This window comes from Ictalurus furcatus, chromosome 3 (assembly GCF_023375685.1).
Source record: "Ictalurus furcatus strain D&B chromosome 3, Billie_1.0, whole genome shotgun sequence".
NCBI classification, from domain to species: domain Eukaryota; kingdom Metazoa; phylum Chordata; class Actinopteri; order Siluriformes; family Ictaluridae; genus Ictalurus; species Ictalurus furcatus.
Genome location: NC_071257.1, coordinates 34,487,214 through 34,631,392, shown reverse-complemented (window position 1 = coordinate 34,631,392; position 144,179 = coordinate 34,487,214). Strand labels below are relative to the sequence as shown.

Genomic DNA, 144,179 nt, shown 5'->3' with positions numbered 1-144,179 from the left:
GGTGCTACAGATGACAGAGTGTTTCACGAATAAATATTGACAGTGATTGGCTGATGCGGTGGAATTCTGCGCATAAATTCATAAACGAAATCCCGACGCGCATCGTCATAAAACAATTATGAAAATGAAAATGCTAAACGCTTACATGTCAAATATAACAATCGGCAAATTGTCAGCATAGGTTCTACATGGGTATTAATGACGGGGTTTATATTTTAATTTACATTTAATTAGCGAATCGATTTACACAGCTGTTATGTAGCAAACTGTACCGTAGTGCATCGATGGCTTTGTAATATGTAAACATCTAAAAAAAATGTTTTTAAAAATCACTCGAAATTCAGTTATAAATTCAGTCGCAGTGATTGAATTGCTAATAATATTCGAGAGGGCGTTTATTGTTTGATGTAAAACACGACAGTTCTGCAGAGTAGTGAAAATTTGCGTAAACTTCAGAAGTACTGCAATATTTAATACGTGACATGACTAGACCAGTTACAACTGCACGATCAGTGAAACAGTCGCACAACTGAGACCCAACCCCTTCTAGAAATGCTTCTTCTCATTAAATATATCAAACATACATTCTATGAAATGAATTGCACTGTTAATCACAGGTTTCATGAATTAGGATTTCTATGGATCATAAATATGTTTCTGCAAGTTTAGGAGCTGCTTTTACTGCTAAAAATGTTTCAGAAAATCTTTTAGACAGAACGAACGAGAAGTCTTTTATGTAAGATTGGCTAAAATGGTCTCGGAAATTGGCCACTCGCACAATTGGCCACAATTCATGATATTTTCAAATGAACGTTATAACCGAAAAAGTCATCTACGTAAAGGATTAAAACACCGAGTGTCATGCTGTTAGAGATAAATGACGAGTGACAGGGTGGTGTGATGAAGAAGTGTTACTGTTTCCACACTGAAGTTTCCCGACACTAACTAAATGTTATTCACTGAAGAATTATCTGTTTATAGTTACATTTAATGTTAAGGAACGTCTGCGAAACAAGTTAGTACGGGTTCTTACTTACGCTAAGACAGATATAAACATTTTGCTACCAGCCTCTCTTTTTTTCTCTTGAAGTTAATAAAACAAAAACAACCGAAATAAAAAAATGCAGATTGTCACGTTACAGAGAAATTGCCGAGCGCATACTTCTTTTGAAAACGTATAAAAAGTTACAAAGTACTGACACTGGAGACTCCTTCTCATAAATGTTAAATAAACTTTACCATATCACCAATTACACATTCATTTGGTCAACACTTATAAACCAATCAGATGAAAGAATTCAACAACAATGTGGTATAAATATCTCTCTCTCTCCCTCTCTTTTCTTCTTCTTTATCTCCTATTGCTTTCTCACCTGTACTTTATACTGTAGTATGAAATCAAGTATGAATATTTATCGTTCATCATCTAAATACCTACACGTAAATTTGTATATATTTTTAATCTCCGGCTTTGTGTTGCTTTTAAAAGTGAAAGAATGTCCGCATTTGGACAAGAGTATTCTTCAGCCTGGGCGATGATCACGAAAACCTTGACACTGTTCTGTAAAAGTGTTTCTTCACATCAGTGGCGCTGTGCATCCATGTTAGTTGTGAAATCGCATGTAAAAAGAGAGCCGAAATTCCTGCAGCAGCTTCACGGACCATGAATGTATCAAGTAAGTGGTTTTGAAATCTGCTCGCTCCTCTTTGATTCCTCAGGTTTACCTGTCAGAAACACCAAACACCAGCCAGGAGGCAGCTGAAGTTTCAGGTGCAGTTAGAAACCCTTATTTCTGACTTGTATGACAACTTTCCTCTGTATTATCCCGGTCTCAAGTGCTGAGCGGTAATCGACAAATAGCACTCTGACACAGGTGTTTTTACTGTCAAAGTGTTCTCGGCAGCCAGGCTCTGTCATTTAAAGGCCGCTTAGCCGGGCAGACACACTGCAGTGGGTCCACAGAGTGTGTACTCGTGCTAGTTCTGTCTGTCATCGCTGTGGTGTTTTTCTCTCCTCCTAACGCTTTATGGCCACTAAACGACAGTTGTTGAGGCATCACTTTCGATTACCTTGGGTCAGAGCGCAATGATGGTTTTCCTCAAAGCACGCCGGAACTTTGGACAGCATCAGTGATCGATTTGAAGCTGACTGACGCGTGTCCGCAGCACTTTGGTGTTCGCGTGTTACATCAGAACTTTCTGAATTTCCACTTTGAGGGATTTGAAAGTAAAAAAAAAAAAACACCTGTGTCAGAACACTTTGAACACAGAAATTTGCCACCATTTTCCATTTTCCTTTTTGTCGGGCCTCAGAGTTGACCGGCTCCTGCAGAGTTAGTTCAGGTTTCTGTGAAATGACAAACACAAATTTGCCCTTTATCGCTTTTATGCTAGTCATCGCAGTCAGATCTCAACCCAACAGAAGACTTATGAGAGATTTTGGACTACATTTGCACAGACTTCGCGGCCAGGTCTCCATCGGTGGACTTTATGTTGAGACTGTGGTGAATCTCCTGATTACACACTTGCACGCTTTGTTGTATCGTGTAGCACACAGTTATAAAAGAGAAATTACTTATAATCACACTATCTGGTGTCACCCAGATGAAGATGGGTTTCCTTTTTGAGACTGATTCCTCTCAAGCTTTCTTCCTCATATCATCTCAGGGAATTTTTCCACCCTCGCCACCGTCGCCTCTGGCTCGCTCATTAGGGACAAATTCATCAATTTAAAATTTAGATCTGGAATCTATATATTTCTGATAAGCTGTTTTGTGACAATGTCCATTGTGAAAAGCGCTATACAGATAAAATTGAATTGAACTGAATTGAATTTTGAGCGACATGTTAGGCAGTGCTCTCCACCACCATCATCAAAACACTACCAGCTTTTGGAGGAATGAAGAGCTTCATTACTCAAGTACCTTTCAATAAACTTGTAGACTATAAACTCTGTGCAAAATAGGGTTTTCATTTTTGATTGAAAGCTTGTCCATGTTATTGCCTTCCAACACTCCCTGTTAGAAAAGATTCATTGATAAGATCAGGGGCAGGGGGTATTAATTGGCTACAGGGCTATTTAAACCCGGTAGTCTGTGCACAAGTTCCCACCCCACCAAGAGCACCATCACCTTCATTAGAACTGGTGATCCCCCAGCTACTCATCACCCAGTGAAAACCTCGAAAGAAACTGAGCTATTGATAGACCTTGAGTGGAAACTGAAGTTCCCTAGTCACATCGCAACTACCACCTTGAGACCGTACATTGTCCTGCTGGAGAGTTCAGTAAGCAAATCGTCCTGCTGGAGTTCACAGATTGGAAAAGTCCTTTGAAAGAAAACTCGCCAAGTATGAGGGTCTGATCAGCGACTGTCCGCAGAGCAGCCAAAAGAGGTCAGATGCCAGAGCTTTGCTGGCCAGTTTTTATCCAGAGCCCTCAGCAGTTTGGGTTTTGTTCAAGTGGAGAAGCAAAGAGCCATCCATAATATCACAGAAGTGGCAGAGAGAGCTGCAAGATGCCTGGAGCTCAAGAGAGGAGATCCATGTGGACAGTAGCAAGCTAGCCATCTGGATACAAGCTGGGGTCTGATCAGCCTTGGCTGGGTCACTTGAAGTAGGGTGGATAGTTTTGAAAGACCTCACACATCTAGAGATTCCAGGAAAACCATGATGCTGTGCCCAGAAGCATCAGCAGATGTATATACTATTCCTCTTTCTCATTTTTAACTCCAGTCTGGCCTTCTACAAATTCCCACCAACCAGGGAAGGGTGAAGGCTAACACATACTTCATCAAGTCCTCTTCTGCATACATAACCTCACAGATGCCCATGATTGGTTAGTATCGCTGCGATCGACAGGGTCGAGAGAGATTTGAACTCTTGATCTCCTGGTAGGTTTAATGCTATTCTGTTGCAACACTTGGGAGCCATTGTTTATACCAACACTGATGTGCACTGCAAAAAAAAAAAAAAGACTTAGGAAGTAAAAATATCTTAAATACAGTCAGTCGTATGTATCTAGTATTTCCTATTATAAGATTACAGTAAACCATGTTAAGCACTGACTTCTAGAAAGAAGTAAAATTACCTGGCAGTGGAATGAGGTAATTTAAAACAAGTAAAAGATGAGTAATAAGAAAATTTGCCCATATTCAAGATATTTTCTCTTGCTAAAACATTGTTGTTGTTTTTTTTTGTAGGGAGGATGCTGAAAATGAAGCATGTTGATGTCTTTTTTTTTTTTTTTTTTTTAAATCTTTGAAAGACTTAGCCCTGAGAAACCAGCTGCCTCTGAATATTAGCGAATATTCCTCAGCGCCTGTGTTTGAACCTGTCCATGAATTAGGACTGTTGCTTGTAGATATGACCTAATAAAGAGATCAAATTACGACTAAATCTACTTTATGTATCTATTTATTTCTTTTCATTTCGGTGCAATAAGGACCTTTCTTCAGCAATGCTGAGTTACAAAAATAAAAAAAAGACATAAATTGCAACATAAAAAAGTCATTACGTGAGGCAATTACAATCAAATAAAACTTGTGATTAAATATTTATAAAGGTCAATAAAAGCACGCCATTTCCAAGCTCCCGTGAAGTTCCAGGAGTGAGGATAAGTTTTAAAATGAGTAGAGTTTGTCTATTAAATGTGATGTTTCCAATAGTTGTTTTTTTCCAAAAAAGAAACATGAAGTACAAGTAATAACTCATGAATTAATAATAATATGACAAAGTGCTATGAGAGGATGTTCAAGCCCTGCGGTCAGTCTAATAGTGAAAACAAAATGAGAGAACAAGAACGAGAGAGAGAGAGAGAGAAAGCATGTAAACGAAAGTGAGAAAGCGAGCGTGAGAGAGTCTCTGCAGACATGAGAAGAGTGTATGATAAAGGGCACACATGATGGATGAGGTTGTGCTTTAAAAGGCCAAAACCATTTCATTGATAATCTTTAACTCTGATCAATACTACATACACAAAGAGAGTGAAAAAAAAGAAGAAAAAAAAAAAGAAGTAGAGAAGGCTTTTACCATAAACGCCCGCCTTCGCCCTTGAGGATACTCTTTAATAACTTCTCACCATGAACTTTAAGGTGTTATTTTTTAAGGACAAAGCAAACCTTATGAATAAAATATGACGTAAAATTGTATTTGCGGAATGAATAATGAAACAGAAGACACAATATCAGATAAGATTTGCAGGGATGAGCTGCGATGTCAAAAGCACCAGCCTCCTAACGTGCAAACAGGAAACGTGTTTTTCTCTATTTCCATAAAAGACGTGTGCATCTGAGTGGAGCTGAATTTAGGAGGAAGCACTTTAGATGTTAATTTTCCTCTTAAGATGAGGAAATTAAGTTGGCTGTAAATAGTGGAAGTTCCAAGAATGACGGATGAAGATGGCCCTTTGATCTCCATTCCTTTATTATTCGGGGGGAAAAGGAGAACATTTCTTAACATCAATAAACACAAAAAATTATACAAGAGGGATTTTTTTTTCCAGAATAAAAAAATAATTTTTTTTTTTTTTGATGTGTCATATTGTCATATTATATAATTTTTCCCCCAGGATAAAAACAAAGAAAAGAAAAGAAAAAAAACCAATATGATGTACTATAATCATACTATTATACTGTATTGATTTTCTTTTTTCTTTTTCTTTTTTTTTCTCCAAAAAGTAGTAATAACAATATAGATTAATAAATATTATTTGCTTTTTTTTTTTTTTCTTGTATGTGTGTCAAATACACATTTAAAATGTGGTGTCTGGCTAGGTTTTGTATCTGGTGTATTAAAAATATTTTCAGAATCAAATGAAAATGGAAAAAAAAAATCATATGTAATTGTATTTCTTTTTTCCCCTTGTTTTTATATATTTTTTTGTTGTTGTTGTTGTTGTTTTTTTTAGAATAATAGTGGTAAAAATGCACACCATATGCTGTCTATATCATTTCATGACTCACTGAGTGACAAGATGAGCCATTTGCCCTGTGATGGCGTTGCTGTTTTGCTCCTCGAGCGGTCCATGTCGCGTCACTTATCTGTGTCTGCCGTGTCGTGATAGACATGCTCGTCTGAATTCTGAGTTTGGTGTCTGACATCGACAGAGGAAAGAAAACCCGATGACAGAAAACACTTGAGGAGCAGAGATCGCTTTACAAAGCAGCCGGATCGTACACCATCAACCTGAGCGACCTCGAGTTACCTCACACATCCACTACATATGTCTATATATAAGTATTTGCCCCGTCCTGATTTCTTCTGGTTTTGTGTATAGTAAATTGATTCCGAAATGAAAACAAAATCTAAGATAAAACAAAGGCCACCTAAGTCAACACAAAATACAGTTTTTAAATGATAATGTTATTTATTGAAGCAAAAATGTTATCCAATAATAACTGGGTCTGTATGAAAATGTATTTGCCCCCGTAGTTACTAATTCCCCAAATGTGTGAAACTGCATTCATAATGGGGTTCAGCTGGACTAGACGCAATCAGGCCTGATTATTGCAAATATTGTTCAATCACATCAACACTTAAATAGAATGTTTTCAACAGCATGAAGTTGGTTAAAAGGTCTTACACAGTTACACACTATGCCAAAATTGAAAGAAATTCCAGAAATGATAAGGAAGAAGGTGAATAAAATACATCAGTCTGGGAAGTGTTACAAAGCTATTAGGACTTACAGGCCTCTCTTGCATAAATAAAGGTCACTGTTCATGACTCCACTATCAGAAAGACACTGGGAAAAAATGGCATCCATGGAAGAGTGGCGAGGTGAAAACCACTGCTAACCCAGAAGAACATTAAGACTCGTCTGAATTTTGCCAAAACACACCTTGATGATCCTCAAACCTTTTGGGAGAATGTTCTGAGGATTGATGATTCAAAAGTGGAACTGTTTGGAAGACAGGGTTCCCGTTAAATCTGGTGTAAACCAAACACAGAATTCCACAAAAAGAACATCATACCTACGGTCAAGCATGGTGGAGGAAGTGTGATGGTGTGGGGATGCTTTACTGCTTCACGGCCTGGGAAACTTGCAGTAATTGAGGGAAACATGAATTCTGCTCTCTACCAGAAAATCCTAAAGGAGAATGTCCTATCATGGCCCCCAGGGACAATCCTATCTTTGGCCACTAGAGAGCCAAGCTTGTGTTGTTGTTGTCATGTGCTATGTGTCCTACAGCTGCTCTCATAATCTGCATGTTATGTTTATAGTTCTTGTTTTTATAGTTTTGGCTGTTTGTTTTGCACTTTATACAATATGTCATGATTTCCCCTCGTGCTGAATGCTCCAGCTTGAACCACCCAAAGTGCGATAACGTGCGCTTCTGGGTTGTCATTGACCGTGTTTAAAGTTACAGGTGTGTTTTGTTTTGGTTTCTGTCCTGTCTCCGCCCCTGTCTTTGTTCAGGGCGAAGTATCGTTTCTGTGTTTTCCATCAGACCCATACCACGCCTTGATCTTTGTTCTGTGTTTCATGGTTTTGATCCTGTTTTGTCCTCACGTTTCTGATTCTCGTCTATGCCTTGTTTATACCTGTTTGCCAATCTCTCGATTTTGTTTTTACAGTGTTTGTGCCCATCGTTTGGATTTGTCTGCCTGCCTCTCTTCAAATAAAGCTCTTAACTACACTTGCATCCATCTGATCCTCCATTACATGAAAGAATACTTCGCCTACAACATGGATGCAACCGGAGAGCGAAAGGAGTGTCACGCCAGGATCTTTATGCCGGAGTTTGATTCCGTGCGATTTCTCCAGTAGTTTCACCTTTTTGTTCCAGCCAGAGGCAAAGAGAAGCTGAGGATGTAGTTTACTGGTGCTGTTTTATAGTCACGCGTTATGCCACGTCAACTGACCACGGCAGGCCTATAAATAGGTAGGATTTTTACCAGACTTCAGATACTGGCCACACACGAGGGCATTTCCCACAGCATGAAGGTTATGCAATGTTGAGTTCCCTTTGAAAGGGAAGGCATTTTTTTTCTGTGTACCTAAAAAAAAGTGGTCCAAGGAAGGACAACCGGTGAAATGGCGACAAGATCACGGACGCCAAAAGTTCACTGATGCACGTGGGGAGCAAAGGCTAGCCCCTCTGATCCAATCATACAAAAGAGCTACTGTAGCACAAATTGCTGAAAAAGTTATCACTGGCTAGTATAGAAAGGAGTCAAGACACACAGTGCATCACAGCTTGCTGAGTATGGAGCTGTGTAGCTGCGGACCAGTCAGAGTGGCCACGCTGACCCCCTGTCCACCGCAGAAAGCAGCTACAAAGGGCATCAGAACTGGACCATGGAGCAAAGGAAGAAGGTGGCCTGGTCTGATGAATCATGTTTTCTTTTACATCATGTAGATGGCTGGGTACAGGTGCTTCACTTACCTTGGGAAGAGATGGCACCAGGATGCACTATGGGAAGAAGGCAAGCGGGCAAAGGAAGTGTGATGTTCTGGGCAATGTTCTGCTGGGAAACCTTGGGTCCTGGCATTCGTGTAGATATTACTTTGACATGTACCACCTACTTAAACGTTGCTGCACACCAAGTACACACCTTCATGCAACGGTATTCCCTAATAGCAAGAATGGTTTGAGGAACATGACAAAGAGTTCAAGGTGTTGCCTCCAAGTTCACCAGATCTCAATCCGATCGAGCGTCTGTGGGATGTTCTGGACAAACAAGTCTGATTCATGAAGGCCCCAACTCACAACATACAGGACTTTAAGGATTTGCTGCTAACGTCTTGGTGCCAGATCCCACAGCACACCTTCAGAGGTCTCGTGGACTCCGTGCCTCGACGGACAAGATTACGAGGGGAACCTACACAATATTAGGCAGGTGGTTTTAATGTTATGGATGATCAGTGTATATCTTTAGAGTTACATTTAATATTGTGGAACATCGCAAATGAAGTTAGTGTAGTTCTGTAATTGTTACATAGCTAGGAATAAGTGAAAACTTTTTTATTTGTTGTTGTAAACACGAGTGTCTAACGCCTGATAAAAGCATTGTACTATGCATCATCCTAATCCCTAGTGTTACTTCTAGTGCTAATCACTAGTGTACTTAGTGTGTAATTATAATTTATAATAAATTAAAATGATTTAATTACTGGTGAAGCAGAACTACTTCTCAGGTTTGGAGTTGGACTTTTGGACGCCATTTAAAAAAAAAAAAAAACTTCAGGATTAGTATAGTTCTATATGGTACACAAAGGATGTGTTTTGTCTGTGTTGTGTCTGTGTGTATGTGTGTGTGTATGTGTGTGTGTTGTCAGTGTTGTCTTGTGTCGCCCCCTGTTGGAGTTCAATGAAATACCCATCCTAATCAACATGCCGCTGTTCCTCTAAAGCAAAGCTGACATGCTCTTATTGCAGGAAAAGGTCACAGGTATTACAGCAGATAAAGCATGTGTGTGTGTGTGTCTGTGTGTGTCTGTGTGTGTGAGTGTGTGTGTGTGTGTGTGTGTGTCCCCATGGACGACGAGATGATGTCATCAGGGTGAGTGGGGAATAAAGTATTCAGCACTTTAGGAGGTGTAATGTAGGGAGGTGTGTAACCTCGTTGCGTAAACACACATTTCCATTTTCTACTCGGTTCCAGTGCAAATTCCCCCGAGCCTCTGGGATTAGCATAGCGTGGACACACGCACAACACTGTAATTATTATAGTAGACACATGCACGTAATCAGTATGCTGGATTTTTTTTTTTAGAGCGCACAGATGCACACGACAGGAAGTTATGCATGTTAATGCAAGTGCTGAGTAAATGTTTGAATATGGTTTAAATCCCTCATCGGAGTGCCTCAATGGCCTCAACGTTCAGTACAGAAATGTCACATTGACTACAGAAACATCTGTTTGAGTGTCTTTCTGAAGTGCACAAGTGATTTGGATTATTTCTGGAAGATTGTGAAACTTTTTTTTTTCTATTCAACTCAGTTCCAATTCAATATTATGTGCATTTTGTAGTGTTACTGCCGAGAATGAAAAATATCATGAAAATGGATATAGTTTGCAAACTTTTTTTTTTTTTTTTAGAGAGAGATTTAAAATGTAAAATTGTAACTGCATAATCATTCATCCCTAAATTATTTCTGGAGAAGAAATCAGTTACCATCAGAAGTCACATAATTAGTTGAATAGGGTCAACGTGTGTGCAAGTAAAGAACCCAGAGTTTGTTAGAGAACATACCTAAACAAACAAACAAACAAAAAAAAAAAGAATTCCCAAGACGAAGAACCCGAAATTCTGGAAAAGTATCAATCAGGATTTGGTTATAAAAAATAAACAGATAAAAAGACATCCCAAACTTTCATTTCACGACATTAAATCCAGTATTAATTAAATGGAAAAGGTACATCGGATCTACCTAGTAAATAACAGCACATAACTGCCTCTTTTTTTTTTTTTCATCATTTGGTAAACACAGATGAATTAAATTTTTTTAAAAGGCAGACATTTGTTGGTTGCTTGCGTATTCAACCCACAAGGGTACCTGATTGAACCACCTTTGGCTGCAATTAGAGCTGCAAGTCTTGTGAGATATCTCTCTATCAGCTTTGCACAGCTAAATCTTGCACATTTTTCTTGGCAAAATTGCTCAAACTCTGTCAGTTTGGATGAATTCTCATGTCTTGCCACAGATTTTTGGATTGAGGTCTGAGCTGTGACTGTGATCACAACGTTTACATATTATATATATATATATATATATATATATATATATATATATATATATATATATATATATAATGTGGGACGTATTCGTAGTTGAGCTAAACTTGTGTAATGAGGGTTTACTGCTGAAATTGTGTGCGTTGGTATTCAGATCTCAGGACTTAAGCACTGTTCAGAAGCAGGGCAGAGCTTCCCCTGAAACAGAAGCGTGTCTCGGTTACGTGCGATTCGAAACTTCGACTTGAAGTCATTTTTCTTGCACGATATCAGCTCAAGTGTGGAGCATATGAAGTCTGATAGTTGTCACCGCCCCTCCCCGTCCCCCCAACCCTGCAAAAAAAAAAAAAACAGAATAATTATATATTTTTATTACTAACTAATTGAAGTAATAAAAATCCAATTAAAAAAAACAACAACAACAACAACATTTTTTTATGTAAATGTAATAATAATTCATGCAATAGAGGTTTCATTTGAGTCTCGCTTATCTTATGGACCGAAGTGATAGGAATAAGATTATGAATTAACTTGGTCACATGAGTGCTTATCCTTTAAACCGTAGTGATGTTTTCTTTACAGGACAGCATATCGAATAAACAAAAACATCAGCATTATTTTGTTAAACTGAAAATTCAAATCAAAAGCTTGATAAAATGGCGTCTAGCTGTTATTGGAAATCTGAATACACGTAACTTTCCCGGTGTAATTACTGACATAAGATTTGGACAACTAGGACAATTTAAAATCAGGACTTTTTGGGTAATGTTGTGTAAATTTCTTGTTTAGAAAGATTTCAGAAGGCCCTGTGCTGATCCCCTTCTCGTGCACATTGACAGCTCCACCGTGGAGACGGTGGAGTTTTTTTTTTCTGCTATGCTCTTTGTACTGTAGAAGACCTCAGCTGGACCCTCACTACCTGCATTTGAGACAAAAATCCCAGAAGAGCCTAGGTTTCCTGCGGCAATCCTGAGAATTGAGAACCTCCATACGTTCTACAGGGAGACTATAGAGAACATCATGAGTAGCTGTATCACTGCTGTATGGGAATCGAAATGTCTCAGACCAGGAGAACCGAAAGCAGATGGTGAAATCGGCACATAACACCATCGGGGTCTGTTTCCACACCATCGAATTCACAAAACATTACACCATATGGCTAGTAGTTTAGTGTTGTGCAAACTACATGTCTAAATTTATCACACACTCATCCGAAAAGACGTTTTGGCCTCGTTTATCATGCTGGAGTACAAAGTTACGTGTAAGGATACTCACTAATGTGAACATTGATTGTTTGGCTTCAAATAGCAGAACTGGCAATGAGTTACTACGATTTTATGCATGGACTACAAGTCAAGTTTAAATCATTTATTTATTTTCAATCACACACCAATTTAGTGAACAGTTTATGTTGTGATTGATGTGCTACAGTGGCTGAGCTGCATTTCTGGAAGATTAGGAGGCGTTCTTTCACCGTTTAGTCATTACTTTGTCATGTTTGTCATGTAGGGGCAGTGGCGGCTTGGCGGTTAAGGTTACTGATCAGAAGGTCGGGGGTTCAAGCCCCAGCACTGCCAGGCTACCACTGTTGGGCCCTTGAGCAAGGCCCTTAATCCAAGGGCACTGTATCCTGGCTCTGACCCCAGCTTCCTGACATGCTAGGGTATGCGACGAGAAAAGAATTTCACTGTGCATATGTATATGTGATAAATAAACACATTATGTTGAGACTTCTACATAGTTTTGTGGGTGTGGCTAATTGCAGTGGCTTTGATCAGTATACAGACGAGTATGAAGGAAATTAACCAAAACTTTTGTAAAGTTGGCGGGAATTTTTTCTTTCATTTTCGTCTACGACAACTTACACACAAGCTTACTAAAAATGGACAAATCTGGCCCAATAATTTTACATAAAATAGCAAATACGTAAAAATACAAAAAGAAATTGGAGCGACAGTGACAAAAAATGGAATATGTGGTCGGTCAGATTTAAGAAAAATATCAATTATAGTTTACAAAAAATTATTATTATTATTATTATCAAAACGCGCTTTTGTTAATTATACGAGACTTAATTTAAACACATTTCTAATTGTCCTGGAAGATTTAGCACACACCATGCTTAAAAGGTGATCTTTCACCGTTCAGCCTTTTCATTTTCAGCCTTCCACAGAGTTTGTGGGCGTGGCTAATTGCAAATCAGCCGTGCCGTGAATGGGCTGGGTAATTTACAACTGATTGGTTCCGATCAATATACACACGAGTATGAAAGAAATGACCAAAACGTTTGCAAAGTTTGTGGGAATTTTTTGTATGAATAACGCTTTTTATACCAAAAAATAGCAGTTTCATAAAAACACAAATGAGATTAAGGCCACACTGAAAAGAAAAGAAAAAAAAAAAAAAAGAATATGTGGTCGGTCAGATTTACGTACGTACGTAAAATATTATATATAGTTTACACAAAAATGTTTCTCATCAAAACATGATTTCGTTGCTTATACTAATCTTGAATTAAACAGGTTTCTAATTGCTAGATTGAATGCATGTAGAGTGAGCGTGATCATTTCACGTAGTATTAAGGTAATCCAATTACATTATGAAGTCTCACAGGATGTTGGCACTGATCGCACAGCGGTAATGTAGCTGATGCGGAACACTAGTGACGTTCCAACATGTTCCAACATCGGTTCAGGTGAGAACGCAGAGTTTGAATTTATCCAGGGCTTTGAAAATACATGATCAGAATATGTTGGCTGTATGAAAACGATTCGTGGTAGTGTAACTTTATAAAATCAGGTGGAACCGATGTAGGCGTTTGAATTACGTACGTTTAATGAGTTTAATTACGTACGTTTTTTTGTTCAATGTTCATTGTCATTTGAGTGTTCTAGAAAGAAAGTGATAGAGCTCGGGTTTTTTTTTTCTTATTATCTCTTTAACTTTGTACTTTTATCCATGTTTATAGATAACAGTGTGTCAGAATGACTCCTCAAAGCTGATTGAGGAAACGCCACTGTGGAAGGATTTACATATGGAGTCCGCACAAATCCCTAGCTACATTAGCCTACTGTCACATAGCGACCAACAAAGTTCAAAGAGATTGTTCATTTTCTATGTATGTGCTCGGCACGGGGCGGTGAGTTCAGCAAAAGCCGCAAGTGACAAAATGACAAAATGAAAAAGTGACATGTGAGAAAATTAGGTAGGGCTCGATAAAGCAACGAATCCAAACAGCTGGTTCTAATGATCATATGGAGCACGTGGTATGACAATCAACTTTTGCGTAATTACTGCTTATAACATTATAAATTATTAAACCTTATAACCATGGTTTTAACTTATCCCGTCGTATACGCCCTCATGTGCCAAAAAAGTAAAGAAGGACGGACACAGCAGAGATCGTTGGTCTTTGGAGAGTGTTTGTAGCTAGCACACTTAGCTTGTGCTGCTAATTTGCTAATAGCTATTAAAAAGCCTGGCACATAACATGTAAATAAAAACAACTGTGTTACTGCATTACTGGTTAATTTGTGTTTACCTAGTTAGAAATAGTTAGAAATATCATGCTTGTGATGAGTCATACATAGCTAGCTTGCACTGCTAACATGCTAACAAAGCTAATACAAAGCCTGGGACATAATGTATTTCAAACAACTAATTTTCACATTTGTTTCACTTCATTAAAATGTTAGAATCATTTAAAAATTTGTTTGCTGTATGCTATAGATTTTGTCTACTATGCGGTACACGCCCACAAGTGACAACAGTAGCGCTCGCTTCATGCCCACAAGAGACAAATGACAATGAAACACAAGTGACTTGGGACTCGCTAGTGTGAACGCACGATTAGTGTAGTAGCTCCCGTGATATACCAAAGAATGTCTTGGCTAATGCATTTCTGTGAGAACACTGGGCTTTATTTATCTATGTTTTCGTAAAAATTGTGTGCAAATGTTTTTGTAGGCCAAACCAAACAAAAAAAATTCTTTTTAAATGCCAGCAGATTATAGTTTCGCTAACTGACTCTAGCTATTCTAATGCTGTGGAACATTTTCAAAACAAATACAGCAAGGTTTTTAAACTCTACTTCTAGAAAATAAAGAACAAAGAAGGTGTATTTTGCTTTTTTAGGTTTTTAATCAATTCATGAAGCCACTGTAAACTTTATCATAACATATTATACCGTAATTGTACAACGCGTTCATATTTGGTGCAGGGATTTCACTTGTTAACAAACTAAACACATTGTAACTGAAATCAGCTTTTGAGACGAGTTAAATTTCAACAAATCTACCGTAAACTACAGATGTCGCATCCACTGATTCCACCGTTTTCTTACTGACACGCCCCAAACTCGGAAACTCTGAGCTAAAAACACAATCCTGAGTTTCCGACTCGTAATTACGAGTTTGTGGTGGCGTTCAACTCGTAAATACGATCTTTTCGACATGACTCGCCACGAACGCACCATTAGAGTCCAAGGCAGCCATGTCTGTAGGCAGTGATGTGTGTTAGGAACCGGAGTTCGTGGCGGCCATGTTTGTAGGCTGGGAGGCCGTTTGAGAAACGTAGTTAGACGCTGTTTCCAGCATAGACATGACAGTTACAAAGAAACCAGAAAGTACTAAGTCTGTGTCAGAAAAAGTACTGCCTGTGACAAAGTGCTGACACTGGAGACTCCTTCCTTAAACGTTAAATAATGTCTTCACATGGAAAACCTCTCTCTCTCTATATATATATAATTTAGAGTTGGATTATTTGAAGCATCTGCTGTAGAAAAGGAGGAAAGGATTTGTCTTGCAGCTGGAAACACTGTCTGATCTGCTGATCCTTCTGACCAATCAGAATACAGAATTCAACAGTTTTTTTCCTAACGGATGACCTCTAAATTTTTTTTTTGTTGTTGTTGACTCTGCCGAATAGCAACATGATTCCAGCGGTAAAGTTTGTATGAAGATCAGTGACCGAAACAAATCGGTAGAAATCAACCCTGATAGACAGCATTGTTTACAACAACTTACAAGAGATATCGTGTTCGCTTCAGGAAGAGACATAAGAGTAAGTAATGTTTCTAAATCTCACACCAGGTTGTCACACAGAGAAAAAAAAAATTCAGAAGGGAATGACTTTTATCATAATTTTTCACAATCAAGCAAGCAATGATTTCTAATGACCTGAACTATAAAATAACTACTGTGGTGTCTATAGGTGAGTTTCGAGCCATGCTGGCGATGTGGGAAAAATGACGGTGAGAAGATCTCTGGCAGTCGTCTAGTCACAGACCTCTACTGACCCCTAATGACGAGCCCTTTTCCTCCATCAGCTGACAAAAAAAATGTTGTGTTTCAATATCAATACGAAATTGTTCTCGTATATGTACATATTTCTGAAATGCGAATAGTATTCATGCATCACTTCCTGCACTGTGCTCTGTGTTTAGTCGGGTATACACATGAAGCACTTTGTTCCTGAGACCTTTATATTTCATTCCACTGTATACTGTACATATAGCCATGGGAAAATAAAAATACACCCTCCCTTTAATTATCAGGGTCTATATAGCAATCATCATCAACGGCTCTACACAAAGAAATAACATCGGGTGACGACACTACAGATTTCAATATGTAGTCATCTTTCCCCCCAAAATGTAAAACAACATTCAGAAGCCAGGTGGGAAAAATAAGCACACCCTATAATTCAGTAATAACATAATAATGCGATTTCCCACCTGGGAATGATTGATGTGCGAAGTGAGGGGGAAAAAAAACAAAAACATGGACGCCTCTATGAAAGTGCGTCGTTTGTTTGCTCTGTCAGAGCACGTAAAGCTCATGAAAACTCCTTTAACTGCACTTTTACAGTTACAAGCCTGACTGGCTATTGACTATAGTGAACTTCAAACATTCATGCAACGAGCTAGCCCGCAGACGACCGCGAGTATCTTAGCAACGAGCCAGCCGGCTAACGTTGGTGAGAACTCTAACGCTGAAGATTACCTTCTCAAAACAGTGATTGGTATGGTCAATGTTATAGATTTAACCAAGAACTGTGCCTGAATATTAACTGATCTAAAGCCAATCCTTGTATAAACTGGTTTAAAAGTTTTACTTTACACTTTACACAGTGTGAGCGACCATGTTGATTTGACGTCACTCCGTAAACAGGGGAGGAAGACGAATGAGGTGAGTTTTCAAGTTGAAGGGGTGTTTACGGTGATTTTTACCGATTGTAGCCGGGTTCAGAGGAAAGCGTTATCCTCCCTCTTTCGCATACATGACAGACACTCACAGACACCCACGATTGCTTAGCCTTACTGTGATTGACAGGTGAGGGAGTATGCCCCTCCCACCCAGAAAGCACAACCCATCTTATTTTCCTATGATTCATTAACTTTCATGTGATATTTTTTTTTTTTCTACACATGATTCAAATGTATTCATGGGATTTTTTTCACATGATTCATTTCTTTACATTCCTGAGTCTTTTACACGATTCACTTATTTTCACGTCATATTTTCACATTATTCATTCATTTCCACATGAATGCTTCACACGATTCATTTTCACGTGATTCATTTCTTTTCCTTTCGCATAATCCATTCCTTTTTACACACGTTTTTATGTATTTATTCATTTATTTTTTGACATAATTTATCTATTTCCTGGTATGATTCTTTCACATGAATTATTTCATTTTACATGTGTTTTTTTTTTATTTTTTTTTTTTATTATTTATTCTTTATCAATTCGCTTATTTTCACATGTGATTCTTCATATGATTTCACACTTTATTTTTCTTACACATGATTCAATTGTCACCAAAAATGTATTTATTTTCATTTATTTCCAAGATTTCTTTTTTTTCTTTTATTTTCACTTTAATTCACTTTATTTTCACATATTGCGATATTGTTCACCTGATGCCACGTGTGTTTATTTCACATTCCGGCATATACACTAGTTGTTTTTTTTAATCCAATCACATGAAAAACACACAATCGCACATTAAATGTATGTGATATTTCTATAATGGATGATTATGGCTATATTATTTCTACTTGCATTTATTTAAATTGAAATGAAATGACTGTGTGAGTCAGCATCCGGCATTGCTGAGGAGTTTGTGCTTGATTTATTCGGCACTTAATTGCTTTATCGATGCACTCTGTGTAACTGTAACATAAGGTTGTGTTTTGCCCTCATTGAAATAGGCTATTTGTGGTTTAAGTACCATCGAGTGAGATTTATGGAGCGTTGCGTAATGACTTTTGAACCAGGAATGAAGTTAAATGGACATAACAGGCAATCTTGGTGGTGGGCTGAGTAAACAGGCTACAATAACACAATAACAGATATATCACATGATCCCAAAATGCTCCTGCATATGAACATATTGATAAAATAGACCTCTGGAGTAACTCGCTGTCACTCGTCTGCTCTCATTAGGCCGCTTCCTGAGCTACTTTTTCCAAATAATGCTGAGGGCAAAATCACTGTTAGGACGAAAAAACCCATCGGTCTGCGGAGCGTAATTGACAGCGTGTGTATGTTCGAATGAAAATAAGGCCACAGCGGTCGAGATCACGATCTGCACGCACATGCATCACCGCTTAATATGTCTGGAAATTCCAACAGGAAGTCATAGACGGAACAGAAAAGTGACAGGAAATGAGTTTGGATAGTTTTGTGTAGGATAGTGTGTTCGTTTCCATTTGTCTGTTATGTGCAGTGCTCATTATGGGGCTGCAGTGTGAGGTTTTAAGAGCAAGCGCTGCAATTTAGAAACAAAAAAATAAATGACATGCAAATAAATAAATAAGTTAGTCAATAAATAAATAACACTGATGCAAATATCAATTTCAATGTCTGAATCCGATGTCAAGGTATATATATATATATATAGTACTATAAAAGTCATTAAGTCTGTATAAACTTGCTTTTTCTGATATCTAAACTAGGACACAAAGTCAAATCAAGATAAAATCAAGTGCAAAAGTTTGCGTACATTTTGGAGAAATGAAGAAGAAGAAGAAATTCAATTTATATCAGAAACACATTTAGATTATTCCTTCATTGTCATTTTTTTTAAATTCTATTTATTTGCTCCTGATTTTTTAAAAATAATTTTTTTTAGATAAAATAAAGGAACACTTTCTGTTGGATATAACATCCTGAAATCACAGTCTTAATAATGCCTTAGAGCTAGACTGAATGACTCACTATGTCACAGACTCCATGTAAAGGAAAAAAAAACCACACGGAATTATTGACATGATGAAGGTTTCTATAAACAGACGTTTATTTAACATTTATGGGAGGACTCTCCAGTGTTAGCACTTTGTAACTGAGTCAGCACTTTGTAACAGTGTCAGCACTTTGTATAAGTTGTCTTTGTGACAGTGTCAGCGTGTTGTACCAGTTTCAGTGCATTGTAACAGTTGTCTTTGTAACAGTGTCAGCACTTTTTATCAGTTGTCTTTGTACCAGTTTCAGTGCATTGTAACAGTTGTCTTTGTAACAGTGTCAGCACTTTTTATCAGTTGTCTTTGTAACAGTTTCAATGCATTGTAACAGTTTCAGCACTTTGTCACAGTTTCAGCACTTTGTAACAGTTTCAGTGCTTTGTCACAGTTTCAGCGCTTTGTAACAATTTCAGTGCTTTGTAACAGTTTCAGTTCTTTGTCACAGTTTCGGCACTTTCTAACAGTTTCAGCGCTTTGTAACAGTGTCAGTGCTTTGTAGCAGTTTCAGCGCTTTCCAACATTTTCAGCGCTTTGTAACACTTTCAGCGCTTTCTAACAGTTTTAGTGCTTTGTAACAGTGTCAGCACTTTGTATCAGTTGTCTTTGTAACACTTTCAGCACTTTGTAACAGTTTCAGAGCTTTGTAACAGTTTCAGCGCTTTGTCACAGTTTCAACGCTTTGTATCAGTTGTCTTTGTAACAGTTTCAGCACTTTGTAACAGTTTTAGTGCTTTACAACATTTTCAGCACTTTGTAACAGTTTCAGCGCTTTGTAACAGTTTCAGCGCTTTGTAACACTTTCAGCACTTTGTAACACTTTCAGCACTTTGTCACAGTTTCAACGCTTTGTATCAGTTGTCTTTGTAACAGTTTCAGCACTTTGTAACAGTTTCAGCGCTTTGTATCAGTTGTCTTTGTAACACTTTCAGCGCTTTGTAACAGTTTCAGTGCTTTGTAACAGTTTTAGTGCTTTGTAACAGTTTCAGCGCTTTGTAATAGTTTCAGCACTTTGTATCAGTTGTCTTTGTAACAGTTTCAGCACTTTGTATCATTTCTCTTTGTAACAGATTCAGCACTTTGTAACAGTTGTCTTTGTAACAGTTTCAGCACTTTGTAACAGTGCTTTGTAACAGTTTCAGCGCTTTGCAACAGTTGTCTTTGTAACAGTTTCAGCACTTTGTATCAGTTGTCTTTGTAACAGTTTCAGCACTTTGTATCAGTTGTCTTTGTAACAGTTTCAGCACTTTGTATCAGTTGTCTTTAACAGTTTCAGCAGTTTGTAACAGTTTCAGCGCTTTGTTTCAGTTTCAGCGCTTTGTATCTCAGTTGTCTTTGTAACAGCGATTTTCAACGGCAATAAAGATGAGTTTATCTGTGCAGTTTCTCTGTAACATGACAAGCTGTGTTTTTTTTTTTTGTCTTATCAGTTTGAAGATATTTAAAAAACCAAAAATAATATAATCTGGTGAAGGCACGACTGTTTATAGCTGCTTTAATGTATGTAAGTGAGAACAGGAAGAGACCTGTCTCCTGGATGTTAAATGGAACTAAAACAGATAAAGAATAATTATAATTGTTGGCAAATTGGTGTCGTATTAGAGGAATAAAACACTTCAGGATGTGTTATGGTGAGCGGTAACACTAACTCCACTTCATCTCACCACACTGTCGCTGATTATTTTCCTATAATAGCACAGCACCGCATGGGTTTTATTCCTCAGTTGAAGCCTCAACAGCAAAAAATGCTACAGGCTTTATTAGGACTTTTATTATTCTCCAAAAAAAAAAAAACACACTTCCACAATATGTGAACTGATATATTCTCTGGCTTTTACCAATCCATGTATTTAGTTTGGTTTCAAATGAATACTTTCTCACACACACAAAAAAAATGCTTCTTTCCTGTAACTCAGTTCATGGTCCAGTTCCTCTGGGATTAGACAGTGGTGTGATCCTCTCTCTCGACTGCAACACTGAGACATCTCAGTATGCTGACCTGCAACCGCAAACATCCCCTCTGTACACACAAGAAACACTGGCATTGTTTATTTGAGCAGTGATGAGTGTAACGTCAGGCTCCAGAGGCCCCTTATGAGACCGAAGTTGCCCAAAGCCCTCGTAATAACGGGACAAGCGAGTCATTTGTAGCAACACTGCTTCATCTCCTCGTCACTCTCTACTTTTTCCATTAAATGAGCTGTCACTCGGAAAGGCGTCCGGGCCCTTGTTGTGCAGCTGCACCGCGGAAACAAGACGGAAAAGAAAAAAAAAAACCCCACTGAAAATAATGAAATGAAAAAGAAAACAATGCACTCGAGATTCTTTTCAACTTCAGAGGTGTCACTCTGTGATTTCTAGCACACCCAATTAGTCCTTCTAAATATAGCCAGCGGGCTCCGGTGAGCCGAGAGGGAGCGAGTGTGTCATGATGCTGGTTAGCAGCGTGGGAGGTAGTTAGGGAGACTGTTTGGGAATACACATGGCCCGGGCCTGCCAAGATGCCGAAGATTTAGAGTGGGGATAACAAGACAGAAAGGACACGGTCCACAGGCCGCAACCACCGCTTATTACCATCAGCACAGAGAGCCGAAATAAACGACAAGCGATTCCGCCCAACCCTGATTTCCCTTCCATTATCATCATTATCTGCACTTATTTGCAAATTCAGATGCTGACCGCATAATTTAACAAGGTACTATTCCACCACTTGACTATTTTTATTTTCGAGCAGCGTTATGAATTGCTCCTTCTCGAAAGCCTGCATTGCACGCTAAATCGCAAAGGGTCACACATGATACAAAGTGATACAATAACACCGCTAAAACTTTGCACTCTTAATGCTGCATATTGATAACACATGTTTCTTTTAATAGACGTAAAATCTGTATGAACGTTACCGCATGTCACCGCAGCCCTCTTCATTTCCCCCCTCTAATAAACGAAGGTTTTTCGCAGGGATAAAATGTAACTCTAGGCTCAGATTTGATTCACTCCAGAATCAAATCTGTCTAAGTTATTAATTAAAAGGCAATTCATAACAAGACCCGTGCTTTGCTGATCTCTCTTCATTACTCTAAGAGCTGCTTCATTTCAGCTAGAAGTGTGTATTAAATTTCAGCTCTCGTGTTATCCAAAGCTTCTTATTTTTGGCAAGTTGACAGCCTCGCCCACAGAAATCCACAGTTTCATAATTCATAATACGACCCACACAATTAATTCATTATTTGCAAAGGCTCTTAATTAATAATGACTATATCACAGTGCTGTCGAATTCTGGATTCTGACTGGTCAGTAGGATCAGAAGGTGTCCATTAATGTTCTATAACAGCAGCTCTGACAGCAGTCTGCCACTTCAGACCACAGATGTGTACGTACGTATGGATGCACTCGTTCGAATACGTTATCGTTTCTCTAGTAACAGCTCATTCAGAGGGACTTGTCTGGCAGTGTGAAAGCGTGATCGTTCAATCCACTGGATAATGATTAAATAAATAAATCCACTAAAAAATACAGGAAGCAGGTGTGTTAGAGCTCAGGTGAGAAAGCTGTAATGTCTGGACCGGATCGGGAGTGGAGCCGCATGTAACAGGCAGACGTCCCACATACTATAAACCTCATCAAAAATCTCATTAAAAACTCGTGCTGTCTCATGCTGTATGGAATTGGGCATATATATATATATATATATATATATATATATATATATATATATATATATATATATACACAACCTGCAAAATTTCCAACAACCATAAACGGTTGACATATAGTTTAAAACTAGTTGATATGCTGGTTGTTGACTTAGTTGGCAGATTGTTGGTCTTGATGTGAATGACTACAGTGTCTACAGTGGACTATCCAAATAAAGTGGGACTATAAAGTCGACATTAATGCCCATGGTTTTGGAATGAGATGTCCAACAAGCTTGTAAAAGTGTGATGGTCATGTGTCCACATAATTCTGCAAATACAGTATATATATATATATATATATATATATATATATATATATATCATATTACACGTAGTATAGTGTCTAATGATAGGACTGTGTAACAGTCACTATATGTTTGGCATCATGTAAACATTCAGTTTTACGCTGTATTCCCTGTGGTTTTAACATGAAATGCAACTACAAAAAAAAAAACAACATTAATTTGCTATATTTTCATATATAAAAGAGATCACAGATTTCTACTGTAGGCTTTGTAGAAACAGGAAACAGTTTGCTCATAAATATTAATAGACATTTTTAGCAAAGACACTGCAGAGCACTGAACCAGTGTTTGGTTAGAGGAAGATGCTGAGTTCTGGTTCTTCCTGTGATTCCATCCTTTGTAGTTCCATTTCAGGAAGTATCCCCCCCGCCCCCCTTTTTTTTTTTCTCTGTGTCATAAAATATTTTTATTTTATCCCATACAGGATCAAGCGCATTGTTTTAGTACCATCACCAGACATGCTACCATGAGGAACAACTGATGAGCAATGAATCATCTTTGAGATTGCACCACGAATTCAGTTACCCTTTCCTGAGTGCGACCAGACATTTCAAAATGACCTGGATGCCTGAAAACCTGCACTTAGAACTCGAGACAAACTTATTGGGTCTCGTGGTCTGGATCTCTTTAGAGTTTGGTTGTCGTTCAGCAGTTCTGTTGGGAACAGCGGGATGTTTCCGCTTCACCGATCCTCCGGCGGTGCTATAAGACTTGTAAAACAGGCATGATCAGGCCTCCTATCCCCTTGCTAAATTCTCTCAGCTTGACTGACACTACACGGGAGGAGGCTGCTCGACGACTAAAACGCTTGTTCTTGTCAGACCGATGGCGTTTTTACACGGCTATTCCCCAGCAATGAGAGGAAGGAGATGCGGTTGATGCCGACTGAATATTCAGTCTTTCCCCCCCTTCATCTTCAGTGAAGAGTTTCATGATACCTCTAAGCCGTAGACTGACAAGCGTGACCAAATTGATCCGTCACACATGCAAAGCCACGGGGAGATGCAGAGAGCAAGATCAATCACAGCAGGGGGAAAAAAAATTAAGAGGGCAACAGTGAGGAAGGCTCAGGGCCAACTTATGATGCTAAGGTTTTTTTATCACTGAAGAAAAAAACCGCACTCAGATATGTAACATTACAAATTTAAAGGGAATTCAGTCAAATTGCATGTGTTTATACTGATAATGCATTTAATGTAGGCATTTATGTTGTATCTTGAATGGGATTTCAAGATTAATTATATTAACTATACTTATACATTTTTATTGATATTTATTATTGCAATATTGTCCGGCCCCTCTTGTGAAAGAGATTCATATTTTACCAAGGATTATATGGTAAAGACTTATAAGCTACTCAGTAAGGTACATGAGTGGAAGTGGAGTGGGTTGGTCTGGATGTTCACAATGGAATTCAGTGGTGAGAGAGCAGTCGAGAGTGTCTTTGCCTGAACCGTACCCCACCCAATCCATGGCTGCTTGAAATCCAGCAGGGTCTGGACAAGGTACTCTGGTCTGCCTTCTGGAAAGAGGTGGCTCAGCTCCAGGTGCTGGTTCCTGGTTTCTGTGATGCCTGTCCGTTTTGATCTTTTGGTGATGAATGTTGCATTGAAGGCACTTCCTAGGTGCAGTCACTCCTCTGCATTCACTGCTACCTCGGAAGACTTGCCTGACCAAGGGAACGGGGTAGGCGGTAGCCTAGGACACACTGGATGGTTTGGTCTTGTGGGTTTTATTTTGTAAGGGAGTTTTGGGCATACTTAGCCATACAATTTGAAAGCAGGGATGGTAAGGATGAGGCAAGAACTGCAGGAAGATGGGATGGGACCAATCACATGTGTGACTGACGTTCACCCAGAGATATCTGTCTAGCAAAGGCCAACAAGACCAATTCTTTATGAGGGCTATGTTTTACCAGCTAATGGATATGTGTTCACACCTGATTATGTGCTCTTGCATGGGTATAGGGACATGGCTTGAGCATAGGAAACATTGACCATGATCTCCCTTACCAATACATGAGTCTGGTATTATGGCATGGATGGCGTGTGGGTCATCTATATGTACTACAGGGGTTTAAGTGTTGCAAAATGAGAGCACTTGAAGGCCTCTGGTGTACCATTGTTCCATCTCAGCTTCTTCATTTTCAACTCCTTCAAAGTGTAGACCTTAAAAACAATTGAAGGAAAACGGTCTTGTGCTTAAGTGAAAACGTTGCTATGATGTTGCTGGATGAGTAGGTGGGTAAAAAGGGGCTCTTGGGAAGGTTAATGACTCTAGCTTTCAAAAGGGATTCTACTTGGAACATTTTCTTTAAGACATTTAGCATGTTAGACAAAACCTAAATCTGTAGTTGGATAGACTGAAGAAAAAGCCTTTATTTGTCACATATTAGTTACAGCACTGTGAAATTCTATTCTTCACATATCCTAGCTTGTTAGGAGGTTTGTAGTCAGAGTGCAGGGTCAGCCATGATGCAATACTCCTGGAGTAGAGAGCGTTAAGGACCTTGTTCAAGGGCGCAACAGCACGGAAGCATGGTGGGGCTGGGCCTGGAATCCCCAAACTTCTGATCAGTAACCCAGAACCTTAACCATTGAGCCACCACTGCCCTAAAAAAAGAACTTACAGTACCTGGTATTCCCAGGCAGTCTTTTTGCATAGTTAGTATTAGGTATTAAACTAGGTTCTCGGATATGTGTTAAGGGTCCCATCTTCCTAAAAATGATACCCAATTTTAAGGGTTCTCCTAGAAGGAAGAACCAAGACGCAACTAAGGGTTCTAGATTAAGATTTTAAATCATATTTTATAGGTGTATTAGATGATTTTTTTGTAATGGGTGGAAAGAGTTATACATCTGTGCTTAGAACAATGTAATGTATATTGGAGTTGTTGTTATTCTTTCAGCTCCTCCAGTTCGGGGTCACCGCAGTGGATTATTAGTCTGCATATTTGATTTGGCACAGTTTTTACGCCGGACGCCCATCTTGATTCAACCCTCCCATTTTATCCGGGCTTGGGACCAGCATTGAGTGAACCTCAAGTGGCTAGGGTTCCCTGCCCAGGAATCGAATCTGGGCCACGACAGTGAGAGCATGTGATGTATATTGGAGTAGTTATGGGTTATTGGCTTTCTAAAGGGTTTCTCTGTAATATTCCATATGAGACCATTAAGGGTTCTCCCAGAGAGACACACCAAAGAACAGAGAATTGTTTAGGGTACTGAGTGGAACCTTTTTGCTCATAGTGCAGATAGATAGAAGGGTTCTAGATTCCTAAGTAGGGTCTACTTTGAACCTGTTCTGGAAAGATGACCATCTGTTTATGATTTCTGTTTAGAATGTAAAGGTTTTCCCAGACAGATTAGGCAAAAATTCTTTATGGTGTTAGATGGAACTTCTTTTTTCTTTTATACTATAGATAGATACATGGACGTATATGAAAGGCCCAAGAGGAAATTTGACTCTTTTGTTTAATTGTTGAGAAAAAAAAAAAAAAGATATTTTATCTAAGAGGCCTCACACATAACACCACGACAAAATAAATATTGAGTTCTTTGGCTATTTAAAACTGTGTCTCTTCTAAATTCTAAAGTGTGAACCCTGAAGTCATCTAAAATAACACATTAAACGTCTAAAGCAGGTGCAGCAGTAACGATGTGGAAACAGCTTGCCTTGGCCACTGATGAATTTTCAAATTACTCAATCAATGCAGCCATTTATTCCTGCAATTTACTGTGCAGTGAATCAAATATTATTCTTCAGGAGTGACACCAGGTTCATTTGTCTCTTTCTTTCATTTGCCATTTTCACCCTGTTGGATTTCATTAGCGTGAGCGGCGTCTGCTAATGATGGCCGACAGCGGGGCTGCAGAGACAAGCAGAATGAGGGCCGAGTAAAATTTTAAAGTGGTTAACAATCAGTGACAGCTTTTTATTGCACCATTTCATATCAAATGTCAAAACTATCAGTGTTGATTAGGCAGTTTAAAATGGGAATCTCAATATTAAGAGCAAGCCGTGTAGAAAAAAAAGCCTTGAGCATAATTGACATAGCTTAGCACTACGAAAAGACACTGTGATGGGGGAAAAAAAACCTGAATAACAAAAAGCAGCTAAACAGGATTGTGTATTAATAATTTCCAGCTAGTGCCATGAAAGCCATCAGATAAAGGTAGAGACTGCCAAGCACAGATTTTAATTCAAAGCTCCGGCCTTAATCTCTGGGTATCGTCTCTGCCATGCTTCAGGATTTCTGCACTGCTCGCTATAAGATCTGCCACAACTGTGTCATTTTACAAACCATCTAAAGCCCTTCCTTCTTACTCAGGCCTTTAGCTAGAGAACTTTGTATGCTGGATACAACTCTGTTTGATCCAATCAGTTCTTTTTTATTTTACTTTATTGTTGATTTTTTTTTTATTGTACATAATGTTTTGTGGTTCGCCATGTTTTTTTTTTTGTTTGTTTTTTTGTTTTTTTTGTCCTTACTGCTTTTGTTATTGACTTCACTTGAAGTTCCAACCAGTATTACTCTCACCTTGAAATAAACGTCCTTTTACTGAACAAATTTGATGTTTTACTCTTTCTCTTGTAACATTTGGTTAAAGTAATAGGTTTTTTTTTCTGTATAGCACTTTGGTCTGCATTTTGTATATAAAAAGTGATAAATAAATGAAGTTTTAAGATTATTATTAGTAGTATTATTATATGATAGTTGTAGTAATAGTATTAGTAGTAGTAGTAGTAGTAGTCGTAATATATTAGTAGTAGTAGTAGTAGTAGTAGTACTAGTAGTAGTGGTAATAGCAATAGTAGTAGTCATAGTAAGATTAGTAATAGTAATGGTAGTAGTAATCATAGTAAAATTATTAGTAGTAATAGTAGTAGTAATCATAGTAAGATTAGTAGTAGTAATGGTAGTAGCAATAGCAGTAGTCATAGTAAGATTAGTAGTAGTAGTACTAGTAGTAATGGTAGTAGCATTAGTAGTAGTCATAGTAAGATTAGAAGTAGTAGTAGTAGTAGTAGTAGTAGTAGTAGTAGTAATGGCAGTAGCAATAGTATTAATCATAGTAAGATTTGTAGTAGTAATGGTAGTAGTAGTAGTAGTAGTAGCAGTGGTAGTAGTAATAGTGTTAATCATAGTAAGATTATCAGTAGTAATAGTAGTAGTAGTAGTAAGATTATTAGTAGTAATGGTAGTAGCAATAGTAGTAGTCATAGTAAGATTAGTAGTAGTAGTACTAGTAGTAGTAGTAATGGTAGTAGTCATAGTAAGATTAGTAGTAGTAATGGTAGAAGTAATAGTAGTAGTCATAGTAAGATTAGTAGTACTAATGGTAGTAGTAATAGTAGTAGTCATAGTAAGATTAGTAGTAGTAATGGTAGTAGTAATAGTAGTAATCATAGTAAGATTAGTAGTAGTAGTAGTAGTAATGGTAGTAGCAATAGTAGTAGTCATAGTAAGATTAGTAGTAGTAGTCATAGTAAGATTAGTAGTACTAATGGTAGTAGTAATAGTAGTAATCATAGTAAGATTAGTAGTAGTAGTACTAGTAGTAGTAGTAGTAGTAGTAATGGTAGTAGTAATAGTAGTAGTCATAGTAAGATTAGTAGTAGTAGTACTAGTAGTAGTAGTAGTAGTAGTAGTAATGGTAGAAGTAATAGTAGTAGTCATAGTAAGATTAGTAGTAGTAATGGTAGTAGTAATAGTAGTAGTCATAGTAAGATTAGTAGTAGTAATGGTAGTAGTAATAGTAGTAGTCATAGTAAGATTAGTAGTAGTAATGGTAGTAGTAATAGTAGTAGTCATAGTAAGATTAGTAGTAGTAATGGTAGTAGTAATAGTAGTAGTCATAGTAAGATTAGTAGTAGTAATGGTAGTAGTAATAGTAGTAATCATAGTAAGATTAGTAGTAGTAATGGTAGAAGTAATAGTAGTAGTCATAGTAAGATTAGTAGTAGTAATGGTAGTAGTAATAGTAGTAGTCATAGTAAGATTAGTAGTAGTAATGGTAGTAGTAATAGTAGTAGTCATAGTAAGATTAGTAGTAGTAATGGTAGTAGTAATAGTAGTAGTCATAGTAAGATTAGTAGTAGTAATGGTAGTAGTAATAGTAGTAATCATAGTAAGATTAGTAGTAGTAATGATGGTAGTAGTAATAGTAGTAATCATAGTAAGATTAGTAGTAGTAATGGTAGAAGTAATAGTAGTAATCATAGTAAGATTAGTAGTAGTAATGGTAGTAGTAATAGTAGTAGTCATAGTAAGATTAGTAGTAGTAATGGTAGTAGTAATAGTAGTAGTCATAGTAAGATTAGTAGTAGTAATGGTAGTAGTAATAGTAGTAATCATAGTAAGATTAGTAGTAGTAATGGTAGTAGTAATAGTAGTAGTCATAGTAAGATTAGTAGTAGTAATGATGGTAGTAGTAATAGTAGTAGTCATAGTAAGATTAGTAGTAGTAATGGTAGTAGTAATAGTAGTAGTCATAGTAAGATTAGTAGTACTAATGGTAGTAGTAATAGTAGTAATCATAGTAAGATTAGTAGTAGTAATGGTAGTAGTAATAGTAGTAGTCATAGTAAGATTAGTAGTAGTAATGATGGTAGTAGTAATAGTAGTAGTCATAGTAAGATTAGTAGTAGTAATGGTAGTAGTAATAGTAGTAGTCATAGTAAGATTAGTAGTAGTAATGGTAGTAGTAATAGTAGTAGTCATAGTAAGATTAGTAGTAGTAATGGTAGTAGTAATAGTAGTAGTCATAGTAAGATTAGTAGTAGTAATGATGGTAGTAGTAATAGTAGTAGTCATAGTAAGATTAGTAGTAGTAATGGTAGTAGTAATAGTAGTAGTCATAGTAAGATTAGTAGTACTAATGGTAGTAGTAATAGTAGTAATCATAGTAAGATTAGTAGTAGTAATGGTAGTAGTAATAGTAGTAGTCATAGTAAGATTAGTAGTAGTAATGATGGTAGTAGTAATAGTAGTAGTCATAGTAAGATTAGTAGTAGTAATGGTAGTAGTAATAGTAGTAGTCATAGTAAGATTAGTAGTAGTAATGGTAGTAGTAATAGTAGTAGTCATAGTAAGATTAGTAGTAGTAATGGTAGTAGTAATAGTAGTAGTCATAGTAAGATTAGTAGTAGTAATGGTAGTAGTAATAGTAGTAGTCATAGTAAGATTAGTAGTAGTAATGGTAGTAGTAATAGTAGTAGTCATAGTAAGATTCGTAGTAGTAATGATGGTAGTAGTAATAGTAGTAATCATAGTAAGATTCGTAGTAGTAATGGTATTAGTAGTAGTAGTCATGATTAAGCTTTAACCTGACTTGATTTAGCTTAACTTGGAGCTTGGAAGTTTGAACATGGAATTTTTGAGCTACAAGTGGGGAAAAAAACATTGATGCCTCCATGAAAGTGTTTGCAATTGTTTGATATCCATGAGAGCAGAGTATGTTTATGATTTATTTTAACAAAAGATCAAAATGATAAACAACAAAGATAAATTTGCACAGCCTTCTTTGCTCATATTTACAAAGAGCACGGTACTGATATTTTATTCAGTGTTGATGGTGTGAGCAGACATGTTGACACGACATCACATGCTGAACTTAGGTTTTAAGAAACCTTCCTTAGCTGGAACCTCGGGAGTTAATGGGGTGTTGTTTTTGGTTTATTTTTTTTCTTTCCTAGCTTTAGTTGAACACATAATTATGAGTAGTAATAGTAATAGCATTTTAGAGTAGAGAATAGAACTGTGCAAGCAAACAAACTAAGTGCACTGTGCAGAAAAGCACCAAAAATAGCAATATTTTATTCCATAAAAGCAGTGTAAGTGCCTGAAACAATGTGTCTTTATTGCAACAAATCTTCCCTAAAAACCTGTCGTGTTACTGAGAAAATGCTCAGTGTAAAAACATTGAAGATGTCTTGAAGATGTCAGAAAACTTAAAGTTACAGCGTTACCTCTGACCGTCATAAAGCGCTGACACTGGAGACTCCTTCCATAAATGCTAAATAAACATCTCCTCGTAGATAAACTCACCGTATCAATTATTACACATTTTTAATTCTTAAATAACATGTTTGTTTAATCGGTTTGTTATTTTTTAGATCATGTCGATGTAACCAACTTTAAAGCCGAGAATGAGGAGGAGGAGGGAACTGGCTGAACACAAACATAAAGTTTATTTAGACATGGACGGTAGCCACATCTCTTCTTCCCTGGCTGACGGTTCCGGCTCCTCCCCATTTCAGGCGGACGGCAGCCACATCTCTTCTTCCCTGGCTGACGGTTCCGGCTCCTCCCCATTTCAGGCGGACGGCAGCCACATCTCTTCTTCCCTGGCTGACGGTTCCGGCTCCTCCCCTTTCAGGCGGACAGTAGCCACATCTCTGCTTCCCTGGCTGACGGTTCTGGCTCCTCCCCTTTTCAGGTGGATGGCAGCCACATCTCGTCTTCCCTGGCTGACGGTTCCGGCTCCTCCCCTTTTCAGGCGGACGGTAGCCACATCTCTTCTTCCCTGGCTGACGGTTCCGGCTCCTCCCCTTTCAGGCGGACGGCAGCCACATCTCTTCTTCCCTGGCTGACGGTTCCGGCTCCTCCCCTTTCAGGCGGACAGTAGCCACATCTTGTCTTCCCTGGCTGACGGTTCCGGCTCCTCCCCATTTCAGGCGGACGGCAGCCACATCTCTTCTTCCCTGGCTGACGGTTCCGGCTCCTCCCCATTTCAGGCGGACGGCAGCCACATCTCTTCTTCCCTGGCTGACGGTTCCGGCTCCTCCCCATTTCAGGCGGACGGCAGCCACATCTCTTCTTCCCTGGCTGACGGTTCCGGCTCCTCCCCTTTCAGGCGGACAGTAGCCACATCTCTGCTTCCCTGGCTGACGGTTCTGGCTCCTCCCCTTTTCAGGTGGATGGCAGCCACATCTCGTCTTCCCTGGCTGACGGTTCCGGCTCCTCCCCTTTTCAGGCGGACGGTAGCCACATCTCTTCTTCCCTGGCTGACGGTTCCGGCTCCTACCCTTTCAGGCGGACAGTAGCCACATCTCTGCTTCCCTGGCTGACGGTTCTGGCTCCTCCCCTTTTCAGCCACATCTCGTCTTCCCTGTCTGTTGAAACCAAAAGAGAAAAGTGAATGTTTTTATTGTCACAAGCCTGGACATTTAGTTGCTGATTGTTTTGTGTTGAAGTGAAAACAGCAGGGTTCTACAGCTAAGAGTGTTGGATTTGTAAAAACTACTGATACCGTTAAATTTGAGTATTGTGAAAAGCCAGATTCTATTTATGGACCGTTCCTGATGGAAGGGTTGAGCTCTATTACTGGTAAGCCTACAGATCAGATCAATCTTTTGTTGTGGTGGATGTACTGCCTCTATCCGAGCAAACAATTAATATACAGTAAACCTGTGATTTGTACCTGCACTACTGCTGTCATAGATAATTAAATCAACACCTTCTGACCAATCACGATCGAGAATTCAACAGCGCTGTGGTATAACTCTAGCTAATACAGTATCACACAATGTTTTGTATATTTTTGCATGAGCAAATTCCTCACAACACATTAAAACATGCTGCAAATTCTTTTCCACTGTTCCTGGTTCCTTTTTATATGACAATAAAATTGTCAGACTGCATGCATTCACCATCTTTCCAGCGTTATAAATTAACTGGAAAAAAAAAAAAATCAAATGTAGCCTTTCCGAGTTTAATTAAAATCAGTGTCCCGTCTTTCCAGATGAGCCTCGGTTCTCAGAAGTGCTGTGTTCCCATTATTACACTCTCACCAGTCGAGGAGGATAATAAGCCATCTCCTGCTTCTTCACGTCTCCAAAATTAAGAGAGGACTCTTCCGGAAGCAAAGGGAAATGAGACAGGCATCCCTTCTCCGAATTGTGTGCCTGTGTGTGTTTTCCTGACGGGATAATACAGTTCATTTCTGACAGCACTTTCTGAAGAAGCAAGAAAATGAGATCTTACTGATTTACAATTATTAAAAAGAGTTTCTTTATGAATGACAGTCGGCGAGTGCATGTGGGAGCAGAGAGCAGAAAGGAAGTGGAGATAGCCGTATAGAGAAAATGCTCTGGAATTCAGAGCCGAGGTCAAGCAATAATTAGATTGATGTCTAACAATATGCATGAGTGAATGCAAATCCTGAGCTTGCTGATAATATAATTTGTGCAAGTCATATTGGCCAAAAGTGTAGATCAAAGTGCAAAGCACTTCATCACGGCAGAGATTCCTCTATTATATGCTGATAGACATATAATGCTATGTCATGTGATATACGTACAATTTTCAGCCTTTTTTTTTTTTAGCTTTTGGACGTTAACCACTGGCTAGTAAGTTCACGTCAGGGTCGGGGGTTCGATTCCCGCCACTACCCTGTGTGTGCAGAGTTTGCGTGTTCTCTCCGTGCTGCGGGGGTTTCCTCCGGGTACTCCGGTTTCCTCCCCCAGTCCAAAGACATGCATGGTAGGCTGATTGGCGTGTCCAAAGTGTCCGTAGTGTATGAATGGGTGTGTGAATGTGTATGTGATCGTGCCCTGCAATGGATTGGCACCCTGTCCAGGGTGTATCTCGCCTTGTGCCCGATGCTCCCTGGGATAGGCTCCAGGTTCACCGCGACCCTGTAGGATGAGCGGTATAGAAAATGGATAGATGGACGGTGCAACACAGAACAATACGCTAGTAAAGTACACAGAAATACACTATCTGGTCAATAATTTGTGGACACATGACTATCACACTCATTGGCAAATTGATTGGCAAACATCTTATTACTTCCAACTTTCAACTACATGAGTTGTCATTAAATTACATTATATTACATTACACTATATTATAATGTCCAATTGGAAATTCCCAAGTGGCATTCGTAAGGTGAATTGGCATCCATTAAATCAAGTCAAATGTTTTAATTGTCGTTCCTCTATATACCTTTCTCCAGGACCATGGTGCAACCCAGAACAGTATGCAAGACTATATAATGTGCAATGCGCAGAACACAACGACAGATACAGAGGACCATCAACTTTAGATCAACTGTAAACTATTTTGTAGTGTAGCAGCAATAAGTTTAGCAGCTATACTGCCAGCAAAACAATGAGTGCCATGCTAAAACGTATCTGATGAAGCTTTGTAAACGTGGAGGTATTTAGTCATACTGGCTTAGGTGTTTGAGGTATGTGTTGAGAGGAAGCAGGGTGTTGAATAAACTGTTGCAGAGTCTTCTGGTGGTGGCAAGGATGCTCTCGGATGGTGAAGAATCCATGAGTGAGGGAGTGAGAGGGGTCCTCCGCAAAACTGGTGGCTTTATGGATGCAGCGGTTGTTGTATGAGGTGTCAATCATGGGTCGAGAGACTCTGATGATCTTTTCAGCTGTTCATTGTAGGGTCTTACAGTTAGAGACTGTGCAGTTCCTATACTACATGGTGAGACAGCTGGGCAGGGTGCTCTCAATCATCCCTGTGTTGAAGGTGGTGAGAATGGGAAGCCTCCATAGGAATGGAGACACTGCTGCGCCTTCTTGGCTTGGCAGTTGGGGTTGAGAGAATAGGAGAGGTCCTCTGTCATGTGCACACCAAGAAACGTGGAGCTTTTGACTCTCTCCACAGTTGTTCCGTTGATGTGCAGTGGTGAGTGGTCTACTGGGGCTCTCCTGAATCCAACAATTATCTCTTTAGTCTTATCAACATTAAGAGATAGATTGTTGTCTATACACCATTCAAATCTCAAATCAGGTTAGATAATTATGGGTTAACCACTATAAGGTCTAATTTATATGTGGCTCCAAGTGGATTTTTATGTCATACATTTTGGAATATTATTACATGTATTTGGCACTCACAGTGTATTTTTATGGGTTACTAACTGGCACATGCTCTAAATTCTGTGAGGTTCTTATTGGATTTTTATGGAATACCATTTGTAATATTATCAAATATAATCATAATCATAATCATTATTATTATTATTATTATTATTATTATTATTATTATTATTATTATTATCGTTGGTTTACCCCACCTTGCGCCTGATGCTCCGTTGGATAGGCTCCAGGTTGCCCTGTAGGATAAGCGGTATAGAAAATGGATTAATGGATGGATGGATTATTATTTATTTATTTATTTATTTATTTTATTCATGTATGCAATACCCTTTAAAATATTATGAAATTTATCTGGCATTCCATGTGGATTTTTGTGGGATGTGCTTTGGAATATGTTCTGATTTCATGAGGCACCTATTGTTTTGTTTTTATTATTATTATTATTATTAGTAGTAGTAGTAGTAGTAGTAGTATTGTTGTTGTTATTATTGTTGTTGTTATAATATGAGATAACCTTTGGAATATGGTGTACTAATGATGAGGTTTTTTATTGGACTTTTATGGGATACCCTTTGGAATATTGTCTGAGTTTATGGGGTTCCTATTGGATTTAAATTTTTTGAATACCTTTTGTGATATTATCCATTTTATATTTCTATCCAGGTCGATTTTGACGGGATACTCATTGGAATGTGTCCTGATTTCTATGGGGTTTGTTTTTTTTACCCTTTTATATTACACATTGGAATGGGATTCGTACTGGATTAAAAAATATTTCTCGATTCATTCGTTCATTGTGGATAGACATTAGTATATAGTATCATTCTCTTGGGGGTTTTATTTTTATGGGTTACCATTAGGAAAATGGACTAAATGTGGAATATACAATGTAGTGAATTACAGAATATACAGTGTGGTTTATAAAATAATTTCAGGTTCAAATCCTATGTCATTCAATAGGTTTTATGGGAATTGTATAGGGTACCAATGACTTTCTGGGCTTTAGGTGTCTTAATGGCAGGCTAAATGATCAGGTTAATATCAGGAAATTTCATCATGTGTTCTCCTATTACAGTATATTCATATTTAGGTTTCCCATGGTTTCCTATGATTGTGGTGGTGGTCCATATATATATATATATATATATATATATATATATATATATATATATATATACATACACACATAGATAGATACATAGATACATAGATAGATAGATAGATGAAGCCAGGGAGTAACTGCAGTAAAAATCTGTAGTGTAGAACAGAATAACAGGGCAGGAAACAGGATAAGTGAGCACCAGAGGAATGAATTCACACTGTCTCACAGTGGGTTGTTTGTAGGTCAGCAACATAAGCTCTGGTTTCTTTTCTTTCTCATAATAATCTTCTGATTTGTCTGGAGGAAGTCTTCATTTTCCCTCCAAACGGCTTAATTTGAAATGTGGATGCAGTAAAACCTGTGCTTTGTTATCGTCTAAATTATACTTAAAAAATATCCCGTATGATCCCAAGACTGCTTCCCTAATCACATACAGACAGGACCAAAATAATCTCACCTGCTAAAGACAATAGAGAGCGTTTCTTCAGAAAAGGTCCCAGGAAGTACTCCTTTTGAAAGCTTGACCCATTAACCTGCCAAAGATTTCCGAAAGAATTGTTTTTCTCCAACAATATTTTCATTTAAGCACATTAATGCTGCATTATCTGCATTATCTATCTATCTATCTATCTATCTATCTATCTATCTATCTATCTATCTATCAAGTAGACCATACATATGGAAACTTTACATAAAACAATGAACACCCAATCCCATTTGAATACAAAAGTATTTGCACCTCTGGGTTTGACGGTTCTAGTCCTATAATTGTCAGCCTTGTCACAGCTGAACTGAAAAACAAACAAACAAACAAACAAACAAACAAATCTCTGTACAGATAGAGTCAGATATTTTACTCAGACTCAGGTCTAAACTGCAGAACCCATGTTGATCAGAAGATGGCAGCACAGTAAAGAGTTTGTGTGCCCGTGTCTCTTCTCACATGCCACAGCAGCATCACTAAACCAGCTGTTCCCACACAGAGGAAATATGCTTTAATCTTAATGATTTCCTCCTTCCAGTGGAAAATGATTTTATTGTCAATGCAACTGACCTCTTTGTTGATGTTTCCACAGCTTTCAAAGGATTGAGCTAAATACGTCAGGAAACACTGAAAGCGAAATCATTTACTCTTTTGGTTTGGTTTGTTTTAAATGAATGACTCCTGGAGGAGTCAGACAGCTTTTTACGTTATATCTAGGGGGAAAAAATAATGTTCTCACATCAGCGGAAACTCTTTCCGTTGCGCGTTTCATTCATCATTTTGGTTTGAACAACCCACCAATCTTTCTCTCATTTCTCCTGACCTCTTCCTTCATTTCTCCTGATCTCTTCTCAATCACATGTAAGTCATAGAAGCACCACAGGAAATACTGAAACTATTCTGAATTATACTTTGCATCAATGGGCACATTCGAATACGTCATCGTTTCTATAGTAACGGCTCTTGTCGCAGGACCTGACATTCGTCACCCACCAAATTAGCACTGAGGTCCTCTTATCCGAGAGTCCTGGTTAGCATCACCATCGTCACCATCACTCCAACCTCAGCACTCCATATGATGTATTACACTGACCTGACGTGAACTTTTCAGACCACAGATCATTTTCCTACATGTCTTATTACACGTAACATAAACCTTCATCTTTTCTCTCAGGTTCTGAAGGTGTTTTAAGTGCTTTAAGTGTTTTTAAGGTGATTAAGGGCTGATTCTGTTAGGAAAAAAGGCTCAAAATTCTTCCTCTAGCCCATTTTGTGCCTTTTTCCATCTGCCAGTCTTTCCTGTCAGCGCACTTCCTTCCACAATTAGCAGTTAAACAGATGAAAAATGACATTCTGGGTAGTCTTGACATGGCCTGGCCACACACCCTAGATTAGCCCGGGAGGGCGAAAAAGACAAATCCTGGCCTTCATCCCACCAGCGGAACAGGGGAGCAGGGGAACAGGGCAAGAGGGGGTAAAAATGACCATAATGAGGCCTTTAAGCTGCTCTGTCTTGACACTATGCAGGAAACAATTGTGATGACTTTGAGAAATCCTAGCAGGAGCTTTCCCAGAGAACTTCAGTGCCACAAAATATTAGAGGCAGGACAAGGGTACCGAGACAGGGCTCTTAACGTGGCACTGCACTGAAAGTTGAAGAAAAAAAAAAAAAAAGCATGAGTTTAATATTGTTCTGATTCGGCATGGCTGTACTTTCATAATAAGTATGATCTAGGAGGTTGTTTGTTTGCATTATGATTGTCTTTTTATTTATTTATTTATTTATTTTAGATTATTTAGTACACTAATCCTAAAAGCACTTCCTTTCCTGTAGTTTCTACAGAGGATTTCTAAAACACCCATGCGACTAATAACATTACCTTTAATAAACATTATTCATACAGCCAGAACTAAATAAATAAAACGTTTTTAAATATGAATATTTTGTGCATATGATCTTTTGCTTGTTATTTATTTATTTATTTATTTATTTATTTATTTATTATTATAATAGTAATATTGCTCTTATACCTATGAGATAAGACGTTTACTCAGTGCCAGTATGTAATAATCGTAACGCGTGTAATGACATAATTAATACGTATGTTTCTGTTGGCATTCATGTACAAATAATGTTCATCATTACATAAAAACTACACACACACACACACAAAAAAAAAAAAACCCCAAACACGTTCGCTTGTATGAATTTCTGGTCAACAGCGCATTTGGACCTAATCTTTTGATTCTCATGTACAGTGATCAGAATGCAGATGTGCTAACATTAATATATTTATTAGTTTGGCTTCACACTGAGTGAACTTTGACCTGTGAATTTATGAACCTTATGAGCATCATGAGCACTCAGTCTGGACATTTGTCCTTGTTTATTTGCTGCCTGATTTTTCTTGTTGGCAACTTTGGCACATCTTATAATCGGTGTTTTTGTTTATTTGTTTGTTTGTTTGTTTTTAATCCCCTAAAAATGGGATTGAAATAATAAAATGTCGGAAATGGCCTCTCAGAGAACTTTCTTTCTTTCCTTTTTTTACACAAAGTTAGTGACAGTCACATTTACAAGAATCCAAATGGATTTTCCAGAAGCTTCCACAGCGGTTTGGTTGCTGCTCAAACGCGTTATGATTGGTTAAACATGACAGATTAGTGAATCAGCTCCACACACACTCACACACACACACACACACACACACACACACACACTGAAGCTGCCATGCAGTGGAATGAGTGGCACTGTGTTGTCATCAGGCCAGAGCTCATTTTCCCTGAGAGACTCTGACATTGCGAGCAGTCGGGAACTGTCAACACTGAACACACTCTCACACACATCATCCTGAAACTCGTCATCTTTATTTAGCTTCTGTGGGAAGCGGAGGATCGTGGATGCCTTCTCAAAGATCATCACACAGACGACTGTTACTCATCTGAGCAGACAGACGGGCCTGAGACGAAGACCGGGTAAGAGAGAGTGAGTGAGAGAGAGAGTAAGGGAATACGCTTGAAAGTCTGGTGAAAGAAACAGAGAGCGAGACAGAGATTGACAGTGAGTAGAAGAGAAAGAGTGAAGGTAAAGAAGGCTAATGGTGAAATAGTGTTTGCACCTGATTTTAAATATGTATTAAGCGAGAGAGAGAAGGAGAGAGAAGGAGAGAGAAGGAAAAATATCTCACTACACTCTCTTAATATAAAACATTGAGCAGCAGGATTCATGGCACTGTGTGACAGATGGAATGCCACGTTGTTTTCCACTCCATAAAAGAGCTGCGTGAAAACACATTTAAACACCGTTTTTCATCCCTAATTGCACCCCCACATCCCCCGACATAAGCGAGAGTTATTATCCATCTGCACTGACACCATTAGACCTACCCCTCTGTGTGACCTTTGACCCCGGCGTCATACACACCAGAGTCAGTGACACGTGACGGATATCCATGTGTGACTGTGACATCGTGACCTACAACTCATCCTTCACACGGACACATAACTCTCTCTGTCTCACACACACACACACACACACACACACACACACACACACACACCAGTGATTCCTCTGTTGTGAATTCCAGAGGCATGGTTTTGGATGAGGATAATGTGGTTACAGAACAACATTGTGTTCTGATGTATACAAGTTAAGTGGGTTTTTCTTCTCGTTCCTCTACACAGATTGAATGTTTTTCCAACGTATACGTTCGCACGTTCGTCTCACACTTCCAGGGATGTGGGTTCGATTCCCGCCATTGCCCGGCCCTGTGTATGCGGTGTTTGCGTGTTCTCCCCGTGCTGCGGGGGTTTCCTCCGGGTACTCCGGTTTCCTCCACCAGTCCAAAGACATGCACGGTAGGCTGATTTACATTTCCAAAGTGTCCGTAGCGTATGAATGGGTGTATGAGTGTGTATGTGATTGTGCCCTATGATGGACTGGCACCGTGTCCAGGGTGTACCTCGCCTTGTGCCCGATGCTCCCTGGGATAGGCTTCAGGTTCCCCGTGACTCTGAAGGATGAGCAGTATAGAAAATGGACGGTGCAACACAGAACAATACTTTAGCAAAGTGCACAGAAATACACTATGTGGTCAATAATTTGTGGACACATGACAATCACACATATTCGCTTGTTGAAAATCCCATTCCAGATTTATTCCACTTTTGCTTTTTTTTCTGAAAAGGCTAGATTTTGGGGCGTGGCTGTGAGGATTTGTGCTCATTCAGAGCATACAAGAGGTCGAGTGAGGTCGAGGTCAGGCGCTGATGTTGATGTGAGGAGGCTCCAGTTAGAGTTCGTCCGAAAGGTGTTCAGTAGGGGTGAGGTCAGGGCTCTGTGCAGGACACTCGAGGTGGTTGTCGTGTATATACATATCACGAAACGTGACGCACTGAACAATTTCTAATTGTCTAATTCTTTAATAGATGAAAAAAAATGGCTGCGACATCTGCGCGGTAACAGCAGCTTCGCTTCGTCACACCATCCCATCACTGATGATGTTCCTGTAAGAGTACGATACGAACGGTTCTTCCCTGCTCCAGCCGAATAAACAAATCACAAAACAGCATTTGGTCAAACAGCAAGAGAAAAAGAACAGTGGCGATCTCAGTGCCAAAGTGCCTCAGGAGGAATGACTGCTTCAGATTGGCATTCCCAGATTTCCTCCCTGATCCAAACACTGTGAGATTCCAGTGTGTTTCCACAGAAAAGCAGCTGCGTGAGTCATCAGAGGAAACGTCCAGTTACTTCTGCGTACACACGCCAAGGAGACGATCTCCAAAACAGCTCTAACGTTTAGCGTTTGCTTCGCTCATGCCCAAAGCCGCACATCCTGTGGGGTGAAAGTGAAATCTCAATATAAATATATATTCACAGGAAAGATTTTAGAAATGAGAGATTTCTACTACTTGTTAGCTACATGAGGCTTGTAGCTCAGAAAACATGATGTGGCTGAACCGCTGCGTTTGGAGTAAAGAGGACATTACCTTATAGGAAAACAATCAACTACGGGGTGGTTCGATGGAGTGGAGTTACTGCTATCACCGTGAAGTTGATTATATTTCTATAGAAGCACATCCATAAGCCAAGTGTAAAACTTACTAAAGTTACTGCTTTACCTCTGACACTGGAGACTCCTTTCTTAAGTGTTAAATAAACTTACAGAAATCTTCACCATTCCAATGATTACACACACTTTTTAAGTTCCTACGAATGAGCTCCTACTATAAAAACCATCACGCATCAGAACAAATGCAGTCGGGTGTTCGATTCCCGCCGCTGCCCTGTGTGTGTGGAGTTTGCATGTTCTCCCCGTGCTGTGAGGGTTTCCTCAAAGTACTCCGGTTTCCTCCCTCAGTCCAAAGACATGCGTGTCCAAAGTGTCCATACTGTCTGAATGGGTATGTGATTGTGCCCTGCGATGGACTGGCACCCTGTCCAGGGTGTACCCCGCCTTGTGCGCCTTGTACCCTGCGATAGGCTCCAGGTTCCTCGTGACCCAGTACGATAAGTGGTAAAGAAAATGGATGGATGGATGGAATACCTTCTGACCAATCAGAATCAGGAAGGCAGAGGAGCTGTGGCGTAATACGTGTTGAACGTGTTGTCCAGTTTATCAGCTCCGCGTATTATAATTTTGTGTACTACTACTGATTGAGACGCTGATTAGCACCCCGCTATCCCTTCCATCAGTGGAAACGGCCTACCACGGAGCACACATTATTTCGGAGGTGATTTATTCTTAGTAAAGCAGTGACTCTGACTTGAATAAATAAATATATTAAGATATTAAAGGTGAAACGATCAAAATAAGGTTCCGCTTTGCTTTCGGGACTTTTTCAGGTCTCGTGATGTTTGTTTTGGATTTTTGGAGAATTTATCTCCCTCTTTTTCTTTCTTTTTTTTTATGCCCACTTATATTTTCTTTCTGTGTTTCATCCCTTTATGAATGATGGATTTAACTCGGTCTCCCAAAACACTTTTTATCCTCTTGTCTGGCTCAGAATTTTCAGATACTACATCAGGGGGGAAAAAAGAAAAAAAACCTTTTCCATGTTTGAAATAAGACTCAAAGTGAACATGTGACTCGTTAAAGTCATTAAACACTTCAATGCCGCTCTTCTGTATAAATAAACTGACTGGAGAATGTCAAACAAGGATGCAAACTTTTAAGCATGCTAATAAAGCAAATTACTATTAAATGTAGCTGTAGAAGTATTTACATTCATATTTGACCCCCCCTCCCACCCCCCAATCCTCTAAAAAAAAACAAGATGGATGCCAAATTTAGAGCTTTGATAATAAATACAACTCCACGGTTATAATATTTAGGCTGTGTGTTATGTGCGTAGGAAATATGCATTTTAATTCATTTTGTAATAAATACGTTTTCAAAAAAACAGAAGAGGGATGCAAACTTTTGCACTTTCTCCCGCTCTCTCTCGTCTCCCGGTTGTGCTCTCTGGACGGCACAGATTGATTTGGACCTCGCACAAAAATGCAGCGATAAGGCAGGAAGTGCGACGCTGGGGGCTGGAGGCTTGAGTAATAATGTGGAGTTTGTTAAGATTTGTTACACACACACACACACACACACACACGCATGCACACGCACGCACACTTAGTCTTCTTTATTAATAATAAAATGTCATGTGATGGTGTTATGCTCACTTATATTTTGTATCTCAGCAATGAGAGACAGGTTTAAACAGTTTGGGAATGAACTGACTGCTTCACTCGTTCCCTTTCTCATTTCTAAATGAGTAATAAATCTTTTGAAGGTATCATTTATCTTTCCTTTCGCTCCTAAATCATGACGGATTAGAGCGTCGAATTCATTTCCCCTCCGAGCACACGTCGGTACAAACACACTTCACTTACTCACTCTGGATACCGAAAGACACAAATACAGAGCAATGTCAAATAAATAAGAATCATTTAAAAAAAAGAAAGAAAAAGATCTACCTAGGGTTAGATTTCGCCGTGATTAACTAGAGTGCAGAATATTTCTTGCACCGTATCAAGCTTCATCTTGTTCACTTCACAGCAATTGGTCTGGCCTAACCTCTGTAAGCGCTCTGCGAAGCTATTTCCTTCTTTCTTTCTTTCTTTTTTTTTTCTCTGTAAAACACAGGCAGGCCTCAGTTTGTGAGAGATAATTAAAAATGAGAGGGACTCAAATTGAAAACAGTTGTGTGGTCTGGTTTCCACACCGAGCATCAATTTCACTATTTTTTTTTTTTATTTTTTATTTTCTGAGCTGTGTAGAAAAATGCTGATTCTCTCCGAACATGAAAATGACAGGACTGGAATGTATTCCTAAGCCACTTATACTTTTACTTGATGTCCACTTCCTCCACAGAAATCTTGCTTTACTAGCCTTCAAAAATATTGTTTATTAATACCCCAAACACACCACCGACTCACGGCAAATGATATGCACCATGATGTGTTTAGAGCTCAAATAAAACCGAAGTTTCATGGTATACATCATGAATTTCCCCGTTCTTATAGTCGGCTGTGTGATAAAACTCCAACGTACAGGCTCAGTGCATACAGAGTGGCTTCGCTGTCTTGTTCACGCCTGGAACAGCTCAACATTTCCGTTTATTTGTTCCTCACACACTTTGAAGCCAAAGCAACTTACACAGTCCAAGTGATGAGCCTCATTATAAACTACTTGCAATATATATATATATATATATATATGGAATAAAAGCTCTGTCATGCTACGTGTAGGTATATATATATATATATATATATGTATGTATATTATACAACATTAAATAGAACTAGAAACTGATGAAAAGTCATTTTTTTAATAAAAAAAAAAAATGAACTGTTGGCAAATTGCTGTGGTATAAGAGGAATGAAATACTTTTGTGGCTATGGCTGTTATAGGAAAATAAATAAAAGTGTCAGGGTGGTAACAGTAATTTGTGCTTCATTACATCACCGCGTCATGTTTTATTGTTTATAGAGACCCCAACTAAGCATGTCTCCACTGACATCATGGAGTTGAGGTTCAGCGGTTAATGCACATGACAGCAGTCAACATTATCTTAGAGTGATGTGAATAAAACAAATAGTGAATGGAAATCGTCTTAAAGGACAATACAGTTAAAATAAGGAGCTTGTTTTACACAGCTACAGGCCGTGACATTTCAGCTCGTTCGGATTCTATGTACTGTTTCAGTCGTAAGTAGGAATGAATCTCAAAAAGCACCAATCAAATCCAGCCAAGATTCAAGTGCACAGCTGTCTTATCATCCTGATGTATGGTGCAATGCTCTGAAATGGTCAGATCATCATTAATACTTCAGCATTTTCATCCCAGTCATGGGAAACAGGGCAGTGCGTGTGAATCTTTGTGTGAATCTTTTTCTCCTATATCGTTCTCAGACCTGTTGGGTTGAAATGAAGACACACGACCCTGTTTGCCATCTGTGCTGAGTAACGTACCGGGTTATTTTTGGAGTTGACTCGCCAGTTTTCTTCTCCCAATCATAGCAAACCAGCACAAAATATCTCGTGGGAGAGTATGCAAAAGTACTTAAAATACCACACTTGTTCTTCTTTGCAAAGCCAAAATGCGTTGTGGTGATGACAAATGGCCTGGATACGTTTTCATACCAATTCTGGTCTCTTACGAAATGTATAGATGTGGTTGTAGTATAAACACTTTATATCAAGTTGGGTAAGGGTTGCTTTGAAGTTTATAGCATGCGCGCACACACACACACACACACACACACACACACACACAAGGTGGGTGGATTCGTAACCCAGTGCCTGTTTTGAACGCCATTAAATCCGAGCTGTGTATTAATTTTTTTGATTTTTATCACACTCTCCTGCTACACACTTGAATGTTGCTTTCACACGGCCAAGCCATCCTTTCATTCAAAAACGCACACTGCAATAAAAAGAAAAGAAAGCCGTAAAATGAGATCATTCATAACAACCGGAGGTGTGGGGGGGGGGGGGGGAGTAAGTATAAAGTAATGAACCTTATGGCAGGAGTCACATGACATCTTGGAAGACAAATAAAATCACAGCTTATTAACACAGTTTATTTATGGAGCTGTTTATTTCCAAGCAGCCGTGTCTCTTTAGTTTACCTGCCTGGCTCCTAAAGTGATCTTGTTTCTTCTATCATTTACTGAATTGTTTCGCCATCGCATGACCACGAGATGTTTTGTCTCTGTGCAGAAGTAATAAGGCGTGCAATCATGCGACGTAACTCATCATCGAGCAAACAACAATAACTACATCCTTGTGGACTGACTTCATCCAGAGATACAGGGCACTTTTGGGAATAAAACACTTTGATGTTATATGCAAATAATTAGTGACAAGGTGGTGTGACGGAGCCTGTCTTTTCTCTCTTATGAAGTAAATAGGACCAAAAAAAAAACCAAAAAAAAAGCAGCTTGTCATGTTAACAAGAAACCATAAAGCGTAAACTCCTGCGTCCTAAAGACGTCGGAAAACTTACAACTGTCGACTGACACTGGAGACTCCTTACATGCTGTAAGTGTTTAAATGTTTAAACTGAACTATGGGCCATATAGAGGTGTTTTAAGGTGGGTTAGTGATTAGTTAATACCAAAATTATGCACATCAGCATTCGGACCATAAACCTACACACTTAAACACTGTTCAGAAGTTAAGTTAAGCAAGTGAGAGTTGAGTATGTGGGCGGAGTTTGAGTAAAACGGAGGTGTGATTCAGTTATGCGTGATTCTGAACTTTTTCTTGTGTGAAAATTCTGGGAACTTTATAGGCATTAAATCCACGCAGGTGATTTGTAATTTGTTTTTCCAGGTTGCGTCCATTGCAGGAGCGGCTGAGAAGTGTCCGCTGTGATTATACAGTACGAGAGCGGCCTCTAGGGGCGAAATAAAAACTAGCGCTGACAAAATTTTTTCGGGTTATTTGAAGTGTTTTTAGATTCATTTTAAACGTCTCCTTTTTTATTTGTTATTTGGAGTGTTACTGTTGTTCAGTTTGGATGGACATCTTTTATTTACTTTAATATTCATCGATAGTGAATATATTAATATTTATATATTTACTTCATTTTAAAAAAGTACAGTGCATTTTCATGGTACATACAGCACTGTTTCTTTTCTTTTTTTTTTCTATTAAAGTTCAGCCATATTTATTAATGGCCATTTAAATACCACTCATTTTCCTTGTTACATAATAACAGGTTTCAAATCTGTTTATTATTGAGCTTAGATTATGTGGAGCCTACATATCCATACAAATCACCATGAAAGAGCCGTTACTATAGAAACAATAACGTATTAAAAGAAGGGTATTAATATAAACCTGCCTTTCGCAGCTGCACTACTGTCAGAGCTGCTGTTGAGCAGATGCGCTTTTTTATTGGATAGTAAACCACTGGCCATGGTAGTGGAAAGTAAGTGTGTTTGGTGATAGGCTGAGAAACAGTCCTCTAATCAAAACTATCCAACCAACAGCGATGATCAGAAACTGACTCTGAGGAACATTAGAAGATGGTTAACATAGAAACCAATAAGCTTTAGTTAGTAATTACACCTATAGTATAACAAGGCTAATAAAGTCTATTAATGTGACCAGTAAGTGTACGTAGCGTTTAAGGGGGTTTAAAGGGGTAACGGGGTTCTTTGACTGCGGGTACAATCACAGACAGTCTGCATAGCAACACTTCCCTCAGGGACTCTGAACTGCACTGCTCCTGATTTTTGGCAGGCTGCAGGGGAGCTTGAAATCGAGTATTTATCAACTATTTCTAGGCACGAAAGACCCGCGATATCCCCCCTCCCTCCCCGTATGTCTGAGCAGGTTGCCAAGAAAAGGCTGTGATGGATATGGAGCAGTTCAGCGGCAGTGTTCGGCAGGTCAAGCCACCAGATGAGAGTTACAAAGTTTGGGAATTTATACACAGAGGTCCGAGGGGCTAAAGAACGGACCTTACTGTACTGCTTATTTGGACTGGACATAAGAGGCCATAAACACGCTCCCCAAGCCATTTTTGTCACATATAAGATATATGAAATGCATCTTCTCTGAACCGAGGTGGTCGATTCCCTCCAGCTCGGATTTCAAGCCTCTCAGATGCGCTTATTGTGAGAAGGGATTGAGCTTCGCGTGCACAACCAGTAATGCCAACAAACACGGCTCAGCTATTCAGGGGATGAGCCTTAGAAACACAAACACACGGCAATCTGAGCGGAAAAGTCCTCAGATGGCTTATCACACACAAGACCGCTCACTCTGGAGAAATGGCGTCTGCGAAAGGACGCTCAGAATGTCACCGTGCTCCATCTTTTCGACGCACTTTTGGAGGGCAGGGTTGTTTATGACACGGTGTTATTCATGCATATGTGAAAATGAAGAACAGATGCCTGGTGAACGGACGCAGAGCGAGAGAAAATGCTAAGAATGCCTGCACACTGTTTTAAGGGCTCCCAAGCAGCTTGATTTTAACAGTGTTCCACCACTCTTCAGAAACACGTCAGAACAATGGACAAAAACATCCGCAAAGTCTGTGTAAAAGCATTGTTTATCAGGTAAATCTAGGCCAATGAGTCAAAGAATGCAGACTATTTTAAACATTTGTATTTAAAGTGCCGGTCATTTAGTATTGCATTAAGTCTGTGTATTTTACAGTGTTTTTTTTTGTTTGTTTTTTTTCCCTTCCAAACTGATGAGCTTATAAATGCCAACAATCACTTACTTGGTGATAAATGGGATAGCATGTAAGCACACCATCCATGTGGTTCAGACTTTGTTATAAATGACAGAATCCTCGGTTTTTATGTTACCACCAGGATAAGAATATCTGACACTTTTGAACTTGTGGGGACATCTGGCTGGTCCTTATAAGGAAAACCAATTTAAAAACAAAACAAAACACTATAACAGCTGAAAGGTTTCCTTCTGGTTACTGAGGTTAAGGTTATAGATAGATTTAGGTGTAGAAAGATATTCATTTGATATTATTATGTCAATTGAAGGTCCTCACAAATATAGTAAAACGTGCATGTGTGTGTGTTGGTGTTTGATGCATAATGCTGTAGTTTAATAGAGTTTAATAATATTTGGTGGTGTTTGATGGATAACGCCGGTGATTAACAGAGCACATTGGTGTTTGATGGATCATGTAGGTGATTAATAGAGAATGTTGGTGTTTGGTGGAGTTTGTTGGTGTTTGATGGATCATGTGTTTGATTAATAGAGAACATTGGTGTTTCGTGGTGTTTGATGGATCACGTGGGTGATTGATATAGAATGTTGGTGTTTGATGGTGTGTGCTGGTGTTTCATGGACAATGTGGGTGGGTGATTAATAGAGAACTTTGGTGTTTGGTGGTCTGTGTTGTTTGATGGATCATATGGGTGATTAATAGAGAACGTTGGTGTTTGGTGGATCATGTAGGTGATTAATAGAGAATGTTGGTGTTTGGTGGAGTTTGTTGGTGTTTGCTGGATCATGTGTAGCTCAGTGGTGTTATCTAATGTAATAGATAACATTGGTGTTTGGTGGTGTTTGATGGATCCTGTTGGTGATTGATAGAGAATGAAGGTGTGTGCTAGTGTTTGATGGATAATTTGGGTGGGTGATTCATAGAGAATGTTGGTTTTTGTTGGTGTTCATTGGTGTTTGATGGATCGTGTGGGTGATTAATAGAGAACATTGGTATTTGGTGGTGTTTGATGGATCGTGTCGGTGATTAATAGAGAACATTGGTATTTGGTGGTGTTTGATGGATCATGTGGGTGATTAATAGAGAACATTGGTATTTGGTGGTGTTTGATGGATCGTGTCGGTGATTAATAGAGAACATTGGTATTTGGTGGTGTTTGATGGATCATGTGGGTGATTAATTGAGAACATTGGTATTTGGTGGTGTTTGATGGATAATGTGGGTGATTAATAGAGAACATTGGTATTTGGTGGTGTTTGATGGATCGTGTCAGTGATTAATAGAGAACACTGGTGTTTGGTGGTGTTTGATGGATAATGTGGGTGATTAATAGAGAACATTGGTATTTGGTGGTGTTTGATGGATCGTGTCAGTGATTAATAGAGAACATTGGTATTTGGTGGTGTTTGATGGATAATGTGGGTGATTAATAGAGAACATTGGTGATTGGTGGTGTTTGATGGATCATGTGGGTGATTAATAGAGAACATTGGTATTTGGTGGTGTTTGATGGATCGTGTCAGTGATTAATAGAGAACATTGGTATTTGGTGGTGTTTGATGGATAATGTGGGTGATTAATAGAGAACATTGGTATTTGGTGGTGTTTGATGGATCGTGTCAGTGATTAATAGAGAACATTGGTATTTGGTGGTGTTTGATGGATAATGTGGGTGATTAATAGAGAACATTGGTGATTGGTGGTGTTTGATGGATCGTGTCAGTGATTAATAGAGAACATTGGTATTTGGTGGTGTTTGATGGATAATGTGGGTGATTAATAGAGAACATTGGTGTTTGGTGGTGTTTGATGGATAATGTGGGTGATTAATAGAGAACATTGGTATTTGGTGGTGTTTGATGGATCGTGTCAGTGATTAATAGAGAACATTGGTATTTGGTGGTGTTTGATGGATAATGTGGGTGATTAATAGAGAACATTGGTATTTGGTGGTGTTTGATGGATCGTGTCAGTGATTAATAGAGAACATTGGTATTTGGTGGTGTTTGATGGATAATGTGGGTGATTAATAGAGAACATTGGTGTTTGGTGGTGTTTGATGGATAATGTGGGTGATTAATAGAGAACATTGGTATTTGGTGGTGTTTGATGGATCGTGTCAGTGATTAATAGAGAACATTGGTATTTGGTGGTGTTTGATGGATAATGTGGGTGATTAATAGAGAACATTGGTATTTGGTGGTGTTTGATGGATCATGTGGGTGATTAATAGAGAACATTGGTATTTGGTGGTGTTTGATGGATCATGTGGGTGATTAATAGAGAACATTGGTATTTGGTGGTGTTTGATGGATCATGTGGGTGATTAATAGAGAACATTGGTATTTGGTGGTGTTTGATGGATCATGTGGGTGATTAATAGAGAACATTGGTATTTAGTGGTGTTTGATGGATGATGTGGGTGATTAATAGGGAACATTGGTGTTTGGTAGTTTTTGATGGTGAATACTGGCGTTTAATAGAGAGTGTTAGCCTGTAATGGTGAATGTGTTGGTGAGTGTTTTGACTGAGGTCTGATGAAGAATGTTAGTGCTTCTAAAATCCATATTCAATCAAACCATTTCACATAGTGCATGACAAAAAGGATGTGTAACAGTCTGATTCAACTACTTCACATGTATTTCTCGTGGAAATAACCGATGGTATAAACACGTCCAGTGATCTAGCATCGTGACAGAATGACTCACCATTATAATCTAAGTTGTTAATGTGAAATAACCTCAGATGGCAAATCATGGTCCAAAACACATAATCATCTGTGAGGGCATTTACATTTGCAATTGATGATTTCTCCTATTAAGATACACACAGCCGAGACTGCAAAACACGGCACGAGTGTAAAACATAAGACACACGCAACTGTAAGTCTCCTCCCTGTAGGAAGTAATCAAATCCTACACAAACACACTAATTTTCACAACAACATCATTAGCATATATGAATTGTTTGATTGGGTTCCACAAATTGAACCGCAACCCGGGCATGACAAAGCCGTCTTTTTTCTCTCTGGCAGGTTTACTTATATATGAACCAGACACACATTCTGTAAGAGATCTTGGACTATGGACATGTTAAATACTTAAGAACCGGTTCAATTTTCAACCTTTCTTTTCCCCCAATTCTGTTATAAGAACAGACTCTATATGCGGCAATATAAAACCCAAATATATGAGTAAAGTACAGTGCGCAAATCGACAGGAATTTGATGTCATGTTAGAACAATTAGCAAGGCCGTAGTGGATGCCAAACCTATACATGTTCCATATGTTGGAGCTGTGCCGCAGAAAGCATTCCAAAGTCTGAAGCCAATTTGCCACCATAAGCACCAGGGCTGTTACTTCAGAACCTGTTAATCTCCTGCATCATGCTGCGCTTGTTGGCCACTTGCTTCTTAAAGCTGTTTTGTGTCACAGGCTGGTTTTTATCACAGTCATAACTTGGTTTAAGTGTCCATGGTGCGTGCATAATAGATGGAATAACAGGCTTAAAAAAGGAATACAGATTCATGTTATGTTGAATATGTTAGGAATAAAACACGTTTTTAGATGCAATATAGACAAAAATTCGAAAAAAAAATTATTGACATGATCAAAACTGTTGTCTCTACATGGAGCGCCTTGCCTTACGATTGACGTGGTTAGGTAAAGAATAAAACCTTGTGTTTCATGCTGTCATTGTAAAAAGATCAATAGTACGTTGGTGTGGTGAAATTACTTATTATTTTCCTTAAACTTTACTTGCTCTTACACCACAGCGATTTGTTTGTCCACCAATAAAGTTACTCCTGTTCGCACGTCCATTCTAGCAGCTATAAGCGGTCCGTCCTTTATCATCCTCTTTTTCTTTTTCTCTCAAGGTTAATAAGACAGACAAAAATTGCAGCTTTTTACAAATCGTTGTCCGTATCAGATAATGCGAATTTACAGGTTTTCTACACCGACACTGGAGACTCCTTTCTTAAATGCTAAAAGTGTATCAATTCGGAGTGTTAAAGGACAAGTTTTTCCCAAAAAAAAAAAAAAAAAAAAATGTTTTCGCTGTTTGTTTGTGTCCTAGACGTAACATAATGGTTTTAAGTCTTGCCCTAACTCATTACAGGAGAATGAGGGAAGTCTGGATTCGAGCCTGGAAATAAACTCTGTTCCAATCGTTTGCACTTTACAGCGTTTCCTTTGGAAAATGCTTTCATCCAAAGCGATTGAGATGGAATGTAGACCCAGCGTTCAGGTAAATGTTCTATGAATGAGGAGGCAAATATTGCAAATGGGCAGGCCAGACACTGGAGCTTTGAAAGCGGCATTCATAGAACGTGGGTTGTAACACAATGACACTACCTGTATCTGTTTACTTTTCCAAATATCCTTATCTATATCGGGATTACTGGTTTAAGCGTAGCCGAAACCAGAAGGTTTTTTCAGCGATGTTAGCGTGGTGGGTGAATTATAAGTCTGAGAGTTGCTCGACCTCAGCTACATCACTCCAGTTCATTATGGGTCTCAACGAGAGATATGTCAGGAAATCAGCTTTTTTTTTTTCTGTAATTGGCCACAATTTTTCTAATACATTTGGTTGGTTGTCTTTCCCAATATATAAACAAACCAGTAAGCCACCGCCACCCTGACCAGGCAGTTACTAAGTCCTGCTATGAATCCTGCTCTAATCTGCAATAACTGCTGCTATAACACATGGACGCTTGGTAATCCACTCAGCTCTAGCAAGAGCTAACCAAGCATCTGCAGTTTTCATGTCACATTCAGGACACTGACAGGGAACACCACAGACCTTTCAGTGCGGTTCCCTGCCCCTGCGTTCACTTTTCACAGCCACTAATTCAAGCTAGAGACAGAACTAGCCTTAGGTCAGGGAATAATGTAGTCCAGTCCCAAAAAAACACCATTTCTCCATCATCTTACTGAGATGATGTTTCCAGTCTTTGAATCCCCCATAAATGACATCAAAGTCATGACAGCTCAAGACCTAACCCTAACTCTTCTCTCATCGTATGCTTATAGATTTATGCGAATTTAAAGAAAAATGGCTTTTACATACATGGATGAGAGCTCACACCTCTGCACTGGCACTGCACCAGGCCAATGAATCACTCACCTCCTGCTAAACAGCGGGAGCAAGAACCTCACTGACTGCTGTTTACATCATCAACTGGCACATCGTTGGTGTTAGACATGCCTCTTTTATTATTATCCGAGACAACTCGACAGCTTCTTTTACAGTTGTTGCATCTAGGCTTGGCGTATGAGCACTGGTACATTTATCTGAGACAAAACTGAGAAAAAAAAGCACATTTCTTTGCAAGAACCACTGACCAATAGCCATGAACAGTACTGACAGCACTAGTTAAGTAAGTTAGTGTAATTGGATGTTGGAAATATGTCCGTCCACAGAATGTTTCTTTCTTTTTCCTATATGAAATATACTGCTCCCAGAACACTTAGATTCATATTTGTTTGAGTCAGTAGTCTGTTGCAGAAGTGTAAATAATTTGGTCAGCAAGACAATGCTCGTTATGAGAATTCTAAGATAGCAATTCCAGTATCTTGCTTCTAGCTAATCTGGTTTGCTAGCTTCTACAAGAGTTTATTTACTTAGTTAGATGAGTTAAACAAACTTGGCCATCGACAATGCTGCTTAAAAGGAAACATAATGATGGCTTGATATGTATTACATATCCCCACACACACACCCTATACACTACCAGTCAAAAGTTCATTTATTCATTCATTTATTTATTACCATATTTGCTTAAAGGACCTCATTGTCAGAGGTGTAAAGAATATAAAACACACTGCCTCGAGCAATAGCTACTATTGAAACAATTCACTTGAGTAAGAGTAAATTTGTCTGGTGAAATTGAGTAATTCGTTTCCAAATTGCGTTTCTATATTTCTACAACTCGGATGTGAAAATGTTCTGTATCTGAGGAAGGCATTGTTGAATTGTGAGCTTAGCAGAAGTCAACACCACTTCCATTCTCTACACTATATAAGGAAAGGTAATTCTAGCTAGCTAGCCAACTTTGCCCAATTCTGTTGGGGTTTCAGTAGCTTGCTAAGTGTGTTCATTTATAACTGTTTTAGCTACATAGTTAGCTGTCTAGCAAAGATGGCCCTTACACATCATCCTGGATTACCTATAGGCTGTAGCAGCACTTACTGTAGATATATATAACACAGCTAGCCTGGCTTGCCTGGACATGTACACCCTTACCTGTACATCCAGCCTGGGGGTTTTGGCTCACATCATTTGCAGATTATGATCACGTCTCCGTTTGAAGAATTTGAATTATTTGATAAATTGGGTCAGGGATCTCCAGTGTCTCAGACATTGCTGTTGCTGACTAAGCAGTCGGCACCTGAAGTGTAAATCTTGTAAAGCTTTATTCTGATTGGCGCTCAAGAATGAATTATTGAAACAATTTGCACATACTGACTTTTAATGGACTTTTAATTGACTTTCGGTATTAAATGCATTTTTTTTTAAAACTCTATAAAAGTGATCGAGAATGAATTCATGCAAATTTAATATATTGTGTTAAAAAATAACTCGAAACAATAACTCAGTACGTGTAGTTTGTTAAAATTTATCCCTGCTCATTTTAAATACTCTAAAAAAATAAATAATAATAATAATAATAATAATAATAATAATAATAATAATCTAACCAAGGAGCAGATCATTGAAACAAGTAACGTTTAGTATTAAATGTTTAGTGCACTGAGAAATGTTAAAAATGACTTTACTGGAACAGTCTAGACTAGGCTGTGTTCCTGCCTCAGTGTTCCTGGCTCCGGATCGACTGTGATGATGACTAATAAATCTTTATTCGTTTTACTGAAGATGAATAAATGAATCTACGCCCTATGGTCAAAAGTATGTGGACACCTGACCATCACACTCATATGTTCTTGTTGAACATCCCGTTCCAGATTTATTCCCTTTTGCTGTTATAATACTCTCCACTCTTCCGGGAAGGCTTTCCACTAGATTTTGGAGCGTTACTGTGGGGATTTGTGTTCATTCAGACACAAAAGCATTAGTGAGGTCAGGTACTGATGCTCCAGTTCCAGTTCCTCCCAAAGGTGTTCAGTGGGGTTGAGGTCAGGGCTCCGTGCAGGACACTCGAGTTCGTCTACCTTCTTCCAACCTTCACACACGATGTCTTCATGGAGCTCGCGAACCACATGCTGCATGGGTGTGATGGTCAGGTGTCCACATACTTTTTTCCATATCGTGTACATACAGTATAATCTACTCAGACAAGGCCAAAATCTGTCTAATCAGTCTAATTAGTCACTTTAGTTATATGTATGTTTTATACTGAATACTGGCACTGACTGTGACTCTGGTATGTATAGGTTTTACCCTCCAAGTGCTCCTGACTTTAATAAAGCACTTTTTTTTAGACTGGAATAAGGATCCGAGAGTGAGCCGTTAATAAGTTCCACAAATCTTTGGCTTTTGTAATTTAATTGCTACTCTGTATTTGTTTGATCTTTGGTTATAATAAAGATTCAACTGTAATAAAAGATACGAGACTCCCAGGGTTCAAAAAAGTTCGACTGGCATTTCTTATACATGTCTGGAAATTTTCTTGCTAATAGAGTACAAGTCCTTTACTGGGGACTCACCGATGTGATTTATTTTTACTTACGGAAAGTGCAATGATCTAAAATATCTGTATGGATTCATACGCTGAAAGACTGGTGTGTGGACATGCTGGACAGGCCTATTCAGCAAAATCAAAAAAGTGAAGACGCAAATCTAGACAATAAATGTCATGAAGCTCTCTAGGAAATTTTGCCAAAATAAAAGTAATGACTCAGGGACTCTTGCGACTTATCTTGTGTTATTGTTAGGCGCTAACACAGAAAAGAAAAACAGCCATCACGGGTGTCACAATTGTTTAGACATTACTTCTAATCCTGCTTGACTTCAATGTGTCTTTGTATGCATTTTTCAATGATTAGCATTCCTCGTGTGTCATTAAGTTCATTAAGAGGTCAAAAAGGGTTTAAGAGCTGAAACGCTGAACCGCTCTGTGACAACTTGAACCCTTTCTGATAAGTCTTACATTTCCGAAGTTCATTCAGAAGAAATATGTGCATAGTGGAAGCACGTTCATACACAGCAACATAAAACACTCCCCAGTGCTGATTTATGAATCTCATGATTATGATTCATTTCATTCATTTAAGATTAATAAGGATTATTATTATTATTATTATTATTATTATTATAAAATAAGAATATATAATAACCCTTTTCTTCCAAACAAAATAGAATAGAATAGTAACCTTTATTGTCATTGCATCGAAATGAAACAAAGTTTCAGAAAGTGCTCACGCAAGTTCACACAACAAACACAAGTTCTGTCGCACTTGTTTCACTAAATACTCCACCAGTGGTTTGTTGTCTCTCTTGACCTGAATGTGAATGCTCAGTGAATTCTACTTGTATAGAGAGCCTAAATTGTTTTCGGAGTTGCTCCAATGTTGCTGATTACCATCTCTGAAAGCAGTCTTGGAGCCTCAACTCCAAAAAAAATATAAATAAATAAATAAATAAAACGTTGTGTAACAGTGTGAAAAAACACAAAAAACAACTATAAAACTGAAAATGAAGTGTAACCACTCGAAGCCCTTGCTTTGATCTTAACGGAGACTGTGGGCTTAGCCAAATCGACTCTTTTCGCCTTTATTAACCTGCCAAAAGAAAGTGTTGATTTGGCTCAGAACAGTGCCTGACAAGGATCTGATGGTTTGTGTGTTAACATGTTTGACTCTTTTTAAATTCCTTACTTAACGACAATCTTAAGGCAAGACACTACAGGTAGAAAGACAACTTTGATCAGAACAGTCACTTTTCAGATTTTTTGATAGATTTCACCTTGAACATGCTTTCTGTAGTAATACAAATATCAAAACTCAACAGAAAACTCCACGGTTTCTGTCCATTCATTTTAGCAGCTATAATAAAGGCTTAAGCTCCGCCCACGTCAGAGCCACTATAATGCATTATAGATACATTAAAAGCTTGCTCAAATTGTGTCGAGACATAGATCCGGGCAAGGGTATAAAACCGTTTCTAAAGCTTTGAATGTTCCCAGGGCCACAGCGATGGAGCCCATTGTTTTGAAATTTAAGACGTTTGGAATCACCTGCCTCGAGCCGTCCATCCAGCCAAACCAATGACAACTCTGTTAGAATCCTCCACAGAAATGGAAGAACCTGCCTGATGGACGGCCGTCTCAGAAATCCTTTACCGAGTCAGGCCTTTATTGTAGAATGGCTAGATAAAAGCCACTCCTGAGTAAAAGGCATATGACGAGAACATAAAAGACTTTGAGATCAAAAGGAAAAACATTCTCTCGTCTGATGACACAAAAATAGAACTTTTTGTGCTGGTGAAAACTAAGTGCTGGTCAAAAACTGGTTAATACCATCCCTACGGTGAAGAATAGTGGGTGCAGCATCATGCTGTGGGGGTACTTCACAGCATGAAGTCATTGAGTACCCAGACCTCGATCCCACAGAACATCTATGGAGAGAGAGGAAGATGGCAGAAGATGCACAGATGCTCCTCATCCAATCTGATCGAGTTTGAGAAGATCTGCCAGGACGAATAGGAGAAACAAAACAAATCCAAGTGTGCAAAGCTTAGAGACTTACCCAAGCAGACCCAAAGTTCTCATTGTTGCTAAAAGGTACTTCTACAAAGTACCGAATAAAGGGTCTTAATACTTATCTAAATGAGAGATTTCAGCTTTTGAGTTTTAATAAATTTGCAAAAATTTCTAAAAACTAGTTTTCACGCATATTTCATGTAGAGATCACGTTCAGCTGGCTTCAACACACAACATGCTGTAACTGTGGAGCAAGCGGACGTTGTTCAAAGGCTTCGCTTGCTATGTCATGCGCATAGCAGTTGGGATAACTCTGCAGATGAACACACTACATGACTGAGCCTGTGACTGGTCGTTAAAAATGATGCATGCCCAAACCGATTCACTCCAAGCATTGGATATACAGTCCCCTCTGAAACTACTGGAACGGCAAGGCCAGTTCATGTGGTTTTTTTGCAGTAGACTGAAGACATTTGGGTTTGAGATCATAAGATGAATATGTGAAGAGAGTTTAGAATTTCAACTTTTATTTCCTGGCACTCATATGTAGATGTGTTAAACGACAGAAAACATTTTTTCCCTCAGACCACCCAATTTGTAGGTGAGCAAAAACACTGGAACATGTGACTGACAGGTGTTTCTTGTTACAAGGGTGTGACCTGTTAAATTGAGTAGCTCTGAACATCTACTTTTGTTTTTAGCCTTCACTTTCACCTGTAAAGACAGCGTTTGTTGTTAAAAAGGATAAGCCAACATGAAGATCAGAGAGCTGTCTATGGGAGAAAAGCGAGCCATTTTGAAGCTGAGAAAAGAGAGAAAATAGATCAGAGGCACTGCACAAGCATTGGGTAAAGCCAGTGCAACAATTTGTATTGTCCTGAAAAAGAAAAGAAAAAAAAACCTCTGGTGTACTGAGCAACATACACAAAACGGGTGGGCCAAGGAAACCAACATGACAGAAACATTGTGAGAGCTGTGAAGAAAACCCCCAAAAACAGCAATCTAAAATGTCAGAACTTTTCCAATGGGAAATTGAAGTGACAAATAATCAGGAACTTTAATCAGGAATCTCCTGTGCACAGCCTGCTTCAGGTCACCTGATTCAGGTCTGGGCTCTGGCCAGGCCGTTCAGAAACGTCAATCTTCTTTTGGAATATCCTGTTTTTCGTGATGTCACTGTGCTGCTCCATTTTCTCTGTAACGTTTTGAAAATTCTTTTATACCCGGCCACGGGACGATATCTTTCAACAAGTGTGATCCTGTACATACGTCATAAGCTCTTTGCGCACCATGGCTTCAGCAGTTGGATGAAACAAAGAAGAGGTCAAGAACGAATATCATACAGAAGCAGCTGGTCTTAATTTGGGGTTAATCAGAATAATTTCACTGATGACACCTGTACGATAATTACTTTCAAACATGTGATTGAATGTGATTGGTTCATTCTGAACACAGCCACATCCCCGCTTATAAAAGGGTGTGCACACTTATGCAACCAGGTTATTGTAACTTTTTATTTTTCCTATTTTTCCTAAACTATTTCTGATTGTTTTTATTTATTTATTTATTTATTTATATGTTGTAATTTCACACTGGGTGTGAAAAAAGCTCTGACGTCATTTATCTTGGTTTCATCACAAAAACCTGCCATTATATCAGGGGTGTGTAGACTTTTTATATCCACTGTATGTATCACTACCATGCTAAACATCCATGATATCCTTCAATGTATTTAATAGTCTCACATACCGCCTGTGTCTTATTTCTGTCTTCATTTTCTCTATGATAACAGAGAAATGATCATATCATATCTATAAAAATCGGCATTCCTTCATCTTTCTTGTGTTCTGGCATTTGTTTATGTACGTCCAACAATTCCTGCGTTGCTATAGTTATCAGCAGTTAACATCAGGAGATTTTCCTCCTGTAGTCGTGGAAATTGTTATGAAATGTAAACAGCGCCGCCTGCAGTACCGGAGCACTCGTACACAATGGTCAAGCAAAACTGCGGAGCACATGCACGGTCATAATGTCTGTTTATAATGTTTCTGCTTTAATGAAGTGAGGCCTTTAGAAATCTTCCTTCTGAAACACCAGCATTTGGGAAAGGGTGAATAAAAATTAGCTCATTCACTCCCATTAGAGACTGAGGCAAGAATTTCTTGTTACTTAAGCAGAGTCCTGAAACACACTGAGCCTGTTTCTCCCAAAGGATTAGACCCACAGAAACTGGCAAACGTTCATGGGAAATGGCCTACATACCTCGTCTCTCTCTCCCTCTCTCTCGTTCCCGCTTTCTCTCTCGTTGTCTTGCTCCTTAGCCATTCTGTAAGGGTCATTTTGTCCCATTCACATGGGAGCTGCTGCAGGACTAGACCTTTTCAACAGAGCCAGTTATGTGTGTGTGTGTGTGTGTGTGTGTGTGTGTGTGTGTGTGTGTGTTGGGGTTGGCAGGACACAACCACCTCCCAAGAGTTCCCTCATAATGATATGCACTCCATTAAAGCTACACTTCGGCTAATGAGACATTGCCTAACCCTCAGCACGGACTTTATAAGGTCTCAGGGGAGTCATGAAAACACACATTCAGTCTTTGAGCCACATGCTATTGCATACAGCGTGCTATCATATGCATGCATGAGTGCGTATTACACACAGCTAATATCGGTCCCGGATCCAGCTTGTCAACACTTTGATAAGGGCATTAAACCCTCAGAAAAGCTTTCAAAGAGCACAGAATACAAACAGCTAACACCAGAATATCTCATGTGTGGTCTTGATTCCAGCTATAAATTTTTTTTTGAATAATGTCTGTATACGTGAAGGTCAGCATTACCACTGTTCCAGGGCTGGCCCTATTTCTGAGAACTATTTTAAAGAGATGGATCATATTGTGAGAGTCAAACCTTTACGTAATGAGATGTGGGCCTTTCTCTAATAAGAGTAACGTCATTTTTTTAAATAATAATAATAATAGTAGTAAAAAATAATAATAGATAATAATCTGCGGATTACATTACATGTATAAAGTCTGGCTTTTTTGTTCATCCTATTTTCATGTCAGTAAAATAAATACAAAATGAATGGTTACTTGATTACTGTTTCGAAATCCCAGCTGGAGAAATGAAAAAAGAAGTCACATTTATGGCCAGAAATAGCAAACACAAACGTATATCCCGTAATCATGAGGATATTTGGTCTCACCACCAAAAGAGCTGGATAATCTTCAATCATTTCAGATGACACTTCCAAAACCATACCTAGAGCTATCAAATAGTCATCGGTGGCCTTTTTTAACAACTTTTTTTGTTTGTTTGTTTTGTTTGTGTTAGGTTTGTTTGTTTCTCACGCCTGGATTTTAAAACAATAATCAAATTCCTGTTTTATTTTTAATTTCTGTCCGAATACAGGAAAATCGAATGACCAAAAAATTACATGGAGCTTTTAAAAGCATGTTTTAGGATCCATTCAAATGTTATTTGCTATTCATCGAGCCTAACTGATCAAACTGGATAAAAGCGAATTTATTTATATTATTATTTATATTATATTTATATTATTTATATATATATATATATATATAAGAGGAGTCTTATTAGGAGTTAGTACCAATGAATTGAATATTTTATGAATTTTAATTCTGTAGAAATGTCTACACTCAACAGTATATATACAGTATGTATATTTCATTATTGTTATGTGCATTATTGTTATTCATTATTTCATTATTGTTATGTGCGATATGATATGAACATGAACTGGAACGCAGTTAAATCTCAGTTCAATCAATGTGTTTTTATCATTTATGCTGGAAACATGGAGCCGGACTGTTGGCAAACATCCGCTAGTGATTTTGTGGTGAAAATTCTGCTTTCTCAGGTTGTCCTTTTAGCAGCGTTGGCTGGAAAGAAAAAAAAAAAAAAACAGTTCCAGATTAAACACCTTCTCTGTTATCAGTACTGGCAACATGTTGGTGGAAAGGTTCTTGGCTCACTATCATAAGTCCTGTCCAGTCACTTTATTTACTCAAGAATCATTTAACCAGTTGTTATTATTGGTTTTATTATTAGCAACCTGAAATAACACCACCTTGAAATCAAAGATCCAGCAAAGAATAACTATTATATTGAGTTAACTTTGTAGCCTTTGAGGAATTTAAGCCCACACTTTTGGCGTCATTACGGGTAAACTCCAGCTCATATCTCTGTCTAGGTTAGATAACAAACTCTCCGCTTTCCATTCATGAAAAATCTAAATATATGTGTGTGTATATAAATAAATAAATCCATATATTTTGCAGAGTTCGCCATACTATCCCATGGAGAGAACTGCCAATCAAATTCCCAGTGAGAAAACATTATGCTGATACAGCTGGGTGAAGATCTTGTTGTTTTCCAGAACGTTCTAGTATAGAACAAAAAAGCCAGAAGAGATGTCTTGAGTAAAGAAACATGGTGCTGGAGGCGTTGAGCTAGCCACTGTTGTATTGGAGTTTCTGTCCTCATGGTGCCCTTCGAATAGTTTTCTTTGGCAAGAGCAGATTTGATTTCATCCGATATTTCCTTCATATTTCTACACTTGGCTTGCGTAACTTCTATATAAAATGCTGTGGTCACATTCCCTCCCGGAGAGAACATAGGGCAGACACTAATGCAATACAAGCAATGTCTCGATCCCGTCTCTCTTTTCTCTGACGGCTCAAACTACAGTAGATTAGCTACGTGCAGTTCTCTGTTAGCAAAGAATAGCTTTCGCTGTCATACCAGATGCATAAGATACATTTGAAAGCGTCTGAGGATTAAGACACCAGGTCGCGGTTTCTCATTGGCGTCAGACAGCCATAATCTCCGTGAGCCAGCCATCATTCGAGTCCTTACTAGTGGACGCTGAATGATATGAAGTCACACATGGCGTAGCTTTCGCTCTGATATATTAGATCTCCCGATGAACAAAACTATCCTCAATGACATCTGTGAGTAAGACGCTCATATGTCCTACGCTTCCAATGCTTTTAATGTTGTGGAATGTCCATTAAAGGAAGTTAGTTCCTGTTCTTACTTACATTATAGTAGATATACATAGTCGTTTTCTTACCAGCGTCTCTTTTATTCTTTCACTTGAACTTCATAAGACCAAAAAAAAAAGAAAACCCGACACAGCTTGTTGAGTTACCGAGAAACCACAAAGCGTAAACTTTACCGTGCTTTGGTATAAGACACTTATTCCATATTAGAAAAAGCCACGCAAATTGATTTGAAGACAAATACGCACAGTACCAAACGCATCAGAGTTGGATTTTCTTGGATTTCATTCAATGTAATCTGTACCAAACTGTACCAAAGACTCCTGGGTGATGCAAGCGAGATTTAGTAGCTCAGATGACACTTGCAGTTGCAGCTGCTGCCCCCATTGCATAAGATTTGAGAGTTGTAATCTTAGCTGCCTGACTGGGGTTATAATGGGTTGATTCTCCAAATATATACTAGATATTGGTAACACATGTGGACCCCATTCTCTCCGACATAAATGACCATTTTGTATACCAAATTGTGAGCCGGTTGTCTTGGGAGTTAGGAAACCCTGAAACTGTTCAGGTCAGTATGTCAGCAGATCTCATTTGTCAAATCAGTTTTGAGTGTAAATTCTACATAGCCGTGTTTCCGTGCGTAGATTGTGATTTATCAAGTTATTCTTGTGTGTGAGGGTGTGAGAATACATCGAACTACTCCTGACCATGAGATATTTTCGGAAACGCCTAATGGTAGCAAAGTGTAGTCACAGGTAAACTGATTGTGAGGAGCTGTCTTAAATCATATTGGCACATCTAAGGATCCAATATACATCACGTTACCAAGTACAGCAGCAGAAATAGAATAATGGACACTGATAATGAGCGATGTTCACACCATAGCAGTTTTTCAAAATTTAATTGCAACAGATTGCACCAATTAAATCAACCAACTTTGAGGAATTCATAGAAGGCTACTATGCAGGTAGCTTGTGATGCAGAGTTGAGCTTCTTAGATCTCATCACTAAGTGGCAAGGTGGAACGTGTGATTCTTTGATTGTGCAGAACAGCACAGTGACGTTAGCAAGGTGGCATTGGAAATGGCATTTCTTAGACAAACCACTGACGAATGTGCACGATAAAACATTTATGTTTTGCTGTACTTCACTGTCAGTGAAGTTCATCTTCTTACACCCGTTGGCATACTCTACATCGTCCACTAGCAGGCTACTGGGCCTTTTATAGTACGTTTTTCCCCATATTTAGTCATTTAGAGGTGTTTCTTAATGGGAATGAGTGTGGCTTGTACAAGCACAGCAATTTTGTATGTATGGGGTTTGTCAACTTCCATTGCATACAGCTGTGTGTACATGTGTGCACAAAAAGTGGCCATTATCATAATTTGTACTGGCACTTCTTATGCACAGAAATAGAACTTGTTCTACATGCACTTTGATAAATGAGACCCCTGGAGCTGAGAAAATCTGAGCTATAGTGTGGCCTTGGTTCTGCCATGCAACACAGACTACCTTAGTTTCGCTAGCTGAGTAGGCTGAAGCTGAATTGATTGGAGATGGAAATCAGCTGCGGACAATTAAGCCGTTGTTATTATAAGGAAAACCCAGAGTCGCCTTTTGGGAAGGCAAATAAGTAAATTGCAGGCAGTGCGGTCTCTGGGTCCTCAATGTAGTTGGCCAGGTTACTGCTAATGAGATGAGGGTTTTTTTTGGTTCAATTTGAGTTTGATTATTGCTCACTATGGATGAAAATTGGTTTTAATTGCACACAAGAAGTAGCATACAATCAAGTTTGGGGCAACAGCTAGGCCAAGGGTGTACAAGAAAAGGGAAATGACAATAAGTTGACATTAAAAGACAAATAAATGGAAAGTAAATTAATTCAATTGAAGCCATTGTACACCTTCTGTGTTTTTAGGCTACATTTATTATGTTAAAAAAAACAGATGAAGAATTTAAATTATGCATAAAGGACAAAAAAGAGTGTTTATTACTCTATTTTCATTTGTGAATGAAGAACTTGGCCATGAGAATAATTATATTGATTAATACATTAATATTTTGATCAGTTATTCTTCATGTAATATATGTTTTCCTACACGGAGGTCGGTATCCTCTACTCATGGCTTCTAAAGGCCAACAAGTTCCAACAAGTGAGGTCTGCAAGGCCAGGTCCTGCTTCTACAGTCTTGAGGCCTACGGGTTTTTACTTCCATCCTAGCCAGATCCTACTCCTGTGGCCCCCAGGATGCTCTTCCCATCCTGAGATCTAGAAGCTGCTGTTTCTATCTAGAACTCAGTCCTGCCCTCCTACACTCCACATGCCCAAGCTACTGTTCCAATCTAGAACTTACTCCTGCCATCCTAAGATCCACGGGCCTTCGCCTCAATCCAGAGGTCTAAAAGTTCCTGTTCCTGTCTGTGTCGTACTTCTTATTCAATCTAGAGGTCTTTTGACCTATCCAAATCCTTCTCCTACAATGCTCAAGAGCACAAACTCCTGCTGCTATCTCAACATCTTTGCATTCCTGTTTATATCCAGATGTGATTTGTGTCATTGTAAGACCCAGAGGCAGCAGTTCCAATCCAGAACCTATTTTTGCCATCCTGAAGAGCACATGCCCATAGATTCATCGTGAGATCTAAGAGCCCCTGTTCTCATTTAGAACTTACTTCTGCGAGCCCATGCTCCAAGGCCTTTGTTTCCTTCCTGATGTCTAAAAGTTCCTGATCATATCCCTACTTCTGTCATCCAGAGACAGAACACCTGCTCCAGTTCCCTATCCAAATCCTGCTCCTACAATTGTAAGACCCATACAAGAGAATGAGCTGTTTCATCCACTACTCTGCTTCCATCTTGGGCCGTTTTCAGACTTTTTTCAGATTTGCCATGAGAGTTTCATACATTTTGGTGGACTGTATAAAAGCTGCTTTTGAGCCAGGGAGTGGTCCAGCGACCCAATCAATGGTCCTCTTGGAAATGGTGCTCTAGCGTTTGCTTTAGCCAAACCCTGGTGTGGTCCATTTTCAGACCTGGATGCCAAGTAACATTATGGATTCACCTTGTCATGTTACGTCCTGTTCCCAGTTTTGTCATAGTGTGGAAAGGGTTGATATCATCAGTTGAGGTGATTGAATGTCTTACTGATGGATAAAACGAGACATTCATAGGACCAAAGTGCAGAGGCTTGTGCCAGCCTGGATGGCTAAAAACCTTCCTATAAAGAGATTGTTTCCTTGAGTGCAGATATTCCTGCATGATGACGAGCCATGCGTCCAAAAAGTGCTGTTCTTCCCCAATTGCACATAAGTGATACAGTATATGGAATCACCCAATCGATGCACAGTTCAGTTGTGAAAGCCCATTCCACGAAACAAGCCCAGAATCATAACTCAAGTATACAGAGTAAGTGTGATCCTTGGCTTGCTTGCTGCTATTGAGACGAGTGTGAAAAGTACTCTAAAAAACCAAACCCTACGGTGTTCTTTTACAGGTTTCAATCAGGGGTCTTTAAAATGTCCAGATAAAAGTAATTATCAATCAGTCTGTGTCAAACAAACTCTCTGAGACTGTGTTTTTCCTTCCTTATCCTGGCACTGTATAAACATGAAACTGCAGAGCAGTTTTGAAGTCAGATGGCCCCTGGACTCAAGGCCCATGACCTAGAATTTCATTACACTATTACGCTACAAGACTGTGGCTGTGTGCTTTATTCCTTCACAGTTCAGGACTTATTTCTGTAGCCATATATCATGAAGTGCACTAAACCATTTTTACGTCATTTACATACTGAAGTGTCCGCCAAGCCATGTTCAAAACCCTCAGCCAAGCGCAAATCTGGGGAAGGGAGAGGGGGTGCAATGGCTGAATCACGGACTGTGTAAGCCAGAAATCTTAACCGAGATGTTTGCATTTGCATGTGATTTTGTTCAGACGATATATATTTACTGAGGCTGTCAGACTGAAGGAGATGGATGCTCTGTAATTGCTGTGTTTAACAGAGAGGGGGAGTCATGCTAATCCCCATTCAGCAGCTTAAACGTAAACTTCCCAGGACTGATTTCCATACGAATGAAAGCAGGCCAGAGGTGGAGTGACACGCTCTCTTTCACTCTCAGTCTCGCTCTTTCCTTATCGTTTGCTTCTGTGTGTGTGTGTGTGTGTGTGTGTGTGTGTGTCTGTGTAGGAAGCAGGGACTGGGTCGCGTCAGCTGTCACGCATACATTGGGGACCCGCTCGGTGAGAGTAATTTGCTGGGCAAATACGTCAATGGCACGAGGGTCAAATGCCTCAGAATCCTGTGACCTCCCACGCAACCTTTTTGACACATTTGATGAAGTGGTGAACCGCACATCAAACAGAGCTGCTCGCTTTAAATTCACGTTAAATCGCACTTTGAGTTTGGCGCCATTCTACGTCGCCCTTTCATTGGTTGGCTCTATGATAAGTGTCATAGCAGTGCTCACACTGAGAAATTGTGAGCATTGAAAGAACTTTGTCATTGGTCATGTTTGTTCTTAATGGCACTAAATCAGCTGCCGGTTAGCATGCCGCACTGCCGATTTCAACTCGATTCAACTCGCAAAATCAAAGAATTCTTTAACTAGCTGTGATTTTTAGCTTTCAGAAAAGTAAGGCCAAAAATTATACAGTGTAATGCTGACCGTACAAAATGTACAGTGATACAAAATTGTTGATATAAAACATGTTTTCTATTGGACTACTGGACTAGACTCGGATCGAATCCAAATATCGTTCTTTATCCTGTTGGATTCCGAGCCCATCCTAAGGAACACCGGACATAGAGCAGAAATACTGTACAAATTGAATGGGACGCTAGTCCATCGTAGCGCACCATGCATGCACACATTCACAACTGGGGCAGTTTATGTGTCGTCACCCAACGGCATGTTTCTGGGAGGTGGGAGGAAACCGGAGGACATGTGGAGAACATGCGAAACTCAGCAAGACGAGTCCAGGATCGGACCATGGACCCTGGAGCCTTGAGGTGGCAATGCTATCCACCCATGGTAAATGGGAAATGGTCTGCACTTATATAGCGCTTTTTAATAAAAAAGTGCTTTACACTGGTTCTCATTCACCCATTCACACACACACTCACACACACCAATGGTAGCAGAGCTGCCATGCAAGGCGCTAACTTGCCATCAGGAGCAACTTGGGGTTCGGTGTCTTGTGCAAAGGACACTTGTGGAGTCACGTGGGCCGGGAGTCGAACCACCAACCCTACGATTAGTGGACAACCTGCTCTACCACCTGAACCACAGCCACCCAAATTAGCCGACCCATCCCACTACCAGGTTCACAAAATTAGAAAACAATCAAACAAGGTGTCTCAGGAGGTCAATTAAGAATTCCATGCAGTGTTTATAAAAAATCTTTCCTGCTGTCTCTCGTGTATCTGAGTGATCCCGGACAATCCTGTATGCCTTTCAGTATTAGTGAATGTTTTTTGTCAAATGGATATGTTCTTATGTATGTTTATAGGGGGATGCTTAACTATTAAATGATATCTTGGTGCAGCAGCCGAAGCCAATCTTTACTATCCAGCTTTTTCCATAAACACACACACACACACACACACACACATTTGGAAGTTATCACTTGAGAGCTATTCGCACATTTTTCTTCAGGTCAGTGAATTGTGTCTGAGTGTCAGTGCTGAAACAAAGAAGTGCTAAAAGTCTGTTATCTCAAGCTCAATATGTTTCCACCTTTTAAACGCTGTAAAAGTGCCATGTAGTCTGCCGGCCGTGGCGCTGCAGACCGTGGAAAACACTTCTCAGACTCGAGCAGACGGGTCGGGAAGAGTTCTCGACTACAGATATACGTCAAGTTAAAGAGGAATGTTGTTTCTCTAGTTCCCACACTGACAAGAAGTTTGTAAAAAAAAAAAAAAAAAAAAACTGGTAACGTCATTTGTGATCAGTTTTATTTGAAGCTACACACACCTGCCTCATATCCAGACAAGTCAAGCACACTAGTACCACATACATGCAAACACAAAAGGGTGCAAACCAGATCTTACACAAACTTTGTTGGATTTCATTTCATTTCAAAGACATGTTTAATTGTAATAATTTTATATGCTATTTAATCTGCCAGTCGCATGTTTTTGCACATTAACATTTTACTTTTTTGTTAGACAGTGTTAGTATCAACTGTAAGAAAATACACCGGTCAGCCATAACATTAAAACCACATGCAGCTCTGACCCGTCGAGGCATGGACTCCTCAAGACCTCTGAAGGTGTGCTGTGGGATCTGGCACCAGGATGTTAGCAGCAGATCCTTTAAGTCCTGTAAGTTGTGAGGTGGGACCTCCATGGATCGGATTTGTTTGTCTAGAACAGCACACAGACACTCGATCAGATTGAGATCTTGAACTATTTGCCATGTTCCTCAAACCGTTCCTGGACTATTTTTGCAGTGTGTCAGGACGCATTATCCTGCTGAAAGAGGCCACTGATATTAGGGAATAGCGTTGCCATGAAGTGGTGTACTCTGTCTGAAACAATGTTTATGTAGGTGTAAAAGTAACATCTACATGAATGCCAGGACACGAGGTTTCCCAGCAGAACATTACCCAGAGCATCACACTGCCTCTGCCGGCTTGCCTTCTACACATAGTGCATCCTGGTGTCATCTCTTCTCCAGGTAAGCGACGCACACGCACTCGGTCATCCACATGATGTAAAAGAAAACGTGATTCATCAGACCACACCACATTCTTCCATTGCTCCATGGTCCAGTTCTGATGGTCACGTGCCCATTGGCACTCTGCCCGGTCTGTAACTACGCAGCTCCATACGTCGCAAGCTGTGATGCACGGTGTGTCCTGACACCTTTCTAGCATAGCCAGTATTAACTTTTTCAGCAATGTGCGCTAGAGCAGCTCTTCTGTGGTAATAGATAAGACAATCTAGCCTTCGCTCCCTACACGTATCATTAAGCGGTGGATGCCCATGACCCTCCATCGGTTCACCAGTTCTCCTTCCTCGGAGCACTTTTGGTAGGTACTAACCACTGTATACCGGGAACACCTCACAAGACCTTCTGTATTGGAGATGCGCTGACCCAGTCGTCTAGCCATCACAATGTGGCCCTTATCAAAGTCTCTCAGATCCTTACGCTCACCCATTTTTCCTGCTTCCAACACGTCAACTTTGAGAACTGACTATTCACTTTATGCCTAATAAATAAATATATCCCACCCCTCGACAGGTGCCGCTGTTATGAGACACTCACTTACACTTACAATGAATCCATGATGGGGAAATGGACTGATGGAGTGATGATGGATGGATTGTTTTATTCCTCAGCTACCACCACACAGAATTTCTAGGAACTCTAGCAAGAAATATCAACATAGGAATGAAATCGGAAGAAAACGTAATCAACTCTGCCTCTTGTCCTAAATGTTTTTTTAAATTTTTTTTATGAGAATTCTTTGTCATTTGAAATCCCCATCGTATCTCCATCGCTGTCCCTCTCCTCAGTGTAGCCGCTAGCTGAAGCTAAGGGGATGCCACTAATTCCAGCTTAAGCAGGGGACAGTGCTTGCCAATGCGCCGCTTCACTCTCGACATTGTTCCCCAGTTCCGGCAAGGGCAATCACCCCCCATGTGGGAACAAGCTGCACTCACATACGCACACACACACACACACACACACACACACACACACACACACACACACTTAGAGGAGCAGCGCTTAGGTCAACAGTCCATGAGGAACCCTCATAAATTCCTAGAAAAGGGTCTCTTCCTTTCAGACTCAAGTGCTTATGTTTAATGACACATCTAGAAGTCGATGGATGTGGGTTTTTTTTATTATTATTATTATTTCGAGTTGTGTAAGTGTGACATGTAGCAGAGGAGTCAGCCGTAGAGTATAGGTTTTAAATACGTGCAATTCATCTACTACCGGTCAATTTGTTATGTGGTATAAAATGTTATATTCCATTGTTGGCTTACCAAAAAAGAGTCCATATTTGGTAGTTCTTCATTTGGATAGTCAGCTTTACACACTCTCTAGACTGCTTTGCGCAGTTTGTTTGGGAATGTATAAACACATCATTAGTGTGTCGACCAAAACAACACATATGGGATTTGGTTCCAAGCAGACGCTAATGTTAATGTATTATTAATGGATTGTGTATTACTTATTTATGCTGCATTCAACTAGAGGTTGTAACTTGTAATTCCCAACCTCTGACCGGGAAAAAACAAAGAAAACACCCCCTCCACTCGGAATTCATACTCTGTGACTCGCTGACGGTCTCCTCGACTCCACGTTCATCAAAGTTCAGCAAGTGATGTCAAACCAACATGGCTGCCGAGTGCTTCAGTAGTAAGTAAACACAGCAGCACATCTTAGCTTTAAATGAGTTATACTGTATTTACAGGTATTAGCTTTCGATCAGTTAGCATACAGTACAGACGTATTCGCTTGTTAAAACTATAACACTGACGACACAGTTTGCTGTTTTTTTTGAGGAGTGAATATACATCACTAATCGCAGCTAGCTGACTAGGTTGTTGCTAACAAAGGGCGAAAATGGAGGCGTCCATGTTATGTTCAAATTCCGAGTTCTGGCCTCCTAATTTCCCAGGTACGTTGCCTGCAGCATTAGCACTAGGTCATCGTTAGGTGGAGCGTTATGATTTCTACGTGCACCTGCAAAATGTTTGTTTAAATTTGCCGTATTTCTACGTCTGCAGTTGGAAGTTGATGAAAGACTTTTGCAAGCCTGCCTCGTTTCCCTCACACATGGCACATGGTGAAACCAAATATATCATCTTCATTCCTATTCCAGAAGTGCTCCCAGAAGTGTTGCTTCGGAGCACTTCATATTATCACGATGGATAAACTATACGGCCAAAAGTATGTGGACACCTGATCATCACACCCACACGTGGTTCTTCCCCAAACTAATTTCTGCAAAATTTGAAGCACACGACTGTATAGAATGTCTTTGCGTGCTGTAACATTACAGCATGTTCCATGTTCCAGCATGACGACGCCCCTGTGCACAAAGCGAGCTCCATGAAGACACGGTTTGTTAAGCTTGGAGTGGAAGAACTTGAGTGTTCTGCACAGAGCCCTGACCTCAACCCTACTGAACACCTCATCAGTGCCTGACCTCACTAATGCTATTGATGTCCCTACAGACACACTCCAAATTTTAGTGGAAATCCTTCCCAGAAAAGTAGAGCTTATTATAACAGAAAATCTGGAATGAGCTGTTTAACAAGCACGTACGAGTGTCACGGTCAGGTGTCCACAAACATTTGTCCATATAGTGTGTATATAGTAAACACATTAGCAGTTATCCCGATGTGAAAAAGATGAAGTCAGGTTTGCAGTTTGGTCAGAGGCGTATATCAGAGGCCAGGCTCTGAGTAACCACACTAACAACACACTCGGTGTAAATTGGGCGAAATTGTCAAAGCGGTACTGACCCTTCACTTCAACTCCTCCTTCCTGAGCTACTTAGTGCAGTCACAATGGCAGACTGAGCACAGCAGTCCAAGTGACCTACAAGTGAGGCAGAATCTGCTCCAAGTTTAAAAAGCGATGCAGTTGAGTGTTGAGGGTCCAACTAGCGGCTCTCTGTCAGGCCTGGGATTAAACTCATAACCTTAATTAACCACTGAGCTGCCGTTGTTCTTATATTTCATGTCATATATTTAATATATGACAGTGACGTTAAATTGGCCCAGGTGTGAGTAATAATAATAACAACAATAATAGCAATAACAACAACAACAACAATAATGCTAACAATAATAATAATAATAATAATAATAATAAAAATTTGCTGAATGCAAACAAACAAGCAAATGAATTAATTAACTCATTGATTAATCAACCAATTAATGAATTAAACAAGCATCAATCAATAAATATACTAGTTGCATTAGGGCTGGCCAGTTATGATACTATAATATCCATATCATGATGCATTTTACCGTATATTTTTCAGAATATCTTCATTATTCTTTTTTAACATACTTTTTTTTATTATTATTTATTTTATTTTTTTTACAAACAATTATTACATTTGATGCAGCTGTTTTTTTGTTTGTTTGTTTGTTTTTTGATCCTGAAGCTTTAAAATTGTAAAAATGCTGTTTTCATTTTTACCCCCTTCATTTGGGTGTTATTTTTATTTATTTACAAATAAATATATTATATACTATCAAATCCATCAAATGCAGCACGACTGTTTTACTGGCAGTTTGTTTGCAAACCTATACATTGTGACGCATAGAGTCTGTGACGTGTATGGTGATATGATATATATTAAGTGGATAAAATTCATTTGATCTGGAAGTTGCAGTTAGAAAGGATAAGTTAGAATCAGTGTTGTTTCCACCTTTCATTTAAATTTGTTTACCCTACTGACTAGAAAGCCACATGCTGTAAAATAAATAAATAAATAATTGATGTTCGTTGACTTGTGCAACCTTCTTAGTGCCGTTTTGAGAGATCACTGTGTGTAGAAGAAGAGGGAGCAGGTGAATTGGCCAGTAGCTCTCCTGCCCAATTAGGCGATTAATCCGAGTAGAAAGAGGTTGGCACTTCATGGCTGGACTCGTACTCATGCCAGTTGTCACATTAATCACAGAACTAAGAGCCTGAAACGGCTGTTAGAGAACGAGCGTGTTGAAAAATCCCTCAGCTGCATTCCTCTGAATGATGAGAGCCGAGCTCTGAGTGCTGAGAGCTCTTCTGTTGGAAAACAACGCTCCAAGCCAATTATTTAGCCACTAATCTGAGAGCACATCTCCACACCAGGCACACATCACACACTCCTGTTGTCAGTGTGTATGGTAGGACGTTTTCAGAGGAGCTCTAGTGTACTTACTGAGGAGCTTGATGGATTTTATACTTACTTTGTATTTGAAGGTCAGTACTTTACTAAGGTGTTTGAATTTGAATTGTACTCGGGTACAAATGTTTTAATTAGATGCTTTCCTTCTCCAACCCCATCTTCCATATAATCATGCTTGAAACAAAGTGGGTGTTTCATGTATCCATTCATGCATCTGTTACATTCCTTCATTTTTCCTCTCTAAATTGATTGTAGGACGTTTATTGTGGCCAACTTACAGTGCCAATCACTACTGTTCCCGATGGCTAATCACTGACCACCGCTGTTCCCAACAACCAATCACTGACCACCGCTGTTCCCAACAACCAATCACTGACCACTACTGGTCCCAACAACCAATCACTGACCAGATCTGTTCCCAACAACCAATCACTGACCACCGCTGTTCCCAATAACCAATCACTGACCACCGCTGTTCCCAACGACCAATCACTGACCACCGCTGTTCCCACCAACCAATCACTGACCACCGCTGTTCAAACGACCAATCACTGACCACCGCTGTTCCCACCAACCAATCACTGACCACCACTGTTCCCAACGGCCAATCACTGACCACCTCTGTTCCCAATGGCCAATCACTGACCACTGACGACTGTGTTCCCGATGTTCCCAAGGGAATATCCTTTGGAACATAAATATGCATCAAATATGAATACTGAATATGATTGATCAAAATACCATAGAAGAATTTTATTACAATAGAATGCAGGAGAAAAATAGAATGTGAGTTTTGCACGAATAAAATAGAACAAGAATAGAATAGAATGGTGTTTTTATTAGAATAGAATTGTATACACTGTTATCAGAACACAATGGAGTTTTATCACAATAGAATTCCTCAGAACAGAACAGATCCTGAAATTGTTTGAGAAGAGTAGAACGGGATAGAACTTTATCAGAACAAAATACCTTCATCAGAATAGAAAGCAATGAAACAGAACGAGGTTTTTCAATAGAATAGAATAGAGTTTCAATTGAATATATATATAATTGAATCCTTTTTAACTGGAAGAGATTAGAATAGAATAGAGTAGAATTTGCCCAGAAAAGAGTAGAATATTCTGTACTATTCTGTATATAATCTGTACTGTTCTGTTCTGCGAAGAAGACGTGTCTTTAGAAACGCGTTCCTCCATGCCACGTTTTGATATGCAAATCATCAGGACATTTCGATTAATATGCAAATTAGCAGGACATTTCGATTAATATGCAAATTTGCACGTGACGTCACTCATTCTAGCGACTTTTTGAGCCTGCATTAGTTGTTTTCTCCTTTAAAAAAACAAACAAAACAAAAACAAACAAAAAAAGAGTCAGCCGTGGTGTTTCTTGACTTTCACTCCTCATGTTTAACTGTCCGATTTACCCAGATGTGCATTCTATAGATCTATACCCAGATGTGCATTCTATAGATCTATACCCAGATGTGCATTATATAGATCTATAGATACATAGACACGTAGATGTACAGATGTATATAGTGATGGTGTAGTATATAAACAAGTCTATAAAAGTTGGTGGGTGGTCGCGCGCACAGGAGGCGGGGTGGGAGGGGGGCGCGTGCCTCGGCTCCTATTTCTCTTCGTGAAACGCCGTGCAGTGCATCAGTCGAGGGAAAGAAGGAGGGAAGAGCAGAAGGGGAAAAAGAGGGAGAGAACGAAAGACGAGCAGCAGGCGCGGAACCGGGAGAGGACACCGTGGAAAGAGGAAAGAGGAAGGGGAAAGAAAAAGAAAGAAACCCCGGCGCGTTAAACGCGATGCCCATGCGCGCACTGAGACGCGGAGACGGAGCTTCATCATAAAGCCGAGCGCGCGGGGAGAAACCGGGCAACGCTGCTGGTGCAAAGGGACATTTTACGCATCATCACCACAACCACCACCATCATCATCATCATCATCATCAACATCATCAGCAGAAACATCATCACCATCCAAATATGTCCTCGAGGTCTGTGTGAAAAGACACATTCGGATTACTTTCATGCACTTCTCTGAAAGCTGATCTACTGATCATCCAAGAAACCAGAGAGACACAGGGAGAGAGAGAGAGAGAGAGAGTGAGAGACACGGACAGGAGCTTCAGATCAGATCAGATCAGATCGGATATTTGTGGGATTTGAGATTTACCCCCTTTTAAGATGCACTTTCTTGGAATATCAGTGTGGTTTGCATTTTCGGCGCTGCTCTACGCGAACCTCGCTTTCCAATCAAGCCACGAGTACTACGATTATGAGCAGGAGGAAGGAGATGATGGCATGGTAAGCACGAGAAAGAAAGCATGATGTGATACTGAAAAGAAAACAACAACAACAACAAAACATCAAAGTGCATGTGCAGAAGTAGTGTCCGCGGTTTAAGAACTTCAGTCCCATCGTAGTAATGTCATTGCTGGTCATCTCAGTATTAAGTGCTCTGTGATCAGAAAGTCTGACCGAGAATGTTCTTCACATGGTGTTCTTCAGATTGGCCTGGGCTTTTTTCAGAACTGGAGGTTCTTAACACACCCGGAGGGGTGGAATTAGTGTGAGAACATGCAATGGTGCGAGGAAGCATGGATGAGAGATTAGAGAGGGAGTGAATGAAGCAGAGGAATGAAGGAGTGGAGTCTGGGGCAGGTGTTACTGGGGCACCAAGTGTGTGTGTGTGTGTGTGTGTGTGTGTGTGTGTGTGAGAGAGAGAGAGAGAGAGAGAGAGAGATGCAGATTATACAAAATGACAGATAATCTCAAACACGTGGCCATTTGACCATGGAGAACACCTAACTGGCTGTGTTCAACTGGCCACTGGTGGATTTGTGGATTTATTTGTTAATTTTTAGATAGATAGATAGAGTAATTTATTTATCTCTGTGAAAATGATGTCGTCAGATCAAATTACAAAGACATATACTATCAGACAGCAAGTAAAGTGAGTAAACAACATAATAAGTAAAATATTATTATTATTATTATTATTATTATTATTATTATTATAAAATAAATATTTAAAGTGATAATAGTTGCAAGTGATTTGTAATAAAGTGAGATCAGTGAAATTGGTGACAAATATATAATCAGGAGGTTTCTTATTATATTGTTGTAAGTCTGATTTTGGAGTTGAAAGGAATTCTCTTACAAACTCTACTGTACCAGTTCAGCAACAAGGAAGAGTACAGTTCACTACCCTTTTTTTTTTCCTGACAGCGCATATCGTCTGATGTTGCTAAATATCTCATTTTTAAACCCAAAACACAACAATACTTTTTGGTGTGAAGCGTGTAAATGATCCCATATGCCCATGTTAAATACATAAATAAATATATAAATAAATATAATATATAGATTTGACAACAACTTGAATCCTTTCCCATATGTCCATAAGTAATGTGTGCTTCCAGGGTGATCATGATTGGCCAAAATTAGACCCGTACTCATTTGTTTTCTTAACTTCCCTGGAGTAGGTGTAAAATTCAAAGCTTATTAAGAATCATTTAGCTGGAATCCAAGGAGTATGGGAGCGAAATTGAACGAAAATAAAAGGGATTGCTGTTTGCTAATGGTTTATTTGAAATCCATATGTGGCCTATTTGTCTTGTGCTTGTGCCACGGAGGTGAGGAATCGTTCTATAATTGCACATGTGGCCGTGAAAGCCGAGGGAAGGATCAACAACTGTGTTAGGTCTCACTAGGCATCACTCGTCGCTGGTTTGACCGTATTTCTCACTCGCTCAAAAGTTCGGATACGAATATGACTCGCTATGCCGATGAGAAGCCGCTTCTCGGTTCTCAACAGCTGTACCATGCGGGCTGATTGTCCTCAGAGTGATGGATAAATTGTGGGCAGCTTGTTGAAAAGGTTAGCAATGGATCTGAGAAAATTCCTGTTGAACTTCCGTAATGTGTTGGTTATTATAATTATTAAGTCACCACTGGTCTTGTATGACCTCTCTCTTTCCTGTCCTACTCATTATTGTAATGGAATTGGTCTTGGTTGAGTCCAAAGACGTTCTGAAACTCAATTTCTGTGCTGTGAAATTTCTCATGTTTGTTATCACTTGATAAAAATCAAGACTTAATCCTAATATCTTCGAGCAGGAAGTTATTTGGGAAAAACGGAGACCCCACTTGGGGTGACATGGCGTTGCTGTCTTACAGCGCCACGGTTTGATCTTGAGCTTGGATTACTGAATGTATGGAGTTTCTCATGTTCTCAGCATGTCCATGTGGGTTTCCTCCCTGTTCTTCATTGTCTAAATTGCCCCTAGGTGTGAATGAGTGTGTGATCATGTGTGTATGGTACCCTGAGATGGATTGGTGTTCCATCCATGGTGGATAACCGCTTCATGCCCGTTGTTCCCGGGATAGACTCCGGATTCACCACGACCTTGACACCACGGTTCCTCCACACTTTGCCTGCTTGCTTTGGATTGTTCGGCAGGTTCTAACTTTCCGATTCTGGTTTGCAGATCAAATCAGAAAAAAAAGGTTTGTCAAAAAAAAGACCATCATGGAGCTGTCTGTCCAAACTGTAGTTCCTCCTACACTTGTATAGAGTATTTCACTGTAGCCCAAACCTCCCTGGACAATTTCTCGTCTTCTAGACATTCCTTCTTTGCTTGTGTTCCCTTTACGATACCTCTGGACCTGGGACAGCAACAGGTTCCTCTGCTTGTTGGTTACTAGCTTTAGAAACAACACATCCGCCTGGATGTCATGTCTCTCGTCCTAATCCTCTGACTATATTGTCTTGCTAAATGCTTGCAAAGAATCTTCTCTTCCAGCACTTTTTGCCAAGAACTATGCAGGAGTAACGTAAAACGCCAATGTTAGACGCAGTTAGGTTTCATTTTGTAGTAGCAGAACCTTCTGGGAGGTTCAGGGTAGGTTTCATCTTTTCAAAATTGTCCCAGGTCTTTGAGGGCCCCTGGGTAGCCATTTCACTAGTCCACTACATTAACAAGTTTTAACAGTTTAACTTTGATAAGATTTGATTTGAATCAAGACCCGAGCAATCTAGAGCCAAAAATGTTCTCCACAGCTCGGAATTTCAAGGTTAACTTCAAGGTCAACATCTGTGTGTCAACCGTAGCATTTCTGATTTTTGATCTCTTGCTACAGCAGTATGGGAGACACCTGAAAACGTAGAATTTTTCAGTGAGTAAATTGCTAATAAAACATAAAATAACTCTTGCGGAAAAGATAATACACCGAAGGGGAAAGGACCTGTGACGTGGAAATGCACATTTGCTTCTGTTAGTGGTTACTTTTGCTTGAATAGCTATTTGTCCAAGATACGATACAGCTTTTGGGGTAAAATTTGTAGTTTTTTCTCGCTGGAATTTCTCGTTAGCAGTGTAAGCACCTCTGTAAAAGTGATATTCATGCTTTTTTTTTGTATAACAACTTGCATAGTATCGGTTTTAAGGCTTAAATGTGCATTAAAATTGTCCAGCCATGAAGGGAGAAACCTCGTTACCTCGAAATGCCTCTCATGTTTAAAAAAAAAATAAAAAAAAGGGGCTCTACAGCTTGGGGCTGTGACGGGAATTCCTCTGGGATCCCCGTCCTCTCCTGTGTGTATGTGCGTGTTTGTAGACTCAGAGACGCACGTGTCTATACACCACCCTGGTAGAGCGACGGGTTTCACACAGGTGGAAGGGATTATATTTTTATCTACGTTGTGATATCCAGCCGTCCTATCGGAGCCATCGTTCTGCACTTTCACGTCACTGAGCGTGAGGCCTTGAGCTCCACTGGGACTCCATGCTTCTGCTGTCCTTCAGGATTGGGCAACAGTGTGGTATTTCCAAGGGTATTGCGTCTATGAGCGATTTTTATGTGTAACAGTTGTGAAAGGTCTTCTGCTGTTGGCGGCAAAAACTGCAGTCAGACTGGCAGTGAAAAAAAGTCAAGTTTTTTTTCTTTTTTTTTTTTCTTCTCATGATCTTGATGAATTCCAAGGATGTAGTAATTATCTATTTCTCCGTAGAATTGTTGACGTTGCACTGCCGGAGTTGAGCAAAGTCTTATGACTCGCGCGAGCCAACTGGTGCGTAAAGTTTAGATTGGTAAAGATTAGAGCGAGATTTTGGGGTTAGCGCTCGTACAGAATAGACCAGAAACGGCTCTTAATCATGACTGATGACGAAACTTTCATATGACTGTTTGTACGTCAATACTAAACGTGTACATCCCGTCAAGCCGTCTAACTTTAAAGTCTCTCTACTCTCTCTAATGTTCATGACCTGGAAATTACACGGTTCCGACTTGTTAATCCGACCAAATTTGTTCGTGATCGCTGCAGATGTTTAGTCGACCCCAGTTTGTTAATAAACACATTAATATCTGTTATCTCTTAATGTATATAGTATCGCTGCATAATTTATCACCGTGACGGTACAGTATGAAACACTACGGCCTCGCTGAATATGTTAATATTTCCTTTCCAAGCACATCGCTTGCCTGTAAAATGGGAGCAATAAAAAGAGCAAATTGAATTATACTTGCACTCGTTAACTGTAAAAGACCGGTGTGGGTTTTTTTTTTTTTTCTTTCTTTCTTCTTTTTTTCCCCCCACTTTCACACCATCTGGAGAGTTTAATTTCCCAGCTCTGATGTCTGACTTTGTCACTGTGTAGTGTGTAATCCTAGCAGAAGCAGGTTTGGCTAAACTCCAGCTCTATTATCTGGCTCTATTGCTGGGTTTCTTTGGCAGAGCTGACAAGGGAAAGAAAACCTCCTTGCTTAAGTGAAGGTGTTGTGTAGAACTGAGCTTTCTTTCTCGCTTCCCCACAGGAATATCACGTTTAAAGGTTAAGAAACCTAGAGGTTCTTGTATTGTGCCAGACACGTTCAAGAGAAGTTTGGCCAGATATTTTTTTTTTTTTTTTTTTTTTTACTTTGGATGAAGTATTTGATCGTACTTTGCACTTTTTTGGACGACTGTTTGGAGAAAGAAATCAATGTCGGCTCATTGTTTCATTAATATACAACACATTTTTCCTTTTTTCGTTGCTTTACATTCTGGCGCTTAGTCTAGTTTTGTTTTTCGCCTCGTTGGTCTTGCTTGGTATTTCACTGCTGTGTTGCTTCAAAAGCTGATTCTTTGCTCCAGTCCTGGACCTAATCCCTCCATCAGGTCTGGACAATATCTGTATTATTAGCTTTTGTTTGATGCTACAATAATTCCAGTTCTCACCAGTAATCTCATAGCATCAAACTACTGTAACTGCTGAAGTAGCACACCTACCGTAAATACATGAATAAATGTGCATATTACAATTAGACTAATGGATAAACCGTAATATTCAGTATGTTATCAAGTCCCATACAGATGAAGTTAATTTCGGCAATCCGATTTTCAGTCCACGTGACCGTTTTTATGACCCTTTTCAGCCTCCCTCTTGCATGTCATGTCACCCCTCTGACTAGTGGCAGAAAACATACTGCTGGTTACAAAGTACTGACACTCGAGACATCTCTTTACAGCAAACGTCACCAATATCAACGAAATTTTTATTACATTTTTTTTTTAAAATCCGTTTATATGGAGTGTCCAACATACAGTAGACGTCCATGTGAATGAGCTGTTACTATAGAAACTGAATGAATCGAGTCAACACCTTCTGACCAATCAGAATTCAGTAGCGCTGAAATGTAAATAAGAGCACGCGGCGGTATTTTTGACACAATGCACTTTAATAAAAATGAACGTTGATGATAAAAGAGTGAAGATGTTCAGTGAAACGTTTGAAAAGTATGTGAGGTTTTGCGGGAGTAAAATTGTCCGGCCGACCTACAGGCTGTCGGTGTTTACATGTTATCGTATTTGTTTTAGCGTTTGCAACATTAGCATGTCTGACAGATGTCTGATCGCAATACTGATGCTTGAAACCTCTGTGGAAGCTTCTAGTGTATAGAACTTAATTTCAGAATTTTTTTTTTTTTATCGTTATTATTTTATCTCAACTGAGCCAAGACTATGACGTTTGATTTAGACCCACAATACCGTTAATTAATATTCGAGTTTCACGTTTCTTTATTTTGTTGTTTCTAAATTTCAGGGAAGCCCACGTCTTGTGCCGCATATGTCCTGTGTTTATGACACTGTAACGAAGGCCTGCACCTCATTACGTGCATACAGCTCATTAACATGGCACTTTACTCTTAGCTGTGCAGCACTGTAACAACTTTACAGCCTTCAAAAATGAATGCAATATTTAGCAAAAGGAAGTGAAGACTGTAGAGGAAATACAAGCCACATGTACGGGCCGTGGCACGGACCTCGATTCACGTTAAACCCTAGAGCTATAATACAGTTATACGTTCACGTCACATTTGATGTTTTATCGATATGAAAGGCACTTTTAGGCAGTGAGGCAGACTCCAACGCAACAAATTTCCGACTTGCCAAAAATGTAGCCAGTCAGCCAAGACGTCTTTTTTTTTTTTTTTGCTTACTGTCAGAAGTCTTAGTTTTCGTAGCCGATAACGGAGCTGTATTTCATTTGGAAATCTTTTCCATAGCACTGAACTTGGATTACACAGAAAAGGGAAGCAGAAAGCCTCATTACTTCCTGTGTAAGATAAAACCGCGTCACAGTTTCCCGTCTGATATTGTCTCTTCTCGAGGCTAGCAAGTTAAGCAATTGTGTCTCAATCAAAAATGACATTTTCAATCAAACCTTAAACATACCTCAAATCCAAACACCCCCCGTCCCCCCGTCCCCCCCACCACTACCACCACCACCACCGCCAAAATATCCATTTAACTTATCATTTAGAAGTCTCGCTATTTTATAGTTGAACGTTTAGTCACACTGACTAATTAGAATAAAGACAAGCCCTTCATTTTCATTTCATACCACCATGCTGTTGAATGCTCCATCCTGATTGGTCAGAAGTTGCTCTACATTAACGTAGAGTGAATAAATCCTTGTGACCCGTTCACCTAAAGACACTGATTCAACTTATTGAAAAATCGACAAACGATCTCAGCTTAAATATATACAATTTATATACGGTGGCTTAGTGGTTAGCACGTTCGCCTCACACCTCCAGGGTCGGGGGTTCGATTCCCACCGGGGCCGTGTGCGTGCGGAGTTTGCATGTTCTCCCCGTGCTGCGGGGGTTTCCTCCGGGTACTCCGGTTACCTCCCCCAGTCCAAAGACATGCACGGTATTCTGATTGGCGTGACTAAAGTGTCCGCAGTGTATGAATGGGTGTGTGAGTGTGTATGTGATTGTGCGATGGATTGGCACCCTGTCCACGGTGAACCCCGCCTTGTGCCCGATGCTCCCTGGGATGGGCTCCAGGTTCCCCGTGACACTGAAAAGGATAAAGCGGTATAGAAGATGGATGGATGGAAACTTCTATTAATTGTTAGCTAGATTAGCCTAGAACGAGTGCAAACCTAGAGAAGCAAACATCACGCCCACCGAGCGCCTCAAGATCCCCCAATAGTAGGACTCACAACCTTGCACTAAATATTTTTCGAACTAATCCAGATATCAAAAGATAATGATTCACTGATTTATAATACCGCAAATATCTGAAGGTTATTCTGCTCTTTGACTTTGAGAGATAATCCTCAGTGCTGGTGGCCTTCACGCTATCCGTTACACACTTTGTGTTCTCTTACGGCGAAGGCTACAGTCAGGGTCATCACTCCGTTTAAAACGTCAGTCTGTCTGAACTCTGACCTTTTCGCCAACATTGTTTTCGGCTGGAGCTTGATAAAGTGCAGTGCTGCTTTTCTTTACAGATCGCTCGAACACGTTGCCTACCGGGAAGCTGAGACTTCCAGAGCAAGAAGAATTTCAAATCTGCATTGCTTCCTGTGTCGGATAAAACCCATTTAAAATCGCAGCTTCCTCTCTGACATGGTTTCTTCACGGCGGTCTGTCTTTAGCGGTTGCGACATCATCTGTACAGTTCAAACTCGTGGCAAAAATATGTCACAATACTTAACAGAGGGTGTAGGATACAGCGTGTACCATACTTTGCTGACAGGACATGATGGCAGTATTGCTACACTGGATTGGGTTGAATTATTACTTTAGTCAACTAAATATTCCGTATATTTGAACATGTTCTGAGAAACAGCAGCTTACGAAGCCCTAGTGATTGTGTAGAATGATATCAAACCAACATAAAGCCCATCAGTGGTGGTCCTATGGTGGTCCCATTCCACTGGATGAAGTTATTTATGGTTATTTGATTGCTCCACATCCACCATTTTCTCCAACCTACACTCTTTAACTGTTCTTTAGAGGTTCATTAAGGGTTCTTAGCTTCCAAAAAAAGGTTGTACTCGTGATAAGGATTTCAGACATTGCGTGATATCCTCTTATTGAAGAAGTACTCACTCAAATGCTCTAAAAATTCTAGTTCCTCTTCTTCAGTCGCATGTGTTTTGAATTGTTGTCTGGTGAAATGACCCAGCCGTGATTCCCTCTTCAGTTCACTGTCGGATAGAGCTCCTTTCAGTTTCTTTTGTTGTTTTTTTGGTCTTCTTCAGCAATGAAATGATCTCGGAGCCTTTCTTGTTCACGCCATAACTTCATAAGAACTCAGACCCCAGCTTGCACCCAAAATTTCATCCAAACCGTCGTAGAAGAGACAGGAACCCTTCATTTCAGCGCAATCTCCACTTCGACGCATACTGTCACGGGTGCTCGTGTACTTCTGTCGTAGTTTTTATTCGCTTTTACCCGGCATTGTAGCGCTGTTCTGTTATAATCTCTTTCCTTCATTTTTCGAGAAAACAAAAGAAACACTTTTACGTTGAGGATAGTTGGCGTTTAATACAGTCGTCTGTCCAAATTTCAAGAAGGGCGCAGCTTTCCTCCGGAGACCACAAACGACCCCGCGTCCTGACACGGTGAAAAGTTTCGTGTTGTTTTCAGCCGTGACGGAACACGCATGCGGGTACGGCAAGCCTCCAGGTACACATGTCGAAACGAGACGAGACACGAAGCGGACCGGGACCTCAATGCTTTCACATATCGCGAAGAAATCGAACCACAAACGGACCCACATACGAGCCGTATTCGGACCATCTCCGGATGTGGGTCACTTTTGGGTCCTTTTAGGAGGGTCTGAGATCACGTGGTTTGTTCAGCGTGTGCTGAACCGTTCCGAGAGCGTTTGGAGCGCTCAAACGAGTCATGTTGTGACTTTTTTTTTAAAACCATCAAAAATGTGATAAAAACTTGAAGCTAAATATCACATAATAAACCATTTTGAAACATTTTGAGTAATAACAGCTCACTGCTTAAAATATCAACGGAGCAGAAAGTCACGCTCAATACGACGGCTATGTTACATAAGTCCCGCCCCTTCACTTCAGTAAAAAGCCAATCACCTTGTTGGTTAAAATGTTAGCAGAACACACCTGACCTATCAGATTTATACACTGACGATATAGTGTACTTTGCTCCGTTAGTTATGAAAAAACAAACAATGGAGCAACCTGCAAAAGACATTTTCTAAAGATTACATTATTTATGCTATTTGTGTCTGATATTAACAGCTGAAACTGTCTGAAACATCGATTTCTAGTCTGTGTGTCACTCCCAATTCCATTAGATAGGGAACCTGTTCTTGTATGACCGAGAACAACTTACTTGTAGCGTAGCCAAGATGGCCGCCGAGTTCACACGCCTTCGGTAGAAGGACTTTAATGAGATTTAGCAGTTTAACTAATGCTGCTGGAAAGATTCTTTACCTTCCTCCATTAGGCATCATGAGTCTGGTTTGTGGTCGAGTGGCGCCTTACAGCATCAGCAGTATTTGTGCAAAGGTCTTCGGTAATTTCTAAACTGTGGCTTTTTTGTGTCTCAGGAAGCCGCAGGCTGCCAACCTCAATGTGTAAGCAAACATGTCAGAGCAAAACAGCTTTTTCACCGCAGTGTCAAAACAGGCTGTGAGCATATGCTAGGCGTGCCGATTTAGCAGACCGATGATGAATCCTTTTTTAAATTTATTGACATAGTAATTATAAGACGCTCTTACACAACTTGTGCATCAAATTTTCTATCTGGTCTCCGGATGCTTGGGGTTTCATCAGTTACCACAAAAGCATTTTTTAATGGTTCTGTCAAGTTACGTTTTTTCTGTAAAAACCGTTTCAGGCTCAAGAAGCTTACACAGGTACAGAATACCATCGTCTGAGAATCTTTTGTATAAATGCGAATTAGAAAAAACCCTTACGGGTTCTGTCTATCCCTGAAAACTAGCATGCTGTAGAGATCTTTTCAGATTATGAGCACTGAGCTCCATGGGATCCTGAAGGAAAAGTGACACCACCACCGCTCAGTGTGGTTAGCTTCAACTTAACTTTCCTCAGAGCTGGTTAGCCATGTTGTGTAAGTTACCATGGTGATCTACCCAAAAGGAGATCCATCTTGGTGGCACAAATAGGCCTAGGTTTAACCTAAAGTTAGCTCGCAAACCCCGAAATCCTGCTTTATGGTACTTCGCTCTGGAGTCCCTCAGGGCTCAATGCTAGGATCTTTCCCCTTTCACTTACAAAATGCTTCCAGTGGGAGAAATTATATATCCATCCGTCCATCCATCCATCTTCTATGCCACTTATACTTTTCAGAGTCACGGGGAACATGGAGTCTATCCCAGGGAGCATCGGGCACGAGGCGGGGTACACCCTGGACAGGGGGCCAGTCCATCGCAGGGCACAATCACACACACACTCACACACCCATTCATACACTACGGACACTTTGGACACGCCAATCAGCCTACCATGCATGTCTTTGGACTGGGGGAGGAAACCGGAGTACCCGGAGGAAACCCCCGCAGCACGGGGAGAACATGCAAACTCCACACACACAGGGCCACGGTGGGAATCGAACCCCCGACCCTGGAGGTGTGAGGCGAACCTCTATGTTGTTGACTTACACTTATGTTAAATCTGATACAGTGCACGTTTAAAGAAGCTCAGTGAGTGCATTGTGGACATGTGAAATGCACTAGTGCATAATTTTCAACTTGGCAAAAACAAAATAGAAGTCATTTTATTTATCTTTTGAATTCAACTGGGTTCTCTTTCATATGTCTAACACCTTGGTTAAATTTGACCCAGCAATTTAAAGCAAAAATCATTTTTCAGCTTGGACGATTAACCAGAATCGGACCATTTCTTTCCTGACAAAATATCATCACTGCTTTTATTGAATCCTGGATTGTTGGAACTGATTGTGTATTTTTTGGGATCAGTCAGTCATTTTTTAGTGCAAAAAACGCTGCAGCTTGACTCCTATCAGGTGCAAAGAAGACGCATCGTATTACCCCGCTTTTAGCTTTCGTGGACTTCCGGTTCAGTTTAAGATTCTGAGGTCTGAGGTTTTATTGTTTGTTTTTTAAAGCTCTAAACAGACCGACCCTGTCTGACACTGCGGATATGGTTTGAATACGGTCCTGCTCCTCCTCGATTTTGGCTGAAACAGAATCTAGTCTTGCTTTTGTGGTGATTGTGTCAATGTTCTGGAAGAATCTATTGGTTAATCTCAGACATCCTTCATCTATGAACTGTATATCTCTTTTAAAAATCAGAGCTCAATACAAACCTTTATTTACTAGCTATATACATGTATGTATATGTGTCTCTGATGTGTGTAGGGCTAATTGGGAAAAAAAAAAAAAAACTGAGAACAAGAGAACAATCATTCATTCCTACACAAGCTACACTATTTTTTCTTGGCTTCTGTTCTTTCTGGAAGACTGACTTTGTCCAAAATTGCTCTGTAAATCAACCTAATTCCAATGTAGAAGATATCAAGCTTAGACAACAGTAAGTAGCACTTTGCGTCTCTTAAAGGGTTTTAAACGACTGCGTTATTGGCACAGAGAATGGGCATTCAGATGTTTGGGTTACAAATCATTGGGATTAATATCCCTGTGGTATCACTAATAGTAGCCTGTATTCCAGGCTAATAATTTTATTGCACCGCAAAAGCCTTAACTAAATTCTGTGGCTGGAATAGCCATTTCTAATCTCACAGAGCACAAGCAGCTGGAGCTCGGGCCTTAAAGCATGGAGTTTCAGAATAAATTATGCGTTGCAGCCCATCTCCAATCAGGCCTGTTTCACTAATTCTTTACTTGCATTAAGTTATAACTTGGGTTATATCTATAATGGATCTATTACCATTGCAACCAAAGACAGCTCATGAGTTTTGAACTCGTCAGAAATTTAAATGGAAATCTCGATGGCCACCGACAGGACGACGTCACAGTATGAAGGGGAACTCGAAACACAGCATGAAATGTCTTTTACTCCAGAGCTCGAGTGTTCATCCTCTAGAGCTTCAGTCACATTGTTCGTCTCCAGAGGATCAGAATAAAGTTTGGAGCAGATTCTGGGTGTTCTGATTTCACCGATTTTACAGTTCTTCTGCTGTACAACAGCAAATGCTCACTTCCTGACTGTCTACAGTGTTCCTCACGGAGTCGATCGCGGGACACGTAGAAGACACGTTAAGTGAGGTGAAGAAGCGTCGGAGTGTACTAGCGAAAATATGTTTTTTCATGCTTTTGGCCGTGATGAAAAATACAAATAAAGTTCAACTGAAATAAAATAGTAGAAATAAAACTATAGAATATAATGGAAGAGACAAGAAAAAAAAGACATAAAAGATAAACAGAAAGAAGTGATGTTTTTGCACAAAATTCACGTCAAAAAACATGAAAAGGATTTATGACGAATTATGATAAATAAAATGCCAAGAAAAAGATGGAAATAAGTATACATTTTATTTCTGTAGGACTTTGTATTTGTAGCAAAATGATTGCATCTTATAGTGCCCTCCACTAATATTGGCACCCTTGGTAAATATGAGCAAAGAAGGCTCTGATCAACCTTTTGAGCTTTTGTTCAGAGTATTCACAGAAATGCTCTGCTCTCATGGATATGAAATAATTGCAAACAAAACACAGGTCTATCAAAAAAATATATTTGTTAAATATAGGTGTGCCACAATTATTGGCGGACTTTTAGTCAATACTTTGTGCTAGCTCCCTTTGCCAAGATAACAGCTCTGAGTCTTCTCCTATAACGCCTGATGAGGTTGGAGAATACATGGCGAGGGATCTGAGAGCGTTCCTCCATACAGAATCTCTCCAGATCCTTCACATTTCGAGGTCCACGCTGGTGGACTCTCCTCTTCAGTTCACCCCACAGGTTTTCTATGGGGTTCAGGTCAGGGGACTGGGATGGTCATGGCAGGACCTTGATTTTGTGGTCAGTAAACCATTTCTGTGTTGATTGTGATGTATGTTTTGGATCATTGTCCTGCTGGAAGATCCAACCACGGCCCATTTGAATCCATATTGAGTCCATGATGCCATGTGTCCTAACAAAATGTCCAGGTCCTCTTTCAGAAAAACAGCCCCAAAACTTTAAAGATCCACCTCCATATTTAACTGTGGGCATGAGGTACTTTTCCATATGGCTACCTCTCTGTGTGCACCAAATCCACCTCTGGTGTTTATTACCAAAAAGCTCTATTTTGGTTTCATCTGACCGTAGAACCCCATCCCATTTGAAGTTCCAGTAGTGTCTGGCAAACTGAAGACGCTCGAGTTTGTTTTTGGATGAGAGTAGAGGCTTTTTCCTGAAACTCTTCCAAACAGCTTGTGGTGATGTCGGTGACTTCAGATTGTAGTTTTGGAGACTTTCTGACCCCAAGACACAACTAACTTCTGCAGTTCTCCAGCTGTGATCCTTGGAGATGTTTTATCCACTCGAACCGTCCTCTTCACAGTGCGTTGAGACGATATAGACACACGTCCAATTCCAGGTCGATTCATAACATTTCCAGTGGACTGGAACTTCTTAATTATTGCCCTGATGGTGGAAATGGGCATTTTCAATGCTTGTGCTATTTTCTTATCGACACGCCCCATTTTGTGAAGCTCAACCACCTTTTGCTGCACATCACAGCTACATTCCTTGCTCTTACCCATCGTTATGAATGACTAAGGGAATTTGGCCTGTCTGTTACCTCATATTTATACCTCTGTGAAACAGGAAGTCATGATTGAACAATTTCCTGTTCCTAGGCACCCAGGTATACTAAAAAAAAAAGTTAAATATCAGTGGGAATATACTTCAAATATATTTTTCTCACATGAATGAGAGCAGAGTATTTTTCTGATTTTTTTTTTTTTAACAAAAGATCAAAAGGTTAAACAATAAAGATAATTTTTCACAGCCTTCTTTGCTCATATTTACCAAGGGTGTCAATATTAGTGGTGGGCACTGTCACTGTATATGATGATATTTGATAGTGGACTGATATTGTGGAAATTATTATAAATATCCAGGCTGTACCAATAGTAACCTGTCATGTTTCTTCTGATATGTACACCAATATATAGTAAAATATAAACACCTTTTCAGTAAATAGACTTGACAATAATAATAATATTATTATTATTATTATTATTATGAGCACATAGTATAAAGTGCGTTTATGAGGTCTTGGTCTGGAGAGATTATTTTCCTGTCGTCCTGGACAGAGGAATATCTGCTAAAGCAGTTTGCTTTTTATAGCGCAGATGGAAAGCGCCGTCGCACTCATGGTCACGATGTGAAAGGAAGTAATAAGGTGACCTTGTTTTCTCTTTGTTTGCTTTTCAGTCTCAGCCAGTTTCCTTTCAGTTGTGTCGTTCTTCTGAGTTCCAGCTGCGCTATTTCCTCCTTTCCACGCTGGAGTAAATTTCAAATGGGAACGAGTTTCACACTCCTTCGTCCCCTTGGTTTGCTTGGCGATGCGTCTCGGTGATATCAGCGCAGGATTTACAGTTAAAGCATGTCTGTTATGACATTGTTTTTCAAATATTTTGGTTGACATGATGAGTCATATATTCAGCCTCGTGCTAGTTTCAATAAAGATTTCAGCAATGGAAAAGTTTAGAGCTTCGCAAATCATTGCAGTAAACAGTGTGTTTAAGCTCTAAGGTTCGGATTGAGTAACGTAACGAGGAGATGGATGATATGCTGTGGAACTGGTGCGAGTTTTTTGGTTTTTTTTCCTCCCTCAGATGGAGGTCATAAGGAATTCCCTCACTGAACTGAGGCATCCTGCGTAGGCTTATGAACTTGTGGATATTCGCAAAACCACTCCAAAATCTTGGCTTTACTTCCGTATTTGGCCTGTATGTCGCTGACTCTCGGCCAGAGAAAAGACTTTGAGCCATGAAACAGGAATGCGTTTTTTTTTTTTCTTCCTCTCCTTCGTATCAGGAAATCCGAAACATCGTCTCGCTACATCCTTGCAAAACCTCCTCGCACTTCAGTCACAATTACTTTGCCTGTTGGATACACTGACTCGTCTTATTATGGTACTGCTTTGGTTTTTTATTGATGTCTTGACTTTCCTCCCTGTTGTTATTCACCTGATTAGATTAGATTAGATTAGATTGTGCAGTGAATCAGCCGTAATCACAACTGATGCTGTTCCTGTGTATTACGGTATGCCAGGCTTCCTGTTTCTTTAACCTCCAAACCCTCTACCTTGATATCCTGTAACTACATAAGAAACTATTTAAACTATGTCATATAACATTTGCTGTTCGGTAATGAATACAACATTGTGTTGGGGTGGTGTGATGAGGCGGAGTTACTTCTACCACCCCGACGTTCATTATTTTCCATTAACAGCATGTCCTGAAGTGTTCTGTTCCTCTTATAACACAGCAATCTGCCAATCATTACAATATCCATCCATCCATCCATCCATCTTCTATACCGCTTAATCCTTTTCAGGGTCACGGGGAAACCTGGAGCCTATCCCAGGGAGCATGGGGCACAAGGCGGGGTACACCCTGGACAGGGTGCCAATCCTCATTACAATATTTGATCAATTAAACAACAATATATGGTACTTTTTACCCATTTAGGGTTATGTTTAATATTGCGGATCATCCACAGGTTCCTGTTAGCATTTATGTTAGAGCAGTCATTCCCTCTCCAGCCTCTCTCTCTCTCTCTCTCTCTCTCTGGTGAACTCAATCATAAGAAATACAACCCCAACCACAAATACAATTCCAAAAAAGTTGGGACGCTGTGTAAAATGTAAATGAATGTAAATAAAAACAGAATGCAATGATTGGCAAATCTCGTATGTTATTCAAAATAGAACATAGAAAGCATATCAAATGTTTAAACTGAGGAAATGTACCATTTTACAAAAAAAAAAAAAATAATAAGGTGATTCTGAATTTTGATGGCCGCAACACGTCTCGAAAAGGTTTTTTTCTTTGTTTTTTTTTTCATTCAGTTTGAATCACCTTGAATACAGATTTGTAAAAGTAATCCTCAGCTTGAAAGCGTAAAGTCTATGTCATTATCTTTTTTAAAATAAAGCCCGGAAACAGAGTAGGATTTGGTTATTTGTTGGCAAACGACTGTTCATTGCATGTTTGAATCACCTGTGGTCTAATAGCATCCCACAATATGGGAATTCTCACTGTAGCTGTAACACAACCTCTAAGGACAGTTCTGTCTATTGAAAATCCCAGTAGCTAAAAGTTTGTAAGGCTTTTTTTTTTTTTTTATACCGGCGGATTTCCCGTTCTCGTTCCCATTCCTCTCAAGCCGGTCGTGTGATTATGATGAAGAAATATGATATAATCACATAAACCTTTGAGAAAATTGAACTCCATGTTTTATAATCATTGCGCATGGCACTACCTAATTGTGAGGACACTGAGGTCTGGACGTCCGTCGTTTCCGAAGGTTTCGTAAGATCCTCCCATGTCTCATCTTCAGTCGCTAAATTCAATAAGAACAAATAGCAATGTCCTGATGAATTCTTTGCAGTCTACTTGCATTCAAGGACTCAACTGACCTCAGAACAGTTGAGGAGGATGCTTTAGGTTTGTCCACAGACTTACTCAACGTTCTCAGATGACACGCACTACCTTTTAAGATCTGATTGAGAGATATGCGACACACATGTGATATAAATGATTTACTTTATGTGAGAACTTTATTATATGAATGTGAGTGTTGACGGGGTTTGTAAAATGCTACCTGTAAAAGTCTTAGCCGATTCGACTTGCTAGACGTAGTAATCGTCTCTGATGGCATTTTTAATGCATGCTTTTTCAGTAATCAGTGACGATCTGATAGATCAATGGGGGGATCAGCTGGGGAGTTAATCCGGTATTACTGCTTACACTGTATGTTCAAATAATGACCAATTCTGAGAACTGAACCAATTTCAGAGCCAAATGTGGTTTCAGATGGGCTTTAGAGATACTGTAGGCAATCAACGTTATAATATTTATTATTGACTTCTTATAGTTATTTGACGGGACACTTGAAATGAACGGCTTGAACCCCCAACCTACTGTAAATCGGATCTAACGTGTTTTGTTGGTGAGAAATTCAGGAATAACTTTTCAGTAGTTAATGCATGCGCCAGAAGACGCTAGAATTCAGCAGATGATGCCCTTGACTAATTTGCATATACTGTATATTACGTTATGTTCATTTGCATATCAAAGCATGTCCGACGCAGAAGAAAGATTTTCAGACTGTTTACATGTTTGTATTTCATTGTGTGTCGAGTGTTGTGGTTTATCACGAGCGCATGCTAAGTGCTTAATGACTCTCCTTTGCACGTAATTCATTCGATGGCACGTGATCACTTTGCTCAAGACCGACTGTGTCCGATGTCCTTGATAACCGAAGTGAAATGGGTAAAAACGTGGACGTGTGGAGAGTCAGTGTGTGGAGAGCGAGGTGGGTGGCTGCTCTAAATTTTGCGTGCATTTGCGACGCTGTCTGAATCTTCATCTCTTAAACACTCATTACGCTGCGTCATCGAGGACCGCTTTCCCAGATTAAACACGGCTGATGTGTAATCACAAAGAAAGTGAAAACAGTCATTAGAAATCGTCTGGGTTACGCACGTAACCCTGTTCCCTGAGAAGGGAACGAGACGTTGCGTTTAGCATAACACTGCGGTCACGCGCGCAAGGGCGCTCCCATAGCGTTATGCTAAACGCAACGTCGAAGTTCCCTTTGAAAGGGAACTGAGCTTACAAATAACGAACTTGTTAAAAAAACAAACAAACAAACAAACAAACAAAAACAATAATGAGAGTCTAATGTGATTTAAACATCAGCAAACTATCCTCAGACTGGAATGGAAAGGATTTATTTCATCGCTGTGTGACTAAACCCAACCGGAACTTTCTTATTCTTGTCTCTAGGAAATATTTGTGTCCTCTTGGTGCTAATAAAGCAACAATGAGCGCCGTTTATGGTTCAGACTTGATGCCTCCGAGCCCGTCGTCTCGTTCCTGCTCTATTTATGACTTAATGGATGAGTAAAAAATAGTGCATTGTACTGAGATGTTTCTGGTGTTACGCGACCTCGGTGACGTGTGAAGGTGTCCGTGCAGCTAGCACACACACACACACACACACACACACACACACACACATCACCATTTCACACGGTCCCTATTGTTTAGCATAGGAAACGGACTGGCAAGTTATCTCCACGATCAACGCAAACAAAAGGCACGGACGAGGCCCAGTACAATGGGCTCGTTCAGACCGTTCAGTGGGATTTGAGTTCTCTGAGCACAGATGAAGGAGCGTAACGTGGGACCGCTTCCTTCACGGACTGAATTTCTTCCTTCTGACACGATTCTTTCGAGAGCGATGAAACGATCCGGTGATTCCACGGAGACTGACAGTACATGTGAGACAGAAACGAATCCATAAAGCACAAAGCTGACTTACGAGCCATGTACACCGCAGGAGCGGCGCTTTCTCTGGCTGATGATGATCTATTTTTTGATGCCGCATTATACAGTAGACTGTCAGCTCTTGAAGTATTGGCACCCTTCGTAAAGATAGTGAAAACGTTTAGCGTTTTTATTCAGTTTAATGCAAAATCAGCACGATAACGCGAGTGAAAATGTAGAATCTTTAGAAATATCTGCACGAATTTCAGAATTTTAGCATCTGGTACATCCCACTTTTGTTTCAATCAGTACGTTTATACGGACAACGATAATCCGATATGAACCCGATTAAGACGATACTCTGATTAAGACACTAGCATGTAAACAGAGATTATTGATGACCTTAATCTGATTAAAGTCATACTCGAAGTAAACACAAATGGAATTAAGACGTGTGGAGTATTTCCTGTTTTAGTCGCATTATCGACGTGCGTTACAGACACGTACACACCTTAATCACACTATTAACGTCGTGTGGGAGTTTTCACTGCATTGTGCGACAGGACACGTACACACACGGCAGCGCTCAACAAGAGAGCACGGCTGCGTCCCAAACCGCGTACTTGCCTAGTATATAGTAGGAGAAATACATGTATCTCTATATACTATATAGACGGTAAGTACGCGGTTTGGGACGCAGCCCACGGCTTCAAGCAGTCGTCTGTTAGCACGACAGCACGACAAATAATTAACCGCACTTGAAACGTTCGTAAAAATTAAAAATTAAACACCCAAAACTGTATACGGTTCCATAACGAAGACCGACTGTACGTCGATACGTGAAATTCTGAAGGGACGTCGGACGACGTGGCGCGGGGACGTAATGACGTGTGCCGTTAATCCGTCTACGTTCTATAACACGTAACACGGGAACATGAATGGAGTATTCCAAAAGCGACTCATGTAAACACCTTAATCACATTATTATACGTCTTATTCAGAATAAAGTCAATAATTAGATTACTGCTGTCCGTGTAAACGTCGTCACTGACAGTGTGCGCTCGAGCTGGGCATGAACTCCACAAGTTTGTTAGATCAAAGCCATCAGAGCGATGTCTGAACATGTGATACAGTGGAAGAGATAAGACTCGAACCTTACGGAGGAAGGAGTTAACGTGGTCTTCCTGGACAAAAAAAAAGAAATTGTTTCTGGGACTTTTCTGCAAATTTGTAAATTCGCTCTTATGTGGAAAACCAGATTGATGTAATGCTGTAATCTCCTGACCTCATCTGAAAAATGTAGAGAATTCATTTTGCACAATGATCGTGTGCTGTAATCCAGGCTCATGTAGCCTAACTGTAGCGGTTTTGACTCATTAGGTGGTTTTTTGTTTTTGTTTATTATGAAAACAGATAGAATTGTACTTTTCTCACTTTCCTGTACATAATACGGAGTTTGTTTCTTTACCGCTGGTGTCGATCCGTCACGGCGCATGTCCCGGAGTCTCCCACACAGCCGTATCGTTTTCCCATCGTGAAGTGTGCACTGCATGCCGTCTGCGTATGTTTTCACACCCTGCCAAAATCCTGTCCCCCTGAGACTCTGGGCATTTCAACACAGAGACGCTTGTTTTTATCACCGCACACGGACCTGCAGTCTCGGTTCACGTCAAGGCCCTGCAGCAGTCGAGTGATGACACTTCGGTCTATTACGGACTGATTTACACAGTGTGGTTTTATGGAAGAGTGGAGATGCTTTCCACATCATACGGTCCTTATTTGTACACATGCAAAGTGTAGAGGTTGAGCCGGACGACTGGCTGGTTGACAGCTATATGGACTGCGTTTGTGCTTACAGTTTTGTTTGATTTCTAATTGATTAATTTATCATTTGGACAGTTCTGTTTTCTAGGCTTGTGCGATATAATCATAATCGATTCATCATCGATACGTGATATTACTGCGCCACAAGGTTCAGGGCGTTTACTCTGACTGTATTATTTGACCAGATCTGCCAAGCTTTTACACATTTTGTGCTCAAGCATACACAAAAAGAGCATATAATCGATCGGAAGGTGAGATGAGGTAATAGATGTATGAATCGGGAATGATGTGCACCTTTGTTTTGAACTCTCCGGTATGAATCCCTTTCGGGAAGCTCCGCCCCCTCCACCCATCTTGCTCTCGCTTTCTGTCACGGTAAATGGAGAATGTTTTGAGTTTGTTAATGTGAAATAAAATCTGTTCGTGTACGTTCGGCTTAGCTAACATGAAGACGTACTATGTAGCGCTAGGTAACAACAGTGTAATATAACGGAATTCAAACCCCTTATCAAAAAGATAATCGAGACTCTTTATATGTAAACATTTCCAAATGTTAAATGATTTCCAAATCCAATATCAAACAAACCCCCACCCCCGACCTCCCCTTATCTGATCCACCCGAGATTCCATCTTTAAATATAAAGAAAATGGGACGGATCAACATCACAGAAAGCCTAACTGAACGCCCTGTTAGTGTTGCCGTAGTTTAGCTACAGTCCCGATCTAGATCCCTCTGTCAGGTCTGGACAATATCTACTCTATGTGTACGGATATTTTCACAAAGAAGCCATTGTATATACACTAAGACCCTGAATTACCACAGACTTTGCATGTGCATGTAATAAGAAAAAGCTTTCTTTGTCATGTACAAAGACACCGGATTAGCGACTTATATCCTGGTATCCTGATCTAAAACGTTTACTAGCTGCTACGCTGATATTCACTGGTATTCACGGGAGCTCCAAGCTAGCTGTCCACGAATGCAGCAGTGATAACGTATACACCTGGAATACAGTCTGGAATATCATTTATTCTTAATTCTGCACTTTTTATATTTATGATTTCTTATTCATTACTACAATATTTGCTAATTTAACCAATTCGTGAACATTATACAGCATTGATGTGATCCTGACTGATCTCAGATGCTGCAGATTATGCTCCAGACTGTGCGTGTGTGTGTGTGTGTGTGTGTGTGTGTGTGTGTGTGTGTGTGTTTAGATGAATCACAGCGTTCACGATCCAGCGAACACAAATCACTTTTATCTGCTGGTAATACAGGCCAGAATTTCACCATGTCAGATCAAAATATTTTGCACAGCATGTTGGATGGATGATATAAAGCATTACTATTAATGCTATTACTTTATTGTGCATCTCCGTTCAGGGGCGGACTTAGCACTAGGCGAAGGTAGGCAACCGCTTTGAGCCTCCAGAAGCCAAGGGTGCGATAAAAATGCACATTATACATATACATATACATATATATATATATATATAGTAATTATTAATGCTAAATAAAATGTGCTGAAAACTTTAATATTGATGCTAAAACACTGAAGTGAGGGCCCCATTCCTATATTTTGCCTAGGGATTTTTAAATGGCTAACTCCGCCCCTGTCTCTGTTACACTTTTACACCACAGTGCTGTTGAGCTCTGGATTGGTCCGAAGGTGTCGATTCATCTTCTACAACAGTAAAATTCTAAGACTAATTCAACAGCACACCGAGGTATTTCTAAGCTCCATGTGTGTGTAGGTGTTAATTGTAGCAGTGCTTGAAAGTTTGAAAGAGACATTTTCATCCCGTCGTTTGAAAACGCCTGACTCTAATCTCACCTTGAAATTATCTGCTAATCCTGAGGGTTCACGTACTGTTGCGACTCACAGATATGTAATATCGGATGGTTTTCCTCAATAAATAAACCAGTCCGTCCAGGGTTTTGCGATGGCACCGATGAACGCAAAATCACGGAAACTCTACGATATTTGCAGGAGCTTGCGATGTTTTAAAATTAGCGCGGATTTTACGCGGATTCGGCAGAACGACAGAATTCAGCCGAAGCCCTCTTCGATTCACGTGCGTCGAACATGAGTACAGCTAAAAGGTCTCGTTTCCCAACAAACATCGCTGCGAAAGTGCGTGCAGGACAATGTCGTGCGATTTTGCGATTTCGCTGATTCGAGTGAGCTGCGTCACAAATTTTGGAAAAAAAAAAGCCACAGCAAAATCAAGCCTTTTTGGGGTTTGATCGCAACAATCACCAAAAAACTCCACAGAATCCTGTACGGATGATGAATGACCAATTTTAGGACTTGTGTGAAAAATTGATGATGTTTTAGGTCATATTTATGCAGAAATGTAGAACATTCTGAAGGGTTCACAAACTTTCAAGCACCACTGTATATTTTTGGGTACCATTTAGAGGCCTTCATCTTTAAACCTTTTTAACATGAATTGCCTCTAAATTGTGCGCTGGTAAAGGGGAGCTTTTATTTCAGCATGGGTTCTGAATGTGTGTGTGTGTGTGTGTGTGTGTGTGGAGGGTTTATTGGCTTATTCCTACATCATTATGGAAGTTCATAAATCAGAAATGACACCACTGGTTTTCTCTCTCAGAAACCAGTCGAAAACGGACACTGTTCATTAACAAACCTGTCTACAACAAGCGGATCTTATAAACGAGACCGTATTTACGTGGTGAAGGAGGGCGGCCATGCCTCCAGAGGAGTGCTGAATCTGTTGCTGTGTTGTTTCTGGCTCTTCGACTCAATCATTTTATGGCTTCAGAGTGAGCTTGGCTCAAATCTGGGATACTTTGCATTTAAACCTGGGAATATGAGTTCAGATGTTAAAAACACTTTATACGTCTGTCTGTTTGTACTTGTGTGTGTGTGTGTGTGTGTGTGTGTGTGTGTTAGGAGCTGTCAGAGCCGGATCTGGAGGAACAGTTGCGTTCTGCGGGCAGCGTGGACGAGCTGATGAGGCTACTCTACCCCAGTTACTGGAACATGTTAAAGTGCCACTCGAAACGTAGCATCAATCCTCGCTTCTCTCACAGAGACCCAGACCCACACTCAGAGGAGCTCTCCTTCGCCGCCGCCTACTTCAACCTCGATATATTTAAAAGTAAGCATCCCTTTAAATGTTTGCGTATTCTGACTCTTTAGACGCTGAGTGGGTTCGGCAAAGTTACAATCATATGGTGGGTCGAGTGAAGTCCTGAAGTCTTTTCTCTCTCGCTTACTATACCACAACAGTTTGCCAGTGATTACAGTTTTTTCATCAAAGAACGACACACCTTTAGGTTTGACGGTTAACGTTCTGGGTTACTGAGCGGAAGGTCGGGGGTTCAAGCCCCAGCACTGCCAAGCTGCCACTGTTGGGGCTGTTGGGGCTTGAGCAAGGCTCTTAACCCTCTCTGCTCCAGGGGGCGCTGTATCATGGCTGACCCTGCACTCTGACCCCAGCTTTCTGACATGCTGGGCTATGTGAAGAAAAGAATTTCACTCTGCTGTAGTGTATATGTGATCAATAAAGACTCATTTAAAAAAAAAAAAAAGAATAATAATTTAAATTACAGCTTCACCTCTGACGCTGGAGACTCCTTCCATAATTATTCAAAAAACCTCCTTACCAAAAATCATCTCCATATCCCTGATTATTATTATTTTTTATTTACTGCTGCATTAATAGTGTAGTGTGTTGTATGTTGGTGCAAGATAAAAATACTAAAAATGATGAAGTGCTTCCCAAAGCACTTGATTCCCAAATCGACTCAAATATTATAAAATACATTCATGATTTCAGTACTGAGAATAATTCATTATTGTTTTATTTGAACATTTCTGTAGTGTCATCCCAGATCAATAATGCAGAAAATGTCATTTTTTAATTCCTATTTTTTAAAAATTTATAAAAATCTAACGCTTTTCGTCTTCCTGTCTGGCTGTCTCCTCGTGCAACAGGTATTGAGGCAGAGTGGAGAAAGACGCTGTGCATGCCGCGCGAGGTGTGTTTAGATGTGGGGAAAGAGTTTGGGGCGGCGACAAACACCTTCTTTAAACCCCCGTGCGTGTCTGTCTACAGATGTGGAGGCTGCTGCAACAGTGAGGACCTCCAGTGCATGAACATCAGCACCTCCTTCATCAGCAAAACGGTGAGTTTCAATGTAGCGTGTGTGTGTATGTGTGTGTGTGTGTGTGTGTGTGTGTGTGTTTGATTTAGATCTGCCAGAACAATTCTACCACTATTCAAATATTCATAATGTTGACAGATATAAAAGGGAGAACGTCCATATATTATATATTATAGACACTATAGACATTATAGACACTGTAGACATTATAGACACTGTAGACACTATAGACACCATAGACACTATAGACATTATAGACACTGTAGACATTATATACATTATAGACACTATAGACATTATAGACACTGCAGACACTATAGACATTATAGACACTATAGACATTATAGACACTGTAGACACTGTAGACACTATAGACACCATAGACACTATAGACATTATATACATTATAGACACTACAAACATTATAGACACTGTAGACATTATATACATTATAGACACTATAGACATTATAGACACTGCAGACACTATAGACATTATAGACACTATAGACATTATAGACACTGTAGACACTGTAGACACTATAGACACTATAGACACCATAGACACTATAGACATTATATACATTATAGACACTACAAACATTATAGACACTGTAGACATTATAGACATTATAGACACTGTAAACATTATAGGCACTGTAGGCACTGTAGGCACTGTAGACACTATAGACACTATAGACACTGTAGACACTATAGACATTATAGACACTATAGACACTGTAGACACTATAGACATTATAGACACTGTAGACACTATAGACATTATAGACACTGTAAACACTATAGACATTATAGACACTGTAGACACTATAGACATTACAGACACTGTAGGCACTATAGACATTATAGACACTATAAACATTATAGACACTATAGACACTGTAGGCACTGTAGACACTGTATACATTATAGACACTGTAGACACTATAGACACTATAAACATTATAGACACTATAGACACTGTAGGCACTATAGACATTATAGACACTGTAGACACTGTAGACACTATAGACATTATAGACACTGTAGACACTATAGACATTATAGACACTGTAGACACTATAGACATTATAGACACTGTAGACATTATAGACACTATAAACATTATATACATTATAGACACTGTAGACATTATAGACACTGTAGACACTATAGACATTATAGACACTATAGACACTGTAGACATTATAGACACTGTAGACACTATAGACATTATAGACACTGTAGACACTATAGACACTGTAGACACTATAGACACTGTAGACACTGTAGACACTATAGACATTATAGACACTGTAGACACTATAGACATTATAGACACTGTAGACACTATAGACACTATAGACATTATAGGCAATTGGATAAATTGTGCAGTTAGTGGGCTTGTTAAAGTTGAGTTGGAAAACTGTTAAAAAATATTTACTAAAATAAACAGATAAATATATAATAGTGTAAATGTGAGCATGCATTAAATTAAAAGGTAAATATCAAGGAAAACCTCAAGTTAAATGATGCTGGTGAATATCTTTACTGCAGTAATAACAGGTTTTAAGAAATGTTCTGAGCAGCATGCTATTGCAAATTTAATACATGCCCTCCAGACGTATTAAATTGCACACCCGATCGTTGTTCCTGAAAAGACTTTTAACTTCAGGTTTAGCTTCAGTGCAGAATGAATCTATTAGCACCTTTAGGTAACTCTGTAAATCACATATTCTTTAAGACAGACATTGCAAGGATGGAATTTTACATCTTATTGTTAAACGCAAATCCTCTGTAGACCCTTTTAACAAATCATCTTGTACATTTCTTTTAGTGAAGCAGGACCTAAATTGTTTAAGGCACTAAAATGACAGTGTGGGTTTTTAAAGGAATTTGAGAGCTCGGAGTAATTTGTTTGTGTTGGAGAAATGGCTTTCTCCATTTTGACACTATTTTAGCTTGGTCTCCTTATGAATTACACAAAATAATATTGATTTGAGAAATAAAACGAGCTGCTGGATTTGCTTTTGTTTGAAGGTTAAGGCTGAGGATAGAGTTACATGTATGAAATAGCGTAGTGTATAACTGTGTAGTTTGATGGAGTGTGTGTGTGTGTGTGTGTGTGTGTGAGGACAACTGATTTCTGCGTCATAGACTTGTTTGGCATCGTCTTAACCTGTGACGTAGATGTAGAGAGTCCTGGATTAGTGAGGCTTGATTTAGGGGGGTCAAAGCTCTGACTTTTAGCAGCTAGGCCTCCCTTAATTGCACACAGACTGGTTTGGGTGGGTTGACCCCACGGGGCAGAGTAGGTTCCCTCCTGTCATTTAAAGGAAGACGCCGTCCTACTGGGCGAGAACCAGAATTCTCTCTGCCATTCAGTTGTCGTTTTTTTTTTCCGTCTAAATCCATGACCGCGACAGAAACCCATGTTTTCTCAGTGCAATTCTCATAGTACAACTGCCATGCTATATTTCTGATTTCCAAAATTTAAAAAAATAGGTTTTGAGTCCACTTATCGATATTATGACATACCGCGATACATCGCAACATGCTTTTCTGAGAGTGTCGCGGATGTCGTCAGCACTTTTAGAACACTAAACGTAGTGCTGCACAAAACAAATCGGATTAAAATCTCGCTCTCGATACGTTTCATAATGCAGTTCCACACGAGAGCAGCGTTAATTCTGCAGCATCGAATAAATCACAGCGCCACGTGACCTCATACAGACCTAAAACATGGCGAGTCTACGGAACAAAAAGGGGAGAAACAATGTGAGAATGCCATGAGTGAATCTTAAAATGACCCAAACATCCAATTATCCTAAACATGAAATATGACGTGTAAAATCCCAGTACATTATACGATTTAAATAAATAGATCGTCTCCTTTTACGAGAATTTACACACCCATGCGCTCTTATGGGAAACAAACAAACTATATTCTCACGAAAGCCACGCCTTTATTTAATGCGTTGTAAATAACTTGCAAATAAATGTATTTATATTCCGTACGATAAAACAGTTCCAGTCCCATGTCTTTTTGGCGAAAACAGCAGCATGATTATTACTTATCAGATCCATGGGTGTGTTTTGAAGATGTTTCTGGCTCAGTTTATATAAAATGAATCTTCTGTCTACATACAAACCCTCCCTTTTATTTCCCTCCTCTATAAACCCAGCCTGCTTTGTGTCAGAGGTTCCATGTGACAGACGATTGTGATTTCACATTTTTTTTCTTCTTGTTCTTCTCGACACTCGCCAGACACCTGTGTCAGCTTAACCCCTTCACTGTGCTACTTCTCCAGACCGCTTTAAACGGATCTCGGGTTACGTCTGACCCTCGTGTCACCTGCTTCAGATGATATGCAGGCTCAGCCGACTGTAAATATCCAACTAAAGTGCTTTTATTTTGGAGAGCGGTCCGGGAACCACTCGCTAAAAGCTGTTACAAGGGAATATAGTCTAGTAAATGTGTAAAAATGTGTGTTTAAGTGCTTTCCATGAATATAAGCCTACCTCAGATGACTACCTCATCCGTCTGCCTTGCTACTGTTGTTGATAAACAGTAGGAGCCAATGGGCCTTCAGAGAGCCCTTCTTCTGCTTCTTCTTCTTCTTCTTCTTCTCTCCAGCCTCATTCTTAGTCCAACTTTCTGCTTAGCTACGTCCGTTTTTGTACGAAGTCCTAAATAAATCTGGTAATGAACCGTCCCCCTGTAGTGAGGCATGGAAAACCAATAGGAGGCGAATTTTCCAAGAACTAAAATAGTGGTTTGGGGGATTGTAGAGTTTTTATTAGTGAGCTTGGAGTATTTGTTGTGCTGCCAAATGCATCGAGAGGGGCTGGGTGTCTGAGGCCTCGGCAAGTCCTCATCACTGTGGACAAATCGAGCCAGGATACACGCAAGCCGGAGAACCCGGGCGTGAGTTTCTGACGGGGACAGACATGTGCCGATACTCATTTCCTGTCTCAAAATTACTTTCTATATCAGACATCATCGACTGGTGCAGAGCAGTCCGGAAGCAGACGCAGCAAGTATCACAGCGGTTTAAACCAAGTACTCGAAAATACTGTCCATTGTTCGGCGACTCCAGTTTTCGAGTCATGCTTCTGCAGCAGATCCTCTGATGTGATGTGCATGCGATATGTTTCATTTCGTTTGTATTTTATTTACCCTCCTATTGAAGTTCTGACATGGCGGATTTGTTTATTCTCCGCTTCAAGTTTTAAACATATCTCAGCTATACAGAGTCACAAGTGGTAACATGTCACACCAGAGCGAAACAAAACATCAGCACTTCAAAATAACGAGTCAAATTTATAGCCATAAACGAATCGTTAATGTTCAAGCGTTAAAAGTTAACTGTTGTAGCCGTTCTGTAATGCTAGTCGCTTAGAAACACCTTGGAAAGAATGGAAAAATATAGAGCTGTACCTTCTGTATGCTGTCGCTCCTAGCACACTGCACACGCGGCTTTTGTTCACCAGTAAGTACTCGCTATCTAGGAATGATATAGATTAAAGTTCTTCTGCTGAGCTCTTTTGAGCGGTGCAGTAATCCAGGACCGATCGCTCAGATTACTTTAGAAATTGTTATGTCAGATTTTATTCAAGTGTAAAAGCTTCTATCTCTCCAAGATACATTTGACAACCAAACCCATCACCTTGACCACCTTCCATACTCTCTTAAGGGCTCTTTGGTTGCCCCTCTTAAATACACCAATAAATGTACAGTAGGACTCTACAACACTGACTATGTTTACATGGACAGCAGTAATCTAATTATTGACCTTACTCTGAGTAAGATAATAATGTGATTAAGGTGTTTGCATGAGTCGCTTTTAGAATACTCCTGTCATGTACCCGTTTTACATGGTATAGAACGTAATTAGATTAACGGCACAGGTCATTACGTCACCGCACCACGCCGTCCGACGTCCCTCCAGAATTTCACGTATCGACGTACAGTTGGTCTTCGTTATGGAACCGTATACAGTTTTGGGTGTTTTTTATTTTAAATTTTTACGAACGCTTCCAGTGCGGTTAATTATTTGTCGTGCTGTACGTGCTAATAGACGACTGCTTGAAGCCGTGGGCTGCGTCCCAAACCGCGTACTTACCTACTGTATAGTAGCCGAGATACATGTATTTCGCCTGCTACAGGCCTATAGTAGGCAAGTACGCGGTTTGGGACGCAGCTCTGCTCTCTTGTTTGCCGTCAAACGGTTGAGCGCTGCCGTGTGTGATCGTGTCCTGTCGCACAATGCGGTGAAAACTCTCACACGACGTTAATAGTGTGATTAAGGTGTGTACATGTCTGTTACGCACGTCGATAAAGCGACTAAAACAGGAATACTCCGCACGTCTTAATTCCATTTGTGTTTACTTCGAGTATGACCTTAATCGGATTAAGGTCATTAAAAATGGCTGTTTACGTGCTAGTGTCTTAATCAGAGTATCGTCTTAATCTGGTTAATAGTGGATTATTGTTGTCCATGTAAACGCACCGAGTGTTTCCCTATCAGAAGGTTTTCCTTCAAGACCTTTAAAGAATGCTTGAAGAACCCTTTTTTAAAACGAGTGTGTATATTAACAGGGTAAGTGTGTGAAACAAACTCTAAATTATTTGTTATTATTTCTTCTTAATACCTAAAAAAAAAATCAATGAGGTGTTTAAAGATTTATATACACTCTACTCAGTACCTGGTACACTCTTAAAAAGGGGTTCTTTAAGGGACTAAGAGAGGTTCTTGACTATAATTACAGAACATTTACATTTACAGCATTTGGCAGATGCACTTATGCAGATCAGCTTACATTTGTCTCATTTATACTACTGAGCAGTTGAGGGTTGAGGGCCTTGCTCAAGGGCGCTTGGTAGTCCTGGGATTTGAACTCACAACCTTCCGATCAGTCTTAACCACTGAGCTACCACTTCCTATATATATAGAATATAATTTGAAATGGTGTTCAAAGAAAAAAAAAAAAAAAGGAAGTACATAACATTTTGAGCACAAAACCAAGCATTCTTTGGTCTTTTTTTGTCTTAGTAACAGGAACTGAAGGATGTGCAGTTATTGTAAAAAAAAAAAAAAAAAAAAAAAGGTCTACGTTGGAGTAGTAACAGTAACATCTGACTATTTTACTATTATTCCTAACTTAACGTTCTCTCTATAACGCGATCAAACTCATAAAATTTATGTTGCTTGTACATTCTTTCACTGTTGCTTTAGCTGCTTCTGACTGTACTTTGCTAAGACCTAACGTTGTTACATTCAGGAATCGGATTCATCATCTGTCTTTTTATTGTTTTGTTTTTTTTGTTATTTCTGAAGCTGTTTGAGATCACAGTCCCCGTGAAGCAGCCGCCCAAGCCGGTCACCATCAGCTTTGCCAATCACACCTCATGCAGCTGTTTGTCCAAGCTGGACGTGTACAGACAGAAACACTCCATCATCCGGCGAGCGCTCCCAGAGTGAGTTTCCTCTCTATTATCCAACTATTATTCTCATGCACTCTGCACCACTGTAACCCAAGACCCGACTGTAATAAATCAGATGACACTTATATATTTGGTGTGTGTTAGCCTTGGAACATCGTCAACATGGCCGGATGTTTAAGATCAAGCTAAAATCATTTACTGGCATTTAAATTAATTATTGAACATGCTTTGGATAATTATGAGCATTTCTCAGAGTGTCGAGCACAAACGATGATGGATGTGGCCACGGCTAGAGGGACGTTTACAGAAGATCAGATCTCCAGCTGAGCACATTTGATCCACACTCCCGAAGTGTGCTTTGGCTCTTCGGGCTCTCGGTGGAGTCGAGCCGAGATGGATGTGTGTATTTTGGATGGTTTAAGATCTCAGTGGCGCACGGTAGCAGAACAATTTTAGATCGGCCATTGGTTTCTGTAGCCTCACGCAGTGCTTCCTGAGAGGAACTTCCAGTCAGGGTTATAATGAAGTTACCATTCAGATACGGATACTTAAAGGAAAGGTTTGGCAACAATAAAGTGCTTTGCTCTCGGAGACAGTTTCGATGGTTCCTTAGGGCGCTTTCACACCTATCAGTCTGTTTGCCGAGCACAAATCAGAGTGAAACCGATACTTTTGGGTTGTTTGCTGTTTTGTTTGGATTCGTACCGCAAATCATTAAATAAACCAAAAGGCAAAAAGAAAAAAGGAAACATTGGTTGAAGGCCAATAATCATGAAACAATAATCATAAAATTCTTTCATTTATTCATGAGAAATCCATCCACCCATCTTCTATACCACTTATCCTTCCTTCAGGGTCACGGGGGAACCTGGAGGCTATCCCAGGGAGCATCGGGCACAAGGCGGGGTACACCCTGGACAGGGTGCCGATCCATCGCAGGGCACAATCACATACCCATTCACATTCACATTCATACACTACGGACACTTTAGACACGCCAATCAGACTACCATGCATGTCTTTGGACTGGGGGAGGAAACCGGAGTACCCGGAGGAAACCCCCACAGCACGGGGAGAACATGCAAACTCCGCACACACAGGGCCACGGTGGGAATCGAACTCCCGACCCTGGAGGTGTGAGGTGAACATGCTAACCACTAAGCCACCGTGCGCTCCTTCATGAGAAATATGGCAAGTAAAAAAGAAACAAGCGTAGAATCCCAAAAATTACTTGAGCAGAGAAGAGACAGAGCCAGCAATCAGTAAATGGTTTAATAATTACATAAATAACTAGTTTAAAACATTTTGTGTGTCACATTTTTCTCAGTTTTTCTCATTTTCTGCAGCACTACAGCTCCGTCCTTTGTCTCGTGGCTCAGTTTTAAAGCTCTCATCTACAAAAAAAAAAATGTGTACAATCCAAAATACATGGCGTGTTTGATTCACTTTCTGTAGTCGATTCAGAGTCGAATCATTTTTTCACAGTTATACTTTAACGCTGCATAGCTTCCTGTAAGAACCCTTAAATAACCCTTTTTCTTGGAGTGTATGCACTAACAGGGTGAGTGTGCAGAACATATTATTGGTAAAAAAAATTTCTTCGTAATACTTAGAACCTGTCATGGATTAACATTAACAGTTAGTACAAATGGATTAACATTAACAGTTAGCACAAGCGCTAATTCAAGTGCTTATCCTTGGCGCTTGGTACATTCTTATAAAATTGTTCTTTAAGGGTTCATTGGATAATTAAGAGTTCTTGGCCTTTTAAAGTGGTTTTACATGGACCCCTTTCTGACAGGCAATCACTCTATTGTGGGGGGAAAAAAAACTAAACCAAGAACCCTTAAGTGCACTTACATCATAACAGACATGTCTATTTAAAAAAATAAACAAATTACCACATGCAGTCAGTGGTCCAAAACATGTTTGTTGTCTGATGGTTGATCCTTTAGTTTTTGTAGCAAGCACTTAGATGAAGCAAGAAGCAAGTGTGTAAACTCAGATTGAGTTTTATGTATTGTATATACATATACAGAGTCAAAAACAGGCCAAGGTCTCAACCAGGAACACAGAACACGGAAATCGTAGACTTACAGATCAGACTTCTCAATGAAACAAATCAAACTAATCATGGAATAAACATAGTACAGGTGCACACATTAGAGGAACAAACCAATGACAGCATGTCAGGAGCAAAACAGGAACCTTGAAGCGCAATGCCAAGGAAGATTCCGTAACAGTGATCTTACTCTAATTTATAAATACGAGCCTGAGCATTACAGTAGCCTTAACATTGTAATGTTAAGGGGGCGGCCATTCGATAATCACTATTTTGTTTACATTTACGGTTACGGTATTTAGCAGACATCCTTATCCAGAGCGGCTTACGGAAGTGCTTTCTGGTCTTGCATCAAAAACATCTCCTCAAGCTACTTCAATAGGTCAGGCTGTGAGAATGCTATCTTAAAACCCTGTCAGAGAGGAGTTAGTACAAGCGCTAATTCAAGTGTTTGGTAAGGACTTACGGCTTTTACTGTTTAGTTGAAGGCATCCAGGGAGAGTTCATTCTACCACCTGGGTGCCAGGACAAGAAAGAGTCTTGATACAGCTCTTCATTTTATCTTGAGGGGTTAGTGGATCCAGTTAAGTCGTGCTGGAGTCTTGTAGGAAGTGTGGTGCAGATCAGGGTTTCTTGAGTGAGGTTGTGTAGGTGGGGGCCGGTCAGATTTTTGCTTTTTCCTGTAAGCATTAGAGTTTTTAATCTGAAATAAAGCAGTGATGGGGTGATGTGGGAGAACTTGGCGAGATTGCATTCTGCATCAGTTGCGAGGATTGGATGGCATGCAAGGGCGGACCTGCCAGGAGCAGTGATCAGAAGTCCGGTGTTTGCTTAGCGTGGTTTGGTACATTCCTGATCCATAGAGCATAATAAAAGTGTGACGTTTGACTGTAGAGTTGTCTAAGGATAGTAATATACAGAAGCTGCATTTTAAACCTAGGTGACTAAACAGCAATTTTGGGCTTGCATTTATAAATTAATAACAGCTGTAGAACTGGTGCAAAAGTAAACGTCTTAAACTTTGGACACCAGACTTACGTTGGCTGTTCGATCACATTTGTGGTAGTGTATTGTGTAAATCTTTTTTTTCCATTGCCTTTCTGATCAGATTAGTCGGAAACCATGTGTAATCACGATGTAAATCTTAATTGTGAATGGTTGCAGCCAAAATCCATGGTGCATATAATGTAACCAGTAATGGTCAGACTCTATAATTCACCCAAATGCTGCACACTGATGTCTTAAAAGCATAAGATATGAAACACATGATCACTGTTACTCAGTCAACCTCGGGTCATTTCCTGAACACTTTACCATGACCCCGTGTGTGTCGAGACAGATGGATTGAATGAGATGCTCTGTGTCGTTACTCATACTTTCATGCAAAACTATAAAGCAAGCTTTCCCATCACTTGCCTGGGGAGGACATTGAAGGTAACACCTGCCATATTGGTATTTTAACTATGGGCATGAGCTCAAGTTCCCACAACAGACTTGATGTCGATAGTACATTCACGTACTGTACAAACAGCACAATCTAACTCAATGCATTATTGCACATTGAGTTTGCTTCTTCTTTTTTTTTGTTTTTTTGCTACCTAATCTTCAGATAATGGTTAACGCAAATGTAAATGAGATGCCAAGTCACCTTGATCTCTTTTTTTGTGGGAACTAAAACTTACGCATTTAAAAATTCCAATTGGTGGGTATCAGTGTCCGTGTCCTTCCCTGGTGGTTAATGGGAATCTTGCTTACTAGTTTTCCACAGGAAAACAAACAATAATCTTGTTCTCTTGGCAAGCCAATTCACAGGGGAAAAAAAGCACAAAGACATTACACAAGTTGGGTCTGACAAACAACAATGTAGCCCGAGGAACAACTATCATGTGTTTTGTATCTCCAGTTCTCTGAAGCACTGATCGTCACTGTACTGTTCGTTAGTAAGCAATTTGAAAGTGTTTATCATCTGGTATCTCCGTTGAATGTAATGGATTAGCCTTGTAGCCTGTGCGTGACACACGTCAGCATGCGGAGAAATACCTCTCCATGCTATCATGTGGATAAGAAAGCCTCTGCGCCTTCTTCGTTAGCCAAGCGGAGGCTGATTGATTCCACATGGGTGATGATGGAGCCAGTTTATGCCTTGCAGAGTACGACGCTGAAATGTCTGCACGGGAAGACAGCAATTCATCTCGGGGAAACGCGGAATGGTGTTTACAGTGGCAGTGTCATCGCATAAGCACTTCTTTGTGCAACAGGAAGCTTCCAGAGAGTCTGCATTGGTCGCAGTTTGTGTATGGCGTCAATTATAAAGCATGCACGAGATGAAATATGTCCAAAGCCTGTAACATAACAGGCTTGGAGCTTGTATTTTGCTTCTTTGTGCGAAGTTAGCAGAGTCTTAAGTCCATAGTCTTATTGCGCATTCAGAAATGAACTCGTCAGGCTGTGCTTTGGAAATGGAGATGGGGTTAGCTGATAGAATTGCCCTTCATTTCAATAGTTCACAACATAAGAACATAAATATAAACTAGCTAAAAAACTAAGCTGAATAATTTAGCTAGCTGGCTAGCATGTAGCTTAAGTCTTGTATACATGTAGAATAAAGGTAAAAGACAGCAGATACAAGACAAAGCTGTCGGGAGTATAAACATTTACCTCAGATATGTTGGTAAATTGCTCAGAAAATACTCTCTATTACTAAAATAACACCATAACCAGTGTTGACTACTTTGTCAATAGATTTGTGACTTTTAGTCCCCTCTTGACTTTATTTTTGAGCAAAAATAATAAAGTCCTGCACTTGATACAGCTCTCACAACTGATGTTTATAGCAGGTTCACTCAACTCACCAGCAGTGGAAAGCCTGACTGAGTTATACTCGTGCAAGCTGATGTTACCAAGCACCACTCTCTGATTTGTTGGGAACACCATTGTTCCCAACGACCAATCACTGACCACCATTGTTCCCAATGACCAATCCCTGACCACCATTGTTCCCAACGACCAATCACTGATCACCATTGTTCCCAACGACCAATCACTGATCACCATTGTTGTTTCCCAAACACCAATCACTGTTCACCATTGTTTCAAAAAACCAATCGCTGATCACTGTTGTTCCCAACAACCAATCAATGATCACTATTGTTCCCAACAACCAATCACTGATCACCATGGTTCCAAACATCTGATCAATGATCACCATTTTCCAAATGACCAATCCCTGATCACCATTGTTCCAAACATCTGATCAATGATCACCATTGTTCCAAATGACCAATCCCTGATCACCATTGTTCAAAACATCTGTTCAATGATCACCATTGTTCCAAATGACCAATCACTCATCACCATTGTTCAAAACAACGGATCAATGATCACCAGTGTTCCAAATGACCAATCCCTGATCACCATTGTTCCAAACATCTGTTCAATGATCACCATTGTTTCAAAACAACCGATCACTGATCACCATTGTTCCAAATGACCAATCCCTGATCACCATTGTTCCAAACATCTGATCAATGATCACCATTGTTCCAAATGACCAATCCCTGATCACCATTGTTCAAAACATCTGTTCAATGATCACCATTGTTCCAAATGACCAATCACTCATCACCATTGTTCAAAACAACGGATCAATGATCACCAGTGTTCCAAATGACCAATCCCTGATCACCATTGTTCCAAACATCTGTTCAATGATCACCATTGTTTCAAAACAACCGATCACTGATCACCATTGTTCCAAATGACCAATCCCTGATCACCATTGTTCCAAACATCTGATCAATGATCACCATTGTTCCAAATGACCAATCCCTGATCACCATTGTTCAAAACATCTGTTCAATGATCACCATTGTTCCAAATGACCAATCACTCATCACCATTGTTCAAAACAACCGATCACTGATCACCATTGTTCCAAATGACCAATCCCTGATCACCATTTTTGCTTGTTCATATTAACTCATATTAACATGCTTTTTTGATAGGCAAATAATAATTACAGTTTAGTGAAGATGGAAATTAGTCTGTGACCGCATCTGCCGACTTCTACCGACTTTTAGAGCATGCATTAGCTACTTTCTCCGGAAAAGAATTAGCAGCGCTGACTGTAATTATTCTAAGCACTGAACACAATCCAAACTTCCTCATGTACAGCCATATTGAGAAACATCGACATTATGTCGGCGCTAGTGGAGTACATTTTGGCTTCCAAATTTTTGAATACCACAACAGTTTATGTGAAACCTTCTCGTAAACATGGTTAACATGACCTCATACGAACGTAACATTAATCTAAATGGATTCACGTCTTTGAGACAGTTGTGGTTCTCCATTCAACACGGGGCAGTGTTGATGTCAATGTCTATGTATAAGATCATGTTGCAGTGCACCGAAAGTTGGCTGACTGTGGTTTTTACAGCTAACATGATAAGTGGCGAGTATTCTCAAGCCGACTAGAATGGAGCTCAAGTTAAATTTGATTAGTCAATCGCAATACACGATATAAAAGTCGACATTAGCTAAGTTAGCAGAAATGCAGCACTATGCTAATATCCTACTTTAATCATTTTTTAGCATTATTTTTACCACTATACTGTATGGTGACGGATGTTTATTTAACATTTATGGAAGGAGTCTCCAGTGTCAGCGTTAACACAGAGTCATTATATCACCTTGGTCCTGATTATTTTCCTAAAACAGCACGTGTTTTATTCCTTACATAACTTGCAGGCATTTCTTAGCTGGTTTCAGTCACCTCTTTTTATTCTTTCAGCTGAAGATTTCCGTGTTTACTGTGAGGTCATGCGGTGATGTCACACACGTATCAAAGTGCTGCTGTGGTATCTGGAGTTGTGCAGCGTAATGCGAAAGGATTGAGAGCTATTGCGATAAGCTGGCACTTTTATTCACTTTCACTCTCTCTCTCTCTCTCTCTCTCTCTCTCGCTCTCTCTCTCTCTATTGCACAGTCTGTTTATCTCTATTTTTAGCAGCCGTTTAGGATTGTTCGTGATTTTAATTTTATATGATATACGAGTCCTCGGGTTCAGGACCTGCGTTTAGAAAAGCTTTGCGAATTACTCTTAGACTACAAAAATCGGAGTTATAAATTAAAACACACTAATTTTGAAAGCGTTTCTCCTGATTCGACCAGTCAGGCGCGACTTTTAGCTTTTAATATTTTTAACCCAATTAAATAATGCTAGCAGCCATTTAGGATTGTTCATGATTCCTCCGGACTTAGTTTTCCTCTAGGCTCAGTTTTCATAGGTCTATAAAATGCTTTGTGAATTATTTTTATGCTAAAAAAAAAAAAAAAAAAGCACACGCACATTTTTAAAGAGTTTCTCCTAAACTGACCAGTAAGGAGCTAGATTTAGCCTTAAGGTTCTTTGTGACTATAGTCGCTGAACCCTTTTACAAGCCAATATAAGTCAAGGCAGGTTTTGACAGCCAGTCAATCAGTGCTCACTGGGTATTTTCCCCACTTTTCTTTTCTTCTGTTTGCTTCTCTTTCTGTTCCCCCCTCTCCCCCCCCCATGCCACTCTATGAGAATCTCACCTGAAGTGACATTTGACTCTGCATGCATGTTCTCGTCGTACTCGCGTTAACAAAACCCAGGCCTCTTCAGGCTGACGCTGTTCGTGATTTCCAGTTGCGCAACAGCAACTCAGATACCAAATATTACATATTCTAAAAATAGCATCCCAACACCATTGAGACACTGAGATCACTTCTGAGGAATCTCAATCCAAGAACTTGACGAAATCGCGTTGCTCGGATGGTAAAAATTTAAGCACTTTTGTCCGGTAATCTGGAGCAGCTTTTTTTTCCACTTAGCATATGGGCATTGGGACATGCGTACGTGCGCAATCCTACAGATGTAAATCGGGAAACTGGGGCGTGCTCGTGAAGGGCAGAACTCTAGGCAGCCTGTAGCGAGGAATGAGACGCAGCCATAATATCTACCATATGAGCCGTCTCTACAAAGCCATCCGGAGAGACACTAGATCCTATCTCTGCTCGCCGGTATTCAGCAGTAAAATGGCATTAAAGACATACGCTCCAAATTAGCTCGGCTTATAGATCTTCTTTCGGACACCTTGCCGCTGTAAACCGAATCGTATGTTTCGTGTTACGCAAGGTGCGAGTACACATGTTAGTCATCAGATAAGGCGTTCTCTGCTTCGCGTAGCCTGTGTCATAAGCCTTACCCTCCTTTATTTTTTTTTCCTCAGGGCTATGTAGGAATGCATCGTGTTATTAAGCCTCTGGGCATGTGGAAATTGGAAACATGTTGCGAGTTTCGCCCCGTGTGGCCCACCGTGAAACCAACACGGTACGACGCTGGCGATTAGTTTTATTTCACGGCGCGTAGCGTCGGCCGCCCGGTCCTGTTTTTCCTACATGAAAGATTTGAAAAGTCCACGTCAGTTCACTGCTTTTGGAATAAATACACTGGAAAAAAATAAATAAATCAAAAGACGCTCGAATAGTCTTTGGAGTTTACGACATGTTACACAATGCAAGCCAAATGAAATCCAAGCATATTGGAATTTCAGGGTTCATTACCAAAAGCCTTTTATTACATCACTTAGGGCACACTAATGCAATTAAGGCTAATCAGATTTTTTTCTCAAGACGCTAACACCCTTCACTAATATAAAGAGGTTGTTTTTCGTTCAAGTTTCAACATTCCACATGAACACAACACTCTGTGGATATTCATGACTTAATAGCTCGGAGTTTATGCAATAAGATGGAACGCACTGAAATTCCGTCGGAGGTTCTTGTGCAGTTCTATGTGGCATTTAGTGTTAATTAATGTTTAATGTTTTAATTAATGTTCCATAACAGCAGCTCATATATCAGTGTGCTTGTTCTAATATGTTATCGTTTCCATAGTAACAACTCATTCACAAGGACTTGTATGATGGAGAGATTTTTATTTTTTTTTAAACACGCTATTTAACACAGGAAAAACGTGTCAAATTGTAGAGTTCATGAAATTGTCTGTTTATTCAACGTTTAAGGAAGGAGTCTCCAGTGTCAGCTCTTCGTAACAGTCTGTATGGCTGATTATAGCTGCTGTAACATAAGTGATAACAAGAACTTGTTTTGCAGAAGTTCCACAACTATAACTATAAATGGATAAAAAGTATGATTCTTTAAAAAAACAAAACAAAAAAAAAAACAATAAATTGTCAATTTGGGATGTGTTGCTATAGCAAAAGAATCAACTTCTGGATGTTAACAGTAACTCCATTTCATCACACCACAGCGTTGTTGATTGTTTTCCTGTAACAGCATTGCCCCAAATGGTTTTATTCTTTATATCATGCATAACACACCATTTGCGACGCAGCTACTCGTATTTCCCAGCTGCCTAGCAACAGTTCTGACGACTTCAACCACATACATGAATGCAAAAATATCACGTTACGTATCATGTATCAATAATATCACATTGACTACACTGACTAGGTTTACATGGACAGCAGTAATCTTATTATTGACCTTACTCTGACAATAATGTGATGAAGGTGTTTACATGAGTCGCTTTTAGAATACTCCTGTCATGTACCCGTTTTACATGTAATAGAACATAGTTCGATTAACAGCACACGTCATTACGTCCCCGTGCCACGCCGTCCGACGTCCCGTCAGAATTTCACGTATCGACGTACAGTTGGTATTCGTTATGGTACGGTATACAGTTTTGGGTGTTTTTATTTATTTATTTTTACGAACGCATTAAGTGCGGTTAATTATTTGTCATGCTGTACGTGCAAATAGACGACTGCTTGAAGCCGTGGGCTGCGTCCCAAACCGCGTACTTACCATCTATATAGTATATAGAGATACATGTATTTCTCCTACTACAGGCCTACAGTAGGCAAGTACACGGTTCGGGACGCAGCCGAACTCCCTTGTTTGCCGTAAAACTGTTGAGCACTGCCGTGTGTACCTGTCACAAAACGCGGTGAAAACTCTCACACGACGTTAATAGTGTGATTAAGGTGTGTACATGTCTGTAACGCACGTCGATAATGAGACTAAAACAGGAATACTCCACACGTCTTAATTCCATTTGTGTTTACTTCGAGTATGACCTTAATCAGATTAAGATCATCAATAATCTCTGTTTACATGCTAGTGTCTTAATCAGAGTATCGTCTTAATCGGGTTAATAGTGGATTATTGTTGTCCATGTAAACGCACTGATTGTGTGCATTAAACAGTTTAATGGTTATGTGCTAGTGATATTGTCAACCTTAGTTACTAGCCATAGTAGGCTTGGTGTGCATATTTCCCAGTTGTCTGGCAACTGATTTCTGTTTCCTATGGATATTTCAGCTCAAAAGATATAAAAACGCATTTTAAATGATATAAACCGAATCAAATTTACCCAATTCTGGGCCTTATGATACAGGGATATTGTTTGCAGTACTGATTAATAATAAAATAGTTTCGTATTTCAGAGGTGAGCGATTTGCAGATATGATGTCATGTTATTGCGATGAATTCTTACACTTTTCCAAAGAGTATCATGTGTATTGTCTGTACCAACACCTAACAATTCCGCTGGCACTCAAAGTAACAGGTAGCTGACTGGAATTTTCCCTTCAGCCAACTTATTTCAAGCAAAGCTAAACTGTGATACGCGTTGTGGAAACATCTTCACGTATTAGAGCCCATCCCTGTTGTGTTTCAAAGCTGTGAGTGTGTGTGTAAGACCGCAGGCGCTGCTTGAAAAGCTTTGATGACATGACCCCACACGACTGCCTGATCCAGACAGGTCATACATCAGCCTTGCGGTTGGAGGTGCTGATTGGACGCTCGGGGCTGGGACGCACGGATAGGACCTGAGAATAGAAGTGAAAGCTACACGTGAAGACAGGCGTGCTTTAGAAGTCTAGTGCCCCGAGGTCGTGCCAACCGGCCCTGACCTCTGCCCTTGTAGTAAAGGGAGATTAATGAGGGCGAACCTGTAACTCGAGCTGTAACATCCTACCACGGTCTCTGCACGGTGTGAGGCTTTACCACAAACACACTTTCACACACGTGGTGCAAAGGTCTGAGGTAGGGATCGGCAGGGATGCTTGAACCTCGAGTCATGAATGCAGAGAAGTAAGATTTAAAAACCAAACATCTGATCATCGAATGTTTTTCATGCTATATCTATACGTTGTGTATTGTTAGTATCCGTCACTGTTTGTCAACAGCGCAATATAATCCGATAACAATGTTAACACAAATTTTGTACGATCGCTATTTTATCTTAAGTTAACTTGCTCAAAGTGCTGTAAAAAATCTAATGATGAAAAGTAATGCAATAGAATGTACAGACCCCTCCAAAACTATTGGAACAGCAAGGCCAATTCGTTTGTTTGTGCTGTTTGTACCCCAAATACATTTGGGTTTGAGTTCAAAAGATGGACATGATACGTGAGTTTAGGATTTCAGGATTTCTGTTCTAGATGTGTTAAACAGCATAAAACATAGAACCGTTTGTATCAGACCGCCCAATTTTTTTTGACGAGCAAAAGTATAGGAACAGATAAATCTTGAAGTAAATTAAAGTAAATAACATAATATTTGGTTGCATATCCCTTGCTTGCAATAACTGCATCAAGCCTGTGTCTCATTGATATCAATAAATTATTGGTGTCTTCTTTTCTGATGCTTTTCCAGGCTTTCAGTTGTTGTTTTTTGTTTTTTTGTTTTTTTTAAATGCTGCTCAATTGGGTTAGGGTCTGGTGATTGACTTGGCTAGTCTAAAACCTTCCACTCCCCCCGCGTCCTGATAAAGTCAGTGTGTTTTGGATCGTTGTCCTGCTGCATGGTGAAGTTCCTCCTGATTAATTCGGATGCATTTCTCTGTAAATTGTCAGACAAAATGTTCCTGTAAACTTCTGAATTCATTCTGCTGCTACCATCATGAGTTCCATCATCAATAAAGATTAGTGAGAATGTTCCAGAAGCCGCCATGCAAGCCCAAGCCATGACACTACCTCCACCATGTTTCACAGATGAGCTTGTATGTTTTGGATCATGAGCAGATCCTTTCTTTCTCCACACTTTGGCCTTTCCATCACTGTAGTAGATGTTAATCTTGGTTCCGGAACGTTTGTGGATCATCTCTGTAATTCTTTGCCGAATTACAATCTGTTTTTTTCCGATTCTTACTGCTGATGAGTGGTTCACATCTTGTGGTACGGCCTCTATATCTCTGCTCTCAAAGTCCTGTTTCGAGCGGTGGATTGTGATGCCTTCACCCCTGCTCCATGGAGGTTGTTGGTGATGTCACTAACTGTTGTTTTGGGGGTTTTTCTTCACAGCTCTCACAATGTTTTTCATCAGCTGCTGTTAATTTAAAGAGATTTAAGAAACTAAAGACTCCACCCTACTCATTCACTTCCTCAAAGAATTACTCCACCGTTTTTATTATATATTTATATATATATATACATTTTATTTGATTCCTTCCTTTTTTGTTGGGAGGTAAAACTCTGTTTACTCTCTGGGAAGCTGTTTACAGCCGCCACTTTTTTTTTTTTTTACTGCACACTCAGAGAGTGAGAGGATGTTACCACATGTTGGCGTTCATTAAAGCTTTAAAGAAAACTGTCGTTAAATTTCGACCAGACTGCACGTTTAAGTGCTCTTAGTGGGGTCGTGTCAGTGCGTTTTATTTGTGTGAACCGCACAAACACATTCACATATCACTGCTTCCAAGCGGAGGATTTGTAACTACAATGCACTCCATCGTAAATAGGACAGCAGAGAGGGAGGCTTAATGTCTGAACCACAAATAGCACTCATTGTTGCTTTATTATTACCTCGAGGGCACAAACATGTCTACAGTTTTACAGACCAGAAAAAAAATAGCTGTTCTCATAATGAAAGTGAGTCACATAATGAAATTCCCAGGCCTTACATTGTGTTGAACAGGAAACTCTCGAATGTATCATTTATCATTCGTTCGTTTAGTTATCTTTAGTAAGCATTTTGTTCTGGTCAGGGTGGTGGTGGATCTGTAGCCTATCCTGGGAACACTGGGTGTGAGGCAGGAACACGCCCTGGATGTTATGTATTAATGTCAATGTCCCTGTTATCAGGATGAGGCATTCGTATCCGTATGACAGTTGAAGATACTCGTATTATATCCGTTCGTAATTGGAAGCTTTTGTACGCTCATGTTGAGCATTTATAGCTCTTCAATTCTACTACTAAATAAGTTTATTACATTTGTCTGATTTTTTTTTTTTATGACACAGGATACAGCTGAGCAGTTGAAGGTTAAGAGCCTGCTCAAGGAGGCAACAATGGCAGCTTGGTAGTGCTGGGATTTAAGCTCATGACCTCCTAATCAGTAGCCCAAAACTATGACCACCACTCTACCACTGGCCTAGTGAACCTGTACCAGTTAGAATTAAACTCAGTTCACATGCATGTGACACTTGCACTACTACACCATGTCCAGATCTATTGGTCTGAACATGGGTTTAACTGTCATAGCAGTTTGAAAACATGTGCTGGATGGCTTCATGTGTTCCTGATTGATAGCTGTCGTACAATTGAGGAGAACTAGTTAATGAGGATTGTAATGGTTAGTAACAGCCTATTTTTCTAAGCTTCTCCGTTGTGGCATCTCAACAAGGCTAAGGTGGTACTGTCGCTGTTTATCACATTGAATGTCTAATGTAGTGATGATTTTCTTTGTCTAATGTCGTCGCTTTCTGGGTCAGTCGTAGCTCAGTGGTTAAGACGTTGGAGTACTGATCCGAAGGTCGTGAGTTCGAATCGCAGCTGCTGTTGGGTTCTTGAGCAAGACCCTTAACTCTCAAATGCTCAGTTGTATAAATGAGGTAAATGTACGTCACTCTGGATAAGGGTGTCTGTAAAATGGCATAAAATGTCAATTTAGATGTGTCACTCTTCGAATTAAAAACCCTATGATGGACTGACGTCCCATCTAGGATGTTTTCCCATTTGACATCCAATATTTCTCAGGATAGGCTCCGATTCCAGCGCTGCCCTGACCAGGATAACGTGCCTACTGAAAGTGTGAGAATGATAAACTCTTTGAAATTAAGGATATCTTGTTGTGTTTAAAACGCAGGGAAAAATAACAATATAGATGATTTTTAGAATGACAAAAAAAAAGATGTTGGGGCCTATTTATACTCTGTATTTGGTGTTTAAGCAGGCAGGTAGGTGGTTGTGTCTGAGAAAGAAAGAAGGTACGTCGTAATGGACATTTTGGAACTCAGCACCACTAACTCCAACCTCCAAAAAGACTCCGATCGAAGCCTTGAATTATTTCTGCAAATCGTGAAAACTATTCAAGCATGCTTTCAGTATTCGTATGCAAGCTGGTTCCTATTTTTCACACTTTCCCATTGTCAGGCCCTATAGAGGAACTCATAGCTCAACCTTTCGCCCCCGAGACCCCCTTGAGTGCAGCGCCTTCAACAGCGAATGCTGTGATTGATCGTACATGCTCACATATTCATTACTATAAAGTTATCACCTCGCTGCTTTTCTATGAATTCCACCCTGAGACTCCCCGTGGAAGCGCATTAAATCACAAGGCTGCTGTCGTAGTCGGGGTCCAGAGACGTGTTGCTCCTTGTTCTTCGTTGTTATTGGCCATGATGAATAAAGCTGTGGAGTTATATAGTAGTCTTTGGAATTCATAAGCGTGTTTCGTGCATATTTCACTGGTTGAGTAAGGTGTCGTAGAGCTGTTTAAGGGGAATCGAACATCTGGACTTACCTCCTCTGAACCGATTGGTAACGGTAATAAGTCTTACTTGGTGAAGAAATGTAAATCTTAAATCTTAATTTTTCTAGTTACCTAAATGTTGTTCATGAAATCGATCCATGGAGACTGACAATGGAGCAGCGATGTGACTAACACAACAATTACAGAGCAATTTTTCCAAGATTTGAGGCAATTTTAATGTAAAGCAAAGCAACATATCATAGTATACGTGGTATTATTTTTACATTAGACCTGCTACTTCAGTAGCTATGGCACTGACACTAAATGTGGTAAATGAACAGTTATTAGCTTGGCCCTGACACAACAATCAGCAGAAATTAGTATCAGTGCAGTATCTTTAACATTGGCAACACTAATGGGAAAAAAACTAAAGTTAACTATATTGGGCCTCTGAAGTGGGCCCTATTAATGTGTCTTATTGTTCTCTAAGCAGAAAGAAGTTAGAGGAGGGAAGAATGTATTATAATAATTTATACCACGACACTGTTGAATTCTGCATTCTGATTGGTCAGAAGGTGTCAATTAAATGATTCATTTGCTATTTGTACTGGGAGAAAACTAGTGTACTCAGATACAGAGCTCCTAAGTAAAATGTGTAAAGGTTGGCAGGAGTGCGAGCTTTACCAGATGTTCAGATCTGTCAGTTTCACACCAGCGAAATGGAGAAGAGAAAGTTTCCGCAAATCAAAGTCGACTCGGAAGAGACACGGTCTCGCAGTTCTTCCCAGGCCACATAATTCCTACGCTCCATATCATCTTTATTGCCTGAACACAACAGCAAAAACTTCACTTGTGCAGCAGTGAAGGTCTCTGTAGACATGTGGTGGTGTGCTTGCTCTTGCTTTTCCATCCTGTTATATTTTCGATCGAGGGGATGCCAGAAGTTTGTTTTGGTTGAAATCACTGCTCTTACCACCCAGTAGGTGCAGGCATGCTCCACACTGCTGGAGATGGAGATCAAGATGGATTGGTGGGTTGGATGCATGGATGATCCACATCTCTGGACATCTCTGTTTTTTAGTAGTGAACACCAAGCTTGATCTAGTATCTATTGATGGAGGCGTGACTGAGTTGTTGGGACACCATTGTTAAAGTGTTATCTACTTACACCGACCTGGCATGGTGACAAGCCTAGCAGGAAATGTCCCTGGATGAACATCTCTTTAAACCATATTTTGTCTTAATATAGGATTATAGGATTCATTGTTCCTTGGTGAACAGGATTTCTTCCCAGCATATATTTTAACCATCTCATGTGGTGTGTGTCCCTCTGACTTTCTTAGCAGTTTTTATGCATAGGTACCAAGCATTATCTCAACTTATCCCTACACTACACTCCACGTCCCGGTGGGTTTTACAGAGCAAAATCTTTTGTAGCATTTGTATTAATGTCTGTCTACTCAGCAACCATTTTGGTGATGTTTCCAACCAACAACCGCTGTCTATGTAAATGGGGTGTCACCCGTATACCAGGTAAGATCTTAACCAACATGGTAGTTGGCTTTTTTTTTTTTTTTTACAGGACTGGCAGGACATTTGTAATACAGACACCATGTTGATATTTTAAGCAGTAGTCTCTACTCAAATCATCTCTTGTACAACCAACAATATAAATTTAGGGTTGTGAACAACTTTAAGAACCAGGTTCTGGAAAGAACCCTTGGGAAACCCTTCTTTTTCCAAGAGTGTACCTACAAAGTATTACAGATTGAAATAATTTACATTACTGGTGAAGAAGGTGCTGCTTCAGTGTTTAAAAAAAAAGACATTTAGACTACACAGTTACCTACTTTAGAGGGAAATTTAAACGCACTTAGCTAACGTTAGCTAGCAAGACGGAGAAACGATTAAGGGTGCTGATTTGGGATGGATCGGGAGGGACATAGATTGCAGAAATTGCACTTGTACTTCAGTGTGACTTGGCATTAAATTCACTGACGTAACTTTTTTTAACCTCCGTTACACACGTGTCGAGCTCCAGTCTGGACAGTTTGGTGGTTTACACCTGGTTTTACTCATGCTACACTTTCTAATCAGGTTTGCTGTTGCACTGTGACCCTAAAAACCTGGAACATGACCCGTGCGCTCTAGCATCTGGCGTGCCGGAGATGCTACTGCTTTACTTAAAGTATGAAAGGATGAACTACTGGAAAGAAAAAGACACCACTGATTTGAGTAACAAATGGGAAATTAGTGCCTCTTTCACCATGGAACAAAGGAACGTGACAGAACATTAGCTAATGCTAATTAACAACAGCTCGGACCAAGGTTTCCGCCGTGTAATCGTTGATATGGTGGTGTTTTCTGTAGGAAGATTATTTAACATTTATGGAAGGAGTCTCCAATTAGACATAACGCTATAACCTTTTATAAGTTTTACAATGTCTTCAGGACAGAGGAGTTTACACTTCTTTGTGGTTTTTGGGGTAACTTGACAAGCTGCTTAACTTTAAGAGAGCGTAAAAAGAGAGGAAACGACTGAACGACTGAGAGCAGGAAGTTGTTTTGCAGATTTTTATTTTATTTTTTTTATTGATTTTTAATCAGTTAAAAAATAACTAGTGTACGTAAATTGTTGTGAGATAAGAAGAATAAAACACTTCAGGATGTTCTGTTATACAAAAAAATAATAATAATAATCAACTTGTGGTGTGGTAGCAGTAACTCAGCTTCATTAGGTCACCCTGTTGTTGATTAATTTCTTACACCGACATGACCCCGAGTGTTTTCCATCCATCCATCCATCTTCTATACCGCTTATCCTTCCTTCAGGGTCACGGGGAAACCTGGAGCCAATCCCAGGGAGCACAAGGCAGGGTACACCCTGGACAGGGTGCCAATCCATCGCAGGGCACACAATCACATACACACTCACACACCCATTCATACACTACGGACACTTTGGACACGCCAATCAGCCTACCATGCATGTCTTTGGACTGAGGGAGGAAACCGGAGTACCCGGAGGAAACCCCCGCAGCACGGGGAGAACATGCAAACTCCGCACACACAGGGCCACGGTGGGAATCGAACCTGGAGGTGCGAGGCGAACGTGCTAACCACTAAGCCACCGTGCGCCCCCCAGAGTGTTTTATTTCTACATATACTGCATATAATTGCCATTCTGTACCTTTCTGTCTGTAGAATCATCCATGTTTCATTCTTCACACTGAACCCACTGATGTTCACTGAGCTGCTTGCTTTTGTTGTGCTCCGATGGTTATAGTTTGTATTATGAGCTCCTTCGGGAATCTTATTCCTGCAGTGTCAGTCGGGGATTTTTGTTTTATTCGGGGGGCCGTCGGTTGGAGGGACAGCGAGATGCTTTTTTTCTTACTTAATCTGCTCCTCTGAGACCCTCTCTGACAGACCCTGCTCCAGCCAGCCAAACCAGCATGGGTTGCTTCAGCGAGAATTATTATTATTATTCCATATTTCACAAGATTTCAAATACAAAGCTGTGACCATGAGTTGTTTTTGAAGGAATATTGTTATTTCAGATGAGTTAGACAGTTCTGGAATCATCACTGGTTAATTTATTGGGTGAAATTTGGTGTGTTGGATAAAATCTGCATCAAAAGTCATCAAAAGGGAATGGATTTTAAAAGAGGATTACTTTGTATTTTTTTTCTTTTTTTTTTCTTTTTTTTTTTTACTCCATGTTAGCACGTGTCTCATGGCTAATCGTTCGCTTCCTCCTTTTGCAGATGTCATGTGGCGAATAAAACATGCCCGAAGAACCAGAGCTGGAGCAATGGCTTATGCAGATGTGTGTCTGTGCACGACACACTCTTTCCCCAGCAGCACTCGGGTAAGAGCCACCGCACATGTTTATGATCTGTGTGTGTTAAAAGCGTGTGTTACATTCAACATACTTCCCACGCTCAAATCAAACACACGGCCCACAATCGCCTGTAAAAATGCCGCCCGGGCTGTGTACTACTGCATCTCTCGAACTGTTAACCGCAAAAGCCAAACATGTCAGCGGGTCCTCGGGGGACGTGACTGTGCACAGCGCGTGTCAACAAACCGGACCTGTAATAATAACGCTCGAGTCCTGCTAGTGCAGACGGACGCTTTAGGAACCATAATATTTAGCAAACCCTCGAACCCAGTAGTAAACTCACAGCCCTGCTCCTGTGTGGTAATGTGAAGGCAGGACGCATGAAAAATCCATTATCAAAGTCAAACATTAACCCTCAGTACTTGTTCTGTTGTTCCTGACCTTTTAAAATTCTTCTTCAGTCAACAAATACAGCTCCGTTTCCTATCTCTGTTTCTTTTTCTCACCTTCCGATTGTGTCTTTTATACATTTCCCTCTCTCTCTCTCTCTCTCCGTGTACAGGTTCTGTTTTCTCTCCTCCTGTCCGCAGTTACAGTATCAATTAAAAGCTGTGTACACCTCATTACCTTAAATCCGGAAGAGACAGACTAAATGCCATGAATTTCTAATCAATATAATTCTATAGAAGCCACACTTGGTTCTCTTTGATCTCTGAGAGGCACCGAGACCACACCCCCTTTACAGGGCTGTGGGAAGGACCAATACACAAGACATACCTCTTTTTAAAGGACTAACAGAAACATCGGCCACACCTTCTTCTGTGGGATTGACCTACACAAGAGGCCATACCTCTTTTACTAGAAACTTGGACTGACATATACAGAGGCCACGCCTACTTTATCCTGACTTTGGACTTACAGTCTCATAGGCCATGGCTTCATTCCACTTCTTATTGTCATGTACATATAGGCCACACCTCCTTCCCTTGGATCTGGAATTGACCAGCACAGAGGCTAAACCTCCTTCATTGGGACTGACCTACACATAAGACCCCACCTCCTTTACTGGTACTGAAACACACAGAGGCCACGTCTTCTCAACTAGAATTTAAGACTGACAGGTCGAGAGGCCACACCTCCTTTACTTGGATGTACGACTGATAGTCTCAGAGGCCATGGCTTCTTTTCACTTATTTTGGCCTAATGAATATGTATATCGAGGCCACGCCTCCTTCCCCTTGACCAGGTATTGACCAGCACAGAGGCTACGCCTCTATCCCTTTGATCCGGTATTGACTAGCACAAAGGCTATGCCTCCTTCCCGCATCTTTTCCGCTAATGAATAAGTATATAGAGGCTACCCCTCCTTGCCCTTGACCTATGATTGACCAGCACAGAGGATATGCCTCGATCCCACATCTTTTCCTCTAATGAATATGTATATAGAGGCCACACCTCCTTCCTCTTGACCTATGATTGACCAGCACAGAGGCTATGCAACCTTCCCGCATCTTTTCCGCTAATAAATATGTATACAGAGACCACGCCTCCTTCCCTTCGACCTGGTATTGGCCAGCACAGAGGGCACGCCTCCTTCAGTGGGTCTGACCTACTCAGAGGCCACAGCTCCTTCACGGCTAGTGAGACGCACAGAGTTCACATCTCTTTCTTCAGCACTTGGAACATTTCGGAACAATGTTCCAGCTTACGTGAAATATATATCATGCTCCAGTCACAATGGAAGGTCAAATGGAATTAATCTGCTAAATGTCTTTGATGTCAACATCTAGGAGCTCGATTTCAGGCTTTCTGCATGCTTAAAAGTGCAAAAAAAAAATCTGATAACATCGTATTCATGGCTCACTTCTTAGCCCTGCCTCAGGGGCCCGACCCTCCACGTATTGTTCTCACAAACACACATGCTAGCCTTACCGCAAATGCTTATAGCTCGTAATAGCAATCGTCCATCATTCCAGTGGAGCTGTGCGGTTTCGATATGCATGTAGTGGTAAATGGCGATGGCGGATACTCCCTCAGAGTAACTCAGCCTCAGTGGGTGCACTCAGGATCAGATACAGAGAGCAGAAATGAGCCATATTCATCAATCACTCTCTCGCTCTTGCTATCACTGTTCTCCCATCTGACCCACTGCCTGTAGAAGTACATATATGGAGTACTCGTGTACTTGTAAAACAGTGTAATTGAGTTCAATCTCTTTTACTCCTCTAAGATTTCTAAGCCTTCCATCTTTTCATTTCCATGCATCTTCTGTGAGGCAGCTTTCCGATTAAACAATGTTTTTGTGATGAAAATATGATGGGTCAGTAGGTGTTGATTGATTAATTTCTATATGATTTATATTCATGCGCACGTTCTAATGCGCCAACCTGCCACTGCTGGGCCCTTGAGCGAGGCCCTTAACCCTCAACTGCTCAGTTGTATAAATGAGATAAATGTAAGTCGCTCTGGATTAGCGCGTCTACCAAATACGTTTTCGTTTCTATAGCAACAGCTCATTCACAGGAACCTGTCTGTAGGGTGGACGCTTCGCATAAACAGATTAGGAAATGGCCGATAAGATGAAGGTTTTCTGTAAGGAGATGTTTATTAAAACATTTATGGAAGGAGTCTCCAGTGTCAGAGCTGGGAAAACTGAATCAGCTTTAACGGTAGTTCATGACCCTTTGCATCTACACTACACTGTAGCGTACTTTACTTTTAAAAAAACAAAAACAAAACAAAACAGACATCATGTTTGGTCTGTGTCCAGGTTTAAAAGGCAAACATCTGTTTGGAGGACAATTTGGAGGGAAAGCATCTCCCAGTCCTCTACAGGAATGCGAAACTGTTTATCATATCTATGGGGGGAAAAATGTGCACGTCTCTACTTTCGTAAATGTGTTCGAGAGTTCAAGAGGCACGAAATCTAAAAATATTTATACCTCAGAATAATCAAATCTCGTTTATCCACTTTATTTGGAATGATAATGATAACCCCGTCGGCACCGCACGCGGTTATCAAGATTCATTTGAGACGCAGTTATTTATTTAATTGCTTAATTATTTATCCAGTCATTTAAAAGAATTAATCAGACCCAGGAAATTTTCTTTCCAATTGCACCGGCTTTTTCTCTTCTCTTTTTTTTTCCCCATTCTTTTTCATTTTTCTTTTCTTTTTTTTTTCTCATCGCAATGTATTCTGTCCTGTTGTTTTTTTTTTTTGGTCTTTTTTTGTGTGTGTTTTGAATCGATTTGAACACATTTTTCGAAAGCGCTTAAAGATGAGTGCTTTTACTTTGCTCTCCTTTTGTTTTTTGTTTTCTTTTTCGTTTTTCCATTTGTATTTTTATTTCTCTTCCTTTTATTTCCTTCTCTTTTCTGGCCCCTCTCTAGGAGAGTTTCCATTAAGTGAAACTTTATATATTGATAACAAAGTCCTTATTGTGCTTCAAAGAGTCAGGGTTTTTTTTTTGTTTTGTTTTGTTTTTTAATATATAAATAAATACAAAAATAAATGTGAATTATAGGAAATAAGTATATTTTAACCATATGTTACTACATTCCTTTTTTTAGTCTCCAGTTTTTGTTCACGTGCACATGCATAATATCTTTTCCCCCTCTTTTCTCTCATTTTTGGTTTTATTTTGTCTACAGTTTTTTTTTTTCTACTTAATTTAACTTTCCCTTTTTTAATTCTTTTTACCCCCTCTCCCTCTCTTCTTAGAATTAGCTTTAATAGTGATTTATATTTATATTGCTAACAAAGTCACTTTTGTCCTCTGTTGAAGGGGTGGTGGCTCACTTATTAAAGAAAAATAAAAGAATAATCATTCTTTATAATCAACTTGTACACTGTATGTAAAATGTAACCCTGTTAATGTTATGTAATGTAGTGCTGTTTTTAGACTGATTTTTGTTGATGTATAATTATATTTTGTTATTTTTAAAAATATATATATATTTTCATATTTTGATTTATAGTTTGTATATTTTTCTTATGCTTTCTTATGAGGGGTGTGGTGGTTAGTTTATATAATTTTTTTATTTGTTTATTTATTTATTTTTTACAAACTATATAACATTATCACATGGTTATACGACTATGCTAATCTTAGCCATGTTCTCCTTCTTTCCCAAAGACCCACTGGAGCAGGACTTCTGCGGCCCCAACAAAGAGCTGGACGAGGAGACGTGTCGGTGTGTGTGTCGGAAGGACTTGAGGACGGCGGGCTGCGGGCCGAAACGTCACCTGGACAAGAACACGTGTCAGTGTGTGTGTAAAACTCAGCTGAGGTCCTGCAGCCCTCATCACACCTTCAACAAGGACACGTGCCAATGCAGCTGCAACAAAGTGTGTCCGAGCACACACCCACTCAACCACACCAAGTGTGCGTGCGAGTGTACCGAGTCTCACAGCAAGTGCTTCCTCCGGGGGAGGAGGTTCAAGCCGGCCACGTGCAGGTGAGTTGTGAGGTGGAGCGACTAGTCGAGGAGCTAAACTTTAGAAAAGCTTATAATATAAATATAAAGATTCAGAGTCACCATTAACCGATAGGCGGAAACTGGTATGCGGTATGCTGAGGTTGTCATGGTAACGGATTGTTGGGTTTGTCATGGTAACAGTACAATTATAATATAAAAAGAGAGGCATTGTGGACATTTCTACTGAAGGAGGCGTGGCCTGTGTGTGTCAGTCTTAATGATGGAGGCGTGGCCTCTGTGTGTGTTAGTCTTAGTGAAGGAGGTGTGGCCTCTGTGTGTGTCAGTCTCAGTGAAGGTGTGGCCTCTGTGTGTGTGTGTGTTAGTCTGAGTGAAGGAGGTGTGGCGTCTGATTGTGTCAGTCTCAGTGAAGGTTACAGTCACAGTGAAGGCCTAGGCTTAGACATTTTCTCCTACACACACACACACACACACACACACACACACACACACACACACGCACACACCTGCTCTGGGCCAGTAGCTGAATTCCTTCATGAATTAAGTGGGGTGAGTCACGAATGCTGGATGTAAGTACCACCTGTTTAAACTCTCTCCAAACTCTTTGGGTTTGATCTACCGAAGCTTTTTAGTGCGTAGTAGTAGTAGTAGTAGTAGTGTGTGTGTGTATGTGTATGCGTGTATAAGTATGTATTTATGCAGACGAGGATGCAGCTACCCACATGTTGTTAAGGAGGAACACCAGGGGAGCAAATTTTTTGAAAATGAAGGAACACAACGGCCTGCTAAGACATTTAGCCTAGCGTGAGAGTCTTTACTGCAGGGCCGTGGCATCGGACGCAGTATTCCCTTTCTGCTGTAGCACTCCGAAATTCCTTCATGAGACAAATGGCTTGGATCTGCGGTGTTCGAAGTGAGGAACATCTGGTTAAACCCCTGTCTGCATTTGTTTTCGATCTGCTAGAGCTTTTTTAAGGGAATGCTTTCTTTTATTTCACGTTCTTTCCTTCCCCGTGTGGTTCGGCATCGAATGCTAGAAATGTTATATGTGTATTTAATTTTTTTATTTTTTTTTAATCTTATTTTCCTTAACGCTAATATATGATGTGCATTTCGCGGTACTGTATATCCATTTCAGATAACGTGGACTAAAGTGTCCTGTGTGTGGTTTACTGATTAAAATTAGGATGAATGAGCGGGTCTGGATCGTTTTTCCTAGCTTGCGAGTCAGCCAAGCTGCGAGATGAGATACTCCTTACAAAATATATAATGCATGACTCATATATCAGTATATCAATATTACATTTATTAACGGAACATGCAGTACAATACAAAATTAGATGTAAGTAAAAACAATATTTGCACTGGCATGATGATGATGATGATGATGATGATGATGATGTCCTGCTTCAGAAATGCGCACAATAACACCCTGGAACACATAAAATATTTTTAAATACCGAAATATTTGTGATGTGTTTAGTGATTCTGGTGTTAATTTGTTTGAACGACGAAGGTCCGGCTAGTTAGCGATCTACGAGATGACGAGCGTGCTGGCTCTGACGGCGATATTAGCATGAACGTTGACACTTTGGAGGCTGATCTGTTTGAGACAGACTAAAATACTAAAGTGCTGCTGCATCGCTCTCTTTAGGCAGAGGTGTTAATCCTAAAGCCTGCGTAATGTGCATCATAAAGTCTTTGCACACGTCAGTCGTATGTGCTTCACTGGATTATAATAATGTAGATCCAACTGAAGTTAAACCACAGTAATGTCTCTCATTAATTATCATGAAGATGGATGTGGTAGGCCGGTCTAAACCGACCCGATTTGTGAAATATATACCGTGTATAATTCTGAACATTAAGTCAGAGTCATTAGTGAAGTTAATCATTGCATTAAAAACATATCACAACATCATACGTATACAAAGAATTTGATTAAATAACGATGAGAACGCGTATGCGTATCATGAGAAATTCCTTCATTAGGAATATAACGAATTTGCACAAAATATTACAGTGGGAGAGGAAATCGCATAATTTGCTGAAGTATTTACAAATCAACGACACACGAGATGAATTTCGACAGGTTTTTCACCAGCGTGCTTCACAGTTGGCACGGTGTTCTCAGGGTGTTGGCTTTCCTCCAAAAGGCCAGGAAATCTCATCTCATGTTTGCGTCTCCAACATGTCCTTTGGCAAACAGGATTTCATACATTATACTACAACTACGATATATGGTAGACGCCCTTATCCAGATCGACTTGCATTTCTCTCATTCATACATCTGAGCAATTGAGGGTTAAGGGCCTTGCTCAAGGGCCCAACAATGACAGCTTGGTGGTGCTGGGATTTGATCTCATGACCTTCTGAGCAGTAGACCAACACCCTAACGACTGAGCTACCACTGTCTGCGTTACACGCTACGCTTCCATAAAGCCCAGTTTCGTGGAGTGTCTGGGATGAGCTTCTCCCATCTGAACTATATAGATTTTTCCCATCACTTTAATATTCCTGGTTATTCTGTGTAGATTCACGATATATAATTCAGTTCCAGTAAAAGTTGAAAAAGACTGGGGGGAGTGAAAACTTATGCAACATACTATAAGGGGACTTCACCAAGGGCTTGGGTTTTGGTATATAATACCTGTGATGCAACATTTGGTGTTTAAAACTCATCTCTTTTCCTCTCTGTTAGCTGCTACAGGCTGCCGTGTCCTGGGGACTCGAGGAAGCGAGAATGCGAGGAGGGTTTTTACTTCAGCGAGGAAGTGTGTCACTGCATCCCCAATTACTGGAGGAGACTGGATTAGCCCATGCAAAGCTAGCAGCTAACGAAGCTAAGAGAAGCACAGAGATGCTAACATAAGCAGCCTTCGTGGTGCCTGCTGCTAATCAGACTCCTTTTCGCTAGCATGGACTAGCAAATCAGCAAAATGGGGACTCACAAAAAAAGAAGAAAAAAAAAAGACATTGGATTGTAGCCCCAAATATCAGACAGAACTTTAAAGAGGCTGGAGCTGTTTTATTTTCTACATCTTCGATTTTTTTTTTTTTTTTTTTTACTCATTATGTGTCAGATATTGATTATATAATTTATTGCCACTAAAAAGTTTTTTTTTCTTCATTTTTTGTGCATAGCAATTTTGAATCTTCACAAAGGAAATACACTGTGATCAATATTTTTGTATCATGTGAAGTCCAGTAAAAAAAAAAAAAAAAAAATTCTAATAAAATATAAAGTTGTATTATATATTGTTAACTTATTTATGAGCTAGTCTATTATACGGAAATAGTACGGATAATGCAGAACCGTTTCAGTGTATTCAGTTAGGATCTAGCACTAGAACTTCTGTATACTGTATGAGTTTTAGCTCGAAAATTCCAAAAAAAAAAAAAAAAAGAGAAAATGTAAGAGGGAAAATTATACAGAAGATCCAGTCAGAGCCTCGTCCAGCAAAAATCTGCACCGTGTCACAAATAAACATTTTATATTTTGTGTCTACAAAAATTGTACCAGTGCATCATTCCTTTATAAAGGCAGAGCAAAGAGAGGTTCAATCAAAGAAGCCTGCACACACACACACACACACACACACACACACACACACACACACACACACACACAGTGACATGTTCATGAAATGTTCATATCATGTTTACAGTATTGGATCCGAAGGACACGCTCACAAAGTGACGGGTGATTGTTCATTTTCACTCATATGTGTGCTTATGAAGAACCAAAGAGTTACGGAACACTTACGAAGGAATAAAGTGTTACGGAACAAGAAGAAATAAACAGTTATGGAACGCCGATGAAGAACCAAAGAGTTATGGAACTCTTATGAAGCAGTAAAGAGTTCCCGAACGCTTATGAAGAACCAAAGAATTACGGAACTCTTATGAAGAACCAAAGAGTTACAGAATGCTTAAGAAGAAGCAAAGAGTTACGGAACGCTTATGAAGAACCAAAAAGTTATGGAACACTTATGAAGAACCAAAGAGTTATGGAACGCTTATGAAGAACCAAAGAGATATGGAACACATATGAAGAACCAAAGAGTTATGGAACGCTTATGAAGAACCAAAGAGTTATGGAACACTTATGAAGAACCAAAGAGTTATGGAACACTTATGAAGAACCAAAAAGTTATGGAACACTTATGAAGAACCAAAGAGTTATGGAACGCTTATGAAGAACCAAAGAGATATGGAACACATATGAAGAACCAAAGAGTTATGGAACGCTTATGAAGAACCAAAGAGTTATGGAACGCTTATGAAGAACCAAAGAGTTATGGAACTCTTATGAAGAATCAAAAAGTTATGGAACACTTATGAAGAATCAAAGACTTATGGAACGCTTATGAAGAACCAAAAAGTTATGGAACGCTTATGAAGAACCAAAGAGATATGGAATGCTTATGAATAACCAAAGAGTTATGGAACGCTTATGAAGAACCAAAGAGTTATGGAACTCTTATGAAGAATCAAAAAGTTATGGAACACTTATGAAGAATCAAAGACTTATGGAACGCTTATGAAGAACCAAAAAGTTATGGAACGCTTATGAAGAACCAAAGAGATATGGAATGCTTATGAAGAACCAAAGAGATATGGAACACATATGAAGAACCAAAGAGATATGGAACGCTTATGAAGAACCAAAGAGTTCTGTTATGCTTCTGAATAAATAAAAAGTTATGTAACTCTATGAGGCAATAAAGAATTATGGAATGCTTATGAAGAAATGAAAAGTTAAAGAATCCTAACAAAGAAATAAGGTGTCATGGATTTTTTTTTTTTTTTTAAATAAACCGTTACAGATCCTTACGAAGAAATAAAGAGGTATGGAACGCTTATGAAGAACCAAAGAGTTATGGAACTCTTATGGAGCAGTAAAGAGTTCCCGAACGCTTAAGAAGAACCAAAGAGTTATGGAACTCTTATGAAGAACCAAAGAGTTATGGAACGCTTATGAAGAACCAAAGAGTTCTGAATAAATAAAAAGTTATGTAACTCTATGAGGCAATAAAGAATTATGGAATGCTTATGAAGAAATAAAAAGTTAAAGAATCCTAACAAAGAAATAAGGTGTCATGGAATTATTATTATTTTTTTAAATAAACCGTTACAGATCCTTACGAAGAAAGAGGTATGACATTTTTATGAAGAAATAAACAGTTGCAGAATTGTTATGAAGAACTAAAGACTTCTGGAACTCTTATGAATGGAATTTAGGAGCTAGGTAGCTTTCTGGCCATTTTTGTTTGTTTGTTTGTTTGTTTGTTTAACACCACTACTAAAGCTTAATCTTGGGCCAATTTATGAATTGAATTTATGAATATGACCAACTCTGCTCTAAAAGGATTATCTTGGAAACAGGAACTAAACAAGATTCTTGGAACTACAGTCCAGAAATTGAAATTGTTCCACGAGTGGATGGAAATATTCCTCGTCTTCATTTCCGGAAATGGTTCTTGCCATGAAAAGGCATTTAATATTACAATATATTGTAAAATTGATTACTGATACATGCTAACTGTGCAGAGCTATGAGAGAATAAATCAGTGCAGATGAAAAGAGGTGTGTGTGTGTGTGTGTGTGTGTGTGTGTGTGTGTGTGTGTGTTTCTTATTTCAGATAATATCCGCTGTATGAATTTATGAGCTTTAAGATTTAATCAGAAATGTACACGGAGGTTAAATTCAGCACCTCTTATATGTTATTATGTGTTAGTGTTTCAGCAGGTGGGTCCCTGTTTTCCTGCCCTGGGTCTCACCACACACACACACACACACACACACACACACACACACACAGTTTAAATGTGGGGTCACACCACTTTCAGTCATGTCTTGCATCTGGAGTGCATTAAAATACATCGGTTTCTCTCTCTCTCTCTCTCTCTCTCTCTCTCTCTCTCTCTCTCTCTTGCTGTGTGTGTGTGTGTGTGTGTGTGTGTGTGTGTGTGTGTGTCCACCATTCTCATATCTACATGTATATTTATAACCTCACACTGTTTTACACAGACTCTGGACTCCTGACTTCTCGTACCCTAACCGTGACCCCTGTACTCTAGTCTCGAACTGAACCAGTGACTACACTCTTAGGGGGGAAAAAAGAGTTCTTTAAGGGTTCTATGTATAATCACAGGTTCTTAGCTTTCTTAAAAGGTTCTTCTTGTAACCCTGTCTGGTTCAACCCTCTGTTGTAGGGTTCCACAAAGAAACTTTTATGGTTCCGTCAAAAAGACCACTGAAGAATACGCATTAAAAATGTAACTATGTATCACCACTGTGAACTGTTTAACCAATCATGGGCCTCCGATGTCATCCTCTAAATCCTCCCACATCATATAAGCCACTCCCACACCATCTAAACCACTCCCACATCTTCTAAAACCATCCCACATCCTCTAAGTCCCTCCTATATCCTATAAGACCTTCCACATCCTAGAATCCTAAACCACATCACCTAAAGTCCTTCTCATATCCTTTAAGTTCCTCCCCTTTGAAAATTCCCTCCAGACCCTCAACATTTCATTTTAATTAAACAAACCAGTAAAAATGCAGGGTTATTGCACAGGTCTGGAAAATTTGGAAATGTATGTATTTTACAGGCTCTGATATCAAGACATCCATGACGAATGTATGCAAGATCAGAAAATGTTTTACGAAAATGACTTTGTGTTCCATTTTCTAAAGTAAACACACGATGATATACGATTATAACACGATATAAAAACGCTTGATCCTATGAGGGCAATGTTTAGGTAATGGCCAGGTTCTCAGGATGGTTATATCGGCGCCTGGGATGCACAAAAAAGGATGACGTTTACATTTTATTGCAATCATGTCATACCGGACCTAAAATCCGTGTTTTGAAGCTTGCACGTTTCATCAAACAGGAAATGAAAAGCAGCCGTGGTTAAAGAAACGTCCGTTGTTTCCTCGAGTGATGACACGCCACTTATTCACGTCTGAACAAATGTTTAGAAGAAACACACGTCAAAATGTAATAGGTGAAGTACAGTAATAAAAACCAGTATTGTGCATGCCTGATGTAGTTACAGACATGTCAAAATATGTCAAATATGTACACGTACTGTATGCGTAAATCCACAACATCTGGCAGTATGAGGGACCTGAACAGGGTCCAGTATCAAACACCTGGCTTTACTTACCTGCTCCTTTTCCACATTTTTGCCTGGAATAGAGATTATCATGCAGTTATTCTTGTATCATGTCCCTCCACATGGACTTCAGACTGTTTATCTTGCGCTTGGAGATGGTAAAGATGATAAAGATGGTACTACTTGTATTGTTCTCCGCTTGATATCTCGCTTTGCTTGTATTTCCTCATCTGGATAAAAAGCGTCAGCTAAATGAATAAATGCAAATATAAATTGTAAAGAATTTTTTCAATGGTCATTGTCTCAAAGCAGCTTTACAGAAATATATACTTCTGATTTTTATATATTTCAGTTATTCAGAGAGTAGTCTTAAATGTGTGTAAAATGACATAAAATTCAATTAAAAGCCTTTAGTAGGAGTGTAACGCAATGCCTCTATCTGTATCTCTTAAATGCTCCAAATATCTATATCTGAATTTGGATTTACCGCATAGTAGGCGTGTCCTAAACCAGAAGGATTTTAATTTCTTTTCTTTCTTTCTTTCTTTTTTTTTTTTTTAAATAAAGATGTGTTCTAACATATTTCTTTGGTTCTATTTCCCGAAAAAAAAAATTTTTAAAAAAAGAATACTCTAATGTAAACCACCATGACCCTGACCAGGCAGTTACTAAGGATGAGTGAAAGAACACTGTGAATGTATCAGTCATGTTGATGAACATGATCTTTTATATTGGTCACAAACTTCATATTGTGCCAGGAAAGTATAAACCGCATACTTGTGCGACATTTTTGTTGCGTCCAATGGGATCCGAGTTCCTAGTCCACCGGTGAAGAGATGCCCTGTGAACCTTTCTGGCAAAAAAAACAAAAAAAAAAAAACAAATAGTCTGCCTCCTAAACGTATGTGAATTTGTACCTGTTTACAACACATTATCGGTTCATTCCTCTCAATCCTAATATTTTGTGTTTGTGTAGACAATTTAGAAATTGTACAGTACAAATGTAAAAGAAGCGACATTTTGAAGTGAAACCCATGAATTTGTACCACTCTATTAAAATGACTCCTATTAGATTAGTACATACTGTACAATACCTTCTATATCTATTAAGTAAGGTTTTCACTCATGCAAGTCATTTGAAAAGTTTAGTACATGTAGATCCAATGGTCTAGACATCTTTTTTCCCCTCTTGAGACTAAAACTCATAAGGAAAAGGAGGAGGCCCGTGTTGGCTGGGGTTCCTCACTGGATCAGATGAAGAGACCGTTTATTTTCTCAGCTGATTGTGAGGTCTGACTCGTCTCCTGCTGTTGGAGTAAAACAAGAAATGGCAGTGCTTCTTCTATATCACAGTGGCTCTCAGAACAGAGTTCAGTTAGATATACGGTGTGCCTCTATGCTTCCATCCAAATGCAATTTACAAATTGTTAAGCATTTGTATCACCTACGGTTACAGCAAATATTATAAATAAGAGCAACAAATATGAAATCCAACTTTTTTGCCAAGTGGAAAAGCTTTTTTTTCCTCCTGATTTTTCCATTCCAGTTTTTAAAAGAGGTGGATTTTTGTTTTTGAATGTACTATGTTTCTCCCTGATGATTCAGAAGAACCCTCCCAAACCTCAATGTCAGTGAAACACTGCAAGAACCACAATCTGGAGTGTGAGATGATGGACCAGCCTGGGAAACAAGCTCTGCAGCTTCTGCTGCTCTCACAGACCATAAATCACGTCCGGTGTCGGAGGGGAACATGTTGTGGAGGTCACTGTTCTATGATTTCCCCTCTGCTTTATGGAGCTGGACATGCTGGGAAGTTTAGCTACGCTGCTGTCGCTCGTATTTGCATGACGAGTGGTTAAGTGGCAGAGTTAGACCTCGAGTGACCACAGACCATGGACAGTTTGACAAGCACCTGCTGATCTGGAGCTGGAATGAAGCCTAGGATCATTTCTCACTGATCATTTTTTAAGGGTTAGAGACGCACCAGATAGATGCAGCTAGCATGATTTAATTTGTCCAAATTTATATACACTAACCTGGAGGCAAGTTATAAATATTAAGCATACTCCTGCACTTAAAACACTTAGCTCCTGATATATAGGCTAGTGTTTTGCTTAAATGTCTTACAACAGAGATAAATTCGCTTAAATCCTTCATTTTTTCATGTGTTCATCTTCAGTAAGCACTTTTTTTTCAAGGTAAGGGTCGTGGTGGATCCGGAGCCTATACCAGGAATTCTGGGCATGAGGCATTTCATACAGGTGAATGTGCTCAGGTAACAGTTTTAAGTAAATAAACTAAACTGTACATTTTTTCATAACCTGAAGCATGAGATGCCAAATGGTTTCAAACATAATTACAAAATAATATGATTTTTTAAAAGCATTTTAATGATTATATTTCAAGGTAAAGATTATTATTATTATTATTATTATACGTTCGCCTCACACCTCCAGGGTCGGGGGTTCGATTCCCACCGTGGCCCTGTGTGTGTGGAGTTTGCATGTTCTCCCCGTGCTGCGGGGGTTTCCTCCGGGTACTCCGGTTTCCTCCCCCAGTCCAAAGACATGCATGGTAGGCTGATTGGCGTGTCTAAAGTGTCCGTAGTGTATGAATGGGTGTGTGAGTGTGTATGTGATTGTGCCCTGCGATGGACTGGCACCCTGTCCAGGGTGTACCCCGCCTTGTCCCCGATGCTCCCTGGGATTGGCTCCAGGTTCCCCCGCGACCCTGAAGAGGGAGTAAGCGGTAGAAGATGGATGGATGGGTGGATGGATTAAGGTTATAGCTAACAGGGACATAAATGGCACGAAATCATGGAATCGTCCTTAAAATTAGGGGAACGTAGATGAGGCCTGCATTTGAACCTTGAGCGTTTCTTACTACTGCGTGTATATGAAATTCCAAAAAAGAAATCCTGCAAATTGTGTGGTATCGCATTATAACACATAGTCCTCTTTTAAAATGATGAATAGTCTAATAGATAATCCGAGCTCAGCCACACAGACCTTCACTGACGTCAAACCTGTTGAAGGAGTGAGTTTTTATTGTTTTTTTGAATTGCATTAGTGAGGGCCTGTAACATGGAGAGAGAAGCGGTTCGCTCATGTTATCTTAAAAATAACAGGGAGCCGAAACTCGCAGCTCATCCATTTCCCCTAGAACAAACAGACGACGGGCTGATCTGATAAGAAGACACCTAACGTGATTTATCTGTATGATGATATCATCACAAGTACCAAGAAGTCAGTGCCTCTGAAGCGGTGCTCCCTTATGTTGCCCGTTCTCTGGAGAGTTGACGAGACACTTTCTACTGCCTGAAGTGTCCACACACACACACACACACACACACGGACCTGATTCAGATCATTTATATCTAGTCTTATTTTGGGGAATCACCAGATGTTCTTAACTCCTAATTAGGCTAATCTATTTATCATCTTTCCAAGGGAGAATGTCTCTCTGAAATTCCTCACTGATGCTTCCCATCTCTCCATCTCCAACAATATGTTCCTTTAATGTAATTAAACCTTTAATTTGGTTCATTTGGTTCAGTTGCCAACAAGACCAATATATATATATATATATATATATATATATATATATATATATATATATATATATATATATATATATATATATGGAATGACAGATACACATTGCCCTGAAAGAACCTCTAGGAAAAAAGTTTTATTTCACAATTTAGTCGTAGCCAATTCCCACCACCAAGCCATGGCTCCCTGTTGCACAACAGCTACCAATTTGAGAGGGCCTGGGGCCACCATGTCTATTCAAAGTTGCTTATGCAACATCACCATTTTAATTATGTATGCATGACCTAACAGATGTCCATGATTACCTAGCATTGCTCTGAGGGGCAAGGGAAAAAGGGAAACCATATTTGCTACCCATGCTTTGTTTTGGACCCCTGGCCCCACAATGCCTGTAGCACTGTCAGGATTTAAACTTGCAATCTCCTGATGGTATGGCAAAACCTTAGGCCATTTTCCTACTGCTAAATAATAAAATTTAAAAAAAATAAAAACTGTAACCAGATGGCTCCTGAGTAGAGTTTGATTATCCTGTTTTGTCAATAATAAGTGAGACTTTGTTTGGAGTCGATAATACCTAGGGTTCTAGTTCTAAATAATGGTCAAGCAACATATTTTCTGACAGTCAAATGATCCAACTGCACCTCTAGAGAACCATCTATGACGATCCTGCAGGTTATACCACCATCGTCAGCTTCATGACAAACAGGAAATCAGCGTGTACAGAACGTCTTTGCCTTATTTGTTTGGGTGTGGTTATATCACTCTGTCAACTGCAGGAGGAAGAGGACCACAACCAGACCAAGAAACATCATGAGACAGGATGTTAAGCTGGTTGACACCTACAAAAGGTACAAACTACCTCGACAACAGGCTGGACTGGAAGGTCAACATGGAGGCCGTGTATAGGTAGGGGATGAGCAGACTCTACTTTCTGCGGAAGCTCAGGTCATGCAATGTTTGCAGCAAGATCTTGGGGATCTACTACCAATCTGGTGTTACACGTGTTGAATTCTTTCTGGCAATATGCTGGGGAGGCCGCATTAGAGCCAGAGTAGCAAGGAAGCTCAACAACCTGACTAAGAAGTCTGTCTCGGTCCTGGAATATTTCCTGGATAGTTTTTAAGTGGGTGTGGAAAGGAGAACTCTAAACAAACTGGTGTCCATCCTGGACAATGTATCACATCTACTCCATGTGCCCAGGACAGTGCATTTGAACCTATTCTTTGAATAAGCTCATCGAACACCTGTTTGCATTTTTGCACTTGGTGGCATTCTGTTTATTGCACTGCTGCTAACTCACAATATAATTGCACTATATAACTTATTGTGCATGGCCTGCTGGTCATGTCTACTTTTCTGCATATCTGGTGTTAGTACTTGTACTGTCACTCTATCTATCTATCTATCTGTCTATCTATCAAACAACCGGTGTCCTAGTTCAGTCACAATCATCTGACGCTCAACACCATAAAGATGGTTGGGATGTTTGTGGACTTTCCCACCCCTCAACATCAGTGGCTCTCTGGTCTCTACTATAGAGTCACTCAAGGTGCTGGTCACCACTAAGAAGGGAATACAGTCTCCAGTCTCATCAGGACAGTACTGCATATGATAATTATTCTGAGGCTGCTGAAGAAATGAATCCTGGCACAACCTCTAATAAGTCCTCACATTGCCCTCTACCTCACAGGTACCAAACAGCAGTGATTCATCAGAACAGCAGATACAATCTGGCAACTGTTCAGGACATCTACAACAGCAGGGTCAGGAAACCTGCTAGCACGCTTATAGCCAAACCCCTCTGACGCATTCCCTTCCCTCAGAGCCAACAAATCTAGCACAACCAGGTACAGCTCAAACACAGTGAAAACTTGGCATGTTAGCCTGAAACCCCTGCAACCTTATTCATGTATGTAGAAGAGAATTTCATCCCACAAATGCATCTATAATGTATCAGGAAACATCAATACAGATTTCAACATGATTTACAAATAAAAAATTTTTTAAAAAAACAACTAAAAGTTATGATTGCATAAGTATTCACTCCTATTGGTGTGAAAACTGTCAATTAGTTTTGTTGCAACCAGCTGCCATATGAATATACCTGTTCCTGGAATGCTTCAGAGTTTGTTAGAGAACAAACGCAATGATGAAGAACAAGGAGCTTTCAAGACATGTTAGGGACAGAGTTCTGGGGGAAAAAATATTCATTAGGGTTTAGTTATAAAAAAGGAGGAAGAAGCCATCCACCAACGCTTAGTGACCGGGTTAAGAGGGGTTTAGTCAGAGCAGCAACCAAGGGGCCAAAGTAACTCTTAATACGATGCTACCACCACCATGTTACACAGTGGGGATGGTGTTCTCAGGGTGACAAATAGTGTTGGGTTTCCATTTGGCCTCACTATGATCCTGACCAGGATGAAGTGGTTACTGGAAATGAAAGATGAATAAATGAATGAATGAATGCCCTGATGTTGCACCACATGTTTTTTGACAGCAGAAGGAGCACCAACGAACGGGATCAATTTTGTGATATGGTACATACAACCAATCAGCAGTGTACAGTGATGCTAGCACAACTGTCAAGTTTAATTAATTAATCAATATTAATTAGGGACAAATAACCTATAACTGATGCCTTGATCCTAATCCGGTTGCCAGATTTCAGACACCAAAGGCTCTGGTAAAATTTGTGTAATGTAATAAGGCTTTTAGACAGCTGCACCTTTTGGATGTCCAGAAATATGCTGATCTGATTTTTTTTTTAAAAACAGTGATAAGAAGATCTGATAAGAAGAATATTTATTTATTTTTGGACGGTGAGGTTGTCTAAGTTCCAAGAGGTCATCACCTCTGATGAAATGTTCCTTTCAAGAGGAGTAGGAACAAATAATTTTGGCTGCACTGGTCCAAGAGGGGAAAGAAAGCTGGTCAGGTTGACCTGAAGCATTAAAGTTCAGTCGCTACCTCCACACACTTAACTCCAGTCACTCCAGCTCCTCTTCCTGCCCTAGTGCTCCAGCCAGACTGGAGGAATTGTCTTCTCAACTAGAATCTTAATGTAATCAAATTCACCTCCACCGCTAGAGGAAAGGGAGAGGTACACTGCTTCACTCCCTTACATCTCCTTCTATCAGCAAGTCCATCCATCAGAAACTTGACTCCGACCTCTCGGCCTCTCCTCCTCACACCTTCCAGAGCATGTCTAACGTACGCCAGCTATGATCGGAGTCATTTTCTTCATTACGCCAAAGGGGAACTTTGAGCTGCCAAGCAAGGAGTCCAGTCCGTCATTTCTGTCATACACTGATTCTAGCCTTCGGAGCAGCGTGACCTCCACGCCTGTTTGTTCAGTGCGTGGGAAAAGGAAGTCATTAGGTGGTAATGAAGAATTAATCGAAAAGGGCAAGAAAGGGAGGATGTGGACATTGGCGAGGCAAGGTGGGGGAGTCTAGTTTCCGTCGACAATGAAAAGCGAGTATATGTTCACCAATGAAGAAAATAACCAAATGCTAAAGTTAATGCAAGACCTGCCGCATTTCCTTTTTAACCGCATTGCAGAACATAAAGGAGTGTCAGTAACAGATATTTCATTTGAAGCAGGAC

General features: G+C 39.8%; 1 protein-coding gene across 1 annotated transcript; it reads left to right on the top strand.

Annotated features, from left to right (window-relative positions):
* The first annotated feature begins 75,252 nt into the window (after positions 1 to 75,252).
* vegfc (vascular endothelial growth factor c) lies at positions 75,253 to 134,556 on the top strand. Its single transcript, XM_053622136.1, has 7 exons — positions 75,253 to 75,928; positions 99,122 to 99,329; positions 100,169 to 100,359; positions 106,679 to 106,818; positions 125,366 to 125,469; positions 129,582 to 129,903; positions 132,584 to 134,556. The coding sequence occupies exons 1-7, from the start codon at positions 75,809 to 75,811 to the stop codon at positions 132,696 to 132,698; spliced, it is 1,200 nt and encodes a 399-aa protein (XP_053478111.1). The 5' UTR covers positions 75,253 to 75,808; the 3' UTR covers positions 132,699 to 134,556.
* The last annotated feature ends 9,623 nt before the right edge of the window (positions 134,557 to 144,179 follow it).

Excerpts from the sequence above, each read along its gene's own strand:
- vegfc (XM_053622136.1), top strand. The coding sequence starts at position 75,809 with ATGCACTTTCTTGGAATATCAGTGTGGTTTGCATTTTCGGCGCTGCTC. Across the intron at positions 75,929-99,121 it reads AGGAAGGAGATGATGGCATG|GAGCTGTCAGAGCCGGATCT; the intron begins GTAAGCACGAGA and ends TGTGTGTGTTAG. Across the intron at positions 100,360-106,678 it reads CCTCCTTCATCAGCAAAACG|CTGTTTGAGATCACAGTCCC; the intron begins GTGAGTTTCAAT and ends TTATTTCTGAAG.